General features: G+C 39.6%; 4 protein-coding genes across 11 annotated transcripts; 2 read left to right on the forward strand and 2 right to left on the reverse strand.

Annotated features, from left to right (window-relative positions):
* Positions 1 to 8,429: 8,429 nt before the first annotated feature.
* LOC129720870 (putative mediator of RNA polymerase II transcription subunit 26) lies at positions 8,430 to 37,331 on the reverse strand. 7 transcript variants are annotated; one of them, XM_055672746.1, is made up of 10 exons: positions 36,786 to 37,331; positions 26,021 to 27,059; positions 23,315 to 25,714; positions 11,602 to 11,801; positions 11,358 to 11,469; positions 10,411 to 10,874; positions 10,200 to 10,337; positions 9,879 to 10,128; positions 9,331 to 9,800; positions 8,430 to 9,266 (listed from the first exon to the last, which is right to left on the reverse strand). In XM_055672746.1, exons 2-10 carry the CDS (start codon positions 26,904 to 26,906, stop codon positions 9,186 to 9,188), a joined length of 5,001 nt encoding a protein of 1,666 aa, XP_055528721.1. In that variant the 5' UTR covers positions 26,907 to 27,059; positions 36,786 to 37,331; the 3' UTR covers positions 8,430 to 9,185. The 7 variants fall into 7 exon arrangements, with proteins under 7 accessions (XP_055528721.1, XP_055528720.1, XP_055528718.1 ...); XM_055672745.1 differs by having other exon boundaries at positions 23,315 to 23,438; positions 23,502 to 27,059; XM_055672743.1 differs by having other exon boundaries at positions 10,411 to 10,847; positions 23,315 to 27,059.
* A 7,462-nt stretch (positions 37,332 to 44,793) lies between these two features.
* Positions 44,794 to 46,948, reverse strand: LOC129721955 (UDP-glucose 4-epimerase). The gene is made up of 5 exons (XM_055675089.1): positions 46,471 to 46,948; positions 46,153 to 46,410; positions 45,797 to 45,922; positions 45,200 to 45,738; positions 44,794 to 45,134 (listed from the first exon to the last, which is right to left on the reverse strand). Exons 2-5 carry the CDS (start codon positions 46,390 to 46,392, stop codon positions 44,984 to 44,986), a joined length of 1,056 nt encoding a protein of 351 aa, XP_055531064.1. The 5' UTR covers positions 46,393 to 46,410; positions 46,471 to 46,948; the 3' UTR covers positions 44,794 to 44,983.
* Positions 46,949 to 50,502: 3,554 nt separating this feature from the next.
* Positions 50,503 to 56,277, forward strand: LOC129725101 (uncharacterized). Of its 2 annotated transcripts, XM_055680557.1 has the most exons (4): positions 50,503 to 50,767; positions 50,824 to 50,886; positions 50,956 to 51,039; positions 51,098 to 56,277. In XM_055680557.1, the coding sequence occupies exon 4, from the start codon at positions 51,187 to 51,189 to the stop codon at positions 56,275 to 56,277; it is 5,091 nt and encodes a 1,696-aa protein (XP_055536532.1). In that variant the 5' UTR covers positions 50,503 to 50,767; positions 50,824 to 50,886; positions 50,956 to 51,039; positions 51,098 to 51,186. The 2 variants fall into 2 exon arrangements, with proteins under 2 accessions (XP_055536532.1, XP_055536531.1); XM_055680556.1 differs by having other exon boundaries at positions 50,824 to 51,039.
* Positions 56,278 to 108,491: 52,214 nt separating this feature from the next.
* LOC129720587 (uncharacterized) lies at positions 108,492 to 109,091 on the forward strand. Its single transcript, XM_055672074.1, has one exon. The coding sequence runs from the start codon at positions 108,492 to 108,494 to the stop codon at positions 109,089 to 109,091; it is 600 nt and encodes a 199-aa protein (XP_055528049.1).
* Positions 109,092 to 144,179: the final 35,088 nt, after the last annotated feature.

The raw sequence follows: 144,179 nt of genomic DNA on the forward strand, positions 1-144,179 counted from the left end.
CGTGGCGAAGATTCCGGCCAATCAGCCGATCTGTCCACGAGGCGCAGCGAACGGGAGCGCCGATTTCCGGGTAAGTTACTTAACTATATCACCAAATTCGAGGCAACTGCTGTCGACTCTCTTTCCCCAGATATACCAGATTGTTTTGACGATATAGCAGCCTGCAGCAATTCCGACCAGTGGATGCTGGCGGTCAAAGACGAACTACAATCAATGAAGTCAAACAATGTGTGGGAGTTCACGAAGCAGCCGGACCAAGTCAAACCTTTGAAAATGAAATGGGTATTCAGACTCAAAGAGGACGAAAATGGACATCCATCCGTTACAAGGCTCGGCTTGTGATGAAGGGCTTCCTGCAACGACCTGGGACCTGGCTACTGTTCGTATGGTACTCGCTGTTGGTGTTCACTATGGCTTCCATCTCCACCAGATGGATTTCAAAACCGCTTTCTTCACGGTGACCTGAAAGAAGACCTTTACATCGAAGCTCCTGAAGGTGTAGTTGCTGGCTCCAATACCGTTTGCAAACTAAAAAAGTCAATATATGGGTTGAAGCAATCACCACGTTGCTGGAACGAGAGGCCAAATTCGGTGCTACTCAAATTAGGATTTACACGATCAAGACAAGAACCGGTGTTTTCAACATGGTACCCTAATTGGAGTCACCGATTGAGAAGGGGTGTTGAGAAACAACGCAACCGCTGACTTTTCACTGCTGACGATAACTATTAAATTCACAAAAAGGCTTTAGAATAACTCATTCCTATTTAAGCTCCCGTCCAAGCAAGACGCATTTTTAACTAATTAATAAAACTTAATTGTTCTTGAGTTCCCGTCTAATCTTTACTCTTTGTCGGACCTCAACTTAGTAACTTCATTCCATTTGCCTTTTTACCAAAATTGAGTTTCTAAGCGGAAATGGTAGCTTACTAGCACACTAGGAAAAACAGAACTCAAATTCCCACTAAATAATCCCCGCTCTGCACCAAGTATTTGATTTGTTCTCAAAAAAACAATTTGTTGTTCAATTTAATATCGGTTATGAGGCTGATCGCATCTCTGTACTATCTCCGACAGTGGGAATAAAGAATTTTTCTGATGACACAGTGGAAAACTGTTTACAAGCTAAAATTTACGACCGATAGGTTGTGGTTGCCAGCATCCCAGACACTTGCGAGTGTTGCCAACATACGGCAGAGCTGTTCGCTGGAGGAAGTCATTGCTTTCCACTGCTACCTGCTGCTGCTGCTTAGTTAGGACTGTCCTCGTTGCCTTCCAGTAGTAATATGACAAGCAGGCTCGTATATAGCCAAAATAGTACATTCCCGGATTACTAGGTGTATAATTCTGACGACCGTGAGGATAGCAAGTATTTAGCGACCAATCAGAGGTCGTAACCTGCGTTTCACTACAATTTTATATAGTACAATAGTTCGAGTATAGACGTACAATAATAATAAGAGTTAGAGAATAGTTGTTAAGAGAACACTATTAGAAAAAAATAATTTGAGATCCTTCACTAAAAAAATATTCTAAAACACAAAAAGTAATTCAAAAAACGATTTCATTGGATTCTGAACCCCTTAGTCGAGTCGCGAAATGCGTCTACAATAGTATTGGAAAGAGGGAGGAGTAACCCCTAAAGAAGGAGGGGGTCAAAAGTCAAGATTGTTCGTGCATTGTGAGAAATTTCTAAGTAAATAAAAATTTATACAACAGAAAAGGTTTTAAAGAAGAGGCATTTGCATTCAAGATTAATCTCAGTTGTTTCTATCGATGACTATTGGCTATGGCTGTAACTATGAGATATTTTGGAAATAATCTTTGGAAAGAGCAGAGTGAATATTCACCGCTCACATCTTGCCCAGCATGAGCACTGTATGCTGCAATTTTTTGCAACACACTTTTTCATTCTGCTTTGTGCTGTGTTTCGGCCCCTCGCAGAGAAATTAATACACTTGCTGCTTGCACCACAGTTGAGCAAAACAAAAGTGGTGAATCACTCTAGTGAGAACACACAGAAATAAACCGCAGTGCGCACTGCTGGGATAAACTCGAAAAGAAAACATGTGTGACAGGTGACTGGATTTTTTTTCAATTTTGAGATGCAAAGCAAACAACGCAATCTACTTTCCTACCTAGATGCTCCCCTCATTCGATATATGCTTAAGAAATACACAGTAAAAGCACTGCAGTAAGCTCTGTTGTGTGTTTACTGTGCGTCATGTCCTTTCGTGTGAGAAAGCTCACACCAGTTTATTATCTCTCTGGAGAGATATTTCAGATTCCACCGCAGTGATTTTTTGCAAGCGTTTCAGATACACACAATCCGTTGCAGTCTTCAAGCAAGTGCTTCGCGGTGCTCTCCACTGGGAGAGTAGTTTTTTTCGCAGTGAAAGATATTCTCCTACACGCTAGTGATTCTCTGAGGAAAAACGACAAGCCTGATATAAAGTTTCTATCTGATATTTGTAGCGAATTTTAGATTTCCATACAAATATTTCTAGAAAAGTATTTCAAAACACTTATCTCTTTTTTACATGTTATAGTCATAAGACATCTGAAAAATACTGATAAGTAATTTTTGAAGGAAATAAACCAGGTTATCCAGAAAAATATTATTTTCAATCGAAAGTATTGCCAGATAGATTATTTTTGTATTTTAAAACTAAATTTGCATTTTTCGGCAAATGCAGCCATTTTTTTTAATTTGACAGTGTCATCATGTTCTTCGGAAAACTTAAGAAACACTTATCACTCCGAGGAAATAGGAATAATTAAAAAAATTAAAATTATTTTCGTAAATGTGTTATTCTATACTACCTTGGGGTCAGTGGCGTAGCGAGACCGGGTGACACCCGGGGCTGGAAATTTGGGTGTCAGCCCAACCTGGTTGCAGTGAAATCATCTCATTATCAAAAAATGGAAGAGCTAGCAAGTTCGTCTTCGATTGCACTGAATCCATTTTTTTTAAATTGGTTGAGATTAAACTCTTAGAAATAAATTTATATTATTTTCGATGGTTTCACCTCGACCTCCAATTTATTGATAATTACGTATGTAACCCTTTTGAAGTTGACACGCATGAAAATTTTCCTCGTGGGTGTCATCCCCCCTTCCCCCCCGTACCCTACGCCAGTGCGCGAGGTGATAAGCGTTTCTTAAGTAGAATTTTTCGAAACTATGAAATTTAAAATAAAACTAGTTGGTTCGATTTTTTGGAAGACGACTTATTTTTGAGAAGCTATTTTTGGAAGGTATTGATGATTACCAATTTTTTTTAGATCCAAAATGGTTTGTTTAATCGGTGTGATGTCTTTGGCAAAGTTGTAGATGACAATTTCGTCTTCCCGAAAAAAAATAAACACTCTAAAAAAATTTTTTTCGCACAACAGTTAGAAGAAAAATTAAAAATATATTATCTAATCATTTTTTTAACTCTAATTTTTATTTATGAAAACTGCTAAAAATTACCTAAACATTGAAAACCGTCCGGTCATGGAGAAATCAGATAAAAAAGTTATGATAATAATAATTGATCAAAATATGACCAAGTGGTTATATAGAAACGGCCCTAAAGTACTGACGAACGTTGTTCCAGAAGCAGTAGCTTAGAACAGTGGTTCAAGAGGTATGTGAAAGAAAAATCAGCGGACAAAGCCATTTTCTTGATAGTACATCATTTGTTGTTCGAACTTGCTCTAAAAACATGACTGTAGCAATCAAACAAACCATACTTCAATTTTGAACCTGAACAAGACTACCACAACATGATCTACCAATACTCTGTCCCACTCTGCGAGAACATGCCAAGCCAGGTACAATTGATTTGGAAAATATCGCCAAGGGGTACGCGGACAAAAAAAGGTCGAGAACCGCTGGCTTAGAAGATCAGATTTTTGACGAAGAACAGAAATTTTAAAAACTGCCTGGATTACAGTCTAAAGATAGTCCGGAAGAGAACAACAACGAAGCTAACGTGGGAAGGCTTGAAGGCAACGTACGCGAAGAAATCGATTGCTAATAACACTCTCGTTCGAAAACAGCTAGCTCGGCTAAGCATTATGGACGGAACTAATATGAAACGTCCTCTTCCTTGGGCTCGTAAAAAGTTAACGCAACTCTGGCCGTTGCAGATTGGTGTCGTAAGGGGCCGTTCCTAAACCACGTGGTCATATTTTGATCACTTATTAAACCCCCCTCCCCCTACACCCCGTGGTCTTCCGTGGTCTTTTGGCCAACCCCCTCTCCCCCTGCGACTTTAACCACGTAATCTTTTCATTTGTTAAGTGCCAAAAATTCGATTAAATTTTTTACATTTTTATTATTAAATTTTTAGTACATTCTATATTTCTAAAATGCAAAAGCTTTACTCTTGACTTCTTTCGTCTTTCGTGGTCTTTTGACAAACCATCCCGTCCTCCTCTTCATGACCACGTGGTTTAGGAACGGCCTCTAAGTCTTCTTGTGGCACTTGTGGCAGTTGTAAAACAAAGGTTATTGGCAGAGGAGCAGAAGTGAACGGATGAGAGCCACAAGGTTACAGAGTCCGCTTTGTCAAGAGGATAGTCGTGGGTTCAAATCTTAGTAGAATCAGACCATTCGATGTTGAAAAGGCAAATCCACACAAAAAAGCAGCGAACGGATCGACAAGAAGAATTCATTAAAGAAAAACCAGTATCCTTCTCAGGGTATGAACAAAAAAAAGCAGCCGATAGAAATCTGTTCGAACAAGAGATGTCTGCGAAGGACCATTGTTCAAATGTTTGCGACATAGAAACGCTTGCGACAACTCCCCCAGTACAAGTAACCAGCGTTTTTTAGAAACTTTAGAAAACTGGTGGGATAATTTTATTGACTTGAGTAAATTGAATGTTATTGCTGGCGATTTTAATATCGTTTGGCTTAATATACCAAGTTCGAACCAATTGAGGCAATTAGCAGATTTTTTCAATTTACAACAAACGGTTTTTCGAGTTACAAGAATTTCCAGACACTCTCGTACATTAATTGATCACGTGTTTTCGAATTTTGATAATGTTCATTCTTTCACTGAGGCCGATTATAAAATCACAGATCATGAGACAATTTGTGTTGTACTTGAGAATGATCAAAACCGTGATAATAAAGTAAAAATTAAGTGTTGGAATAGATACTCGAAGCAAGCAATGTCTCAGCTTGTTTCGAGAAGCCTGAATTTTCAGCCAATAACAGGGGATTCCGACGATAAAGCAGCTGTTCTAACTAACTGCTAAAAGAGTGTACCAATAGCCTAGTTTCCGAAAAGTGTGTTGAATTGCATAATTCGAACAGCTGGTACTCTTTAGAACTTTTGCGTTTAAAACGTAAAAGAGATAAAAAGTACAAAACATTTTGCAGAAGTAATGATAGCAATGATTGATATAGGTACACCGCTGCGCGGAATATATACTCACGCACCTTGAAAAAGGCACGATGTGAATATATGCAACGGAAGATTGATCAACATCAAAATAATAGCGAAGAGCTATGGAAAATTTCAAAAACATTAATGAAAAGTAAAGATAGTTGCCCGCAAACCATAACTTTCAATGGCTTAGAAGAACATTCGGCGCGAGTAATTGCAAGTAAATTCAACAGTTATTTCGTTGATAGTGTTCAATCGATCAATCAGAGTATTGATTTGGTCAACGAACCTCTCGAAATAATACAGCCGGTCCATAATAACTGTAATTTTTCTGGTTATTCCTAGTTGAAAGATATTTGTTTTTCTTTGAAGAGATTGGCTGGTATCGACAATGTCAACGCAAAAGTAATACAAGATTGCTTTCATGTCATTGGACACGATCTGCTGGACCTTATCAATGAATCACTGCAAACATCCCCAAGATTAATGGGACGGATAAAGCTGAAGGGTTCCGCCCCATTAATATGTTGCACACATTAGAGAAAATTTTAGAACTAGTTGTGAAAGGCCAGCTGATGGATTATTTAAATAGTAATGATTTGCTAATCCCAGAGCAATCAGGTTATCGAGAGGGTCACTATTGTGAGTCTGCTTTGAATCTGGTGTTAGAAAAATGGAAAGAAAAAATCGAGGCTAAAGAAACTATTTTTGCGGTGTTTCTGGATCTAAAACGCGCTTTCGAAACAATTTATAGGCCCTTATTGTTACAAACATTGGAGCGCTTTGGTATCGTAGGGACAGCATACAAATGGTTTGTGAGCTATTTGTGTGCTAGAACTCAGAAGACTCGTTTTAATGATTCTGAATCGGATTCCATTGCTAATACACTTGGTGTACCGCAAGGAAGTGTTTTAGGGCCCATTTTGTTCATTATTTATTTTAATGACATGAAGCGAGTTTTACGGTTTTGCGATATCAATTTATTTGCTGATGATACTGTTCTGTTCATTGCGGCTAAGAATCCTAATGACGTTGTGGCACTTTTAAATCAAGATTTACATTATCTGGCGAATTGGTTGAAATTTAAACAGCTTAAATTAAATATTAGTAAAACAAAGTACTTAATCATTTCTTCTGCCAACTCCAGACCAGACGTAAATATTGCAATTGATGGTGAGACGATTGATCGCGTAAACGAAATAACGTATCTTGGAGAGATTATTGATGACAAATTAACTTTTAAGTCTCACATTGACAATGTCATCAAGAAAATGGCAAAAAATACGGTATTCTGTGTCGTTTGAAAAATGAATTGACTGTTAGTAGTAAAATTAGTCTTTATAAGTCAATCATTTCACCACATATAGATTTTTGCCCATCCATATTATTTCTTGCAAACAATACACAAATATTGAGACTGCAGCGCTTACAAAATAAAGTTATGCGATTAATATTAAAAGATGTAATAGATACACTTCCTCGAGTTTTATGCTGGACGCATTGCAATGGCTTTCTGTGAAGCAAAGAGTATATTTTCTGACAATGGTGTTTCTATATAATTTTTTTTAATAATATGCTGCCTCGATATTTGTGTAATCGAATTGATAGAGGAAGTGATTTTCATACGTACAACACTAGAAACGCGGATGATGCTAGAACACCAAATTTTCTTTTTGGAAGATCACAGAACACAGTTTAAAAGGCTTTGTATTTCACACATAAAGTCTGTTTTTTAATCTGTCTGATTATATAGAATTTTTTGTAAATTAATGACGAAGATTGTAAAATTTATGTATTTTTTTAATTTATTTGGTAAACTAAGCTATTATGTTCACTGATGATGATGGATTTTTGTTTGAATTAGTTGTATAATATTTAATAGGAGAGTTTAAAAAAGAGTCGGCTACACATGTTTGAGCCACGCGCGCGTAGACTGACATAGACAATCTGGATATTGAGTACATCAGGATTGAACCCCTGAAATTGAAACAAAAAGCATATCGGGTTAGAAAGTTGCTTTTTGGTATGGAATAGCATATATGCTGTTATTCTGATTTTTGATATTTATCTGTTTTTACGATTTTGAACTAGGGTTGGGAGAAAAAACTGAAAAGGCTTGGGTTCGCCTGTGAACTGTAATGCTCGTTATCGAGAACTATAGTATCACAGGATCTCTCTCGTAGTTTTGAATCGTTATCCAGAATCAATTCTGATTAGTTAACACTCCTAAATGTTAGGTTCAATTCCTAACCAAGTCCAGATAATTTTCGGGTTGGAAACGTTCTGGATGAGCCTTGGATCCATGATGGTATTGGAAAATCGTTTTTTTTTATACTCATTGTTAAATTATTGGTATTCTTTTGAAGGGTTACTATGTCTGTATTAATAACCAGTCCGTTATTTGTTTGCCAACTGGTTACATTGTATGACTCTATATAATAGGGGGATTCATGTCGAGATCGTAAACAAATACCCAGCCGTAAAAATACTCACCTCCATTGACGAGTAATGGAAGATACGCAGTTTACGGCTCGGTATTCGTATACGAGCTCGATGTGAAGACCCCTAATATCTTACTTAGATAAATCGACCAGCTCAAACCGATGTAGGGTTATGAGGTGGGACCATCATCATCATCATCATCAACCGGTACGTTTGAGACACATTGGCTAACATGGACTGGAGTTGATGGACTGACAAGTTTCAAAAATCGGTGTCTGTGAAGCATCATTGTAGTAGCCCCATTGAGAGAATTCACTCAAACGCCTTTAATCCCATCGAATCTCGTAGCTTCTTCCGCATTTTTAGTACGGTTCCCCGTGCTACGAGATTATCAGGTATTTCCGTAAACTTTTTTTTTCTTGAACATTACCAGTTTCTGGGTCCTATTTCCGTCATTTCTTATTTTATTTGTGTACTTCGGACTCTGTTTTAGGTTTGGCTAGGTTGCTTCCAAAAATGTCGCTCCTCCTAACTGCAAATCGTGGTAGAACTACTCTCTAGCTAAGACATGCCTGTGATACATCTTCCGAACAGAACGATCAATGCACCGACTTACATGTTTGCTTATATTTTATCTCATACTTTTTACAGACGACTTGAATGCAGCGCACTAGCGTTTTTTTCCGATTTTTTTCTTCTCTTGTTCATAAAAATACCTAACAATAAGCGAATTTAGTATTCGAAGCTTAATGCTTAGGGTGGTGTGGTAAGATCGCAAGAAAAAGAAATTTTCCTATATTTACTTTGCACCTTATTAACAGAAAAAACAGGGTGTTTTTTTTCGTATAAAAGCGTAGTGATCGCGTCCGAAAGGATTAGTGGAAGGAACGTGAAATGGCTAACGGTTTTAATGGTTACTTAAACGTAAGGCTGGCTACCGAGTTTGCGTAGTTTGCTAGGGGTTCGAACTAATGAAAATACTTATTATTGTTTTACGATGTTTTGCTGCCTGCGGACATCCTACGGAACTGTTTGTTGGGCGCGCCATTATAAGGAGTATGTTAAATCAATGCTGTGTTTCATGAGTAGTGTGATTATAGTGAGTCCAGCGAGTAATTTCATCTGCCAAGTCTGGAAGTCTAGCTGCTGACTGTTTCTCTAGCTTTAAAATAGGTTTATGCTTGCAGTGCATGTGTGTGTGTGTGTGTCTTTCTCTCTGTTTTGCGTCCATGCGCATATATATGTTCATCTAGGATGACTCAGCCAATCGACTATTTGCTCTTGGATTTGATTTCAAAAAAAAGTTTACCTTGTTTGACAAAAGTTATGTCGGTGTTATTGCCGCCTTTCCCCGTCCTCATTGAGATGCCACCTGGAATCGATACTGCCGCTCCATGTTTTCTATTTCGGCCCAAATACTGCGAACCTCTTTGAAGAGCTGAAGCGGATGAAAAAAGGTAAGGTAATCGATTTAAATAGGATAACTAAGGCTTGTAAGTTACCATTGTCAGCCAATGTTCATCGGCCAGTAGTTCGTTTAAAATTATAGTAGCCGCTTTGGATGAATCGTTTGAAATCTGCTGATTGACGCGCTTAGCGCACTCGACAAACATCATGTACTTCTGGTGGCAAATTTTGTGCAGCAACTCAAACCGCGAGGAACAGATACGACACAGCAGAAAATTTTTCTCGTACTGAATCCGAGCGTCCTGTATCTGGCAGGGGGCTAGCGTGGCCGTGTTGTACGTCTGACCTTGTAGCACAATGCGCACCGAAATTCCCGGCTGATGGCACGCAACGCAAACCGGATGGTTCATGTTAGTATGGCCCAACTCGGTCATGATATCGTAAGCGGGGAACGTCGCAATCGAAGTGATCATGTTTCGTGACCACGGCGTGATCTGGATCAGTCGTCGCTTCCGATCGTCGGTGAGATTGTCGATCGTTTGCACTCGCGATAGGAAGTAATCATCTGGTGACAAGAAAAGGAAAATCGAAATGTGATTATGATATGACAGGTTGGTTGTCGCTGCCACCAACAAGAACCCACCTTGCTCCTGGAAGATTTCCTTCAGGAAGTTCGAGTCCAGGGCCTGCGAAATAAGCGTTTGAATGTACACCTCGAACACGTCCTGGTACTTTTTCGTCTCATCCATGGACATCTCCAGAAACTGTTCCGTATCGTCGATCGACATCTCGTTGCGCATAAACTCCACCACCGATTCTATATGGTTGTGCACCCGGAAGCGAACCGGTATTTTTACGTACAGTTTTTTGCTTTCCGCATTCCAGGCGGCGTACTGAGAAGAACACAAAAAAAAACATGTATAATCTATTTTAAACGATTAACAAAGAAAACATCAATTTTTACCGTTGAAACATTCCGGTGGAGTGTTTTTCCATTCTGATCGAACGGTTCGTACTTTTGCAACAAAGTCTTTCCATCCACCCGCCAGATAGACGGATAATCCTGCACCAGCTCCGAACGGATTACAACGAAATCTCCTGTCTGCAGTTGTAAACGGGAAGTAAGTAAGTTTATCTTAATTAACCGGCGAATCTTTTACAATAGCAGATAATACCTGAAAATCATCACTGTTGGCGACGCTTTGCTGTGGTTGTTGTGATTGCTGTGGCTGTTGGTGTTGCTGTTGTTGTTGCTGTTGCTGCTGCTGCTGTTGCTGCTGCTGCTGTTGCTGTTGTTGGCTAACCATGGCTGCTGCGTTGTATTGCTGCTGAATTTGTTGCTGGTGTTGTTGCTGCTGCTGCTGCTGCTGTAGATACTGATTTTGAATCAGTTGATTACTGGGAATAGCAGTCGCCGGTTGGTACATCTGCTGTTGTTGCTGTTGCAGTAATTGCTGCTGCTGAATTTGCTGCTGCAGCATTGGTTGCTCTTGTAGCACTTGCTGCTGTTGCTGTTGTTGTTGCTGCTGTTGTTGGGTTGGATTTGCCATTGCTTGAGAGCTAGCACCTCGGACTAATGCGCTGTTGTCATCTTCGCTGCCATATTCGTAGTCTGCGATTCCGGCGCCAGCAGCGGCCACTAGAAAAGTTGTTCGAGTAACGTAGAACCAATCAATTATCTTACGATCCTCAGATTGGGTTGTTTCAAATGAGCATTTCATATAACACATAATTGCATATTTTAATACAGAATCAACAATTACCATTGATTTGACGGTTGGGGAAGTTTCGGGACGACAACAATATTTCATTTTCAGGTTAGTGGTCCAGGTATGTTTTGGTGGCGATTTTTGTCATAGTATTATTTTTGAAGAGGCATGGCACGATGGGAATGAGAGATAGATGATAATAATTGTTTAAAATGTGATACAGATGCGATTCGATAATAAAGAGAGTGAAACAAAAAAACCAAACAAAAAAGGAAATACAAATGTATGATGACAAACGTCGCGCGAAGCATGTACAAGGTGGGATACAATTAAGACATTAATTCGCACACAAAAAAGGCCTGTGAAAATCTAATTGAATGAGCTTAGATAGTTGTTGAACGAAGAGTACACACCTGACAGAATATTTGAACGCGGTCGTTGCTTGCCACGTGGACTTCCAACGACACTTTTGGGCGCTTTAGCTTTCTTACGTCCCATCATATCTTCTTCTTCTTCGTCATCCTCCTGTAACAGAGGGAAAGGTGGAAAGGGGGGCAGTAGGTGTACAGGAGTTTGAAAGGACAAGCAAAAAAGAACCGCTTAGTAAGTGGGAAAAAACGCTAACACATATCATGATCATCAGTGTTTTTGACATACTTTTTCTTGAGGCGTCCAGGCTGGATCGGAGTCGGAGTCGGACGCGAAATCCGCCGGTTCCTCGAGTCCACCGGTGCCCCCCTGGCCGCGCTCAATCATTTGCTGTATGTTGGAGGCTTTGGACTTGGCCTTGCGATTCGAAGGTTGCCGACGCTGGGGAACGGTTAGGGGATCGGCTGCTGACATGTGCGGCAATTTAACTGTTGATTGGTTGGAGCGGTGGTTTTATTCGGAAGGAACGAGGAACGATGATACAGTGAGAAAATGGAATGGAAAGAGCAGAGTTCATGTTTAGTATATTCACAGGGCCTCTCATATCCTTGGTTTTATAAGTTTTGGTGATCGATGAAAAATGTTAACTGTTATTCCTAATTAGTATTCCCATGTTTTCGAAGGAATGTTGTTATCTTTACGAGCTTCACGAGTTTGTAAGTCCCTATTTTTTCAGTATTGTTTGCAACGGTTGGATCATAACCGTAATTTCATGCAATTTTTTTGCTCTGATCATACTCAAAATCGCTATAGTTGTTCTTCATCGAAAAATTTTTGATCCGTTTTCTTTTTGTTTGACCCTTGTGCTTTTTTCAGATTACGCCGCATATCACCTGATATCGCCAGATGTTATCGGATATCACCTCGGGTGTTAATACTACAGTCAGATGATATGGTTTGACATTTGCTTTGGTAATAGGGGGTTTTAATTTGAAAAAATACCTGCTTTTTCTCATACTAGTCGATGACCGACCTTTCAGTAGGCACTACGTTTTCTTTTTTCTTAAATCTCTACGATCTTTCATTGATTTTTAAATTGAAAAATTAGACCTTTTTGAATTTCATCAACTGGCAAGTAGTGCACAAGCACGGATATAAATGATAAGCGTATCACTTACTTCAATAGTGATACCGCCAATAATATGAAGTGCGGAGTACAGAAAACACCTGGGCAATATCACAATAGATCTAATCTCTGGTCGCAGTGATGAGTCCACACAGGAAAACAATAGCGCACAAAGTGGCACTTCTGCTGCTGGAAAATATAACCCTGGTAGAGCAAAAAATGACATTTCTGCTTTTGGCTTATGAAAAATATAACCCTGACCGAGCACAAAGTGACATTAATACTGCTGGCCTGTGGAAATATAATCCTGGTTCGCGTATTATGACAGGGATGCCAAATGTGAAGACAAGTCTCAATTTCGAAGACATCAGAGCTCGTTTGAAGAAGTGGAACCCTTGTTCGGACTACGCCGCATAACACCTGATATCGCCAGATGATATCGGATATCACCTCGGGTGCTCACACTACAATCAGATGATATGGTTTGACATTTGCTTTGGTAATTGAAAAGAGAAGAAAAAAAACTGGTCAAGGCAAAAACAAGACAACAAGAGCAATGTAATTAGGATAGAGATGTCAGCAATTCGCTCGCACCAATGACAAGAGCAAAAATATTTCCTTCCTTCTTTTCCGCATGAATTTTTGTTGCGTCAAATGTCTTTTGGCCGTGTTGCCAACTGCTGCAAATCTGGTTTTTATCCGCGATATCATGTAACCAAGGTGATAAACGATAACAGCTCGATTGTATGGGATAGCAGGTGATATGGATGGTGATATGGCCTCGATAGCACGAATCGCCTGGTATCAGGTGATATGCGGTGTAGTGTAGTGTGTCTGTCATAGAGTTACTTAAACAAATCCATTTTTTTCAATTTTCGACTTTGAATAGCTTTTTCAATGGAGACACATGATGGTTATAGTGGACATTGAGGATTAAAAAAGTTTTAGTTCCAAACCCTTCAAAACACGATTTGTATCATAATTTTTGTATATTACTGTTATTTGAAGTACAGTTCGATGTTTTTCCTTGAAAGGCCCAATAATTAGCTTCAATCTGATGCAAAAAAATTAAAATCGGTTAAACGGCTCAAAAGTTACGAAGTTTTGATAAGTCGATTATTCTAGGCAACCCTTTGACTGAAATTGTCACCAAATAAAAAACAGGGATCTAAAATTATAAACAATTATAACGATTTTTTGTACGATCGGAGCAAATAACAGTTCGCATAGGACTTTTTGCGTGGAATTCTTGATAATGGAAGTTGACATTATTAATCACTTCCACATATTTCTATTAGCAATACTCAGAGGGAGAGATATGCGAAGAGAATGTTGTGAGCCAGACGAACATGTCAAAATCCGAGCCAAACGAGCAAGAAAGGTAACACAGAGAGGTATTGATATCAGGTACAATAAAGAATATTTTTATTTTCACACGTTTTTCGTGTTCTTTTACTAAACAATGAATTGAGAATGCTCCAAAGTTGCTTTATCACAGTGATTTTTAACTGGTGTTTCACAAACCTTTTGTATGGTCAACAAAATAATGATAAATTATCGTCAAAGTATATAAAATTTAACCTCAATATAAAATTTAACACCTTCACGGCATTCGTGCTGCACTTCATTATTCCCCAGGACTTCCACCGTCAAAATCAGCTATACGAGTCGAATGAAAAAGTTAGTCAACATTTGCGCTTTGAGAAGAGATCTGGCACCCCTGACATGTGAAACCTAGTTGCCAAATTGGCGGCTTTTTACATCGCTTATCTCTCTCTCTCTCAGTTTGTCTGTGCTATTACTAAAAAAATTTGTCTAATCTCATTTCAAATTCGGCCGTTCAATAGTCTAGCACAATTTTGATATAGGGCTGCACCTAACTCAAGTAGGGTGGCATGCTATGAAAAGTGTAACGAAAAAGTTGTAACCTTTCTAACACTAAACGGATTTCGAACGAATGCTTAATTTTAATTATCGATCAGTGTTCGAACATTACAATCGGCAGCAATCTATAGGTGCAGTTTGGAGGAAAACCCAATCTAATTCATGTTGACAGTCGTGAGATTAAACGTCCGAGCTCGCAATGATACTACTTTGGAGGCTACAGGTTAACTACAGGGACACTGTCTTTCTCAAAATGTTTCAATTTTTCTCCTGAAGGTAGATGAATAATTTTATACGAAATCTGCATGTTCAGCATAACAATGCATATCTCAGTTGAAATCGAATTCAAATTTCGTATATAATATTACCTTTTACACATCTAAACATATAAATATGCAGCTCTGTCTGTCTGTCTATCTGATCCATATAGGCTTGGAAACTACTGCACCGATCGGCGTGAAATTTTGTATATAGAAGTTTTAAGGGCCGAGAAAGGTGACTAAGATAGTTCGAGACCCCTCCATCTTTTGAAAGGGAGGGGTCCCATACAAATGAAACACAAATTCCGCACGGCTCGAGAACCAATCTAGCAAATACAATCAAATTTGGCAGGTGAATGTTTTTAGGTGTAACAAACATATCCATAATATTTCGACACCCTTACTTCTTCTGGCATGTCTCCAAATACCATTTTAAAATCCAAGATGGCGACTTCCGGTTTCTGTAAAACAGCGGTAAATGACCAAATACCACCCAACATGGGTATTTCCGGAATTATTATGATGCACTGAAGCCACAAATCGATCTCAGATAACATTTTGAATTGTAAGATGGAGACTTCCGGTGTCTGGAAAACATCCGAAAATTACCACATACCACCCAATATGAGTGTTTCTTTAACCAGAATAACGTTCAGGGGCCAGAAACTGTCTCCAAATGCCATTTTAAAATCCAAGATGGCGACTTCCAGTTTCTGGAAAATGGCCGAAAATGGCCAAATACCATCCAATATGAGTGTTTCTTTAACCAGAATGACGCTCAGAAGCCAGAAATTGTTTCCAAATGCAATTTTGAAATCCGAGATGGCGACTTCCGGTTTCTGAAAAACAGCGGCAAATGACCAAATACCACCTAATATGGGTATTTCCGGAATTGTTATGATGCACTGAAGCCACAAATCGACCTCAACAGAATGATTTTTTTTTTGTGTGGACCCCACTGCGACCAGTAGTTGTTTGATCTATTGTGGCATTGTCCGGACGTTTTTGCTGTTTGCACATTTGTTTTTTTTTTACCATTTAGCAGTGCTACTTATTGAGAAGTAACCTGCTCCGTGTTATAGTGCTTTTTGTCTTCTCCTTCAGACTTAGTAACCTACTACCACAGACAATCAGACGTACCACGAGATTTATTTTCGTGGATCAAAATAACGGTCAATTCAAATGAGTTTCAGTTATGCGGAATATTTCCGCCACAGCGGTTGCGGCGTTGATGTGCCTTTTTCTTCGAACTCTGTTGACAGTATTCGAGCACCGTGCTGCCAAAAACAGCAGAAAAATTAAAAATGTATCTTTTGCGGAATATGTCCAGTAGATGTCGCACAAGTTTGTCGGAACCACAATTTTCTTAGAATTTTGTATGCAGTGGTACGTCTGTTTGTCTGTGCTACTACCTTCCTTACCGACTTTATCAGATTCTCCTGCAGGCTATCACTCTAAAAGCATATAATGTGCTATAGTCCATGATATTATCGAAGCTTTAGATCAGTGGTTATTGAAGTCTGAAGGAAGTTATAGTTCTTTTTGTCTTCTCATTCAGATTTAGTATCCTACTTTCTTCCTTATCGATTCTATCATATCCTCCTGCAAGCTATCACTCTAACAGCGTAGACGTGCTATAGTCTATGATATTATCGAAGCTTTAGACGAGAGGTTATTAAATCTGGAGTGTGGAAGAGAATAAACCCATACTTAAAAGTCCTTTTTGCGAACGAATGGTGTGGTCTTACTAAGATTCGAACCCATCATCATTCGCTTGTCAAAGCGAACTCTGTAACCTTGCGGCTACGAAGCTCGACCACCAGAATGATGCACAGAAGCTAAAAAACGATCACAGACACCATTTTGAATTCAAAGATGGCGTCTTCCGGTGGCTGGCAAACAGCCGAAAATGACCGAATACCCTTCAACATAAATGTCTCCGGAGCCAGAATGAGACCCGGAAGTATGAAATTAATTTCACATGCCATTTTTAAGTCCAAGATGACGTCTTTCGGTTTCTGAAAAACAGCTTAAAGTGACCAAATACCACCCAATAATAGTACCTCCGTAACCAGAATGATACAAGGAGCTAAAAATTGACCCCAGACACCATTATGAATTGTAAGATGGCAACTTCCGGTTTCTGAAAAACGGCCAAAAATGGCCGATTTCCATTCAATATGAGTATCTTCGGAACCAGAATGATACACAGGAGATAGAATCGACAGCATTTTAAATTCTAAGATGGTGACCTCCGGATTCTGGAAACCAGCCGAAAATGACCAAATAACACCCAAAATGAGTGTTTCTTAAACCAGAATTACACTCAGGGGTCAGAAATTGTCTCCAAATGTCATTTTAAAATCAACGATGGCGACTTACGGTTTCTGAGAAATAGCCTAAAGTGACCAAATACCACCTAATATGAGTATCACCGGAACCAGAATGATGAAAGGAGCTAAAAATTGACCTCAGACACCATTTTGAATTGTGAAATGGCAACTTCTGGAAAACAGTCGAAAATAACCGAATACTACTACATATGGATATGTCCGTAATCGAAATGATGTAAAGAAGCCAAACATTGACCCTGGACACCATTTTGAATTTGAAGATGACTACTTTCAGTTTCTGGAAAACAACGAAAATAACTGAAATGCACCCAATACATTTCCGGAATAGAGGTGATATACAAAAGAAAAAAGTCGAGGATGTTTTCATTCCGATAAAACCAATCATTTCAAATGATATAAAAAAATCGCAAGGAATCAATGAATTCGAAATCTTCAAAATTATTAAAATAAACACTAAAATAGGCGGGACGAAGTTTGCCGGGTCAGCTAGTAAACAGGTTGGCGTGAAAATTTGTATTTAAAGATTTATGTGGCCGAGAAAGGTTATTACGCTGGATTGAAACCCCTCCCTCCTCTGGAAGAGAGGGGTCTCATACAAATGAAACACAAAATTCTGCAACCCTCAAGAACCTTTTAAGCGAGTGGAACCGAATTTGTACGTAGAAGTTTTTGAGAGCAGGATTTATTTCTGTGGTGGCACATCACCCTTCTCTCCTCTGAAAGAGGGAGGTTCAATACAACTGAAACACAAATTTCTGCATACCTCAAGAATTACTCAAGTAAATGGAACCAAATTTAGCATTTGGCAAGTTTTTGGAAGCAAGAAATATTTCTATGATTGTTGACATCCCTGCCACATCTGGAAAGGAGGGGTCTCATATAAATAAAACACAAGCTTCTGAAAAACTTGAGAGCTAATTAAGTAAATGGTACCAAATTTGACATGAGGAGGTTTTAGGAGACAAGACATATTTTTATGGTGGTTTGCAACCCCTTTCTCCTCAGAAAAGAAGGGCTCTCATACAAATCAAACAAAAATTTCTACATAACTTCAGAACCATTCAGGCAAATTGAACCAAATTTTGAATGACGACTTTAGTGTACATGAAACGAAGATTGAATTCCATGATGGCGACTTTCGGTTTCAGACCAAAATGGTCTAATAACACCCAATAAGGGTAAATATAAATGCGGTGAGACGAAGTTAAAAAGTTTTTTTTAATATGCAGGAAATTGTTTTTTCACTTTCAAAAGTGGTCGTTTTAATTCAGATTATTATTGTGACCTTTCGAATTTAAATGTAACATTCGCTCATTTTTCAATTGCCTCTGTATTTAGCCTATTCGAAAAGTACACTAGAATTTTTCTGTTCGTTCGAATCGATCTCTTCATACGAATATCGAATATGGCCGCAGGCAAAAATAAGGGCAAAAATTTAACTCATGTCATTTTGTTTGTTTGTAGCTACTTGAGTATTTTAAAATAAACTGCCAAACCAAGGAGGATACTTTCAGAATTTTATTGATTTCTTTAAAACGTTTTCTTCAAAAATGTACCAATTTAAATATATATTCAGAAGGTTTAGTGTTGATGTGGGACTTTTTCTCGATTTGTGGGGGCCTCAAAAATGTGGGGCTCGGGCCCCCCTTCGAATCCACCTATGACTATAAGCTTTGTGATTTAGAATGATCACAAGAATCAGTGACTTTTATCGCAATACGCTTCGTCTTTGTATCGAATTATGATCGAACCGCGGTTCGGTAGAGACTATCAAAGTCCGTTTGATCGTAGCACAAATTCCGCAATTATCCCGTTCACTCAACAGTTGATTGCAAAGCTAGTGTTAAATAAACATAAAGGTCGAATTTCTAACAACCAGATTTGGCTTTAGCTTATTATTCCTCATACATTCGAATTGAACTCGCCATCCTGGAGATCAAACTCGACATGTATTTTGTATGTAATTTTGTTTCTGTTTTTCTCATTTTTTCGAGATGCTCGATCTTTCGATCCTACTGACACTAACAATCTGCCGAGCCGCGACACGAACATACAAGGACTGGCTTGTTGGGCCAGCGTCGTATCCCAAGATAGCTGGCAAGGTTTATTTAATTAATGGGTGGCTATGATTTGAAGCTGAACTCGATTCTACATCTAAAACCCTTCGAAATAGAGTGTCAAGGTCACCGCGATATCTGCAAATTTTAAAATGTTGTTTTTTCTAAAGGGCCACTTGGGTTACACCCACGGTGGAATCTGAAACGTCTCTCCTGAGAAATAACAAACTGGTGTGAGCTCTCTCACACGATAGGACATAGTCAGCCTTAGCGAACCTATACATTAGAGAAATGACAACACACTCACCGTTAAGGCAACTGTCAACATCAAAACGGATAACGGCAAATGCTCGCCCGTTTTGATGTTGACAGTTGCCTTAACGGTGAGTGTCTTGTCATTTCTCTAATATACAGGTTCCCTATAGGACATTACGCTCAATAATTCACGCGACACTATCGGAATTACTGCCCACTAAGCAAAATTTCGAAATAATCGTGCAATGGGACATCCGAAAAAATGTGCAATGCTAAGAGGTGGCGCTGTAGTGCTAGTGGTAGTAAAATCGAAATTTTCTCGGGCATTTTGCGTAATGACTGGAATAACTGCTATTAGTTACCCTTTTTTTGTATTATTTTAACTTTCTAGTAAATACTTTTACTATATGCAATCTGTTTTCATTAAAAAACTTGATTTTCTTATATAACTCTATTGAGTTATATAAGACGACTTTTGGTTCAAGAATTTGAAAAGCATAATTATTTTCATTAGTAAGTGTTTGTTTCATTTGTGAGACCGAGAAATAGAAATTACATACAAAATACATGACGAGTTTAATCTCCAGGATGGAGTGTTTAACTCAATAGAATGTTGATAGTTGAAATACCGGAAACTTCGAAACAGGATTATGATTCCACCTTGTCACATTTGTGATTTACCTTTTCACACAGAACAGTCATTGAAATCTAAATTTCTACCAAAACGTATAAACACATGTTTGTCAGAATTCAGAATAAATGTGATTTAGCATTCTGATAGAAATAATAGCACTTTACTGCAACATACAGAAAGTCATGCTTTACAACAAACAACATTAAATCACAATAGCAACAACAACACAAACACACTCATAACGTTTAAGGGATCCTGTCATCATTTCGTCATATCCGTCGTCTACAGCATCGGCACTAATGATGTCCACTTCAATCTCCAGGCCCGGTCGATCAGTAGCAGCTGTTGTGTTCGACGTCGTTGCCATTCAGGCACCAGAAAACATAAGATGCAGACAGAGGCATTTTAGTTTGTTTGATCCACCAATCGCGCGAGACGCAAAAACAAAGGGCTAGATAATTTGGAAAATGGTGCCACAAATTCGAACATTGAATGAAATTGATTCGTAACTTTGCTTAGGTCGATCACTCGGCCTCACTCGCGATTAAAGGGGCTTTGCTTTTCTGCAGGGCTTTTTCAAGGGCTTTCTGCCCTGCCCCTCAGAAGAAGACGTTCAACTAATTGGGTTCTTTTAAAGGTTTTAACTATGTTTGGTCTTTACTACGCACGGATTACATAATTCATTGATCGTATTTTTTCTTGCTCTAAATTTGTTTTCAATTTCATTGACAATGTTTGATTTTTGTTTATTTTTTAATTTACATTAGTGCCATGGCTTGGGTGCTACCTCTGTGCTACTGTCTTATTTCCCTAAAAACTAAAAAAAAGGCAAGTAACGAACCTGAAATAGAATATGAAAGATACATTTAGGCAAAAACAAACATCCATCGTTTCAATAATAAAGTATTTTATATTCTGCATTTTTTTTCTTTCCACATTATCCCCCACTTAACTTGGACTTTTCAAACGAAAAATGCTACTTTTTTGTATTTGAGTTCTGTAGTTCTGCTCCTAATACGCAATTCTGCTGTGTCTCTGATGAGTAGAATCAAAAAGTTTAAAGCTGTGTACTGAGGAGCAGTTCGACACTGCGCACCTTTTCACGGATTGATACTTTGCTGCTGCTGCGAAACAAATTTTGTCGTAGTTGCACTATAAAATGGCTATTTGTGGTCACTTCCCTGCACACACACACACACGCGCCGGCGATGTCGCCTTAAATTTACTTATTGTAACGTGTGTTCACTGCAGCTTATTTGTTTGCCTATTTACGTTATAAGTATGTCCAGTTATTGAGTTTTCCATAACAAATTTATCCCATTGTGAAATGTTTAGTATTCCTTTCGCATATTTTCTTGTGTATGTGTGTGCGGGTTTTAATTTTTTACAAAGTAGATTACACTCTACGCCTGCTTGCTTATTTCCATCAACTGAACAACAGAAATGAACTTTAAATTAATCATAAAATTAACGCTTCTCTACGTTCACTAACATTACCTCTTTCTACTGTATGAGAGTAATATATTTGCATATATTTTAGTATGGTACAAACTTGTACAAACTATTTACAAAAATTCCCGCAGCTGGGCTTGGTTTCCTGATTAATCAACAGTAACAACAGTAGCAGTAGTCTGCAACAGCTCTAAAGTTACCTCTGCTCATATTTTTTTTTTTTTCATTTGTGCCTTCGCGTAACTTTACTATGTACAGGATGATGTATTTGCCAGTGTTTGTTTATGTTGTGTTTTATTTTCTTCTTTTTCTTACTTTTTGAGTAGATTTTGATTTTGAACCTAAGCGCGCAAACCTAGAGTTTCATATCACAGAGACCACCCGCTAAAAATCACGAGTATTATATGCTTTCTTGTTTTGTTTTCAATTGTGTTTCTCCTATTTCTGTTAGCTACCGGAAGCGTAGAAGAACGTTCAAATTTTTTTTTTCCCTGGAGATTCCCGATTGGTCATTATGTTTAGGGAAAAACATCTCCGCACATGAGATTAATAATAATGGCAAAGTGGTTTAATTCGGAAACTGTTGATCGAAGCGGTTTGCAGGAAGGTTTCTTTAAAACACTGGATAGAAGTTCTGTTCCACTTTTAAATGTTGGATTTGTCGATCAACAGTTTAACAGTATGATTTTAACCAGTGTTTGAAATTGGTCTGACATTTTTGGAGTACCTCGACTAAGTCAGCTGTTGTTTTTAAGGAAGTCAGACCGAGTAGAAGTTCTTACTCTCTAACTGTTTAATAAAATTTCTCCTTTTCATTCCCTGCTAGTAGCGTGTTTCTACAATTAGATAAAAATACGTTTTACATGCCCGTACGTACATTGTTTTGTTGTTTTGCATACAATCGAAATAAGAGCAAATACACGATCTGGTAGCACCCTGGCCAGCATCTTTTTTCTGTTCTGTTATACCGTTCTTATCGCATAGTTAGACACTATTAATCTTCTTCGTCCTTTTGAAGGATACACTCACAACAGCACAAGTAAACGATTAAAAAAACGAACGAACAAATTGGTTGCACTTTGTACACATCCTATTATTCACTCGAGTTTTGAAAGGTGGAAAGGCGAATTAGCAGTGTGGGGACGGGAATGAGGAGAGACACAACACTGTGAAATGGCACAATTCATCCGTCGACCCAAGCGCAGGATGCGATTTGCCATTCGCTTTTTGAAACACTGCCATCGATCAGAGGACAGAGGGTAGAATGGGGCAAGAAAACGCGGTGTTACAAAAGGGGGGAGACAGTTACCACCTTTGCCTCTGTCGCAGGTGTAGATCAAACAAACTGAAAGCCCCTTCTTCTGCCGATTGTTGGGCTGCTGCGGCATGATGATAGTAGGACTGCTGCATCATTTGCTGCTGCAGCTGCTGATGGTGTAGGTGGGAGGGGTGCGTCACAGGGAGACTACTGGGATTAAGGGCAGCCACTGCTGCGGCCGATGTAAGCAAATGTTGAGCCGTAGGGGTCATAATCATATTTTGCTGCTGTTGTTGCGATTGCTGCTGTTGGTGTTGCTGTTGTGACGTTAGCTGATGTTGCTGCTGCTGTTGGCTGGTGGAAGAAGTGGATGATGCTGTAGACGACGAAGATGACGATTGATTGTGGCTTGGGGGTGAACGAGAAGCACCAGGATAATGTGCTTTCGTCGTTTTCGACTGTTGTTGTTGTTGCTGTAGCTGCTGTTGCAGCTGATGATGATGTTGTGATAAAAGCTGTGGCTGTTGTTGTTGTGGTTGCTGTTGCGGATGTTGTACATTTTGCAACTTCTTTTGATTGCGTTCTACTTGCAGTTGCAGTTCGGCCGCCGCGGCTGCAGCAGCCGCTGCCGCAGCTGCTACGGCCACTGCTGTGCTGTTATTACGAACGGAATTGAAGCCACCAGCCTCGCTGGCGCTACTGTCGTATGTTAAGTTATTACCTTCAGAGTCGTATTTGCGTTTCCGGTTATCCTTCGTGACTGGGTAGGCGGAGTATCGGGGATCCGGCTGTTGCTGGAGCGGATGCAGTTGCTGCGGCTGCTGTAGGTGGTCCGACTGCTTCTGCTGCAGATGTGGAATATTGAAATTAGACATGTATTGGTCAGCTTGAAAGATACCGTTACTAACGTCTTGTCCGGCAGCTGTTGGCGCTGTTTGCGCTTGGGTCGCTTGTTGCGACTGCTGGACCTGTGGTTGCTGCTGAGTTTGCTGTTGGTTTGCCGCTGCTGCTGCCGCCGCGGCTGCCTTGTTTGCAGCTGTCGTATTTTTATTGGCTGCATTACCGGCATTCGCAGCCGGCCGAGTCCATGTTGTCTTACGATTGGTTCTCGTCGCCGGGGGTGGCGATGTGTCTCGTTCGCCTTGTAAAAACTTCAAATAGCTACCCATAAAGCCCTTGCTATCTTTTGGTGGAACATTGAACTTTTTGGCTGGTGTAACCGCAAGACCATTGTTTCCGGTTGTTCCTGCATCAGTGGAAGCTCCTTGTCCTTGCTGCTGCTGTTGCTGTGTTGGTTGTTGTGATTGCTGTGGATGATGCTGTTGTTGCTGTTGGTGTGGTTGCCTCGTGTTTTCTGCAAGAAATCCAAGTTCTTCCTCTATATTGGGAACTACAACCTTGTTGCTGTTGGCAACATTCGCGGAAGGTTGTTCGTCTTCGCTGGTGCGACCGTCAGTGCTGGCTGCGGCCACCGGTGGGGCATTATCGGACGCGCTAAGTAGAGTGGTATAGGTTGGGACTTCGAGATTAGTTCCAGCGGCGGCTGCTGCCAGCGTGCTGCTTATAATCTCATTAGGTATGAGAGGAATGGGACCATGGAACGGGGGGTAATAGATCGGATGGGGAGGAGGGATAAAAGAGGTTGTATGAGACTGGGCCATCAAGTTGCTGTTGGCAAACATTTTTGCCGCTCCGGCACCGGGGGGAGCTGAAAGATTCCATCGGTCAAAATCCAATGTGTTGCCATTTTGTGACTGATCTTTAGTACCGGGTGTTCCAGTGCCTGCCTGGCCGGCACCTGCAGTGCTCGTAACACTTGTCATGGTGGAACTGCCACCGAAATCTCCGTTTGCCACACTTGCCGCTGGTACGATTCGTGTTGGAGCTTCGGACTTTTTCCGTCTCGATTTGGATTCAGTCTTTTCGGGAGTTGCTTGCGGAGGAGGTTGCGGACGCTCCGATTGTTGCGAAATAATACTCGGCTGTTGTAGATTCCGTACTATTGTCATCGGATCATTTCGCTCGGGCTGAGCTGAACGTTCGTTTGTACTGCTGCTACGGTGATCCCAGTGACTAAGCGTGGGCACCTGTATCGGAGCTGTCAATGCTGGGCCTGACACTGTTTGGGGTTGCTGCTGTGTGCGCGTTATGACCGATGGATACGCAACTTGCACGGTTGGCTGTGATTGGTTCTGTTGCTGCTGTTGTGATGGTTGGGACTGTCGGGGAATATTGCTCGAAGGCGATCGTATTGCCGACGTCTGCAGAGAAGACGGCTGTTGGGATTGATGCTGCGGGGAGGAAAGTGTATTGCCCATAGGACTGTTGTACATAGAATAGGCCGGACTAATGGGGGACACCTGAGAATGGTGAGAATGGGCAGGCGACAAGGGTCGCCTTTGAATTGCCCCTGAAGAGCTACTGTAATCGGATGCCGCCGGTGAAGAGGGCGTCATCTGATGCCGGGATAACGACGTAATGGGACCATTCGAATACTGCTGCTGGGACTGCTGGGCCTGTTGGGGTTCACGCTTTGCGCGGCCATAATCGACGGACTCAGCGCTGCTACCAGATACATTCAATTGATTATAATTACTTCTATAGCTACTAGAGGCACTGTTTTGTTGATATTGCTGCTGCTGCTGATTACTACTACTGTTACTGTTACTCCTAGAAATACTACTACTACTACCGTTATTTACACGATTAATAGGACTATTTAATTTAGACGCTGGCGTCGTTGACGCCGCGATCGATGAACTGGACGAGGAAGCAGACGAGCTGCTTGCCCTTCCGTTGTTATCGGTGATCGAGTAGCTAATCGGCGATGACTGCGGTTGATGGCTAATCACTATGTGCTGGCCATCGGATTTGATGGTAGCAGCCGAGGACCCACCGCCTCCTTTCGAGTGGGATGACGAACACTTATGTACAAGTTTGTTACTGTTGTGCACCGGCGATTGTGGTGACACCGTAGGTGGAGGTACGATAAAACTATTCATCTGCACCAAGTGATGATGTTGCTGATGGAGTTGCTGCTGCTGCTGCTGCTGTTGTTGTTGTTGATGCTGCGCGTGCTGTTGCTGCTGCAGTTGCGCATTAACGGGTTGCGTGTGAAGACCTGGTGATAACAATCGGGTTTTAGGATCAATCAAACTGCCAGCTGCCGTGTGATGCGCGTTGTGGTTACGAGACGCATAGACAATCGATGAATTAACGAGTGGTGTTTGGGATGGTATGATACGAGACTGGTACTTGTAGTCTTTCGCACTAGCCGTCACGAAAGATGAAGGAGATGACTGGGATGAGGGTGAGGAAATGATAGTTGGAGTAGAAACAGGGGTAATAACAATGCACGAAGATGAAGACGACTGCTGAAGCGAAGACGAACGACCACCGGAATCGGAAGAGGGTGGCAATGACTTACTGGCACCACCGTAGTCCAACTGCTGTTTACTGGTTTGCTGCTGCTGTTGATTGGAATAGTTGGAAAGAGATTCATTAACTCCACCGTACTGCTGGGTATTGCTGCTGGTGTTCGACGATGCAAAATAATTAGTGGTTGTTTTGGAGGAACCTGCACTGCTGCTTCCACTGTTTACTGCAGGCGATGCTGACCTGGTCGCAGCCTTACCGGCCAGCTGCGAGTTTAGCTGTTGGTTCAAACTGAAATGTGCGTTGAAGTTTTCATACGTTGAAGTGGTGGTCTTCGATGATGCCGATGTGACTGGGTTGGACTGAACGACATTCTCGTGGGGCATTATGCCAAATGGGCTTGGAAGTTGATTGTTTCCCTGCCAGGATCCACTGGTTGATGTGGATCCTGCGCTACCGGCACTGGTGTTAGTTGTCTGCTGTTGCTGTTCGAAAAAGTTAGCCGCTTGTGCAGCGGCCAACGTTTGATGAGTAGTATAGTTATCGCGCAACACTTCCGGATCACTGGCTTGCTTTACGGCTGCCTGGGCTTGCGCTTGCGCCAGTACCCGATGCTGATTGATAGTCGAGCTGTAGTGGGCCGGTTTCGGGTTTGCGGCCGGGTGGAATAAGGGAGTGAAAACAGCATCGTAGCTTACACCCGGGGGTGATAGAAAACCAGGTGGATTGAACGGACCCGACGTTGTTCCGAGCGATGTTGTGTGGGCTGCCTGGAGCAGCAACTGCGACGTTGTCGATGGCACACCGACTGTTGTGTTATGAGCAGCTAGACCTATTCCACCGGCTGCGGCTGCCGTCGCTAGATGGTGGTGGAATTCATTGCTAGCCGTACCCGGCTGGCGGTTGTACGAGTACGACCACGGTCCCACCGGATCCATTTTAGTTAAAAAAAAGGTATCAAATTCAAAACGAACTCACGATCTGTGGTTGATCTGTTAGCTTAGGTAACGCGCTGCCTATGGCGGTGATTCATTCGTCCTAATCTTTTCTAGGAATTAAGCCACGAGAGGAGAACCCATTGAATCGGTTATCTGGAACGAGAAAACATGTTTTGAATCAATTTTTTTTCGCCACTACTTTTCGCACAATGTAATAATCTCACTTGTGTAATTTTCATATAAAAATCATTTCCATATTTATATGCCGAACAACAAAACAATATGAATATCGCGCGATAAGTTTATACACCTGCAGAGATGCTAGTGATTAAAAAGGGTATAACTGCTCGAGAACACGGAAAAATAAATCTACTCGAAATTTGAAACAATTGAGCTTGCACTAAAAAAACTAGGCACGCTCCATCCAAGTGTTTCATCAATTGGATATGAAAATGACTCTGCATTGTTATTTGTAGAATTTCTTTCATCGAATTCAATCATTTTTCACTTTCGTTTCAAGTTGTCGCACACATCAACTTACATCCATGAGCCGCACTCCACTTACGTATGATTCCAACATCCCTTTCAGGTGAATTGCACTTGAATCTGCCCCACTGTTTCATCACAGTGATTATCATGTGCGAAACACTTTCATTTACGTATGATTCCAACATCCCTTACAAGTGAATTGCACATGAATCTGCCTCACTGTTTCATTACAGTGATTATCATGTGCGAAACACTTTCAGTTGATTTGTTTTGTTTTTATATGTCAAATGATGTGCCGTTTTGGCTGAAAAGTAGAAAAATGGAGACAGATGAAAAGTCAACGAGTGTCATACGGCTCAGAAGTTTGAGGATTTTCCAGACTACATCTGTAAATTTTTTGGAAGGTAAGTGATTTGTGTCACGTAAAGAATCGAATTCTAATCTTATTTCGTCCTTCCAGCACAAGATCACAGAGATTCTGATGAAAACATCTTTACGCTAGAGGAAAGTATTTGTTTACTGAAACATCAATTATATTAATTAAACTAATTTAAATCTTTGTTTGCTTTACAGGCTTCTTTAACAGAAAAGGATAGTTTATATTTGGTGATGAATTTTTATAGTGAAATTTCAATTTTATAACTAAAAAATATTATATGCAATCATATCCATGTAAAACTGTTTTCATTTTAAAATCGAATAAAAATCATTCGAAGCTCGGTAAGCATTCATTTAAGATTCAAAATCCAAACACTTTATGTCTATATGTCATAACACCAGAATTGAAAGTGTTTTCCTTTTGAAAATGAGGTGTTGCACGATGAATAATTCTAAAGTGTTTCGCATATGCAAAACAGTGCAAAACACTTTATAATGTCGTGTCGATTTCTTTCAGTGTGTGTAAACAAAAGCCTATGTGAGCTGTGTAAGGAACACTCAAATATGTACAATTTTGCACAAAATCTTCCAAAATTTCAAAACTCAAGGAACGGTTTAACATATGTTTATTGAATACTTTATAATACAGATCGAACACATACAGGGGTGGCATTGTGCAGCTCGATTCGAACGATTTTCGCTATTTTTGAGCACGTCACATATTACCAGTTTTGCTTTACGCTCAAAAGAAGCTGTCATTGTCATTTGTCCTCCGGCTTATCTAACCCGCAATGTCGAAAAAACACGAAAAACGAAACAAAGCGCCCACCAGCGATGATTAAGTTTTGTTCGAGTTACTCGAAACGAAATGTGCAATGCCACCCTAGAACAGTAACCTAATAAATGTTTAACAGTTCATTTATTCAGCGCTGGGACAAAAACATCATATCAAGAAGACTAACATCTCTGGATCGATCTATATAAATTGAAGGGATCATTTAAATAGTACATAACGCGCTCAGGGGTGGGTGCTAGGGGCTAGACATCTTTATTTTCATGCAAAATATTCTGATAATATTACACGATATTGGTTAATATATTTTGATATTTATCGTTTATCTGTAAATTGACACCCTCTAACGATAATGTTATGCTTGATGTAACGTCAATGAGCTATGATATAGAGGGAGGGGTGCCCAAAAATGAAACTATAAATACTTTTTAATATTGAATATTGGAATTATTTTGCTATATATCCATAGTGTCTAGCCCCTAGGGTGGGGGGGGTATTCGGCGAAGCGTTACATTGGGGGCCGTTCCTAAACCATGTGGTCATATTTTGATCACTTTTTATACCCCCCGTACCCCCCCCCCCATGGTCTTTCGTAGTGTTTTGGCCAATCCCCCCCCCCCTTTGTCAAGGCCAAACATTCGCTTAAATTTTTTACATTTCTATTAAACTTGCAGTACATTCTATATTTCTAAAATGCAAAAACTTCATTCTTGACTTGGTGGCAACAATAAATTATAAGTCAGGAAAAAAGACCACGTGGTCATTTCGTTCACCCCCCCACCCCCGTGCGTGGTCTTTTTACAAACCCCCCCGTCCCCCTCTTTATGACCAGGTGGTTTAGGAACGGCCTCTTGCATGTGGCAAACATTAGAGTGCCTATATATAACTAGAGTGGCGCCGTGTCATCCAAAGTAACGCTGGTAACACTGGTAACACTGAACATCCATTCTCTTTTCCCCACACGTGTTTAATAGGTTTTTTTTATTCTCGCTTATTTTCCGTCGGTCTAGTTCCGCCACTGTTGTGGCCAATCACCGACGCCCAGGGAGGCGACTTCACACCCAGGATCCTAACTCACGACCCGCTTATTAACGGACCGGCGCCAACGGCTTTACTTCCTCATGCGATGGAAGGCGTGATCCCAGAGATTTTTCGCCTCGGAAAATCTCCCGGTGTCGGCTAGGATTGAATCTAGACCAGTTGGGTTGGTTGTGAGTGGATCACGCCACCTCACAACCATCGACACCTATGTCGGCGGTGGGATTCGAACCCAGGCGTCGAGCGTGGTTGGCGGAGACGTTACCAACCACACTAGGCCTAATTCCGCGTTATGCAATATTTGAATGGTTCCAAAGCCTGTATAGAGCTTTTTACGTACGAATGTGTTAGTGCCACTAGTTGGGGAATATATTTATAAATAGCTGTTTTGTTAGCAGTGCTATTGTTCTTAGCAGCTGGACAAAAATTCAGTTGAACACCTAGGGGATAGACACCTTTATTTTTATGAAAAATATTTCGATAATATTCACGCTGCTTTATTTCAACTCTAATCTGATTAAGATCTACTCAGTTTGGTATTCTTATGCAAAATGTCAAAAAGTGAGTTATCGGGTACTGGATAATTGAGTAACATTTACCCAAATTTTCATAATTACCATGTTTACTCAGTTTTGAGTTATTATCCATGATGTTTACTCACCCCTGAATATATGTATATGTCAAAAGTTTTCAACAGCGATATTATCTGTTTCTGAAGAACAATTGGTGTCGCTTTTTTATCGTTTGCTAGCAGTAAGTATTTGATCTTTCATCAAATCAATAATTTCCTAATCAATTACATTACAAACAACATGTAACAATATTCCATAACAATTTCAGCCCAACATCATTATTGCAGAGGATTTGAAAACATAAAAAACATCTCTTAAAAATGAACAACCGCATGTTGTGTGTCCTGCGATGCCGTTTTAAGTCGGGCTTTTATTCGTGATAATGAACGGAAACATTTGTATCGATGTACAGTGCCCAATACATGCAATCGATACAATTTAAATCCTTCGCAGTGTTTGGTGACGGATGATGACGGATTTTCTGCTGTGCGTACTGTACAAAAACATGAGCCAAAGTTCACGGGCAACTGTGAACCGGTTGGTTGCCGCATTATATAAAGACACGAGAATGATTTAAAACTTTTATAATGTTTCGATGAAAAATAAATCTATGATTTTGATTGTTCTGAATTTATTTTATTTATTGAGTCAGATTTACAAAAACCAGAAATCATCAAATTTCCAAATTTAGGCAAACTGGGTAACTTGTACTCATTTTCGTTAATTCCTGGTTTGCATAAACAGCGTAGATTCTAATCAGTTTTTGACGTATGACGCCCTTACTCAGAAGTGAGTAACCGTAAAAGTATTCAAATTAGGGTACCTCCACTTTTTTCAAAAATGGGTCATATCTAACTCACTTTAGAGTAACAAATAATGAGCGTGTACACGATATTGGTTGATATATTTTGATATTTATCGTTTTTCTGGCAATTGACAACCTCCAACGATAATGTAACGCTTGATGTAACGGCAATGAGCTATGATATAGATAGAGGGGTGCCCGAAAATGGAACGGTAAATACTTTTTAATATTCAATATTGGAAATATTTCGCGGTTGAACACTCATTATATATTTTAAGGTTGTTTCTGAATAAATTTTCTCATTCGTGATCAGAATTCGGAAGAAGGCGCTAAATATAATCGACCAAAAATGGTGAAAAAGTGATAAAAGTCGAAGCAACGAGATGCGATGATTTACAGGTTGGAAGAAACAAAAGCAACTTTACACGGGTTTACACGTTTACTAGTGTGCGTTGGTGAAAAGTCACTTATCCCTATAGTACACTCTTTCACCAAGCGTCAAATATTTGTCACTTTTTGACAGATAAAAAATTTTACATGGGGCAAACAACAACCATGATGTACCATGATAAATTTGACCATTATGTCAGAAGGTCAAATTTTTGACCATTGGTTAAAGAGTGTAATACAGGCTTAAAACCCTAGAGTTGTTTGGACCAGAGTCTATGTGTATATAGAGTCGCGCAATGATGAAACCAAAGGAACCAAATCAGTGACAAACGATGCTACCAATCGAGCAATGTAAATAAACATGGTGATAATGTTAGGAGTGGTTGAAAAGTGTTGTAATTAAGCGTGATAAAGAATATGTGTTTTTCCGAAGTTTTAACTACACATTTTAAATCCAACTCTAAACCTGTACACTGGTTCAGTTAAATTTAACAAAGCATCACCGGTGTAATCTTTCAAAACTGTGTACCTTTTGAAGAATTTCAAAAAATGATACTCGCTTATGCATGGTGAAAACAGAACTGTATAGTTCTTGGCAACAAACGGCACAAAAACTGTGTTGCCGAAACGATAGATTTTCTCTTTGGCCGACTCTATATACACATAGACTCTGGTTCGAATAACTTTTTCTTTTGCAATGTTGCTAGTTCTTTGAAATTTTAGAATGACTGCCAGATCGATGTAAATTAAGTCGGCCGAACTTTAACTCTAGGCCTATGATGTTTTTGGCTGTGGTGACATTGCGCATTTCGTTCCGAGTAAAGGCCCAAACACAATGGATACGTTGCGGTTGCGTTTGCGGCAATTTGACAGTTGGCCCATACAATTTCTGTCGAAATAACGTCATCGCAATGCAAACGTATCCACTGTGTTTGGGCTTTAACTCGGACAAAACTAAACGAACGCTGGTGGGCGTTATGTTTCGTTGTTCGTATTTTTTTCGACTTCGCGGGTTAGATGAGCCGAAGAACAAATGACAATGACAGCTCCTTTTGAACTTAAAGCAAAACTGGCAGTATGTGACGTACTCGAAAATAGCGAAAATTGTTTTTTTTTTCATCAATTATGGTATTTTTTTTAAAGGGGGGGATTTGTTAGTAGCTTAAGTTTTTTTAATAAATATTAGTAAATAATAAGTATGTGTGTCCAATCGCAAATGGTGACTTCTCAACACTGAGCGAAAATTGTTCGAATCGGGCTTCGCAACGCTGGTTTTACAAGTGTTGACTGAAAAATTCTGCTGTTGTTGTTTAAAACTCTTCATCCATTTCAGTAGTTGCAACTGTAGTCTAACAAAGACGATCGAGTAAATGTTTAGGCAACAATAATTGTTCCTTGAGTTGTGGTCTTCCGCACAGTTGTTTAGGAGGTCAAGAGCTTTTAACAGGTGCAAATTTTGATTCAAAACTCAACCGCAACGCAGCGCTAGTGTGCACATAGTTTTGAACATATTTTATCTCGTAAATCCACTCAGGAAGTTGTGGTCTTCAGTAAGCTTGTTCAGAAGGTCATGGACATTTGCAATAAGTGACGCAAACCCAACTTCCCTCTATCCTTCCTTAGTTACGTAATTTGCGTACGACGCCTTTTAAAGTTTTTGGTTTGAAATAAGACCACTATGTGGCAATAGTGGGCCGAAATCGGCCTTAAGCCTGTAGTACACTCTTTGTCTAATGGTCAAATATTTGACCTTCTGACATAACGGTCAAATTTATTTGACATCATGGTTGTTGTTTGCCCGTGTTTGCCCCATGTTAAAATTGGAGAGTGACAAATAATTATCTTTGACCAAATTTTTATCTGTCAAAAAGTGACAAACATTTGACGCTCGGTCAAAGAGTGTACTACAGGCTTTAGTCTCAGCCTGACAGTGGCGCGGACAAAAACAAAAAATATGTTATAAACTAAACATGTCTTAAGAATCCAACCACTTGCAAAGTTGCAGCATTCAGCAACACAACAAATAAAAATATATTTGTTCATTCTAAATAAATGCTTTCATTTAAGCAGGATACAATATTCTGCTCAAAAACTCCGTACACGTTCCTTATTAGCGTTTTGTACACGTTACACGGCAGTATCACTGTTGAAGTAAATGATACGCTTTTCATTTATATCCGTGCTTGGGTGTGAGAGTTTATATTCTTTCGTTTCAAGCTTACTGCTCTACTATACCGAGCCTCTTTCTATCCTCCAATATCGCCAAATTACAATTCCCTGATTTCCTCTCTGGCCAGGTTGTCTGGCCAGATGTCGCCTAGGAGGGACATATTATGTCAAGAGGAAGAGTCTTATCGAAACTTCGTTCCTCTTACCAACACCGCATCACAATCACAATTTCTTGAAGAGGCACTCAATGCTTCACCTGGTCAGTTTTATAATAAGTAGGAAGGAGTCTAATCGAAACCTCATTCCTACAAGCCAAGACTGCGCCATAACAACAATTCCCTGAATCGAACTATTACACTTTTTTTCTCCGTTTGAACTCATCACTGCGACCGACACTTGATCTATTGTGATATTGCCCAGGTGTTTTCTGTATCACTATTGAAATGAATGATACGCTTTTTTCATTTATATCCGTGCTTGTGTGTGAGATTTTACCCTTCCGTTTCAAGCTTACTGCTCTTCAATACCGAGCCTCTTTTTATCCTACCGATATCGCCGATTTATAATTCCCTGGAGTGAAACTTCACCTAACGTTCCTCTCTGGCCAGGTTTATTCTAAAAGGGCCCCTTTTTTGTTAGATAGAAAATCAGCAGGGGTACTATAGAATTCAGCTTGAAGGAAGGGTATGTAGTGAAGAGCCTGAGAATAAACCCATGTTGAAATCCTTCGACAATTAAATGGCCTGATTCTACTAAGAGACCCGCCAATCGAATGCCACGAATTCGATAGGAAGAAGACGCTCAGGGGCGCATTGGGCAAGATGGGTAGACCAGGCGGAGCGAGATCTGGCATAGAGTACACGGTGTTCCGGGGATTGAAGAGCGGCAACCAGTAATCGAGTGAATTTGAGAACTTTGTGAAGCAGGGCATATCAATATAACGTTATCCATCATTCAGCAATACTCACTTACTATCACTGGTGGTACTGGCGGAGGACCGCAACTTTCTAGAAAATAAGAATTATGAGATAGGCTATTGCCATTGACACTATGAACAATATTGGTACCGAAACATACTAGATCATCGGAAACACAAGATCTCAACTTATTCCAGGCTATGTTGAACTTTTGGGAGGGAGGGGGGTGGGCTGTAACATTCAAACTGGGCGTTGCAAATCAGATCATAGATCTTGACTGTTTTCCAATACCTTTTGGGGTTCGTTCATTTCAAATCTCGGAAAAGTGAGGTCAGGTTGTTTCGTTAATCCAATTGAAACCCTGTTTGATACACAAATACATAAACAAAGCTCTATTGTGAAATATGCTAAAATAAGTAGGATATCTCACTTGTCCACTACACGAAACTTAATTTATGTTTGTGGAATAATCAAATCTTCACTTATTACCACAACGAATAGCAACATATTTCTAGCTTGGAACAACTAAATTAACGTTTAATTTACGTTATAAAGTAGGTTTATTAAAGTTGAATAAAAACTATTCTAGATGTTAAATAAAAACTAGAATAAACAATTCCCGAAAGTGTCGACATTGATAGAAGAAGAGGTTCAAAATGCATTTTTTAAAGAATAGAACAAGAATTTCAATTTTTTTACTTGTTTTAATGATTAGAAACATAAACTTTCTATGATTATCCTATGATCTATGATTATACTCGCAGAATTCATACTTTGTTGGTTTTAGAAACCTTATGAGGAAGAACAACGTTTGTGAGCAAAACATTTTAATAAACTAATATATAAGATTTTTAAGATACTATGCAAGAGTAACGACTTGTTTTACCAGTTTTCCACTGTAAAACGCAAACATTTTGAATTGAATGATCGTCAATCGCAACGAAATTTTAAAATAATGTTTCACGCCATACTCTTACTGGAAGATTTAATTTAATAGAACGCGCTACTAGTAGCCCCGGCATAGCTCGAATATCCAATAAACTTAACTTATTCCCGCGGATAAAAATAGAGTATTGTTAAAAAACTTTCCGATCCGGCGATGCCGTTTGACATCGATGCGATGCCGTTTGACTTCACTGCAAAAAATGGCCACTTAAAATCTAAAAGGGTTTACATATGTTACAATGTTTTAATATTGGAATTGAAACTTGTATCATACGAGGCCTAGAATGACTTACATAGAACGCATGACTGACTCTTTGTATGCTGTTTAAACAAGTATTTTATGAATATTTACTTTCAAAAATCCTAAAATTAGGCAGCAGTTTTATGACTGGAATTAATGGTGTTCTCAGTTTTGTAAACATTGTATATGTTGACTACCGTATCGGATTGAATAGCTTGTATATTATTATACACCTACAGGTTCTCGAAGATGCAAGAACCTGGCGATAGAAATGTCGTTTGTTGTAACAATCTAAACATCATTTATTTCTCCGATTTGCTATGCGTTAAACAACGTTCGCTGAGAAATGATGCCAAACAGCGATTTTCCTGCGGAAAATGTCTGCCAGCAGGCACAAACTACGATAGTTTGCTGTCCACGAAGTATGAAGAATGTTGCGAAAATGACACTGCTACAGAGCCTCATCTCAATACACACTTGTTATCTTGTTTTACGTTAACTTTCTTCAGTTTTCCTGCCGCTATTGATCTGAATGCAACTCATTCTCAGTCTCGGCTGAACAATACCTTACGCAGGCACATACCAACACTCATCTACTATGCCCCTCTGGGCAAACGACCACACGGAACTGTTCATATATGGCCGCACATACAGATTCGCACTCGCATAAACCAACTTCACATAAGAGCATACATTTTTTGTCATCCTTTATACTTTTCCCACAAAGCGTCCCCATCCCCAATAATAATGCCTGTTTTTTCTTGCTGTTGTTTTTGTTATTTCTCTTTTTCCCGCACTGCTGGTGTTTCTGTCCTTTTCACACAGCTCGCGTGCTCACCGATCGAAGCGCAAAAGGCGAGCCGCGAGATGGAATCGTTCTGATGTCACGCAAAATGCTTCTCACTCATACTGAATGCTCGCACATACATTGCACAACCACTACCAGCGCGCACAGCCCATTCAGCCGAGTAAGCTAACCACTTGAACTAGAACTGCCTTTGGTTCCATATTGGAAAGAACGAGAGAATATAGGAATATTTTGTATTTGTATATGCCGATTCCCAGCGTAGTTTGGCAGCTCGAGCGCGAGCATATGTGTAATGTGTAATTTGATTAATTGCCTCACGTTTGAAAATAATCACCTTTTGTGAGCACCGCCTGATGCGAGACACAATGGGCTCGGTCGATTCGGTCGGAAGGGCACCTTCCGGTCTAGAGGGCAGGCCTGCTGACCAGACGTCCGGATTTTCGAAGTGCGGCTGACTCACACGGTCGCCTCCAAACTCGCTGTCCTGTCCTCAATAGTCTTTTTATTTCTTTTTTTTCTACGTTTGAACTGATAGAGCAGACCGTAGAATACTTGCAGTACACACAATACACTCACGACAGAGCGGGGCGCGAATGAAGAAAAGATGAGAAAAAAACCCTCTGCGTCGTCGACTGGATTCGCGACACGGGCCACTTCTGGTGGTTTTTTACATTCAAGATTTCATCCCAAATACTGCACTTTCGAGTGAAATAACATGCACTGCACGTTCATCGCACTTTCCGGCATCGATTTACGATTATTTAATCCAGTTTTGGCGTATATTCACTTGGCTGCGAGCGCAGCAAGATTTACTTCAAATTCACTTTTGCCTTCAAAATGTCCGCCGCGATTTTTCCATTTCTCTCTTACGTCTCTTTCTCGCCAGTCACAGCAGCACACTTACCGAGCGCTGAGCCAGCTTGAAAACGAAATACCTCCGGCGGGCTTGCTTGCCACACTCGGCAGGTTCCAGTTCGCCCGCTAACAGCACCCTCTGACGGCGGAGGAAGATAGCACGTTAATCGTCGTCGTGCGAGTCGACTTAAAGCGCTAGCCGATTTTGTACCACTTCTGGGACCAATCTTGGTGATTGTTAGTTATAATATGGATCTTGGATGAGAGAATTTGATTACTTTTCGAAGGAAATATAATCAGAAAAGATTAAAAATTGACTTGAAAATTACCAGTTTTTTTATTCTGATTCTTCTGCTTGAGTATACTTCATTTAACTCTGTTTCTTCCATAATATTTGTACGGGATAAGTAGAGCGAACACTTCTGTTTATAAGACTTATTGTATAGACAAAGTACGTAGTGCCTACTGAAAGGTTGGTCATCGATTAGTATAAGAAAAAGCAGTTTTTTTTTAAATAAAACCCCCAATTCAAATAAGTTTGTAGTTACGCGGAATATTCTCGTCACAGCGGTGGTGGTGCTGATGTGCTTTTTCCCTTTGAGTTTAGTTGACAGTTGCTGCGTGCCGTGTTGTCAGAAACAGTAGATAAGGGGAATCAGGTTGTTTATATTAGTTTTTATATCATCTGAAAGAGCTAGATTTTCAAAGCAAAACGTGATTTCCAAAAATTTCCAATCGCTGTCTTTCAATTTTTAAATCACGAATAAAAACTGCTCGAAAACGCTACAATGACAGTTCGTCCATATACCAACTGTCATTTTTTTTATCTTCTCTAAGAGAAGAGTGGCCAAGATGATACCTCGGTTCGCTCCAGGTTTTTTTGCTCCAAACGTGATTGGCTGATTTTGACAGCACGCGCGTGTGACAATATTCAAAAGGGGTTCAGCTTACCGTGTTGCTAAACAGCTGGTGTTCGACCCAATCATTGAGTAAGTAAAAGTGAAATATTGTGGACACAATTTTGTTTTCGTTGCGACAAAAACAGCAAAAAAGAATTTGAATGGAGTAACAAAAGTTTTGTCGTAAAATTTTATCGATTTCCAAAGGATGCAGAACCTTATCGACAGTTGCTAAAAATATGCGTAAAATCTGAAAAAGATATTCCAAATTTAAAAATCTCACGCAATAGTCGAAAATGCAGTGAAGGTATTTCTTTTCATTATTATGTTGTTTATTTTTAGTTGTTCGTGGTAACGTGAAATCTGATGTACAAGTTGTTTGCATTGTGCAAGTTGTCTGTAATTCGTGTTTCGGCGAAAATTTGCAATAAGTGTTTTGCTGAATATTTTTCATCCTGCTCTCTATAAAAAGTCCGGAGAAGTCAAAAAAAAAACAAAAAAAAATTGGCAGTGGTAGTATGATGATATAAATATGGATGAAGTTTTGTTTTACATGTTGTTTGTAATCTAATTTTCATTGTTGTTTTTTGTTAAATAAAAATATTAAAGAAATAAATTTTTCTGGTTGCACTGGATTTTGCGTAAGGCAGACGAAAATAATGTTCAACCAGGGATATGTTTCATAGCAAAGAAGAAGAGAAAGAAGCCACTTGGCCACTCTTCTCTTAGGATCTTCTGACATAATGGTCAAATTTATTTGACATCATGGTTGTTGTTTGCCCCAGGGGACTATAAACGTCAAAATTTCGCCTACCAATCATAAATTCATCACGGCGTCAATAATTAATTTCAAATGCTTACGAAAACCATCTTATACATTGAAAGCGCACATTGTACCGGAAACAAACGTTGAGTTCTTGTTTTTGCATCCAGGTTTTTCTGAGAAAACGTGAAAAATAAAGAACAAATCTGAGTAACTCTCGTGTCTCTGAATATCCATTCTTTAACCTTTTCCCCACCGCGAATATAAATATGAATGTTACTCGGTCTCACCGCTCATATATTTTTCTTGTTCTCAAGGTAATCGAAGATGTGAATCATCTAGAAATTTTGAAGTGATATTGAGTAAATTAGAGTTACTCCCAAGCATAAGAGTTTTTTACTCTGTATGCCTGAAGGGCACTGGGTACTGAAATGCCACTGCGACATTCTTGCTGATTGTCTTTTGTCGCGGGCCCCGATTGCTGTGCACAGGTTACGAATTGCTCGTACTCATTGATGGAGTAGAACTGTTTTGTTGTAAACCTGTACCCCAATTAGGTACAACATAGTTGATGAAACTAATGACCTGCTTGGGATTGGAGCTCCATACTTGGTATGGAGTTAAAAGGTAACTTCCTAAGAAGTTGTACCTAGAGGAAGCAAGAGCTTCGCAAGAGCTGGTTCAGATTTGCAGAATCGGCAGGTGTCGTTCAACACTGCGCTGATTTTCTTTAAATGATAAAAAGCGGGACAGTGTCCGGTGAGGAGTCCCGTGATTATCCGTAGGTCACTACGATTTAGACTAAGTAGCTTTCTTGCGGTTCCAGGGTTCGGATAGATAAACTGTTTAGCTTGTCTACAGCCCTGTGCCTGTTGCCATTGGGATACTATTTCTAGCCCTCAGCATAAGAGTAACTCACATAAAAGCTGTCTTGCCCCTCGATCTATAATAATAATTATTCAAGAATAAGTTTACTGACAATTATGGGACATTTACTCTATTTCAGCTGTTTTAGGGCAAACCAACCAAAAAGTGGGTACCAGCATCGCTGGTACACAATTAATTTCTTTTACCGAACTCAGCAATCTTTTTAACGAGTTCTCAACAGCTGAGCCATCAGCAATCTGTTCAGTAATTTATTTGCTTGACGAGTGTTCGGTAATTTTTCATTCTCGCTGAAACGTCAAACATAGAAGATAGCTCAGTAAAAATTTACAAAGTGTTTATCAAAAATTGCTGCATGAGTCGGTATCTACAATGCTGACTATTCGTCACGAATTACCGAGCGTTTTGTAAATTTACAAAGCTGGCGATTCGTCAAAAATTACCGAGCGTTCTGTAACGTACAGCGAAAAGAGAAAAATAAATACGACCATTGTGAAAGCTGCTATTACAACCGTTGAATAATTTTATAAAGGTATTTCGAATTGTTTGGATCGATTATACTGGTTTTCCCAGCACATTCAAGTAAAAACTTGATACGTTTAATGTTGTGTTGCATGTAGGCTTTTTATTGCAGGCTTCTAGTAAACTGCCCTCCTGTGGTGGAAAAATTTCCATATGCTGACTGAAATAATTTGCATTATCTCAATCGTAATAGATAGAATCTTGGGTGAAGTCATTGTTGCGGATGTGCCATGATATGAAACATTCAACTAAAATACACAAATACGTACATATTTGATAAATAACAACTTACTGAATAGATCGTATACTTCCACGTCGTTTTCTTGTAGATTTGAAAGTACAATATCCATTTTATTTATTTTTTTTGAAAATCACACGCGAAACACTTTAAAAACTCAGCTTCGAAACTTTTTGAATATTTGCAAAATGGCGGACTTTTGATGTTTCGTTTTGACAGATGCAGAAAAATTGCCGAACATCAAGAGTTCAGTAAATCAATTGAGGGGGTTTTCAGCAACACCTAGGTAGGTGCTGACAGATCGTCAAATATTTACTGTACTTTATGAAAGCGCAGAACATACTTTAGTTTACAAAAAAGGTCAGCAATGTTTTTTGCTAAGCTCATCAAGTGCCTTTTGTATAACGGTAATTCGGTAAAAACTTTAACCGACACCAGTTATTTTTAAGGAAATTACAAAATGATCAGTATTTTTTCAAATTTACTGAACATGACCGTAAAAAAAATTACTGAACAATTAAAACGAGAATAGGTGTGTAGACCTTCTTACGTACTAATGTATTAGTGCCACTAGTTGGGGAAAAAAATTACAAATAGCTGTTTTGTTTGCAATGCTATGTTTTTAGCAGCTGGACAAATATTCAGTTGAACACTCATTATATGTTTTAAACTTGTTTCTGAATGAATTTTTTCATTCGTGATCAGAAATCGGAAGAAGCTGCTGAACATAATCGACCAAAAATGTTAGAAAGTGATAAAAGTCGAAGCAACGAGATGCGATGATTTACAGTTTGGAGGAAACAAAAGCTACTTTACACGGGTTTACACGTTCCCTAGTGTGCGTAGGTGAAAAGTCACTTATCTCTATAGAGTTTTACAGCCTCAAGAGCCCCTCAGTTTGCCTGTGTTTGCCTCATGTAAAAATTGGAGAGTGACAAACTATTATTTTTGACCAAATTTTTATCTGTCAAAAAGTGACAAATGTCTGACGCTTGTCCAAAAAGTGGCTGTAATACTTTAGACCTTGCGGTGAACTAATAAGGTGTATAGACTATTTTACGTGACGTTTTAAAACTCAATTCATTGATGAAATTTTAACAAGAAGCACTGAACCGCTGACATAACGCACATAAAAGCAATATAACATCAGCAGATTCCATGACACTAGAGTGCCTGTAAATAAATAAAGAGTGGCGACACTGTCAAAATTGGAATAAAAATTATCAGTCAGTGTCATTCCAACTGAGCAAATATGCTATTAAACTCGTGCGGAGAAAAGAGAAAGGATGTTCGGTGTTACCAGTATTACCAGCATTACTCGGGATGACAAGGCGTCACTCCAATAATATACAGGCACTCTGCATGACACATGTTAGTTCGTAAAATGGTCTATTGAATAATATAGCCTATTTCTTTGAATACTGGATTTTCAGCTCACTTCTTCAAGCACAGTTTGAATCAGTGCATTGTTGTTGCCAGACAATATTGAGTATCTCAAATATACTTCTTTCGAAATCTGATTGATCATAACTCTATTTTTTAATAGTTTATTCAAGAGAGGAAACTATTTAATGTATTGCGCAACATTTATTAGTCGTCCTTACAATCACAAACAAGGTTTTTTTCAAAATTTCCAATGTTTTAATATTTTTTTTTCTAATAATGTATTTTGGCAGCACTGCCGCACACGAATCAGAGCAAGCTGTCAAAAAATATGGTGAGTTAATGTCATGGGGCTCTTGTGGCTGTCAAACTTCATACATTTTTCATCTACCACTCATTGATTCTAGTACCAGCGATTCTGGCACCCTACTTTTTCGTTGATTTTCCCTAAAACAACTGAAATAGAGTAATAGATGAAGAAAAAACTGAAATAGAGTAAATATCCCATAATTGTCAGTATACTTATTCTCGAATAAATATCCTCACAGATGAAAAAACAAGAGCTCAATGTCGGTTTTCGGTATAAAGTGTGCTTTCAGTAAACAAGATTGTTTTCATAAGCATTTGAAATGAAATATTGACGCCTCGATGAATTTATGATTGATAGGCGAAATTTTGACGTTTATAGTCCCCTGGTTAATGTCGAATTCATATTTGCGGTGTAGCTACATTGATCGATTGATTTATTTTGAAGGGGCTTCAACCCCTAACGGTCATTCGTCCCTGCAGTCCATTTTGGAGCAAAGTGCGCAATATATTCGGATTTTTGTATTTCAATTATGTACGATCTACACTGTAAATAAATGCCACGATTACTTCGAGTGTTTTTGCACTTGACTCGATTCGTCATGTCACACTGCGAATTAAAGTGATTTATTATTGATTTCACGATGATTGAACTTTCCAATGAAATGATCTGCCGTTGAAAACTGTTCAATCGAAATCACCATCATATTATAATGAATATCTCTTGTATTTGCACCAATGTTTAAATCAATTGAATTACAGCTGCAATTCTAATTGACAAACGTCAAAAACATAAAACGGAACAAAACTAGTGACGGTGGCGAAAGGCGCAAGCAGCACATTTTTCCCAAAGATTAAAAATTTGTTTGAAAGTAAGTTTTATTAGATTTTTGATATTACAATAATAATAAAACAACTCTTACATCCTTAAATCGATTGCACCGACACAGTGACAAAGGTCATTTTGTAATCAAATTGAAAACCTAGAATAAAATAAAATTGAAAAATCTACACACTTAGATTTTATTGCCGAGAACTCAACAGCTGATAAATTCAGCGAACTGTTTTACAAGTTTTCGGTAGCATTTTCATGAACTTCGCAGGCGAGATGTCATTACTTGCTGGTTCACGGTAAATCGATATATTTGCTGAATGTTCATCGAAATATATTGCTGATATTTGTTGAAAAGTTCGCCGAGCTCGATCAGCTGTTGGGAAGTTTGCCGAGATGAATTAAGTATGTAAAATAAACAGAAACTTTTTGAATTTATTGCGAATAGCTGATAATATCCAAATGACCAACATTCTGTATCTCAAACATAAGCATATAAAAAAAGATGAACATAACAACGGAAAATCAAGTGATTGATGACCGATTACATCGTTCTGTTCATTACCATGTTTCGGAGGATTTTCTTTTCACTTTGAAATGTTAGGCAAGTAGTGCGAATTCAAGAGCAAATCACTTCACTTAGACATGAAATTTTTTTACAGTGTATTTCATATCCCCATGCTGAGAGTGTATCGGGTGCTATTCATCATAACACTTTTTACCAGTGTTTGAGATTTCTGTCAGTTGCGTGTGTAGCTTATTTTTCTTGAAAATATAAATTCTAATTGTCTTGCAGGGATACCGAATGTGCAGATTTGTCTGCAAAACGCAGATTTTTGGAGTCCGTGTGCAGATATTCATTGATTTGCAGATTTTTGAAATTTTTCCAGAGTTTCTGCAGATTCTTGTCAGAGTCTCCTTGTATTTGCGCAGATTTTCTTAAAATTTGTGCAGATTTGTACAGACTTTTACCTGCGCGAGCGAAATTTTTTCGGACCACGGATAGATTATTTTCAGATTTCGAGCACATTTTTCCGGTTTTTCGAGCAGTTGCAGACATTTTTCAAAAACATCTGGCATCTCTGTTATCTTGTAAGAGGACAATGTTTGGTTTTGAGCAATTTATTCTTCATTTGAAATCATAATTTCTTTTTGCTCAGAAAACGCAGCTTTTTCAAATGATATTCATACCAGTTTTTAAATACGGCATGAACAGCCCAATTCACAATGAGCAGTAGCGGATATGAAGCATAGACTTCAAGCCGAAATCGAGAAACAACAACCCAATTCACAATACCATTTCAATTTGAAAATCAATGCTAAACCACTTGAATTTGAAGTGTGACCTGAATAAACCGAGTCAAGGAGAATAATACTTGAAATAGACGTGACGTTTTTCCACCGTGCACGTAGCTGTTCAGAACTTATCAGCGCACAGTGCACACAATGTGTGAAAATGCAGGCCAAAAGCTGAATTGTGAAAAATAGTTGTGATGCTTTTTCAAGTTAATAAAATAGTTGAAAAGAGCTATAAATAACTCTGAGTAGGTATTTAGGTATGAAAAATATATGTAATATTGTTTCCCGCCATTTGAAATATAGCGGCTTTGTCAGTTGTGGTGTTCATTCTGTAAAATTTAATAGTTGATGAAACAAACATTTTTCCCACCTTAATATATACTTTTATTTGGTCTCATTACAACTCACAGCTAGGTGTGCAATATGTTACTATCTATGGCATTTTATGGAACATAAAACATAGCTTTGGAATAAATGGCCTTTTGATTAAACGCAATTGTTGTAGTAAATCTTACTTCGTATTTTTCTTATACCCGTTGCTGATTGTGATCTAGCGAGATTCGGCGAACCCGTTCGGATTTGATTTTTGCCAGTTCCACGTATCTTCGCACATTTCCTTCAGTCCACGTTTCGCCGTCCATCCAAGTTCCTTCGCAGCAAGTGTAACATCGGCGTAGCTGGTCGCTACGTCACCGGGACGTCTGGCAACGAGAAAGTTAAATTCAATATTAGTTGGAAAATTTTGCTGCAATTAGTTCGAGATTACCTATCTACGATTTCGTAGGAAATCTTCTTGCCCGAAGCTTTAGAAAATGCATCCACCACCTCTAGTACCGAGTACCCCCGTCCGGTACCCAAATTGTACACAACAAAACCTTTCAACTCACCACTGGACAATTTTTTGATAGCGCTCACGTGTCCCTCGGCCAGATCCACTATGTGGATGTAGTCCCGCACTCCCGTTCCGTCAGGTGTGTCGTAGTTGTTACCAAACACCTTCAGACAGGGCCGTCGTCCGACAGCAACCTGCGAGATGTACGGCATCAAATTGTTCGGCTCACCATTGGGATCCTCACCGATTCGGCCAGATTTGTGCGCTCCGACGGGGTTAAAGTATCGCAGCGATATCACCGACCAGCGGGCGTCCGATAGGCAGAGGTCCTTCAGGATTTCCTCCGTGAAGTATTTGCTCTTCCCGTAGGGGTTGGTGCAGTTGCCCGTCGGGTGGCTCTCATTAAGTGGCAACTTTTGCGGTTCACCGTAAACGGTTGCACTCGAGCTGTACACGAAGTTGAACACGCTGCTCTGAATTGATTAAATTATGATATCAAATTAAATCCAACTTCCTATCCTACTAGCTTACCTCTTCCATTACCTCCAGCAGTACGCTGGTTCCGGTAATGTTATTTTGATAGTACTGTAAAGGAATCCTGCATGACTCGCCAACTGCCTTCAGTGCCGCAAAATGGGCCACACAGTCGATTTTGTGCTGGAAAAACAAAAATCGTTGCTCACCAATTGTTCAATAAATTTGTAAATTGATTTCATTTCGGTAATAGATATAACAACATAATGCAACTGCAAGGTTACATTATTCACTCGAGCACGAGCTATCGATATCAACAATTCACGCAATTTAATCTCAGAGGTCACATTCAAATCAATCGTGCAGACGTGAATGAATCGGCGAATAGTTTTCGCCGCTGTAAGCGACCGTACCTTTTTAAAGATTTCTCGCAGGGCATTCTTATCGCGAATATCAACGTCGTAGAAGATAACGCTTTTCCCCGCGAGCTCCTGAACCCGTTTTAGTGATTCTGGCAGTTTGGAACCAGCCGCCCCGTAGGCATTGCACAGATTGTCCACACAAATGACCTGATGTCCAACGGCCAGCAGCTCCAGTACCGTATGAGAACCTACGAATCCTGCTCCGCCGGTTACTAGTATAGTGAGGGACATGATTTTGTTTGGTGGTGGCTAAAAATGGACGCAAATATTCAAATATAAACAGACGGAGCATCCGATGGGCAAACTTACCGCTGCAATTGTATCGATTGGATCTATAGAATCAAACTGAAAGACTGCAAAATCCAGACAGTTCAAGCTCTACACGATCGAAGAAACACGTATGAGAGCAGTATGTGACTCATATCTCTGGAACACTGGAGCGCGCTCTTCTCTAGGCGATGATGTGGTGTGGCAGAACGAAAATGCTTATCTTATCACAAATTACTGAAAACAAGAATGTATGGGGGTAAATGATGACGATCGCTTGTTGTTGTTGTCGCGCAGTTGTTAAAAATGCTGTTCTTCGCTACTGGCCAGATACCGCTGATACCGCAGTTTTTGCTTCTTGCTAGCACACGTTACGAAATGCGGCTGACTAGAATACACTGATTTAATGTGTAGGAAAGGCAAATAAAACTTTGCTGACGCTGGCTGTTGTACGTTCCCCAGCCGGAGAAGAGCCAACCGTGCAGCAGCCAGAATCATTTGACGAAATAATATAAACAAACATCGAGGATGACGTTTTATCGGCATGCGCCGCATGCGCGGTACGAGCGCATTGTTCATAACTAGAAAGCCTATAGAAAAGAGAGACGCCATGACACTCACTTCCATTAAGCTCACACCAAAACGGCTGGAAGACCTTTAAAGTTTCGAAAGTTTTGACAGTTTTGTACAGGACAATTGCGCTAGCCCCGCAATTGTCCTGTACACTCAACGGTTAGCTGCGAAGTCTGTGTATAGTAAACAGAAGGTCAAGTTCCGAATCGGAATGTGACTCTAACACATATTAAATTTAAACATGTTTGATATACGCTTTACTGCCATACAGTTTAATTCCTGTTACGTGAGATGTGTTTGGGTCCCTAAACATATAATATTGAAAAAGTCACGCAAAATAACATCGCGAAGCTTATTTTGGCGGGGTAACCCACCGTTTTGGTGTGACAGTTACCATAACGGTGAGTTCTACGTCTTCTCTCCATCCTATAGGCTGACTATATAGATATGAGAAATGACAAGACACTCACCGTTAAGGCAACTGTCAACATCAAAACGGATAACGGCAATGCAAAATTATACAGATCGCCCGTTTTGATGTTGACAGTTGCCTTAACGGTGAGTGTCTCGGCGTCTCTCTGGTGTATAGGCTGACTAATCCTATAGGCTGACTAGTCACAGGAGAAGAAGTAATGTTGACCCCCCGGTTAAGCTCACGAAGCTTGAATTCAACACATTTTTCTTCAGGGTGAATATAATTGAAGCTTGGCATTCGAATTCATTAGCTATGACTTGTAAAAATGTTTGAACCTATTCTCTCTAGAATACGTACCTATTGAACGCAACCGCAAAATACCGAGATTATGTTTAACCTACATTTCTCGCCAAACATGTGAAAAGGGCCCATGTGCCATATGTAAACAAGCCACAATTTCACGTTTTTCAATAAATACAAGCTTAATCTACCCGTACAAATAAGATTGTTTGATTAAGAGTAAATTCTTTTATCAATAAAGGGCAGATTTCGCTTGTATTAATCAAAAAACGAGGAAATTTGGCTTGTTTACATATGGCACATGGGCCTTTCTCACATGTTTGGCGAGATTTAAAAACCTGTCGAAGTTTATCGAGCCTTTCAGTGTTATGTATTGTATTCAGATTCAGATATGAAATGATATTGAAACTCGTTGAAATGTGCAGGGTACTCTGAAATGTTGAAAGGATTATTCAAATTGTTAAGAAATGTTTGGTAAAATCGGACAAAATTTGTATTGTTTGATTTTACAGAGAACCCTAGCAGATTACAAACTCATTTATTCAGTATCGATTCCATTGATTCAATGTGATTTTCGCTTAAAAACTTTTGTCCACACGATTTTTATTTTTGTACTGAAACTTTTGTTTAACTTAACTTTTTCCTCTGTGGTTTTTAATAGGACACCCGAAACAATGTTCAATTCTAAGAGATGGCGCTGCAGTGGTTGTGGTAGTAAAATCGAAATTTCAACATGCATTTTGCTTAATGACCGGAAAAACTGCTATTAGTTACTCTGTTTTTATATTATTCTAACTTTCTAGTACTTACTTTTACTATATTCAATGTATTTTTATCACAAAACTTGATTTTGCTGTACTATATTAAGTCAACGGAGTTGTATAAGAAAATCAAGTTTTTTGATAAAAATAGATTGCCTAGAGTAAAAGTAACTACTAGAAAGTTAGAATAATATAAAACCAAGGTAACTAATAGCAGCTTTTCCGGTCAATAAGCAAAATGCTCGTAGAAATTTCGATTTTACTACCACTACCACTACAGCGCCATCTCTTAGAATTTAACATTGTTTCGGGTGTCCCATTATTGAAAAACGAATGAAAAAACTGATAAATGTACAGTCAGTTTTTTTTTACGCGGGGAATACGTATCTCGTAAAAAGAACCGCGTTAATTAAAAAAAAACGCGCTAATTCGAAAATCCGCGTAAAAAACGCGATAATTCAAAAATCCGCGTAACAAAAACCGCGGTAATTCAAAAATCTGCGTAAAAAAAGCGTTAATTAAAAAATCTGCTTAAAAAAACCTAGTAAAAAAATCAGCGTATGAAAAACCGCGTAAAAATCTTACTGTATATTTCAACCCATCGCATCAGACACAAATCTAGTGCGTTTTACCCAGGGGAGTGCTGCGGTCAAAATTTTGTCTACCGATCATAAATTTATCATGCGCACTAAGATTTTATTGCCGAGATCTCAACAGCTGATAAATTCAGCGAAATGTCCTACAAATTCTCGGCATATATATATATATATATATATATATATATATATATATATATATATATATATATATATATATATATATATATATATATATATATATATATATATATATATATATATATATATATATATATATATATATATATATATATATATATATATATATATATTAACTTGGGGCAAACCACAACCATGATGTCAAATAAATTTGACCATTATGTCAGAAGGTCGAATATTTGACCATTAGACAAAGAGTGTACTACAGGCTTAAAAAGGCGATAGCATATCACCACTTCTTTTCATACATCTTCATCTTACTGCTGACCAGGCTTTGTTTTGCTCATCTTCATCTTAAAGAGAAAGAGTTTTCTTCCCTCTTAACAACTGCGAGCTTACATTCAATGTGCATCACACCATCTGCTGTAGAGAGAGCGCAGAGTAACAGTTTCTCTGACGAAAAAACGCTCCTAATTTGACAGAGCAAAAATCCAGTGAAACTCTTGTAAATTGCTCATCCGCGCACGCAAGAAAAATGAAATAAATGGCTCGGCGACCAACTGAGCATTGCGTTACCGTTCTCATCGCTCTGGGGTGCGGAAAAAACAGTATAAAATCGAACTTTCTGCAGAATACGCACCCATGGTGAGTTGTGAATCTTCCTATAATATTAACCCTCTAGTGCCCAATACCGCCATTTGGCGTGCTTCAGTCAAAGTTCTGAAAAGCTTCAATAAATACTTAAAAAGTGTTTATAATGGTTCATAGTGATTTTACCGAAACTCATCTAGAAATTAACTTGGGCACTAGAGGGTTAAATTCGAAAACGGTTAGGATGTGGCTTCAATGTGAACCTAAATGTTTTGATATTTGGCCAACTTCTCTTCTAGTAATGGAGAAGCTAACGAAAACTACTCCCTTTTAAACTGAGAGAGCAAATAAATGTTTATCCCTAACACGTGATGATAAAGAGTGAAAAGGAACTCTGTGACTGAAATACTCTGCGCCTAAATGTGAATAATTATTCACTCTGTGTGAGAGAAAGTCTAGTTCTCCAAGGGGTTTGGCAGGTAGAAAAGGAAATTTGGGCAAAAATCAAGAGAACGGAAGAAGTCTGCTGCTGACAGCGGGCACAAATTAATTTGAGCCCAGGACATGGGTTCATCACTGAAAATAAATCGCACGTTAATCCCTGAAGCTCTTTACATATGAGTGTCAATAAACGAACCTAATCATTCTTTTATGTCGACTGTTCGGGACAACACCGTTGGACCACCCGTAGGGTTTACCACAGGGATGATAGCGTCACGGGTTGGTAGCGAAGCGTCACGGGATCAAGGTTGGTAGCCAAGCGTCACGGGATCAGACAGATAGCAAGTGAGATGGCAATCAAAAACGTCAATTAGATAAAATTGCTTAATCACGAAGGAAGGTAATAGTTAGAGGTTAAAAGGTGAAAGTCAAATAAAGTTTAAAAAAAAAGTTTTTTTTTTCTACAAGTTCTTGGATTTCGGATCGGTGGTAGTTGCGAAAATTAAGTGGGACTTAATCAGGTATTAAAATTAAAACAAATTAAAATATAATACTGAAATAACGTTACATAAAACAGCACGACAGGACAAACCGAGTTAAAAACCTTGCGGGGGAGAATTTGTAGGATTGACGAGTAAAAGTAAGTCGATAGCTAAAACGTTAACCTAAAGTAAAATAAAACATTGAAATCTTAAAATTTAAAATATAGAAAATCTGGAGTTGATTTGAGACAGAGAGTCGGCTAGGGAAAGATAAGGCGAAGAAATCCGCAGGAGGAAGGAAGAAACTAAATGTGAGTTTGTAAAATATTTTTGTTTGTTAAGTTACTAAAATTATTAATAAAATTATAGCTTTGATCTACTTAGAACTAAAAGTGGATTCACGGCTGGTTTCTTGTTCCGAACAAAAATCAAAGATTTATCAGGAATAACCTCAAAGGATGGCAACCGGTTCTCTAAAAGGTATGGACGAGGCTCCTGCCTATTGTTTGATGTGCAACGGTCCGGAAGAGGACGACTACCATATGGTAAGCTGTAATCATTGCAACTTATGGGCGCATTTTTCCTGCGCTGGTGTCGGTGAAGATATACGTGATGTAGATTGGTTCTGCCCCAAGTGTAAAAAGTCCGACAGCCAGCTGAAGGTTCCGAAAGGAAATAAGAAACCCGGTAAGAAGACTGGTAGTGCTCGTAGCGATGCGGAATCTGCTCGCAGTGCCAGTTCTATTCTAGACACTGAACTATTGCAACTCGAAGAAGAGCAGAGAGATAAAGAGCGAGCATGGGAGAAAGAGATGATACTTCGGGCGAAACGATTGGAGTTAGAGAGAGCCTGGAAGAGAAAACAGATACAACGTGAAAGAGAAATGCGTGAGCAGGAACTACAGCAAGAAAGAGAGTTGCAAGATCTTCAGCTGATGCAGGAGCGGGAATTAATGGACCGCCAGCTAGCAGCCGAAGAAGAGTTTCTGAGAAAGAGGGATCTATTACGGGAGCGTATGAATGCCAGCGCTGCACATCTACAACAGCTGATGAATGAAGGCGCAGCTGGTGGATCGAAAGCGGGATCCGATAAAGCTAAAAGAGATAGAATAAGAAGTTGGGTAGATAGACAAGAAATAAATAAATATGAAGATTTAAATTCGATTCGCCAAGATGAAGAAAGGCGATCGACGGTGAGTTACAAGGATAGGCCAGATGCTAAATTGGAACATGATTCACTTGAGAGTGGTTCTGAGCTGAGTGATCCGAGATCCCAGAGCAGAAGGCAAGACGGGCCGGGGCAGTCGAGAGTAACGAAAGATCAGTTAGCGGCACGGCAGGTGGTGTCGAAACATTTGCCAACATTTAGGGGTGAGCCTGAAGTTTGGCCCTTGTTCATTAGTAGTTTTGAACATACAACAAGAGCGTGCGGGTTTACAAATTTAGATAACCTTAAAAGGTTGCAGGACAGCCTGCAAGGGGATGCGTTAGAAGCGGTTAGAAGTAGATTAGTGCTCCCGGACTCGGTCCCAGATGTCGTAGAAGACCTTCGTAAACTTTTCGGAAGGCCGGAAAAGTTGCTGAGGGCATTGTTATTGAAAGTACGGAAAACACAAGCCCCTGACTCGGACAATTTGAAAACATTTATCCATTTTGGAATCAATGTTAAGCAACTTTGCGATCATTTAGAAGCTGCTCAATTAACGGATCATTTAAACAACCCCATGTTAGTGCAGGAATTGGTAGAAAAACTACCGACTAACTACAAACTGGATTGGGTCCGGTATAAGCGGGGACGACACGGTACTCCGTTAAGGTTGTTCACCGACTTTATGACTGAAGTGGTATCGGATGTATCAGAGGTTTCCGACTGCATGGATTTACCACAAGCTCAACCAGTTAAACTCAGCAGGAGCGCGGGTGCAAAGAGAAAAGAATTCGTGCATATGCATGGGGCGGCGCAGAAGGCACTGGCTCAACCACAAACGGATTGTGGTGGCAAGCCGTGCTGGATTTGCAAACGAACCGACCATAAACTCAGGTTTTGTGATGAATTCAAACGAATGAACCTGACAGACCGGATGAGGGCTGTAGAAAGGCTGAAGCTCTGCGTTCTCTGTTTAAATAATCATGGAACCAGTCGATGCAATTTTAAGCTACGCTGTACAGTCGGTGGGTGCAACGGTAATCACCACACGCTGCTGCATCGAAGGGAAGAATCGGTTCGACTAATGGAAGTCAACTGTAACGCACACGAAAATTTTCGTCGATCAGTGATTTTTCGGATGGTTCCTGTGACCCTCTACGCAGGAAATATAGTTGTCAAAACATTGGCTTTCTTGGATGAAGGATCCTCTAGTACGCTGATAGAACAATCAGTAGCCAATCAGTTGAAGGTAAGAGGTGCACCAGAACCATTGATCGTCACCTGGACGGGAGACATTAAGCGGTATGAGAACGATTCGCGCAGAATTACTTTAATGCTCTCTGCACAGGGATCGAGCGATAAGTTTGCTTTAGAAAATGTCCGCACAGTCTCCAAGCTGGTTTTGCCGAAACAGAGTCTCCGGTTTGCTGAAATAGCGACACGATTTCCGCATTTAGCAGGTTTGCCAGTAGCCGACCACGTAGGAGAAGAGCCAGCCATCTTAATAGGGCTGGATAATCTGCATTTGTTCGCGCCGCAGGAGTCAAGGATTGGTCAACCTGGTGAACCAATCGCAGTACGGTCTAGACTGGGATGGACGGTCTACGGGCCAGAAAAAAGGCAAAAGGAAAATGCGGCCACTTTCCTCAATTTACATGTCACAGAATCGGTTAGCAATCAGGAACTGCACGATATGATGCGAGCGCAATATGTCCTTGATGAGGCGGGAGTTGCAACCTTCGCTGTTCCAGAATCACTGGAAGACCAAAGAGCAAAAGCGATACAACTAAAAACTACAAAACAAGTGGGAGATCGTTTCGTAACGGGGTTACTTTGGCGAAAGGACGAACGACGGTTTCCAGACAGCTATCCAATGGCTGTGCGAAGGGCAAAGGCTCTTGAAAGAAGGTTGGAGCAAGATGAGGTGTTAAAAAACAACGTATGCAAGCAGATAGACGATTATCAGGCGAAAGGGTATGCCCACAAAGCCACAAAGGAAGAACTGTCCGGAACGCCATCGTCAGCAGTTTGGTATTTGCCACTAAATGTGGTAGTTAATCCGCGAAAACCGGGAAAGGTACGCCTAGTTTGGGATGCTGCAGCGTGCGTACGGGGAGTGTCATTGAATACACAGCTCCTCAAAGGGCCAGACATGCTTGTATCCCTCCCGAAAGTAATTTGCCGCTTTAGAGAGAAGCCGGTTGCGTTCGGAGGAGACATCGAGGAGATGTATCACCAGGTTCGCGTTAGAAATGAAGATAAATCTGCACAACGTTTTCTTTTTCGTTCGACAAGCGATGACGAGCTGCAAGTGTACGTGATGGACGTACTCACGTTCGGCGCAACGTGCTCCCCGAGCTCAGCGCAATACGTCAAAAATGTGAACGCAAGGCGGTTCGCAGAACAATTTCCGGAAGCAGCAGCAGCTATTGTCGATCGACATTATGTTGATGACTATTATGATAGTGCGGACACCGTAGCTGAAGCGATCGCTCGGGCTAAGGCGGTGAAATTTATTCATTCTAAGGGAGGATTCAACATTAGAAACTGGGTGTCGAATTCTAACACCATTTTGGAGGAAATGGGAGACCGAAGTGAGAATGCAGCAGTGCATTTCAACAAAAATAAAAACACAGAGTTTGAGCGTGTTTTGGGAATAGTTTGGGAACCTCTTCGGGATCAATTTTCATTTTCCACCTCGTCGAGAGCAGAGTTTCGCAAGATCCTTCAAGATGAATTATGCCCAACAAAAAGAATGGTTCTTAGCTTTGTCATGTCGTTGTTTGATCCACTGGGTCTCTTGTCACCGTTTACAGTTCTTGGGCGGATGTTACTCCAAGATATATGGCGGATGGGCTGTGATTGGGATGAGAAGATAGATAGGGAATCTTTCAGAAAATGGATTAAATGGGCAAAGCTGCTGCCAGAAATTGAGACGTTCCGTATCTCCCGAAGTTACTTTGGAAACGCGCGGTCTGATGAGGTACATGATATCCAGCTCCACGTGTTCACGGATGCTAGCGAAACGGCTTATGGATGCGTGGCGTTTTTACGTGCGGTAGTTCGAGGCGAAATTATGTGCACACTAATAATGAGTAGAGCTAAAGTTGCACCTTTGAAGCTGGTATCTATTCCTCGATTGGAACTCCAGGCAGCAGTTCTGGGAGCACGTTTAACACGCACAGTACGCGAAAATCACAGTCTCACAATCGGCAAGCAATGTATTTGGACAGATGCGCAAACAGTTTTGTCCTGGATTCGATCCGATCAGCGGAACTATAAGCAATATGTCGGATTTCGGATTGGAGAAATACTCAGCTTAACCAAGCTGACCGATTGGTATTGGGTACCGACAAAGCTTAATATAGCGGATCAATTGACAAAGTGGGGAAATGAGTTGGATTTAAGCTCAAACAGCTCGTGGGTTCGAGGGCCCGCATTTTTGTATCAATCGGAAGAAAAGTGGCCACGAAAATGCATGCCACCAACGAATACTACGGAGGAACTACGCGTTCATCTTTTGTTACATGACATATGTTTGCCAGGCCAGATCATAGATCCTTTACGAGTCTCGAAATGGACCGTGCTGGTGAGAACCGTTGCTTCAGTGATTAGATTTGCGTCTAATTGTAGACGAAAGGTGAGAAAGCAGCCGATCGAAACTTTAAGAGCCACAGATCGTCAGAAGAAAATATTGGAACGGATGGCAAGCGTTTTGAGTGTACGTGTTCCTTTCCAGCAAGAAGAGTACAAGAGAGCTGAATCGCATTTGCTTAGAATGGCACAGGCGGACTCATACGGACCTGAATTAAAGGTGCTAATGCATAACAAAGACCGCCCAGTCACCGAGTGGCTTTTCCTGGAAAAATCGAGCTGTCTATATAAGTTATCGCCGTTTTTGGATGAAACCAATGTGGTCCGAATGGAGGGACGAACAGAACGAGCGGAATATCTACCATTTGATTTGCGGTTCCCAATCATTTTGCCGGCTGAAAATGCAGTAACGAAATTGCTGGCCCATCATTATCACTCAAAATTTGGCCATGGATACCGTGAAACGGTAAAAAATGAGTTGAAGCAAAAATATTTAATACCGAAGGTTGATGCATTGGTCCGAAGAGTGTCTTCGTCATGCATGTGCTGTAAAGTTCAGCGAAACAAACCACAATGTCCCAGAATGGCACCGCTACCGGTGCAGAGACTTACGCCGTATCTTCGGCCGTTTAGCCACGTCGGCGTCGACTATCTGGGTCCATTCGAGGTGACAGTAAATCGCCACGTGGAAAAAAGATGGATCGCGTTGTTCACTTGCCTAGTGATGCGGGCTGTACACGTGGAAGTCACGTATGGGCTGACGACCCAGTCTTGCTTGATGGCGATTAGGCGATTTATGGGTAGATGAGGTCCACCAACCGAGTTCTTTTCGGACAACGGGACAAATCTGCGAGGAGCTAGTAAGGAAGTGGTAAAGACCATTCATGATGTCGCAAAAGATTGCGCAGAGGAGCTAACGAACGCACAAACCAGATGGTCGTTCAATCCACCCGCGACCCCACATATGGGTGGTGTTTGGGAGCGGCTGGTGCGTTCGGTCAAGGAGGCGTTGACGGTGCTTAACGAAGGGAAGCGGCTCACGGACGAAATTTTGCAGACCAGTATTGTTGAGGCAGAGGATATAATAAACTCCCGCCCGCTCACGTATGTGTCTCAACAATCTGGAGAAACGTATGCGTTGACACCAAATCATTTTTTGCGAGGGGTTTCACCCAACGAACCATGTAGCGTTCCCCCTTCCCCGCGTCCAGCAGAAGCTCTGCGCGACTCATATAAACGAACGCAACAAATAGCGGACGAAATGTGGACACGTTGGATAAAAGAATATATCCCATCAGTAAACCAGAGAACGAAATGGTTCGAAGAATCACGACCTCTCAAGGCAGGAGATTTAGTATATGTTACCGACGGAAACGCAAGGAAATCATGGGTTAGGGGGATTGTAGAGGAGCCAATTGTCTCGAGTGATGGAAGGATTCGACAAGCGTGGGTTCGCACCAAGACGGGATTGATAAAAAGAGGAACCACAACATTGGCGGTGTTGGAAATTAGTGACAGCAACACTGGGCCGGATATAGACCGGACCAGAGTTACGGGCCGGGGGATGTTCGGGACAACACCGTTGGACCACCCGTAGGGTTTACCACAGGGATGATAGCGTCACGGGTTGGTAGCGAAGCGTCACGGGATCAAGGTTGGTAGCCAAGCGTCACGGGATCAGACAGATAGCAAGTGAGATGGCAATCAAAAACGTCAATTAGATAAAATTGCTTAATCACGAAGGAAGGTAATAGTTAGAGGTTAAAAGGTGAAAGTCAAATAAAGTTTAAAAAAAAAGTTTTTTTTTCTACAAGTTCTTGGATTTCGGATCGGTGGTAGTTGCGAAAATTAAGTGGGACTTAATCAGGTATTAAAATTAAAACAAATTAAAATATAATACTGAAATAACGTTACATAAAACAGCACGACAGGACAAACCGAGTTAAAAACCTTGCGGGGGAGAATTTGTAGGATTGACGAGTAAAAGTAAGTCGATAGCTAAAACGTTAACCTAAAGTAAAATAAAACATTGAAATCTTAAAATTTAAAATATAGAAAATCTGGAGTTGATTTGAGACAGAGAGTCGGCTAGGGAAAGATAAGGCGATGAAATCCGCAGGAGGAAGGAAGAAACTAAATGTGAGTTTGTAAAATATTTTTGTTTGTTAAGTTACTAAAATTATTAATAAAATTATAGCTTTGATCTACTTAGAACTAAAAGTGGATTCACGGCTGGTTTCTTGTTCCGAACATCGACCCATATCGATTTTTATTGAAATCCACGGTATTTTAACGTGTTTTGGCATTTAACGTGTGTTGCCATTGAAATGTGTGTGTAAAATAATTAATTTTGGTATGCATGACATGGCAAACCGAAGTGTAAGACACTTGATTTTGTGCTGTGAACTAAAACGCAAGTGTATTCCACGTAGATATGAAATGTTTCATCTATTAGCACAGAAGTAAGTACAGGAAAAAAAATCTCAAAATACAGAAATGTATGTTTTTTGAAACTGAAGGTCGGTATCTAGGTCACATCATCGACCGAAGCGGCCTTCCACCCAATCTGGAGAAGGTGGAAACCCTCGGAAGCTTTCCTGCACCGAGGAACGTGTCTGAGGTACGGTCATTCCATGGCGCTGTAAACTATCACGGCAACTTCGTTCGGACCACCAACGAGCTGCGTCATCCTCTGGGCAAGCTGGGAAGCTGCCAAATATGTTGCAACCAAATTTTGATCTACTACAACCTGGAACCTTCAATCGTTATTGCTACGTTTCATTTTGTTAAATTTTTTTTTCACTATGCTGTGAATCCTAATAACGAGTTGGTGAAAAATTCTTCTACAGAAAGATCTCATTGTTGGAAGTTTATTTTCTACTGAAATGTATGCAACTGAAGCGTTTTCCATAAATAGAAACTATTTCTTCTACGGATTCATTCTACAGAACCACAGTTGTCTCGAGTGTGGAGTGGAAGGAAAAGAACGTTCCCTTCTCTTTAGATTCCGTACGCCATAAAATGTAGCAAACAATTCCCCCGGTGATTATGAACATCCGCCAGCATCTTTTACTCCAACTTCACGATGGGTCACCTGAACAGTAGTTCAAAACTTTAAAACATAATTTATTTAACACTGCTAGGCATCTTTCAGCTGTACTTCCCAAACCTATTGGGGAACAACTTTTATAGCTTTATTATGTCGTTTTTTTATGGCCGAAGCTTTCTTCGCCCGCGCGCACCGCTCCGAGCTGTAGTGCAATTTTCAAAGGGAGAAAGGAAACGCTGCTTCACGGAAGAGGGAGTAAAAAAACTGCACTGTACTATATGTTTCTGTGAGAAAAATGCGCCGGGTTATTTCCGCTACATCCGTGGTTGCATTCGTGCCACGGTAGGTACCTACAACGATTCACGAGCACAACATATTACACAAGAGTAGCGGAAGTGCTATTCTTCGGATGCATAGAAACGCCATTCAAGACGTTGATGATGTTTGAATTCGCTGAAGCGATTTTTGATTTTCCCCTTATTTCATACGGGTTTTCTTGTTGTGGTAGAGAAAATCCTGCGCCGCACTGCCGTGGAATTTGTGGAGGAGTGTTTTATTAGACTGTTAGATTGGATCCCAACGCCATTAGCCTTGCATGGCTATAGCCCAAAATTGCGCTATTAAGTTGTAAATGGAATTGTGGCCAAGCCAAAACTAGATTGACGCTAGAGAAAGTATAAAAAAGCCACTGCCGGTTGGGCACAACAATTGGATTTTAGATGGTAAGATTTTATCGAAGGATTTCTGCGTGCTGTAATTGAAGAATAGTAATAAACTCCAGCTCTCGAAAAATTTTGTTGCCGGTTCGGAGCTTTCGAGTGAGATTGATTGATCCTGAACTCGAAATGGTCTTTCGGAAATGAAATGTGCTTCGTGGGCGCAAGTTACGACTCATCCGGCAAAAATATGTTGCAATCAAAACTTTGTTCCAATCACGCGAGAGTTCGTTCTTTCAATCCCGTTTGACAGGACTGGATTTTGCTGGTTTGCACATCAGGCACCCGGTAACATCACCAAAAAGACACAGCAGCGGCTGATAGTTCACGTTTTCTGGTTATTTTATTGTTCTTTGCACAAAGTTTACCCCGGATGGTTCCTCCCGGGTACGATTTGGAATTTATTTCAATTACGGTTTATTCTCGGGTCCGGCAGAAGTGGGCGCCTTCCGGCGAAAACGCAATTTATCCTTATCCCCCGTTGGGATCCTTTGTTGGCAATGATGTGTCGAAGCCAGAGCGGAAGAAGACTGAAAATTACTCATCACTGGGAGGCCACTGGCGCCACCGGAAATGGCGGCAGTCAGACCGAAGGTGTAAACGATCAAATTACGATTTTTACGACGTCGTTTTAGAAAATGGGCACGTCACGGTGTGTATGTGTGTTTTCAGCAGTAAAACCTAATGGAAACATTTTTATTTACCCATCAGCAGTTGATCCATTCAAGGATGGTTTTTTTACTACTGCACGCGAGTTGGATTCGTTTTGTGATTTCAGTGATTTCTAGATTTCAGTGCATTGCGAGATTTTATACTCGTAATTATTTGGTGTTTTAACACCAATTCACTCGCTTATTCGGTATCACTCTATGAAATGTGAGTGGAACCTTGTAACTGTGGTTACAACAAGAAAAGTCTTTTTTTCCTCTTACTAAACTGTCTAGATAGAATATGGATGGCTTCTCAAAACTATCGTAGGACGGCACAAATAAAAGAAAATTTGATGGATGTACTGAAGGAGAGGTAACTAAGGGAGGTGTGACATTTATTTCTTGTGTCAATGCGTCCGGTACACTTATGCTCAGGATTGAAAAACGGGAAAATGCCATCCAGCATTCATAAACATTTAGCTTACTGTTGTTTACGATAGATCAAAGAACGTGTGAATTTTCCGTAAGTGATTCCACGAAAAAATGAATCGAATCAAATCCATTTTTTTCGATAACTACCTTCATATGTCGCACACGAACATTTTGTTTCCAATGATTTATTGAGTCCAATACAACAAAAGAGTTTCACGAATCCAACAGAAAGCGTCGAGAGAGATGGTGCAATCGGAACAATATTGTATTTTATTAAAAAATAGTTGAAGAGGTTGTTTATAAGACACGACCGACCGCAGAGGTAACGTTGAATACGCCAACCTGGGCATCAATCTTGGGCCAGCCAAACTCAACCACAGGGATAGCCGGAGTAACAGTGAGTGTCGACCAAACAGAGGGATTGCGAGGCGACAGCTGATGTCATAGGAGATTAAACGCCAACCTGTCTCATGTCAATGTATTTCTTGGAATAGGTTTGGGAATACACTCAATTGAGGTTAATTCATTTCATAGTCTCTTTGCTCCAGATGACGTTTACCTCTGTAGCCTGCACCGTGGTTTCACTTGCTGTCGTATCCAAAACAAGAATGAAATTGAATTGTTTTGAGCCTGTCTTATGTATCAAGTAGCAGAAAGATATCTTAATTTAGGCAGTGACTACGAAGAGGCTATAGACAATGGCAAATAGTGCATTCCCCTATGATATAACAGTTCAAATAACAATTTTCTGCATTTTACGATAGCGTAGATAATTTTACAACTGATTGCTGCAATAAGTAAGACTTGCGAGAAAAATTATGCGATTCAGGCTCACTAGCTCAGAAATTCTTCAGATAAACTTTAAGGATAATTGTGTTTGTCAATGCCATTTATTGACAACTGAATTTTTTTTTTAATTTGCAAATTTTTATTTTGTTTTGAATGATTTACAGTGATAATTGAATACTACATGAGGTGATTTATTAACAATTATATATGAAAATTTTAATCGCTATACTGCTAGTCATGCACACGCTATATAGCAAACCACGCACGCTTTTAGCAAGTCACACTCGATATAAACATGCACACACGCGCTACAGACATACACACAGAGCCGGATTTAAGGGGGGGCCCTCACAAAACGAGAAAAAGTTTTTTTCGCTATCAAAAATGAGATTCAATCAAAATTTTAATTTACAGCAAGAAAATTTAAGCAGACCATTCCAATCTGAAACTTTCCTTCAGTGTTATTTTTTCGCGAGCGCCAATATCACAACTACATCCATAAAAGTTCACCTTTAATTCTCGTGGAATAACACACATTAATACACTATTTTTTCTTCTGAATTGAATATTTTCAAAAAGGAACTTTCAACGAGGCGATAACAGTCAGAGAACTAGAATTTCCCTTGTTTAATAGTTAGTTCATTTTAACCGCAATGAGGTTAACAACTTAAATTTTTTTGAAAAAGCACATGCTTTGTATAATGTGCGTGTAAAGTGGGAAATTTATAGGAAGTATGGCGGAGGTGAAGGTTGGTAAACGGCTGGGCATTGCGTACCAGCAGTACACCCGTACTAGTTGGCATAAAATAGACCCCAGTGTGGCCCATAGCATAATGCCCAGCAACTCCTATCCCTACCTCCACGTGGTACCGACTGGGATACGAGCAACCAAGAGAAGATCGGTGAACCGGTGGGAACTTGGTCGTATGCTGACAGGGAAGGGGGAGTTGTTCTCCTTGGAGAGCAGCTTGCCTGAGCGTCTGTTCCCCAGGTCAGGGGCGGCTCAAACAGCGACTGATCCGGAGCGGACGGCTGAACTATAGAATGCGGTGTCTCGCCAGCTACACCCAAGACGGCAGCCCCGTCGCGAGACTAGGCATCGCAGCCCTAGTAAGGCAGCATGCTGAAAATAAGCATACTACGAACAATCCAGAAAATGATACGAATCGGAACAGTCGGTATAGACCTAGGCAAACGAAAAAGGACAACGATTGGAAACTTGGTACTTGGAATGTTAGGACTCTGCTCGAACCGGCACGCGTGGGCATCTTGGCCAGAGAGCTACGGAAGGCAAAAGTGGAGGTAGCAGCCATACAAGAGGTGCGTTGGCCCAAAACCGGGGAACGTGAATTCCGGGCGGTCGATCCGACCGCGGGCACTTCTTTCAAGTATCACATCTACTACAGTGGCGGCGATAGAGCGGAACGGGGCGTCGGTTTCGTACTACTTGGAAACCAAAAGAAGCGTGTTATTAGGTGGAGGCCTATTAATGACCGTCTATGCGTATTGAGGATCAAGGGCAGATTCTTCAATTACAGCCTTATCAACGTGTACGCGCCGACAAACGATAAAACCGATGACGTAAAGGAGGAGTTCTATGAGCTCCTCGAGAAAACGTATGGAGAGTGCCCACAACACGATATAAAGATCGTCATCGGAGATACGAACGCATAAGTCGGACGAGAGGAGTTCTTGATTGGTAGGGAAAGCCTTCACTCTACCACCAACGACAACGGCTTGAGGCTAGTGAACTTCACCGCGGCCAGGGGAATGGCCATCTGTAGCACCCATTTTGCACGTCTGAATATTCGGAAGCACACCTGGAGACACCCCAACGGAGAGGCCTGCTCCCAGATCGACCACATGCTGATCGACGGCCGGCACTTCTCAGACGTCATAGATGTGCGGTCCTTTCGAGAGCCAAACATCGACTCGGATCACTATCTCGTGGTAGGCAAGATTCGCGCCCGGTTGTCCAATGTATTTAAATCGAGATCGGCAAAGAAGATACATCTGGACATCCAGAGGTTATCAGCGGAAGGAGTTGCTGCAGAGTATACTCGGAAAGTTGATAGACGGATCGGTGGACCAGCTGGAGTAGACCTGAACGAACAGTGGAAGCACATCCATGATGCGGTCAGCGAAACAGCGCGAGAGGTGATAGGCATGACAACGGGAACCACGCCTAGTGGGTGGTTCGATGCTGAGTGCCCAGAGGTGACGGAGGATAAGAATCGAGCCTACGCCAACACGTTAGTAGCAGCTAATCGTGTAACGCGTCAGATGCGGGAGAAATACCGGGAGGCAAGAGCTGCCGAAAAGAGGCTTCATCGCCGTTAGAAACGTGAGCACTACGATCGCGTTCCCGCGGAGGCGAAGAATTGCTTCACCAGGCACGACACGAGGAGCCTCTATAGAACGATCAACGGAATCAGGAACCGGACCGTGCCAGTACCCGCCATGTGCAATGACAGGGAGGGGAACCTGATTACCTATGAATCGCAGGTGGCCAGGCGTTGGAAGCAACATTTCGAAGTGGTGTTGAACGGCGAGGAAGGGAGGAGAGTCGTCGAGGGGAACAGGGTAGAAATTGGGGAAGACGGACAAGCTGTGGACCCAGCAACATTGGACGAGGTGAAGAATGCTTGCAAAGAGCTAAAAAACAACAAAGCCGCTGGGAAGGACGGCTTACCGACCGAACTTTTCAAAGTTGGGAGCGAGCGGCTGTGTAGTGCAATTCACCAGATTATCCTAAGGGTATGGTCTGAGGAACAACTACCTACGGACTGGTTGGAAGGACTCATATGCCCTATCTACAAGAAGGGACATAGATTCGAGTGTAGTAATTATCCAGGCATAACCCTCCTCAATTTCGCTTACAAAATTCTACCCCGTATCCTGTTCCAGCGACTGAGGCCGTTGCGGGAAGCCTTTGTTGGCGAATACCAATGCGGTTTTCGAGTGTGGCGATCTACAACGGACCAGATGTTCACTTTGAGACAGATCCTCGACAAGTTTCGAGAACACAACCCGCAGACACATCACCGTTTATAGACTTTCGAGCGGCGTACGATACAGTGAAACGCAACGAGCTGTGGCAAATAATGCTAGAACATGGTTTCCCAACTAAACTGATTAAACTGATACGTGCGACGCTCGACGGTTTCACATCATGCGTCAGGACAGCGGGCGAATTTTCGGACGCGTTTGTGACGTTAGATGGTCTGAAGCAAGGGGATGGGCTCTCGAACTTGCTGTTCAACATAGCTTTGGAAGGTGCGATACGAAGGGCAGGTGTGCAGAGGAGCGGCACCATCATCACTAAGTCTCACATGCTTCTGGGCTTTGCGGACGACATTGATATAATTGGTGTTAACCGTAGAGGAGGCCTTTACGGCTCTCAAAAGGGAAGCTACGAGAATTGGACTCACCATAAACACTGCCAAAACGAAGTACATGGTGGCGGGCAGAGAGCGTGTTAGTTCTACGGGTGTTGGTGCTGCGGTGGAGATGGGATACTTTCGAAGTGGTCGACGAATTTATTTATCTTGGTACTCTCGTGACATGTGACAACGAAGTGAGCCGCGAGGTGAAGAGGCGGATTGCGGCGGCGAATAGGACTAATTACGGATTGCGTAGCCAGCTTAGGTCCCGTAGCCTACAGATCCGTACGAAATTTGCGCTCTATAGGACTCTGATCCTCCCGGTGGCGCTCTACGGACACGAATCGTAGACGTGGAAGGAGGCCGATCGACGAGCGCTTGGGGTCTTCGAGCGTAGAATCCTGCGATTAATACTCGGAGGCAAACTAGAGAACGGGGTGTGGCGCAGGCGCATGAATCACGAGCTGTACGAAGTATACAAACACGCTGATATTGTCAAGCTGATGAAACGCGGCAGGTTACAGTGGGCTGGCCATGTAGCACGAATGGCGGATGAGCAACCGGCAAAGATAATATTTAGTAGAGAACCGGATAGAGGCCGACGACTTCGAGGCAGACCGCGCACGCGCTGGATGTGTGCTGTCAACGAGGATGCCAGAGCAGCGAGTGTAAGGGGAGACTGGAGAGTAGCAGCCCAAGACCGAGTTTTGTGGAGACATATTCTGGATTCGGCATAGGATCTTAATGATCTGTCGCCATAAAAGTGAGTAAGTATGGCGGAGGTGAAAAGCATATCACCCAATGTCGTACTTGCCAACGTTATGGCCATGGTTTCAAATTCTGTAACATGGACCAAAATGTCTTAATTGTGGAGACTCTTCTCACAAAAAGGACACATGTCCTGTGAAAAGGAGTAAAAATTTTCGCTGTGCGAATTGTAACGGCAACCATATGTCAATTTTTTATCAATGCCCAGTCCGTTTAGCAATTGTTAAGGCAAGGCAAGGCAAGGTAAACAAAATTCAATTTCTCAATTAAAACCAACTTCAAAACAAAATTCTCCAAGCGTACAAGTGACGCACAGTTTACCTACTCCTTTGCATACCCGTTTAACTTATGCACAGGTTACAGGTAGTTCGAACATTATACCGCCTAATGTTGGTAGTTCGAAAATGACCGTGAGTATGGGTAAATAAAACACGCTAGAAAATAATTGTACACCTATTACTCCAGCTAATATTGTCAACTGCCTGGGGCCTATTACGGCAGGTAAACTTTCTTTTTTGCAACAGGCAATGTTCGATCTTATAAACGCCATGTTGCAGGCAAAATCAATGTTCGAAGCCATTCAAATAGGCACAAATTTTACTATTAAAATTGTTTCTAATTTAAAATTTAGCAATGATTTTGAATAAAACAATTAAAATAATAAATTGGAATGCTCGCTCATTGAAGGCCAATGAGAATGAGCTTTTTAATTTTTTCAACAGTAAATAATGTGCATATTGCAATTATTACTGAAACATTGTTGAAACCTAAGATAAAATTGAAATATGATCCCAATTACGTGGTTCATAGATATGATAGGATTCAGGGTTCCGGCGGTGGAGTTGCAATTGTTATTCATCGCCGAATCAAACATCGTGCTCTTCCCCATCTTGAGACGAAAGTTATTGAAACTTTGGGAATTGAAGTTCAAACTAAACTTGGGATTTTATTTATTGCCGCAGCATATTTACCATTTCAATGCACACGCGAGCACAAAAATTATGTTAAAGGTGATTTACAAAAACTCACCAGAAATCGTTCGAAATTTTTTATAATCGGCGATTTTAACGCTAAACATCGATCATGGAATAATTCTCAAAGTAATTCCAATGGCAAAATTTTATTCAATGATTGATCAGGATACTATTTTATTTTGTCTCCGAATAGTCCTACATGCTTTTCTTCTGTGAGAAACCCTTCAACAATTGATTTGGTGCTAACAGATCAAAGTCACGTATGTAGTGATTTGATCACACATGCTGACTTTGATTCTGACCATCTTCCAATAACTTTTTTTTTATCACATGAATCAGTTTTAAACCCTATGAGCTCTGTTTTTAATTATAACAAAGCTAATTGGGAAAGATACAAAAATTATATTGAGAGAAATTTCAATAATGAGCTTGATTTGCAAAACGAAGTGAATATTGATTCCGCTTTGGAAGCATTGAATTGTGCAATTGTTGATGCCAGGAATTATTCTGTTCCAAAGGCTCAAGTGAAATTTGATTCACCAATAATTGACGAAAATCTTCAACTTCTAATTCGTTTGAAAAATGTCCGCAGACGTCAATATCAACGTTCTCGTGACCCTGTTTTTAAAACTATTTATAAAGATTTACAGAAAGAGATTAAACATAGATTTACTCTTCTGAGAAATCAAAATTTTGAGACTAAAGTTGAAAAATTGAAACCATATTCAAAACCATTTTGGAAGCTGTCGAAGATTCTTAAGAAACCTTCAAAGCCTATTCCAGTTTTAAAAGATGGTGAACGTTTTCTTGTATCCAATGAACAAAAGGCTTAAAGACTTGCTCAGCAGTTTGAGAGTGTTCATAACTCAAATTTGAATTTTGTGAGTCCAATTGAAAATGAAGTCACACGTCAATTTTATTTAATTTCTTCCCAGAATTTTTCACCTGCAGAAATAATTGAAACTAACTTGAATGAGATTAAATCAATTATTAAAAATTTCAAAAATATGAAAGCACCTGGTGACGATGGAATCTTTAATATACTAATCAAATATCTCCCTGAGAGCACACTGGAAATTTTAGTGAAAATTTTCAATTGCTGCTTCAAAATTGCATATTTTCCCAAATTATGGAAAAATGCAAAAATTACTCCCATTTTAAAACCGGATAAGAACCCAGCTGAAGTTTCAAGTTATCGACCAATCAGTTTGCTTTCTTCAATAAGTAAACTGTTTGAGAGAATTATTCTTAACAGAATGATGTCACACATCAACGAAAATTCAATTTTTGCAAATGAACAGTTTGGATTTCGCTATGGGCATTCCACAACTCATCAATTGCTCAGAGTTACTAATATGATACGAGCTAACAAATCTGAAGGTTATTCCACTGGAGCTGCTCTTCTAGACATAGAAAAAGCATTCGACAGTGTTTGGCATACAGGTTTGATTGCGAAATTGCAAACTTTTAATTTTCCAATTTTCCTAATCAAAATTTTAAAAAATTATCTTACTGATCGAGCTCTGCAGGTTGTCTATCGGAATTCGAAATCTGATAGATTTCCTGTCAGAGCAGGTGTACCTCAAGGTTCAGTCTTGGGTCCAGTCCTGTACAACATATTCACTTCAGATCTTCCTGATTTGCCTCCAGGATGCACAAAGTCATTGTTCTGCGATGACACAAGCATTTCCGTAAAAGGAAAAAATCTTCGTGTCATATGCAGTCGATTGCAGAAAAGTTTAGATATTTTTCTTCCTACTTGCAAAAGTGGAAAATCTCTCCCAATGCTTCTAAAACTCAAATGATAATTTTTCCGCATAAGCCTAGGGCTTCTTTCCTCAAGCCAAACAATAATCACGTTGTCAAGATGAATGGGGTTATTTTAAGTTGGTCTGACAAGGTTAAGTACTTGTGACTAATTTATGATAAAAAACTTATTTTCAAAGAGCACATTGAGAGTATACAAGCCAAGTGCATCAAATATACGAGATGTTTATATCCTCTCATTAACAGGAATTCTAAACTTTGCTTAAAGAACAAACTTTTGATTTACAAACAAATTTTAAGAATGCTTTATGCTGTACCGATCTGTTCAAGTTGCTGTTCAACAAGGAAGAAAACGCTCCAAAGGATTCAGAATAAAATTCTGAAAATGATTTTGAAGCGTCTCCTTGGTTTGGTACACTCGAATTACGAAGATTTACTGGTGTTGACCCATTAGAAGCTATGTCAAATAAAATTATTAACAATTTTCGACAAAAATCGTTGCAATCCTCAATTGCTACGATAAGGTCAAATCCCCCCCTTAAAAAAAACACACACTATTTGTATCGAACCAGCGCGCATGGGAGGTAAAGCAGAGAAAGAAAATAATCCACAAGTTTTTTAATACATTGCTGTTGATTCCAAATTAAAATAAGCTTACTTGTCCAAATCAGAGAAACCAGATGGTAGGTTTTTTTTTGAGATATCAAGAAAATTTTTTCGGATTTCGACGGTCAGATCCCGCTGTAAACAGTAAGCAAGTATGGAATTTATTATTACATTTGTTTAAAATGTGAAATCGCCACAAAACCCCGCGTGTATATCAAAGTGGAGCTCAAAAAAGAAGATTACATGAAAAAACAATCAAAAACTCGTTAGTGCCTTGCAAAAATTATTTTATTTGAGGATTTTTTTGAGCCTAATACCCCGTTCAACTTAACTGCATATTACCTGATATCAGGCAATTCGTGCTGTCGGAGCCATATCACCATGTCATATCCATATCATCTGATATCCCATACTGTCGAGCTGACATTGGATAACACCTCGGTTACATGGTATCGCGGATATTATGTTTGCAAACCAATAAAACCAGATTTGCAGCAGTTGGCAACACGGCCAAAAGACATTTGACGCAACCCTACAAATTTCGAAATTCCCGTTGCATGCGAAATAGAAGGAAGGCATTATTTTTACTCTTCTCATCCCGCACATTTTGACAATTGCATATGAGAGTTCGCGTTGGTTCGAGCCAACTAGCTGAAATCTCTATCCTAATTACATTGCTCTTGTTGTCTTGTTTTGGCCTTGACTTGTTTTTGTTTTCTTCTCTCTTCAATTACCAAAGTAAATGTCAAACCATATCTGTAGAGTAAACACCCGAAGTGATATCTGATATCATCTGGCGATATCAGGTGATATGCGGCGTAGTCTGAACAAGGCATAATGATCTCGAACGCAACTGAAGAAAGGTCTTTTTCGAAGATGAAGATGATTCAAAATAGGTAGCGTACGACTATGGATAATGAAGAACGTCAAACTTAGCATTGTTAAGTTGAGAGTACGATATTCTGAAGGAGTTGAATGTTGATTATTTAATTAATAAGTTCTCTGAAAAAAAAAACGTTTTGTTTTATTTTGGGGCCCCCACTGTAAACTGGGCCCCGGGCCCCCACAATCGTAAATCCGGCTCTGCATACATACACGCCATAAACATACACACACGCTATACAGCTAGTCACACACGCTATATAGCAAGCCTAGCAAAGCTAGGGACACTCGCTACAGGTATTTACACACGTCATGTGCACACACCCTATACATACGCTGGATGATGGTGGCTTCTCAAACCACCTGGCGGTGCGAGCCTCTTTCAGTTTCGGGTTGTATTCACCCAACGATATCTGAATTGGATTACCGCTGGTGAGGTCCAACTCAGATCGAAGGGAAACCGAACTGAAAGAGGTAGGAACTGCAGCTAACCACTACCACCGCCGCTGTTGCCCGCTGCTGATCCACTTCGCCTACTGCCATCGGTGTTGATGTGAGCTGCTGCTGTCTGCTGCTAGTAAACTGATTTGCTTGAGAAAAAACAGTCTCTTATATAGCCAGAAGAGTGCATTCCCGGCTAACTAGGTACTCCATTCTGTCGTCCTTTTTAGGGAAAGGCAGCAAGCGACCAATCAAAAGTCGACATTTGCGTTTCGACAATGTTCAACAATTTTCAATATTACAATAGTTTGAACAATCAGATTACAATTTTCTGCATTTGGACGGGTGCTTAAATGATTTTCCAATCGATTGCTGCAAAAATGACAGAAATCGGTTGGAAACTGACTCGGTTTAAAACCTTTTGAAATTGGACAATTTTTGTGACGCTCTCGATGTTTTCGGTTTTGAAATCGGATCCCTGTATTGAAATTAGGTCCCTGTAAGTGTTGCCGTAAGACGTATTCTACGTCAAAAGGTATTAACGCGGTTTCTGAACTCTTTTTACGCGCTATCTATGTAACAAGTTGTTGTTAAAAAAAATTGTGGAAGTTCTCATCTTACAATGTGAGAAGTGCATTAAAAAGTAGTCGTAAAAATATGAAACTTGAGAGTATTAGGTTGAGAGAAAAACAAAACGGGATTAGAAAAACAGTGGTTTGGCGCGCTCACATCGCCCACTCTCAATGCAGGTTGCGTTGCAGTAGAGATATGTGTGCCGGAGAATTTCGAAGAGAGATTAGGAGAGAACAACGTAAAAGTATAAGTGTTTCCTGTTATCTTTAGCGATACCGCTTACCGTGCAACGCATGTGCTGTGTTAACACCGCTGGGCATCAATCTTGGGCCAGCCAAACTCAATCACAGGGATAGCTGGAGTGACAGTGTGTGTCGACCAACCAGAGGGATTGCGAGGCGACAGCTGATGTCAGACGAGATTAAACAAATAGAAAAATGACGATAAAGAATGACGATAGCGAGCGTGGATTATTAAGATTAATAATATTGCTTGAAATTTCTGAAAGATGTTACATTGATTATTGCAGTGGTTATAAATTGTAGAAATGGTATGTACGAGTTGGATAACATAACAAAAAATCTAGCCGCAAGTTTGCTTACAGTATACAAATTAGCGCGGTGCAAATACCTATTGCCGAATAACCTGAAAAAATACATGAAATAATAGAAAAGTTGTAAGTACGAAAAAACTGAAGGTATGTAAAGATTAATTAATACGTTTACCAGGAAAACGAAAGGAAGAAAAAAGCAGGAATAAAAGCAAACGAAGGTTCGAGTGGAAAAGATCTATAGTGTGCAGGAAGACCAGGAAAGGAAACTAAATGTTGTTAGATTTATTGAACTATGAATTAGGCAAAATCACATTATGAAAACCTTTTAAGTTTGAGCTTTACTAATAAAAGGCTGCTTCGAAAAATAGTTATAGTTTATTTCTTCACCAAAAAAAAGTGCTGGTACTAGACGCCTTGTTTTCCGTAAGAGAAACTACGACGATTGCATGGCAGCGGAGTGAGTAGCCAAAAAAAAAGAAAAGAATAACGATAAAATTTTCAAAGCCAATAAATAAAAAGCTAAAAAAGGACGCGAGAAAAATCAAAAAGGTCAACTCAACACAGCAGCGCACAGTGGGACGAAATCAAAAATAAAAGTACATTGGTGTTTGTGATAAAACACATGGTTTTAGCGTTTCGATGTCTTCTAGCAAGTTTCTCAGTTTTATTAGTACTTTATTTGGCTGGTTAAATGTTTTGTTTTTGTTTAATTTTTTGTTTAAGTATACATTAAAATAATAAAAAAAATTTTTTTATTTCTTGATGAACTTGGTAACTTTCTTCCGACACATTGTAGAACTTGCTATTTAAAGCAAGTTTGTAGAACATTGGAAAATTCCATCTCTCAACCTGACAAAGTTGTAAGGTATAAAAGTAAAGCACCCCTTTAAATGTGTTTTTGGGTGATAACGCTCTTATCTTAATTTTGCCATTGTTCAAGTGTTTTTTTAGAAAAAGTGTATCGCTATCTCTTAATTTAGAGGAGTTATGTCTGTTTTTGCAATTTTATGACCCAATTTTCAAGAGAACATAACTTGCGGAAAGGTAGATATTAGCAGCTACTTTCAGTTTCATTTTATTCGGATACTTATTCCCTCCAGTTGTGTATATATACATCGTACTGGAATCGGAGGGGATTCATAGTAATTTTTCGGAAATTAAGTTGCAACTTTTCTGGAATTTGAACATTTCTCAATCTTTTTTTTCAAATCAGACAATCGGTGCCCGTAAATGAGTAAGCCATGGACGTTTGGTGATTTGACAAGTGCTCGAAATTTTAAAAGAATTGTTTAAATGTGTAACATTAAAAATCCGAGTTGTTTGACGTCTGGTTAAAGTCAGATTCGCGAGTGCAATGTGGAGAGGATTGCATGGCTTCCGTAAGAAGCCGCATTCTGATGAGTGACCCCGATTCTTAACATGACCGCAGTAACAGTCGCACAAGCTTTCTTCAATGGATGGATTGCACAATTCGAAGTTTCAAAAAATGGTACCACAGACCACGGAAAGCAGTTCGAGAGCTTTTCCGAAGAACTTTTCCGAGAACTATTCAAACTCCTTGGTGCCAGCCTCTTGAAAACGACACCTTACCATCCCTAAGCAAATGGGAAAACACAGGGTGTTCAATAAGTTCGAATACAACCTATCATCGTTGTTTCTTTATATTTATTTATTTATTTGTTTTACATAAAAAATAAACAGACTCTATCTGGTCCTTATGATTAGGTCTTAATATACTTAATAAAATTCCTAATCCTAGTCGAGGGAGGTGATAATCGGATCCGGTAGAGACACTGTTGAGAACACGCTGTAGTCCGATGAGAGCTCCGTTTGCCCCGTAGTTAGTGCGACGAATAAGAACTCGTAGAAGAAGGCTGTTCCGAACGATTCGGAAATTCACGTTTATGTCGATATTGCCCAGAAGTACAGCACAATCAGTTCGCGATTCGGAAATTCACGTTTATGTCAATATTGCCCAGAAGTACAGCACAATCAGTTCGCGCCTGGGGATGTGTGGCCTTCAACAAAAACGTGTGTTTTGAATGCCCAAATGCTTCTCTAGAACAACGTTTTCTTGTAAAATGTAGCTAACAAAAGTTAAGTGCAAAAAATTGACTTTTAAGTAACTTTTACAGAAAATACCCTGAACTCTGTACTCAATGAAGATAGGCATTTTGTTTGTTCAGCAAAGATTCATATTTTTGCACGTTCTAAAACTTTGCCGAATTAACCATTCCTCTATCGCTTAACACAAAAAAGTTAGTATTTCTGATATATGAAAACCTACTGTAACATATGCTCGTCGTACTCTAATATGGTTGGATTAAGACAAATGGAACCTTGAGGAGTATAGTACTTCAGCTTAACTTCAAGGAAAAGTATTGACATCATGATTCCACTTGCCCCTTTTTAACCTATACGTTTTTGAAATTATTGAAAATATAAGCTAAAATATGATATAACTTTGTAAGGAAAATACCTAGAGATATATGGTCTTCGGCAAAAATGTGTGTTTTGTGTGCCCCTCCGAAAAATACTTTCGTGTAAAATGCAACTAACAAAATTTAAGTACCTACAAAAAATTAACTTTTAAGTAAGTTCCATGTTATATACTCTATAATTTTGTACCAAAAATGATAGGGTTTTCATTTGTTCATTAAAGCTTCATATTTTTGAATCTTCTACAACTTTGCTGAATAAACTATTCTTCTATCTCTTAACACAAAAAAGTTTTTTTTTTTTATTTTTAGTATAGTAAACTTTCCGTACTTTTTGATAATTCGCGATTATGCGGGTCATTTATATAAACAATTGTTCCGAAGACTTTATTAAGCTAGGATGAAGGTGAAAGGCGCTGTGGAATTAAGTTCCACTTCTTGCCTTCCTGGACCACTATGTGTATTGAGGGTTGCACACTGCCGAACAGTACTCTAGCGCCGAGCGGATATTGCCCATTATATAAGCTTTTTAAACAGGACACATTTTTGAAGTTCTTGGTCATTCTCATAATCAGTACTAAATTTCAAGAAGCAACAATGTAGCATATATGCTCCTTGAAAGTGAGTTGACCATCGATCCAGACTCCCAAATACTTCACACATCCTTCTCGTTCAATTGAACGTTATGAGCCATTTTTTTCCTGGTCAGCGAAATCACAGAACATTTATCCGAATTCAACGTCATCCTATTTATATCATAACATTTAGCAAAATCTCCCAATTTCTGTTGTAAACTAAGAGCATCCTCTGAGCATCTGACTTCGACATATATTTTCATGCCGTCAACAAAAGATAATCTGAGACCGTTAGGAACACAATTAACATAGTTAAAGTATAGAAGAAAAATTAACGGTCCGAGGTCACTGCCTTGTGGGACTCCGGAAGTAGCATGAAAATTTGTCGATCGGTAGTCTCCGATTTCAACAGCAATGTGGTGATCCGCAAGATATGACTAAAGCCAACGTAAAACATTGCCTCCTAAACCCATTCGGTTGAGTTTTGCAATAGCGATGTTGCGTTGGAGTTTGTGGAAGGCTGCAAACAAATCAGTGAATATAGCGTCTGTTTGAAACCCTTTGACAAAATATTAATTGCATATAAAGCGAAGTGGTCCCCGTGGTTCTGTGGTTAGCGATGTCGGTCGGCTAGCTCTCCCACACGGTTGTGATATCGGGTTCGATTCCCGATCGAGTAGAGGATCTTTTCGAGCTGGAAATTTTCTCGACTCAGCACTGGGGCACGGTGTATCGTTGTACTTATCCTACACATGCAAAATGTGCCAAAAACAATATGGATAACGAATTTTCTCAACTAATCTAGTTGATCGAGACCACTATTAGCCCCAAGGCTAAGCGTGCGATATTGTTATATAAAGCGAACGTTAAGATTTGTCGTCGTTAAGCGCTTCGGCATGAATTAATGTTGCGTGTAAGAGATGAGAGGCTTACAGTAGCTAAGCGGAGATTCCCCGAAAATTTTCGATGTGAACCGGAAACATGAACTCGAACTTCCATAAACATGGGAAGTTACCAGTCGAGATTGAAAGACGGAATAAATGACGAAGCGAAGTTAATAAGCCAGTAGCATTCATTACGCTGCTCGTTGACATATTTCACAAAACCTTTTGGATGCGATTTCAGCTTACTCTGCACGCTACTTAGATGGTAGTAACATTCTCGGTTCATCCGTTTGTAGGTATAGTTAACCTTTAACTACTCGTATCGCAGCGATAACCCTCCGAAATAAGAGTATCTCCTGAAAGCTGCTTGCTTAAAGCGTTTTAGACGCTGCGATTCACCAGTCTGGCGTTAAGATTTAGGTACAACCCGTTTGAGTACGTGACGATCAATAACATAGCTCATGATGTTCAAAAATACATGAACTGCTGTGTCGATATTGTTGTTTCCAAGTTCCTGATTCCAATTGATAATCAACAGAATGTTGAGGATGCTGTTATAGTCCACTTTATCGAGATCATAGCTGACAGTATAAACCGGGCAGCAGAATTCCGAAGTAGTAGTCCTGATCCTGACCGTAAGATGTAATGCGGGATGGTGTTTCACGGTTTTTGCTAAGGGAGATGCAGCGATGCTAATTTCCCGTGCACAGTCAACATTGCTGACGAAACAGAGATCCAAAATTCTGCCATTCTAGTTATTTATGTGATTAACCTGCCGTAACAGATTGGAGCTACAGCATTCAAGCAAGTCATTGAGCTCGTTGTGAAGGAACGACACCATCGGATCAGCAAATAAATACCATCCGGATTAGAGCACCACTTCACACCGGAAAAATTTGAATTTCCAAACACAACAACCTCGTCATTAGGAAGAGCTTGCTCACAGATCGTGTTTTCGAATTACAATGAGTGTGAATAAGCGTCGCGTCACGTGTTCTGTCCGGTGGGATGTAGATGGAGCATTGGAAAAGCGAGTAACCAGAAAGCTTCAGCCTAACCCAAACTTGTTCAATGCTCGCCCAAGACTTATTTTCGATTGATACTGCCTTGAATCGATGATTGACAGCAATAAGCACTCCTCCTCCAATGTTCAGGGAGCAACGATCCGTCCGGAAAACATCGTAACTGTCGCCGAAAATTTGAACGGATAGGGTAACGGGGGTATTTTGGCCCACATGCATATTTTGGCACACCCGGCAACATTTTACGCATTTTATCTGATAAATTCAATGAATATTAGAAAACTATGCATGCAACATTGAATAACACACCTAAGAATCATAGTACACTATAATTTTCGGCGAAAAACTGGCTCTAGGTAGTGTTATTTTGGAATTAGTTCATACATATTCAAAGTCATGGCTGAGTCAATCCAAAGTCAAGAGGAAGTGGTAATATACAAGCCAACGTCCGGAAGCTATTGTAACAAATATGTATGCTTTTGAAACAATTCGTTGTTGTAGTAACATCAATAAAATGTCATAGAAACAGTTTGTATACTCTACAGGGTGACAAAAAAGTCCGGTCACATAGGAAAATCTCAATATTTCAAAGAATAAGAAGAGAATCTGAATCTAGCTGGAGTTCTCACAGACCTTGGTCGTCCCGATCGTGCATTGTCCTCGGTGCCTCCGGTCTCTAGGTACCGATTTATGGTCCGGTACACGAATTTCCGCTTGATTCCGAGCGGTTTTAGGTGTTTGAATATGTGTCCGGGTTTGTACCCTTTCACATATTCAGCGATAACAGCTGCTCTCAACTCTGCCATGGCTCACAACACAATGTAAACAAACTGCATAGAAACGAAACTCTGCCACTTTGGGCAGCAAAGTTAACCCTTTCATTTGACATATAGATGGCACTAGAGAGATGCAACTTGTAGGCTACAGGCGACCCCAAAAAAGTGTGACCGGACTTTTTTGTCACAGTGTACATGTTGGAAAAAGTTGAAAAAGTGGTTGAAAGCATGGCCAAAATATGTTTGCCTCTTTCTGAAGCAAACATATTTTGGCCATGCCAAGTTTTGACATCTCTTTGATTACCGTTCGGCCGTCGAACGTTAACAAAGAAGCAGCTTGTGACAATTTACAGGTAATTACTTCTTAATTTATCACATTTAACGATATGAAATTAGATGAGAATGCCTGTCAAACCGCTATAAGCCAAATTATTTCATTTTTAGATGCCTAAAATTTACAAAAATTCACAGCAGAAGGATGTTCTCCTCAAACTCTATATTTTTGCTCTGAAAATACCGATGATGATCTTAAGCGTAGCGTAAGCACGGTATATTTCGTAGATTGCAGACTGATGACTAACGCTTCCACTCGGATTGTATGAGGTACAATGTTTGGGAGTAACATTTAAACCAATTTGAGTTGAAGTAGGTCCGATAGTCATCATTGCTGGCCACGCCCATCTTTACCGTAGCTTGGGGATATTAGAAAGGATATTGATGATGTAATAATTACTTAATGAGAGGCCACCGACTCAGTGACACTCTCGTAAGTACTACGGAGTTGGATTAAGGGGTTTAGGTTGTTGACGCAAAAACTATCTATCAAAATTGAAAAACTGGCAAAATTTCATGCATCCAAAGCCCTTAAAGTATATAAAAATGCAAACATGCACTTGAGCCAAAACATTTTCCTAAATTCGATCTCAAACCGCCAAACTTATCATAGTACAGTTGTCGTGTATCCATGTCACGCTGCTACAACGATTATTTAAAATTATAAAAACTATTCAGCTGCAACATTTAACCAAAAGCTTGAAAAATCGAAAAACAAAAGCTCACAGAAACTTTGTTCTGAAAAATTTCGGGAAAGCATCCAAACATACTGTCCCATATTGTAATGAGCAATGGTATGAAATTATATATTAGGTCAAATTTTTCTCGGCTTGCTCAAAATACTAACGGGACCGAGCCGCCATGTGCGGTTAAACATTACAAAACAAAAAAGTGTCAAAAGTGTTATTTCGTGTTGCGTCCTGCGCCTCAAACACGAATTGAAACAAAATTTCAACACGTTATCGAAAAACGCACTTGTCGATTACTGGAAACAAACGCGCAGCGCATAAGTGAAAAAAAAAACTAGATTCATCGCACCCGGCAACCCAGCTTGGCAGCTTGGTAATAAAAAAGTGTTCTACATACCTAAAAAACTTCGTACGCCAAACAGATCATTCACACATTCTCACATTCATACTCTTGCCAAAAGGGCAAGCCGAAACTCGCTATCAGCTACCACACAAAACCGAGTGCCTAAGCATTCTCAAAAAAAAAAAAAAGAGACACAAAACTTATACTCATCTAGATCATTCTGGTGATGGTGCTTGTCGGTGATGGTATGCACACCGAGCAGCACCAAGCGACACCATAGCACAATGCTATCCAACTGCCGTCTTCTTCGCTCACATCACCACACAATCTTTTGTACGTGCATAACACACCGCTAGCCAGAGCGAAACACCGAGGTAGCACTAACACTTGAAAAACTTTCCTGGCTTTGCAATTTGGCAATTTTTGAGCGTGGATAAATTTGCCATTTCAACGCTAGAAACACTCGCATTTTCACTGATACTTCATTATTACCGCGTTTTAAAAACATCACTGATAACTTTTCTTCACTTTTCAGCAAATTTGCTTGAATAAATTACTTGAAATTCAATAATTTAACGGAGAGGTTTCAGAGCATGTACCATCAATCAGCCCTGCTGCCAACTCTCCTAAAAATACCGATGATGATCTTAAATATAATTAGTCCAAACTATTTTCATACACGTCTGTAGATATAACTTATATCTAAAAAAAATAAAAAAAAGGTGGACCAAAGTAAAAATTTGGTGGACCAAAATATGTTTTTAGTACTTCGTAGAAATTTTGATATTTCTAGGATATTTTTCAATATATTGCATTGTTGAACGGTGTATTTTAAAATAGACACTTAGCTTTTAACAATGGTATAATAGAGTAGGTATTTATGTTGAAAAAATGTGTTTGTTTTTAATGAACTGTGCGAACACTTCCCAAAGCTGGCCAAAATACCCCCGTTACCCTCGTACGCTCGTTCAACCATGTTCCAGTGGCAACAATTTCGTCATGGCTTCCGTGCGAGCAAGCAAGCAAATATTCTTCGATGGAAGTGTTCATGCCGCCCTGGTTTTGATAATGAATGTGGAGGTCAGAGGATCGATCAGAAGGAAACGTTTTATCAGCGCGAGCAGACTGAGTTAAGCAGCGATACTTGCCTGCGGGCAGGGATTTGAAACCCTCTTCCAACACCCCGTCAAATTCTACTCGAGAATGCTGTATACAAAATTACTTCAGATTAGTCCAATGCGATAACTTCAAAACAGTTTTAAAATGTCAAAATTTTACTACTTTACCGGTGAGGTAAAATTAAAACACCTAGACCGTGTTGTCAATTCTATTGTGTAGGTGCGCATCATATGCATTCTGTGTAGTAATATTGATGTCAGCTTTAGCCTTATATATAGGCTAACCGACGCACGTGGTGTCGACTTGCTGACATTTGTTGTTTGTTTACTGTGCACAATGACAGAGTACTACGACGTCGCTCGTAACAAAATTGTTTGCGGCACGCAGCTCAGGAGTTCGTGTTCTCTGATGAGCAACTCTTTGTCTTGCAACAGCCGCACAGTATCTAGAATGATCATCTTTGGGCCCGCATTCTGTGTTTTATCCACTTGGCTATATCCGCCGATTTGTACACCTGGTACACTTCATGACATTCATAACACCAGTACACCACCTCAGCACCAACATTCGTCGGATTACCACGTTTTCTACCAGCCACGATGTATTTCGCTTTGGCATAGTGAATTCTGAGCCTTATTCTCGCAGCTTCCCTTCTAAATCCGAAGGCCTCTCTCACTGCTACGGTTGATACTAATGATGTCGATATCGTCCGCAAAACCTAGGAGCATGTGAGACTTCGTAATGATGGTGCCGCTTCTTTGCACGTCAGCCCTCTGTATAGCACCCTCCAATGCGACGTTGAACAATAAGTTTGACAACCCGTTTCTCTTCTTTAAACCATCTAACGTCACGAAGAAGTTCGATATCTCATCGGCTATCCTGACGCATGACGCATGTAGAGTTTTAAGGGTGGCAAATATCAGCCTAAATAATTTAGTTGGGAAACCATGTTCGAGCATAACTCGCCATCGCTCATTTCTTTGTTTTTCCTCTATCATAGAGACTTTCATAACTTCTTTCTTTTAACTGTATCGTACGCTGCCCTAAAGTCTATGTTGAATTCTCGAAAATTTTTGAAGGATCTGTCACAGGATGAACGTTTGGTCCGTAGTGGAGCGTCCCCCTCGAAAACCACATTGGTAATCACCAACAAAGGTCTCCGAAAACGGCATCAGTCTAAAGAACATAATACGTGCGAATTTTCAAAATTTTAAATAGGCAATAAGAGTTCCAAAATTGAGCAAACTGAGAGAATAGTCAAAACAGTAAAACGGACTGAATTTTTTTTTAATGGAACCGAGTTTAATCAAAAAAGATTTTTTTTTATATCAAAGACTTCATCAGACTACCTCCAAGAAAACCTTATAAGCATAATTTACTAACAATCATTAACCCAACCAATGGTGTTAACAGTCCAACATGTACAAAACATGATTTATTGAAGGATTTGATGGAAGGAAATATTGTGTGGTATAAAAACCACAGTCTAAAATCAAGGTAGATGAATTTCCAGGTTGCAGTTGAATGCGTGACTTTGGTCATCAAATGCAACTGGAAAAGGCAACATTGTACATTCGACCGAACGGGACAGTGGCGCTAGCTACTCCAGAACATTTGAAGCATCGTGTTGACTTATTGAACTCTTGTTGCTGAAGTCGCGAAAAGAATAACGAAGTCTTTGTTACTCTACAAGTCTTTACTTTAGTCCAGTGGTTCCAGCCTTTTCAGCCACGTGGCCTCTTTTTATAAATACCCCCAGAACATCATATCTTAGAGGCCGTAAGAGCTACAGATAACATTAGACAATCTTTTTAAAGGTTATTAAATTTACAATGGAATGGCATCATCAGATTTTGCAAACAGTGTTGCCAATATTGATATTTTTACGTTTAAAAACTAAAACACCCCCATTTTTTTTTAAATCTGATGTCACCAATGTGTTCAGCGGAAAATTTTACATAAGAATCACCTATCCACAAAGTGCAATATGCGCCGTTGTGGAGATATTGAACTTTTAAGATAACGAGTTCGTTAAATTCACACAACAAATGTGACCAAATGTTGAAACGCACTCGAAACAAAAGCACTATTTCAGATCTCAAGTGTGGGTTTCTCATGGCCTTTTTGATGGTTTATTCCAGTGTTTTCATAACGCGGTTTCTGTCAAAACATACGCAGGTTGATTTGTGTTTTCACGACAGGGAAAAAATGGTGTGTTCAATAGGTTGGAGTTTAAAAAGTAAGTGTACAGCTGAAAATAACAATCGATCGCACTTAACATCACGAGAATGGATTTTGTTCAAAGTTTGGTGTTCAACGTTTGCAAACTATATGCGGAAGCCATGAAAAACAGTTTGGCCGATATTTCGCAGCTAGACAGAAACAATGCTGCAATCTGCTGAATTGCCATGGCGGTGCTCGTAAGAAAAATTTAAAAATCATTTCGTCATGTTTTCATGACAGGTTTCATGAAAACAATCAGGAAATAGTAGAAGGTCGAAAGACATGCATCCAATGTGATGCAGCACTGCGAGCGGAGGTTGTAAGGATTGATTCGCAAGATAGAATGATGGATCAGGAAACAGGTGTAGCAATCGGTGAAAAAAGTATACCTCAGCACAAGTAATGTTACAAGCTATGGAATGGAATGGAATGACCCTACTATTAATACATTTCCTGCTAATTGAAGAGTGTTTCCTATGCTAAAATATGAATTAAAAATAAAGTTACATATTCTAAAAATTTTGTATGGATTCTGGACATTAGTCAACAGAAACTGTTTACGTGGAATGTTCATAGCCCCCAAATTGCTTCTCATATTTATAAACTTATTCTGGTCATTTTAGATTGTTCAAATTTGTTAAGGTAACAAAGTTTAACTCCAAAGTGATTAAAGTCACCCTGGAATGATGATTGACGAAAAAATTTTAGAGCATATTGTAAAACAGCAGAGTTGTTGCCAAACTTTTAAAGTAGTGGTTGAATCTTGCTCAATTTGTATTCAGTATATTCTTAAACTATTTAAGATTCATTCAAAAAAGTGATCAATGTCACCCCAGTTTACGGTACAAATTCTGCAATACGAGGCTGCGTTTTTCAGTCTCATATAATTTTGTAAGTCCAGTTTGTTCCAGTTCTTGGTCCTAATACGCAGAAGAGTTGAAAATCTGCTTTCACAGAGATATCTAGAAAGCAATTTTATTTACATGTCAAATTTATTAGAAGCTTCGCGGCGCCGATCCAATACCTTCCTTGCGAATTATTGTTGAGGTTTGCACAGTCGATACCTGAATATTTTCGCTTTTCAAATAGTTTACCGTGAACTTTTTGCCGAGAGCATTGTGCAGTTCATAGAGCTACACCCTCGGATATTATGAATGAATGTTTTTATTTTTTTTTTGGTAGTCCATTTCCTAAAAGTCGTCGTGGTATGGAATCCCTCAATAACGAAAAAACCCTTTCTCTCGATGCCAAACATACGGCCATAAAATATTGTATACACTTCGAATTCCACTTAATTTAATTCATTTCGTCGCGCCAGCTTAATCGATTGAAAAGTCATAAAACTCACTGAACAGAGCATCATTAGTGACTTTAATATTTTTCCTTTTTTTGTCTCAGTGGCGCATACGAGCAAGAAACATTTTGCTTTCTCATGTTGTCTGTAAATGGAATGAAATGGAATCAAGAATAGCTTCGGTACCAGTACCGAGAGCTAAGGCGACTATCGGTGCGACGAACTTGACACAGACTCGTATCGCAATTATCCTTTCGAGCGTGTGAGCATGCACCCTTTTACCCCTCATCGAATAGCTGCTCTCTAAACGACGACGATGATATGCTTTGATCCTGCGATTTGAGTGACAGAACGATGCAAAGAAAAAAAAAAAACAAACGGTATAGACACACATCGTCGTCATCACCGACATCGTGAGCTGTCTTTTCCCAGGTCGTCAAGTCGCCATCACCCCCGACTGAACCGAATCGAGTGTGCCAAACGACAGCGCGCCTCGACGAAGTGCGACAAAGCATGATGCTTGGAAATTTGAACCGGTGAACAGATTTCCTGCTACTATTTGCTCTCGTGAAATTGAAGTAATAAAATGTATATATGAAAAAAAAAGAATGGGTAAACAATATCCGGTGGAGGTGGAACACAGTAAAATATATGGAGTTGAGACTGCAATCTACCGATAAAAACCAACATCGTTTGAGCCAGAGAGCTATGCCTTTGATGTGGTGAAAAATGGCATTTCGATAAAACAAATACGAAGCGCTCTGGATGCTATTTTCAACTTTGACACCTTGAAGCTTAGCGTTTTGTTTGGTTCGGAATGTGATTGTTATTGTTTTTATAACGTACATTTGAAACTTTATAAAATAAAAATCACAGGAGGGTTGTGTGCTAAGCCACGACCGCAAGGTTGAAGTAGAATACTTTTACAAGAAAAATAACTTGGCTGCTTGCGTGTCAGTCATTTCGAAATCGGATTTGTTTCGTATATACCGCTTGTTAAACACAGTATCAACAAATCGTAATAAACATCACACTGCTGTGCATTTGCAGCAGCATCAAACTTCAGTTGCATGATATAACTGGAAAAATAGGTGTGGCTAAATTGTTTCCAGTTATACCATTCTACAACGTTCGAAAAATTTTATTTCCTATGGCGTAATACTCATGTACGAAAAATACATCTCATTCATTTCAGTTTATTTTCAGTTCCTACAGATTTTCTCAGTTTCGCAACACAGATATACAAAAACGATTTCTTGTGGACATTATTTCGAGTCGGACCGATAGAGCTCCCATTAAGGCAAATCATTAAGCTATAATATGTATTGTGTCGTTTTGTGCGGCTTGGAAGAAGAAAATGTTCCCGTCCCCGTGTCGCATGGAAGTAAATTGTTGCGTGTTTGATATTGCCGATGGTAGACATGAGTATGAAGGTCGAAATTCTGCTGTGATGTCTAACCATAACCGTCTTCTTCAAGGCGCTACATCCTTGTTAATGAAGTGTTGTGAATTTTCTAAAACAGACTCAGCATCGTGAGCAGAACGTACCGAACTTTTCTGTTTGAAATCGGATTTGTTTCGTATATACCGCTTGTTATGCACAGTATCAACAAATCGTAATAAACATCACATTGTTGTGCATTTGCAGCAGCATCAAACCTCAATTGCAGTTTATTAATAATCATTCACTATGCTCTTCCAAAAACATTTAGTAGCCTTGAAAAAGGCCGATTGCTGCAATTGCAATTTTCATTCAGTTATTGCATAAATACCCCGCAGTTATACCCGCTGCAACTGCTACGCTACTCGTAGCCATGCCACAGTTGTGGCCGCTATACGCTGCCATTGGTATCCGCTGTCCCTGCATCAGCTGGTCCAGCTGCTATCGATGCTGAGATCCACTGCAACTAGTGCGCTATCCATTGCTACTCCACAGCTGTGCTGTGGTCGCTATCCGCTAACGCTGATATCCACTGCTCTGCTACTGCTGCTGCTAAGGGATGACTGCTGTTGTCGCTGTCTAGAACTATTATGAGCGGCTTCGGCTAAAACAGGCTCTTATATAGGCCAAATAGCATATTTTCAATTGCAAGGTATATGATTCTGTCGACCGTGCTTGGGAAGCAATCATATAACGACCAACCAGAGGTCGAATTTTTCGTTTAGACAAGGCTTGACTATTTTCAATAGTACAATAGTTTGAATAATAAAATTACAATTCTCTTCATCTGGGAAGAATTTTGGAAGATTTTCCAATCTATTGCTGCCAGAACGAAGGAAATCCATCGAATACTAACCGATTTATTAGCATTTGAAATTGGACATATTTTTCACTTTTTTCGGTTTTAGATTTTCATTTCACATCACTATGTAGCCGAACTTCCTGAGAGAAGTATTCTACTTCAAAAAAAAAAAATATTGTAGGTGATGTCAATGATTCCAGTTCATTCTTTCGCTTCATTTGTTTTGTGTTTTCTACCTTCCTTGTGGATTTTTTCATAAATAAAATTCCATATTTTAAGTTTTTAATTTAGTTACTTAATAGCATAACAATTTTCTCCATACTTTATGCTAATATTAAGCTTGGGTAATCTGTAGTCATAATCGTAACTTTCAAACAGAATTATGCATCAGCATCAAAAGAAACAATAGTAGACGGTTCTAAAACAGAAAATGCTAGAATGGCTAACACGGAAATTCGTATCCTGAACCCCTGCTGGGGACTGTTCAAAGCAAATGCAAATACAGAGCAGCATACATTCCTAAACTGTACCACAATAAACCACAAGCTATAATACATCGTCTACAATAAGCAGCACAGAAAATATGCGTTGTTCCGCAGGTTTCCGTTTTATTGTCCTGAATTCTTGCGTCAGCTAGTCGGGTTTCCTTCGGTTCCTATTGCCCAGGCTGACCGCAAAATTCATATCGCAGTTTCATAATCATATTTTCTCTCTCCGAGATGTTTGTCTTCTCCATTGCCGACCGAGTTAATAACCCTTGCCCAGCTGCTGCTCCGGCCTTCGCATCCTGCTTAGTAAATGAAGCGTCATTATGTATTACACATCAAGCTCCCGTTGACCATCAGACGGTGCCGTTCGGGTCAAGCTTTGACGGGGGGACCACAGTCATCCTTGAAACGTCAGAGGGCACAAGCAAAATTATGCACTGCTCCTCCGACCCGACGTCCGACATCCGGGGCAGATCTGCCAAGCTTCCACTCCAATAATGCTCCATGACGATGAGTTTAACCAGAAAGTCGAATTTAACGCCTGTCTTCGTCTGTGTGACTCAGCAATATGCCCCGAAACCGGCGCGGAGGGTCAACAGTGCAATGCTGGTTGGAATTCCGTCTGCGTCACTAAGTAAGGGGGTTGAAAACTTTTTGATTTATGTCTGTTCGCCAAATGTTGGCTCTCTTTTAGTGATGTAGTAAATCTTGAGCGAGTCTGTCCTTATACAGAGAATCCCAACGGGCCAACATGTGGTAGCCGAGTTATTCGACACATTTTATTACGGTGTTTATCGGCTTTGAATGTTGAATGGCAATGGACGGGGGAGCGTAGAACAGTAACCATTCGTCTCCATCTCGTAGCGGCCGGTGGAGTCGCATGGTAGTTGTGCTGGTTTACTTCAATCATCGATCGTGAAACGCGCATTTTTCCTATCTTATTAGAGAAACAGTGCGAACATGCATAAACGGTCCGTCAGTCATAACGAGATGGCACGAAACCCGGTTGCCTATTTCCATTAATTACGGCTTCCAGAAGTAGTTTGAAAGCGCATATAATCCCTCCTTGTTTTATATCACAGTGGCCTAGGAGGTTGGGAGGAGGGAGGGGACAAGTTATTGCGCTTTCGTCGCATGTTGTCTCGTGCTACTTTACTCACCCGCAGTAAATGAGTGCACTGGTAGTTTGCATAAAATTTCCATTCAAATGCATTTTTCAAATACCGAGGCGGGCAGTCAAGAGTGTGTACAGTGGTGTTAGCGAGAAACACGAGTTTTATCGTTCGCTATTTATATTTATCAGACGGTTTTCTAGCAGCAACCCTCTAGCAGTTATGGGCGGATGGGATGCTCATTTGGAGTATTCCGAGAAGTACTGTCCAAGCGCAGTAGTAAACTGCTTCTCGAGCAAAAAAGGACGATGGTTCGAAGCTACCGACTTATCTAGGAGCCATCGTTAGTCACAACCGGTTCGACTGTCATATTTTCAAGGAACTAAACGAAATGTGCTTGTAGTGCTCCCAGATGACACGGCTTCACGGTTGCTGAACAAAAAAGAGCAGCTTACCAGTGGAGAAATCTAGCTGAGTTTGGTAAATGGAGAAAGGAAATGAAAAAAAAAATGGTAAACTGCTGCTTCTGGTGTTGAAGCAAATCAGTCGAGGGAAATCAAAACATATCTCAAAGAGTGAGCTGTAGCGGTGTTTGCCTAACAAGAGAATTGTGAACCAATGGATTGAAAAAAATAACAGGAATCTGTAGGAAATTGTATTTGCTTTCTATAGGGAAATAATAATGGACTGTATACTCCTTCTTTAAACGTTATACTTTATGGCATGCCTACGATCAAATAAACAGCGCTGGGACTTTTTCTTCACCATATTGGGACACAATTGAGTCAAAAACGAATCCAAAAAAGCTAAGGCAATACTTTGCCATTATATCTGCTGAATTTTCTATTCAATTATAATTGTTAATTATCATTCGATTTATCTCAATAAATGGTTTCCAGCCAGAAAATTTGAGTCTAACATTTTTGATTCGAACGAAACTTCTCGAATTTGATTCATTCTCTAACCATTTATGCGGTTGAATATTACTCGTTCATTCATTCAATTTATTTAGAAATGGATTGAGATAAAAAAATACGAAACAATTGGATGGAGTCCAACAGCTGGAACAGAGATAACCTCTTTCATGTTTGGTGCCCCACTTCCGAAGACTAAATGTTCCTGAAACAAACGATACTTTTGTTTCAATCAGAAACCCAAACAAGCGTAATACGGATAAACAGACACAAACTGGGCGCTGTTTAGGTTCGATTCAGAACTACCATATCATCATCGACGTTAACCAATTGCCGATAGGTCTTGCTGGGTGACATAGACAAACGATCCTGATCTGAATTATTTATTATTTCAGGTCCGCCCACAAATGAAAATAAAAATGTTTAGTCAACATTCGTACGCCGAACTGAAAACAAATCAACGAATAAACAGCGCGGAAGGGAACCATTTCCAAGAAAAACACAATTCCATTACGACGCCAAGAGTGAACGAAAACAGATTTTTATCAACAGGCTGAACAAACTCGATGATTGATACAAACGGGTTACAGTGTCATCTTTGGAGCGCAATGAACTGAAAGGATATCGTTTCTGTCACGCTGTTGGAATAATACGATTTCGTGTTCCTTTTCGGCGGCACCACATTCGCCGTGAAGAATCGAGTGCCGTTCGAGAAAATCTTGTAACCGAAAAAATATCATAAAATTGTACTTTCCAAGAAAGCAGTTGTTGTGAAATGGCCCTACGCTAATGACGGAGCTCGGCAGGACTTCGCAATAAGGGTGGCCAATTCACCGCACACTTCAGCTAGAAGCTGAAGTAACTGCTGGAAGTCCTCATCATCTTCTTCAAACTTTTTCACTGGGATCTACTCAGCCGAAGGGAAGAAAAAAATGGAAAGCATATTACTATCCGGCAGTCAATGGAATGTTTTTAGCATCAAATGCAGTCCTCTAATAAACCAGGCAAAATGGATACCACCCACGGTACGACCCACCACGCGAGAACCAAATTGTGAAGGTCGTAAAAATCTGGCTTTCATAACTGAATATGTTAATCATTTTTCTTCTTTGGGATACAAAGTTGCTAGTATCTCGTGGTGCTTCTTAGTGTTTTATAGTTTGAGAAGTGTACTGAAATACAATCTTAAAATATTTTTTTGAATATACTGTACAAAACCCATTCGCTTGAACTTGTAGCATCTTCTAATGATTCTTTTTAATTTCAGTAAGACCTAATGTCAGATGATATACTTATAAAGCAATAAATAACTAGATAAACTAGATGAAATTTGGTATTTTTATTTTTATTTTCGGAAATTATACTGAAAACAACTTGAAAACGGATGCATTCTGAAAGTTAATCCCCGTAAGCATTTTGATAGTAAATCAATGCTTAAATCATTTTGCGTTATTGGAATAAAATTTTTCTATGAGATAAAAAAACTACTGGATAAAGTTTGTATTATAAAGCCTGTATGATTAAAAACCTGACTAAAACCACATGTGATAAAATTTGACCCTTCATACTGAAATGAAGGTGCCCAGAACATAGAAATGATATCGATAGGATTCAATGTGATCAGAATGCAATTCGATGAACTTACTATGTTTTTAGAGCAGCATGTATACTTTTCTTCCGATAAGAAAGGTAGAAAACATTATCTTGCAAAAGATTAACAACCGAGATCAAGTATTGAAAAAAATCACAGGAGGGTTGTGTTCAAAGCCACGACCGCAAGGTTGAAGTAGAATATTTTTATAAGAACAACGCTTCAACAAGGATTGACCATTTTCAATAATATAGTAAATTGCTTGTCATGATTGGGGCTTGACAATTTTTAAATTTTGGTTATGCGAAAAATTTATTTTTATGTATATAATGGAAGTATTTCGGATGTCGTGCTCATGACACGGAGACAAAGTAAAATTTATAACTATTACAAATTTAAAAATGTAAACTAACTCAAGAGAAAATATTAACTCTCCAATCATCAGGTTTTTATTTCATCCTGAAAAGGACAATTTGTTGTTCAATTCAATATCGGATAAGATACCGATCACATCTTGGCGTTATCACTGACAGTGCGAATAAAGTATTCCTTGTGAGTTGTGATAAAATAAACAGTGAAAATCTGGTTTAACACTCAAAACTAGACGGCTCATGTGTGCCCGCAATCGCACAGAGTCATAACTCCGGAAATACTGTAACGATTCGCACAGCACAGCGTTGGATTGATTGATTTCGTTCTGGTGTAGTGGCTGTCGAAGATGCACCCCTTACTGGTAGGCCAATTGTCATAGAAACCGATAAAATCGTGGAAATCATCTAAGTAGACCGGCATGTCAGCATTCGCTCGATTGGCCAGGAACTGGATATAGACCATAAAACTGTTTGGAACCATTTGCAGAAGACTGGATTCCGAAAAAAGCTGGATGTTTGGGTGCCACACGAGTTGACGCAAAAAAAAAAACCCTCTTAGACTGAATAAACGCCTGCGATGCACTGCTGAAACGGCACGAACTCGACCCATTTTTTAAGCGGATGGTGACTGGTGATGAAAAGTGGACGTACGACAACCTCAAGCGGAAAAAAATCGTGGTCGAAGTGCGGTGAATCGGCCCAGACCATCGCCAAGCCCGGATTGACGTCCAGGAAGGTTTTGCTGTGTGTTTGGTGGTATTGGAAGGGAATCATCCACTATGAGCTGCTTAACTTTGACCAGACCCTCAATTCGGTTCTCTATTGTGAACAGCTCGACCGTTCGAAGCAGGCGGCGATTGACCATAAGCGGCCAAAATTAGTCAATAGAAATGCTGTTGTTTTTTACCAGGACAGCGCTCGGCCTCACACATCTTTGATGACCCGCCAGAAGCTACGGAAGCTCTGATGAAATGTCCTATCGCACCCACCGTATAGTCCGGACCTGGCACCGGGTGATTACCATCTCTTCCGGTCCAAGGAAAACGCTCTTGGTGATACTAAGTTGGCCTCAAAAGAGGCTTGCGAAAACTGGGGGGGGGGGGGGGGGGGGGGCATTGCGCATTTCGTTTCGAGTCATTTTTGTTCGTTTCGACCATATTTGATATTGCCGATTTCGATTCGAGCTCGAAACGAGTGATGGCGTATTATTGCAGTTGATCCTCGAGCAAAACTGGCATTACGTAATGGTTAGCTCGAAAAAGATAAAAAATGGTCGATAAGTTGAAGGCGTTCGTTTGTACCTAAGTTTGTTGACTAAAACATAAATAATTTCACTAAACATCTGTGGAGCGGAAAAACATTAATTTGGTAGGATCCACTAGCGAATAGATTCAAAGTAGGGGTAACTTTAACGGAGCAGGAATTGTACTAGTGCAGTTTGGAGTGAAATGAAATATTGTACTTAAAATAGGTTTGAGTGCTCCCCGCCTTATCTTGAAATGTCGACGAAATCATGAAAAAAAATTTCTTTTGCATCAGAAAATAACTTACTTTGTTTAATTTAATGTAAGCCTGTTATATTTTATTGTTTACATCTTTGTTTATTCCTAAAACCATTTTCATCACTAGAAGAATCGTAGTAATAAATTCAAAGATTAATATGTTGTTTTAAGGACAAATCTTATTATAAACGTGAAATATACCAATCTCTAGGGGCAAGACACTATTGATATATGGCGGAATATTTCCAATATTAAATATTATGAACTATTTATCGTTGCATTATTAGGCGCCGGTGTGATATCATTGTGCCGGATAAACGATAAATATCAAAATTTATCAACCGATATCGTGTAATATTACCGAAATTTTTTTATGAAAATAAAGTTGTCCAGCCCTTAGACAAATTTGACATTTATTTTCGAGTCAATGTTTGCTCGGAATAAACTGCAATAAGATTGGGGTGTCGAAAAAAATACGCAATACCAACTCCACCTCGAAACGAGTTTGATTTCTCTCGATTCGAGTTACTCGAAGCGAAATGCGCAATGTCACCCCTGGCTGTCTGAGTTTTTTGCAAATAAGGAGGGGGGGTTATATTAAGGGGGAATAATGAAATAACCTGCAACAAGTTTGCGAACAAAAGACGCATATTTGACCTAAATCGGATAATTCTAAGTACCAATGTTAAATAAAGCGTCAAATTTCGATCAGAAATACGACATTTCTTTTTCCCCAATACAAAGTAACAATGTTGTTCGACCACGGTCAACAAAAATTCACCGAAACTAATTGAAATCAAAACAAAACTCACCTAGAAGACTTTCTAAAAATGAAAGTTAAGAGTCGAAAATTCTCGTTATAGGGTAATCGCTCCTATATTCATCTCATCACGCCTTTTTGATCAATTTATCGTCAAATTCTACCATATTTTCAACTTGAAACTTTCAACCACAATACAAAATCGAGAAGCAAAGAAATTTACTTTCAAAATTTGAAGGAATTCGACGGTCAATTGGACAAATGGGAGAAATAACATGAATATAGGTGCACCTAGCTGTTGAGATGAATAATGGAGCGGTTACCCTACCTAATTCGTACCAATCGCTTCGAGAAGGATGCTGCTAAGCTGGAAAATGAAGCAAAAGTTCGCCTTCTTCTACGGAAAATGAGTGCATCTGAGCATGAGAGGTATGTAAGCTACATTTTGTCTAAATTGTCGAAAAATTTCACATTTTCCGAAACTCAAGAGCTAAGCTCAAGAGCCTGTTCGGAGCTAAAGAGGTGGTAACTAGCCGTCGTTACCGATGCCTGCAGATTGCGAAGAACCCTGTAGAAGATCATGTTATTTTCGTTTACCGAGTATAAAGGGCTTGCGTGGAGTTAGAGCTTGGCAAACCTGCCGAACATCCAATCCATGAGCGACGGAGGGTGTACACGTTCTGGCAAGTAACCGGTTCGGCTTCCGGAAGAGTAGGTCCACGCTGGATGCCATCTCTTCCGTCACCAAGACGGCGGAGGTAGCACTCCAGCGCAAGAGAAGGGGAATACGCTATTGTGCAATCGTCACGCTCGACGTGAGGAATGTGTTCAATAGCGCCAGTTGGGACTCCATAGCGCTCGCGCTCAGGAGCATCCATGTGCCGGTGTTGCTGTACAAGATTCTGGAAAATAACTTCCAGAATCGAGTACTTGTTCACAACAAGGTAAAGGGTCGAAAGTGCGTCCCAATCACCGCAGGAGTTCCGCGAGGTTCTATCCTGGATCTGGTGTTGTGGAATGTCATGTATGATGGAGTGTTGAAACTCAAGTTCCGCAAGCTTTACAGACTACATAACGCTGGAGGTTTACGGCCGCGCACTGTAAACGTAAGGTTATAAGACGGAGGTCACGGTTGTGAACAACCGTAAATCGGAGCAACAGGCGGTGGTCAGAGTCGCAGACTGCACCATCATCGAAAGCGATCTCTGAAGCTCTCGAGGGTTATGGTGGACGATAGGCTCACGTTCGAGAGTCACGTCGACTATGTCTGTAAGAGGGCCTCATCGGCTATTGCAGCACTATCTCGTATGATGTCCAATAGCTCAGCGGTTTATGGCAGCAAGCGAATACTTCTTGCCAGCGTGGTTTCGTCCATACTTAGGTATGGTGGGCCAGTGTGGTCCAGAGTTCTAGGCACTAACAGTTACCGCGGTAAACTGGAAATTACCTACAGGCTCATGTGCCTGAGGGTTGCGAGTGCGTATCGTACGATGTCATACGATGCAATCTGTGTCCTGTCCGACATGATGCCTATCAGCATCGCCATCAAGGAGGACAGAGAGTGTTTCGACCAACGTGACACATGGGGCATACGAGGTACCAGAAGGCCATTCTCGATGCTCCGCTGGCAGCGGGAATGGTCTAACTCCACAAAGGGCAGATGGACGCACTTACTTATACCGAAGATATCCGGCTGGGTCGGAAGGCGCCATTGTGAAGTGAACTTCCTGATCCTGTCAGGCCATGGTTGCTTCAGGCAATATCTGCACAGGTTCGGACACGCGGGGTCCCCCATGAGTCCAGAGTGCGTGGAGGAATCGTAAGAGCGAGGAGCGAGGAGCGAGGAGCGACATGATGGTTGTGTCTAGTCCGGAGGATGTGCGACGACCCGGACATCTGGAGCGCGGCCTGTGCGGCCACCTTTAAGATTGTCCTGGAGCTGCAACGTGTGTGGCGGGTCAACCACCAACACGCCAGTGGTAGCTAACTACCAGTTTCCAGGTAGTTAGCTAGGAGATTATAAGATTAAAAAGGGACCATCACGCACAAAAGCCACTCCCCGACGTAATACTTAAACGTCGCTCCGGGAAGACTAGGGTTGGAGACTGGAGGGGTTTTAGTGGATCGGGATCAGTAGGTGCTTGGGGGAGTGTAGCTACCCCAGCATCTCTCTACTAGTCTCATCTCCACACCTTGAGTTCTTTTCTCAGGTGTCTGTTCGCAGTTTTCACCACCACCTTGAAAAAATGGGGGGGGGGGGGAATCAACCTTTGGGATTTTGCCTTGCAAATTTGGGTAGAAGTAGTTTGGAGTGAATTGTTCACACTATATTTTCTTCGTTGTCAATTTTTCGAAAATTGAAAAAAAAAACCGTTACCCGAAAAGCAACGTTGGGAATTTATTTTGCATAAGCACCTGGAAAATCGTCAACGCTCTCATCGGAAAATCGGAAAACAAATCGGAATCTTGAGTCGTGAGGTTGAACGCTACTACGGAACTCTGAGCATTGCACAAAAGAAGAAATGCGGTCGGAATGGATGTTCTATTAGTGATCAGAATCACAAGCGTCTTCTGGAAGCGTTTACGCGGAATCCCAATACCTCGCTCAGAGATGTGGCTAAAAAGTTGAATCTGTCCAAGTCTTTCGTTTAGAGAGCCACTGACCGGGACTACATACGTGCAGAAGGCTCCAAATCGTGGCGAAAGGCACGGGCCCTGAAACTGTACACCCAGATGCTGACGAAGTCTTATTGTCTCATCATGGATGATGAGACTTATGTTAGGGTAAACAGCAGTTTCGGCAGCTTCCGGGACTTCTGTCCAGCACAAGTTTGATGTACCACCCCCCGAGCTTCGAAACTAAGACATATCGAATAATACTGAAGCAGGTCGGTACTACAATAGCAATCCTAGGAGGTCAAATCTGGGAAAGACATGAAGAAAAAGTGGGTTCCCGTACAGTTTAAGCTGTAGCCAGATGTTGTACAAAATCTAATGATCATTCAGATTGAAAAGTTGGAAAAGAAGCGGTCAACTAGGTAATTTTGCTCGTCCGACTTCGTTTTGGGGATCCACCGACAGCCCACTGATTTTCGGGTGGGAGGCAACTCCATGACTTTCCGCCCCTGCTCTCGCTCTGGACCACCCAGTACTTCTGCGACGGTCTCTAGCATGTTAAATATGATCACTCTCTCAGTATCATGAAGACGCAACTCCTTTCGTTGTCCTGTTGGACGTCCTCGGAGCCATTGTTTCGATCTGTGCGTTGGATGGAGGGATGTTTTTTCTTGGCACTCTATGATACTTCCATTGTATGGCGCTCCATCCTGGCTATCGCTGATCGTCGTTAGGAACCTTGTGTCTCTGCTGTTCACCTTGCGTCAAATCTTCAGGTTCAGGAGTAGATACGCTTTGTATTATAACGTATATCCCGTTACGTTATCTTCATTGCTTTCGAGTCAAGCTTAGTACTGCTAAGGAATCCATACGTCTTGGTGTCAAAAATTTACAAATGGCTGACATCTGGTTTCTCGTCCCACCACGTCTCATACGGGGTCATCTAAAGTCATAGTTTGCGGTATTCACAGTTTCGGTTCAGTATCGCAACGTGCGCTTTGCATTCAACACCGTGCAGCGATTTCTCCGCTAGGCAACTCCATCTTGCTGAGTTTTCTCCGCATCGTTTTTTTACGAAGGAAATACACCGTCGTGTAGCAAGAGTCAATCATGGAGGGGTAGTGAAATTTTTGTCGGCTCATCCTTGTTTTCTTAGAATGTCCCTTTCTTTATTTAGGATATTGCAGCACTTAGCATCGAAAATGACCGAAGAGCGGCTTTGATGTCCCCTTTTTGCTGATTGTCAGCCATTCCAGTACCTTTATGGGGAACTTGGTGTATTAAATTAACTTCACCTCGATGCTCACTTCCTTCGCAAAATACGAAGTGCCCTGCCAGTCATTGCCATCCAGGGTGAGCTAGGTCTCGTCGTCCATTACCACCGCCACGTCACGATCTTATTGAGTCGCTGCCTCTGCGGCATTGCCTGCGGACCAGCAGACGGGACTGCCGCTTCCTGACATATATGTCCACGTTTACCAAGTACTTTTTCACTGTTTGGCCGGTTACACCGGCTTCCCGACTGAGCGCACGCAGTGATGTAGCTACTTTGCCTGGCTTCCTCTTCAGCATCCTTTGGAGCTTTTTGTCACTCAGGGTCGTCGGCAGTCCGGAACCGGGCCTTCTTTCGATGCTTCGATTGTTGATGTGTAGTTTAGATGCCGGAACGGATGTATCCGGCGTCCACAAAGTACCGCAAGGCGCGGCGGGGTACCGTTTTTTGACACACACATACACACTAGAGTGGCCATATTTTATATGGCCGTTTTTGAAACTATCGATCTTAATGAGCGCCGGGCTGAAAAAGTTTTCTTTTGACCTCTACAATAAGCCACGAAAATTTGAAGTTGATCGGAGTTTATTCAATGGACCCACAAAGCGCCTATATTTAAGAAATCGATTTACATGAAAATTGTACGGAGTTTTATTCTTTTTTTAACATATATCTCTTGATAAACGTATCCAAACAAACTTGTACTTTTATAAAACCATCATATTATTGTCCTTATTTAAGTTAAAAATAATCTAAAACTGTTGGTGTTTGTTAAAAAGTTCGGATTTAGAATGAGGTGGGTATTTTTACCGTATGAACCAACAACATGCAATATAAACTGAAGTTCGTCTTCATTATGTGTTGGAACACGGTTAAAATTTTTCATGAATTTAGCACCATGTTTTGTGGCGTCGTTGAAAGCGAATAATTTTTGAAAGAAGTTTGCTATTCCTCATTATTTTTCTACTCGGCTGGGTCACGGTCGAAAAAATTAACATGAGGTTCAAAACTCGAAAAGAAAGCATTGGTATTGTATAAAACGAGATGGGATTAATTACATACTAGTAACTGTTCAGCATTTTATTGCTTGCGACATTCGACAGCAGCTATTTAAGGCCAAACGGTATTGAAGCCAAAAATGGCCGACTTCGAGCCACCACTTTGAATTTTCAAAGGCACAAGACTCGGTAACAGGTAATGCGTCATCTGTGAAAACGCTGTTTTATGTTTGCTGTCGTGAAGCAAACATAAAATAGCGTTTTCACAGGGAATGCATTATTTATTTCCGAGTCCTGTGCTTCTAAAAGTACGAAGTGGTGGCTCGAAATCGGCTGTTAGTGGCTTCAATACCGTTTCACCTTAAAGACCATTCGCTTGAAATCGCCTGATCATTTTTTGTTTAAATTCAAGCTTAAATACCACAAGTGATTCTTCATCTTTTTAGTTACAGCGTCTGAAACGACTATCAATTTCGATAAATGCGAAAGAATCACGTAAAAAATTCATAACTTGAATCATACATTGGATAGCATTCGTACACCCGAAAAACACCTGAATGTGAAGTTTGACTATAAAAAGGAACATGTCTCGAATGCGATTTATGGTCAATGATCAGAGCAAATATTTTCTCAGGCAATAAATGTTATTTTTAACCATATAGCGTGTGATAAGTGAAAAAGGGTCACTTTACAACCAAGAAATGTGAATGCTAACTCCAAGAGCACTTCATAGTCGCCGCGAACTTGATTGCATAAAATTGCTTGATTTGATTGCAATCTTCATCGTACCATTTCGAGCGAACTTTTGGATCATTGAAGCTGTGAATCATTTCGCTTGATGCTCTTGTAAAATAGTTGAAGAAAGGTGTTTAAGGTCCGATGCTTTTGCCATGTAATATATTTTGCATAAAAGTTCATAGATATGAAGAGGACAAGTAATATTGGTTAGTTTTCGAAACTTTTCTGAAATATTCCAATCCACTAGCGTATTATGAACTTCTTAGACGATATTTTTGCCGGAGATTTAATAAATTTTAAGCGCGCCTAAGAACTTCGCTGTTCAATCGTAACTCATAAGAATTGCAATTCGATTAACATGAGATATACCGACTATATTTGAAAAAAATCACCGTCCTGGTGAATTTAGATAACTAGTGCTGAACTGTTTCATAGAAAAAAAAAAAAAATAATACTAAAACTAACATTAAATCCATACAAAAAGCTCTTAATAACTTTAATAATTTTGCTTCACCAATCCGATTGTGACAGTTCACTAGGGATATAATCACTGAATGGCAGCTTCAAATCTTCTAACAAATACAAGAGGTCATTCATTTATTACGTAACGTACTCAGAAGAAGAAGATATTCAATGAAGAGTTCCATTGTGCGAGGCCCCCATGCAAAATTGTGTTATTCAGGAATAGAAGGTATTCAAAATTGCTAAAATTTAGCGTTACGTAACATGTGAATGTCCCTTATGATATGGTTTTATGATTAAAGAGTAATTCGACACAAAATATACAACTATTTTAAGAAACTAAGGCAAAAAACTTCATGAAGAGATGAAAAAACAGCAATTCTTATGAGAATCTATTTTTTTAAATATAAGCGTTTTGTGGGTCCATTAAATGAACTCGGATCAACTTCAAATTTCTATGGCTTATTTTTGGAGTAAAAAGGAAACTTTTTTCGCCCGGCGCTCATCGAAATCGCATGATGTTACAAAAATGGCCACTCTAATACACACACACACCTGTGAACGGAGCAGCTTCACTGTTTTCGCCATAGCAGTTAGACTGAGTTCGACTGATAGAGCTGTCAATATTTTTCTGCTCACTCATGGGTTACTCTGATTGATGCTGCATGTGTGTGTGAAATTTCAAGTAAAATCGGCAGCAATTCTAGACCATTTTTTAATGCAAACGTTACCTACGTCAATTGATAGTGAAAGCAGTTCATTTTTATATAGAACTTCGACAGTTTTAAATTTGGTTTTGCAGCTGGTAATTAGAAGAAGTAGCAAACGCTTAAGAAGTAGTTGCAACGCTTAACCCGTAAAGACCCGGGACGGAACTTTTTTTTTAGAAAATGGTCGTTCTCAGCGATGCTGCGGCCGATTTGAGTAAACTCGGAATATTATTCAAGGGGAATAGTTGCTCTAAGTTTTAGTAAGGGTGCCACCCCTCTGAACCCCTCCCGGTTTATGTGAGACCCAAATATGTCTGTGCCTTTTTTTATTTTTTCCTACTGATTGAACAAACGCATGTATTTATCATACGTATCAAATGTCCTTTGCATCAAATCATGTCGAGTAGATGAAATACGATTAACAAAAGTAAATTTTGAAGTTACCAAATTATTTCAGTGCAAAATCACATAACTACGTATTTTCATAGAAAGTCAAAAAAGATGTTCTACTGAGGGAGATTGTAGCTGTGTCCTTCAAGTTTTCTACTCTACATTTTTAGAATTAGGTCTTCTAAGTCCAAATATGTTAAAAGATTCATTCTAGCATATACAGATTTTGAGAAAAACAAGTTTGAATTCACTAAAGTACGAATTTTCATGGAAATTCGATTTTCTCAGTCTCTCACAGTAGGTTTCTATTTTGTTTTTCCATTTTTCAACTTTGCATTTTTAGAAAAAGGTCTCCTGAATTCAAATATGGTGAAAGATTTATTCTAGCATGAACAGATTTTGAGAAAAACAAGTTTGAATTCACTAAAGTACGAATTTTCATGGAAATTCGATTTTCTCAGTCTCTCACAGTAGGTTTCTATTTTGTTTTTCCATTTTCAACTTTGCATTTCTAGAAAAAGGTCTCCTGAATTCAAATATGGCGAAAGATTTATTCTAGCATGAACAGATTTTGAGAAAAACAAGTTTGAATTCACTAAAGTACGAATTTTCATGGAAATTCGATTTTCTCAGTCTCTCACAGTAGGTTTCTATTTTGTTTTTCCATTTTTCAACTTGACATTTTTAGAAAAAGGTCTCCTGAATTCAAATATGGCGAAAGATTTATTCTAGCATGAACAGATTTTGAGAAAAACAAGTTTGAATTCACTAAAGTACGAATTTTCATGGAAATTCGATTTTCTCAGTCTCTCACAGTAGGTTTCTATTTTGTTTTTCCATTTTTCAACTTTGCATTTCTAGAAAAAGGTCTCCTGAATTCAAATATGGCGAAAGATTTATTCTAGCATGAACAGATTTTGAGAAAAACAAGTTTGAATTCACTAAAGTACGAATTTTCATGGAAATTCGATTTTCTCAGTCTCTCACAGTAGGTTTCTATTTTGTTTTTCCATTTTTCAACTTTACATTTTTAGAAAAAGGTCTCCTGAATTCAAATATGGCGAAAGATTTATTCTAGCATGAACAGATTTTGAGTGAAACATGGTTAAAACTATCAAAGTATGTACGTCTTAGACAAGTAATTATATCTGTATCTAACTAGATACCAGCAACTCGGTATCAAAGTTTTGGTTCATAGCATAGAGCAGAATACGTATATTTATAAACCATACGGAATCTCGGGTTGGTTTAGAAATATACGAACTGAAAAAAAAAATTAAAGCCTTTCAAGTTTTAAAACAAAAAAAAGAGTCACGTGGCTTGTGATTAGTCTTTAGAGTAAATAAAGCGGACGATAGAGTTTTTTTTTTGTTTTCTTGGACAATTTATACGGAGACTACGGTCGGAACTACGAATAACTAACCAAACCAACGAAGATAAAAAAAATCGATATGAGCACTGGCACCGCAAAACGTTTGTGTTAGTGTGTACCTTAGTGTACCTTAGTCAGTACCTTAGTACCTTAGTGAGTTCAAACTCGTTTTTCTCAAAATCAGTTCATGCTAGAATAAATCTTTCGCCATATTTGGATTCAGGAGACCTTTTATAAAAATGCAAAGTTAAAAAATGGAAAAATAAAACAAAAATCTACTGTGAGAGACTGAGAAAATCAAATTTCCATGAAAATTCGTACTTTGGTGAATTCAAACTTGTTTTTCTCAAAATCTGTTCATGCTAGAATAAATCTTTCGCCATATTCAAATTCAGGAGACCTTTTTCTAAAAATGTAAAGTTGAAAAATGGAAAAACAAAATAGAAACCTACTGTGAGAGACTGAGAAAATCGAATTCCCATGAAAATTCGTACTTTAGTGAATTCAAACTTGTTTTTCTCAAAATCTGTTCATGATAGAATAAATCTTTCGCCATATTTGAATTCAGGAGACCTTTTTCTAAAAATGCAAAGTTGAAAAATGAAAAAACAAAATAGAAACCTACTGTGAGAGACTGAGAAAATCGAATTTCCATGAAAATTCGTACTTTAGTGAATTCAAACTTGTTTTTCTCAAAATCTGTATATGCTAGAATGAATCTTTTAACATATTTGGACTTAGAAGACCTAATTCTAAAAATGTAGAGTAGAAAACTTGAAGGACACAGCTACAATCTCCCTCAGTAGAACATCTTTTTTGACTTTCTATGAAAATACGTAGTTATGTGATTTTGCACTGAAATAATTTGGTAACTTCAAAATTTACTTTTGTTAATCGTATTTCATCTACTCGACATGATTTGATGCAAAGGACATTTGATACGTATGATAAATACATGCGTTTGTTCAATCAGTAGGAAAAAATAAAAAAAGGCACAGACATATTTGGGTCTCACATAAACTGGGAGGGGTTCAGAGGGGTGGCACCCTTACTAAAACTTAGAGCAACTATTCCCCTTGAATAATATTCCGAGTTTACTCAAATCGGCCGCAGCATCGCTGATAACGACCATTTTCTAAAAAAAAGTTCCGTCCCGGGTCTTTACGGGTTAAGAGCGCAATCAGAGCCAGCAAACGAGCCTGTTTCGAACGACTCTGCGCCAGTGCGAATTCGAACCCGTGGGGTGACGCCTACAGGATCGTTATGACCAAGACTAGAGGTGCGCTAGCCCCGGCCGAACAATCACCAGCGATGCTAGAAACGATCATTCAGGGCCTCTTCCCAAGCCACGAACCAAGTCCCTGGCCTCCGGCTGACGAGTCACCACCTACCGTTAGTGACGGCAGCCGTGTAGAGGCTGACGATGCGGTAAGGGTGACGGAAGATGAATTGATCGAGATCGCAAACTCCCTGAAGGTAGGCAAGGCTCCGGGACCAGACGGAATCCCGAACTTGGCCATCAAGACGGCCATCAAAGAAGCCCCCGGGTTGTTCAGGGCGGTCATGCAGAAATGCCTCGACGACTGCCTCTTCCCGGACGTGTGGAAGCGCCAGAGGCTGGTGCTGTTGCCGAAGGTTGGGAAACCACCAGGCGACCCATCGGCATACAGACCAATCTGCCTGCTGGACACGGCGGGCAAGGTGCTTGAGAGGGTAATCCTCAATAGACTGGCGAAATATACAGAAAGTGAGAACGGTCTATCAAGCAACCAGTTCGGTTTTCGAAAAGGTAGGTCCACGGTGCATGCAATTCTCTCCGTCACCAGAACGGCTGAGGTTGCAATCCAACGCAAGAGGAGGGGCATTCGTTACTGCGCGATCGTTACGCTTGACGTGAAGAACGCGTTTAACAGTGCCAGCTGGGATTCCATAGCCTTAGCGCTACAGAGTCTCAGAGTGCCGACGCCGCTGTACAAGATTCTGGGCAACTACTTTCAGAATCGAGTGCTAGTGTATAACACAAACGAGGGTCAGAAAAGCGTTCCGGTTACCGCAGGTGTACCGCAAGGTTCCATCCTGGGTCCGGTACTGTGGAACGCTATGTATGACGGCGTGTTGTAACTAACACTCCCTCCAGGAATGGTGATCGTGGGCTTCGCCGATGACATAACTCTTGAGGTCTATGGCGAGTCTATTAGAGAGGTAGAGTTAAAGGCCGCGCTATCAATACGCGTAGTGGAAGACTGGATGCACTCCAGGAAACTGGAGCTAGCGCACCATAAGACTGAAGTTATTGTTGTAAATAACAGAAAGTCTGAGCAGGAGGCATCGATTAGTGCCGGTACATGCACTATCGCCTCAAAACGCTCGTTGAAGCTTCTGGGGGTTATGATCGACGACAAGCTCACGTTCGGGAGCCACGTCGATTATACCTGCAAGAAAGCTTCCATGGCTGTGGCAGCGCTATCTCGCATGATGGCAAACAGCTCGGCGGTTCGTAGCAGCAGGCGCAAAGTCCTTGCTAGTGTGACCACGTCCATACTCAGGTATGGAGGACCAGTGTGGTCCAAGGTATTGAGTACCTCGTGCCATCGCGGCAAACTCGAGAGTACGTACAGGCTAATGTGCCTAAGGGTCGCGTGCGCATACCGAACAGTGTCGTACGAGGCGGTTTGCGTCCTGGCTGGCATGATGCCCATCAGCATCATCGTCAAAGAGGATGTAGAGTGCTTCGACCAACGCGACACGAGGGGTATTCGCAACACCATACGGTCATCCTCAATGGCCAGGTGGCAGCGGGAGTGGTCCAACACTACAAAAGGTAGATGGACACACCGACTCATTCCAGAGTTAGCAGGCTGGATTAATAGGCGCCATGGGGAAGTAACCTTCCAACTGACACAGATCCTGTCAGGCCATGGCTGCTTTAGGCAGTACCTGCATAGGTTCGGGTACGCCGTGTCCCCTATGTGCCCCGCTTGTACGGGTGCGGAAGAAAGCGCAGAGCATGTGTTCTTCACATGTCCGCGCTTCTAGCGGGTACGGTACGAAATGCTGGCAATAAGTGGGATGGACACCACGCCAGAGAATATAGTGCGTAGGATGTGCGAAAATAGGGAAATCTGGGATGCGGTCACCACGGCAGCATCACAGATCGTTAGTATTTTGCAGGGCACCAATCGACGGGAAACCATCGACGTGCCCCAGTTAGTTAACGGTTAACTTACTGGCCTGTATAGGCTGCTCTGCTACCCATAGAGGTAAGTGCGAAAAGTACGACGGGCCCTCTCCCTGAAGTAATGCCTAACGGCGGTCCCGGGGAGTCCAAGGGCTTTAGCTGTTCAGCTTAGGTTGCTCAGCATGGGTAAAAGCAGGGTGAGCTAGGTTCGTCGACAATTACCACCGCCACGTCGTGATCTTATTGAGTCGCTGCCTCTGCGGCATTGCCTGCGGACCAGCAGACGGGACTGCCGCTTCCTGACATATATGTCCACGTTTACCAAGTACTTTTTCACTGTTTGGCCGGTTACACCGGCTTCCCGACTGAGCGCACGCAGTGATGTAGCTACTTTGCCTGGCTTCCTCTTCAGCATCCTTTGGAGCTTTTTGTCACTCAGGGTCGTCGGCAGTCCGGAACCGGGCCTTCTTTCGATGCTTCGATTGTTGATGTGTAGTTTAGATGCCGGAACGGATGTATCCGGCGTCCACAAAGTACCGCAAGGCGCGGCGGGGTACCGTTTTTTGACACACACATACACACACACACACACACACACACACACACACACACACACACACACACACACCTGTGAACGGAGCAGCTTCACTGTTTTCGCCATAGCAGTTATACTGAGTTCGACTGATAGAGCTGTCAATATTTTTCTGCTCACTCATGGGTTACTATGATTGATGCTACATGTGTGTATGAAATTTCAAGTAAAATCGGCAGCAATTCTTGACCATTTTTTAATGCAAACGTTACCTACGTCAATTGATAGTGAAAGCAGTTCATTTTTAATATAGAACTTCGACCGTTTTAAATTTGGTTTTGCAGCTGGTAATTAGAAGAAGTAGCAAACGAAGCGGTGACGTTTGGTATTCATTGCAATATTATCTAAATGTTCATTGTTTAATCCCTATTTGGCTAAGCCACAGTTTTATCTATGATACTCAAAAGATATTTTTTTTACAGGCTACAATTGTACCCATTTTGCTTAACCCTCTAGTGCCCAGTGCCGCCTGCAGACGGTCTTCAGTTGAACCTCTGAAAAGCTTCAATAAGAATTTAAAAAATATTTATAAATCTTCAAAGTGATGAGTTTTCGAAGTCCGTCTAGAAAATAATTAGGGCACTAGAGGGTTAAGTATGGGTATCAAAAAGAAATTGCATTTTATTTCTGCAGTAGAAGGAAGAAAAAGTAGCGAGCATTAGACTCAGAACTTTCGTTCAGTGCAACTCATTTCACGGTAGACAACCAAACTCACTTTTCTATCGTGGTGAGAAATTTCTTTAAACATTATCAAGACAACGAAACAATTTTTGATTGACAGGTATGTCCCAATGTTACTCTCACCATAAGGAGTTCTATGGTGAAACTGGACGGTGGCCTTTTTCCATATATTTTTTACGTAAGATTTCTTTACACTTGACGATTTTAAGCATTGCTACTCTAAAGATGCGTCAGCGGTGCAAACAATCGATCAAAGTTTCACACACGTAATTTTAATGGTTTTCGAGTAAATTCCTGCAAAATAAGAGTAAAATTCGATGACGAAGTTTCACCTTATGCACGTCATCAATCGTTCACTGCGTTCGTTGTGACATACTTTTAGATTTAGCGTGTACACTACTAGTTTATCTCCATCAGCTGGTTCCAAAGGTGAGAAAAACATCCATTTGTTACGACTAAATTTCCCTCGATAACGGTAGCACTGATAAAGGTGTTATCGTAGGAAGCAATACCCCATCCGAAGCCTCTGGATTCGTAACCAACAAACAACGATGATAACATCGAACAACGATGACACGAAAAAAAATCAACTATGTTTTTCTACACTCCAAGTTGAGATTCGATCGTAAAAGATCGTACATCCGCAAGTGGGTACATCAACCGCAGACCGCCTCGCTGCTATATGGCACTCAAGAGTCGTTTATTGATGGCAAAATCTACGACAGCATAAATTCTGTACCAGTCAGCTTGATTGAATCCCATTTCCTCTCAGTCTGAACGGATTCTGGATGTAAAAATAAATTGAAATCCCGCTGCAGACGGCCACCGCCACCGAAAGGAAGACTTCAGACGAGGCGGAGAAACGCTTAGCAGCAGACCGAACGCGAATCAGGATTGATTAGAATCAAGGTTGGGTGAGACACGTGGTGCACACAGTGACAGCCAATGTGATTCCACCCTCACGCCTCTGCCGCGAACTTGATCGCCGCGGCAAGGACTTCCTGTTGGCAGTTATCACGTTCTGAATCGGGCGATGTACGTGTTGTAAAATTTCATCTTCGATCCAAGCGAAACGAGAGCACAGAACCGGAACAGGTGCCATGCTTACGTGATGGCTTTCACTTTTGTTGGGCTCTCGGCAGGTGGTTGGCACGGCATAAAATGGCGCAAACACGGGGACCCCTGTTGGTTGCAGCGTTTGCGACAGGCGCCGAGGGGCTGTAACCATGTTTTTTTACATCAATGCGCGATTTTACGATTCAAAGGTGTGCTCCAACGAGTTGCGGTGTGACCAATGCTGTTGGGACCGTGTTTGTAAGGAGGCAAACAACACCACCAACCAAAACATCCTCCTTGTGCAAACAAAGTTCACGTTTGAGCGAACAGTCGGGTACAGGCGAGAAAGGAATTGAAAATTTTAACGACTGTTTAAACGGGCGGATAACCGTGCAATTTAAAGGTACTATAAAATTTAAACAGCTCAACGGAAGACAATCGTAATTTACACTTCATGAACAGAAAGAGAGAGACAGCGAAATGTCACAGCAAATTTCAGCTGTACTTGCACCATTTTTGCACTCCATGGAAAATGTATGCAAATGAGGTCGGCAGATTCGCATCTCATTACAGTTTTTTTTTCTTCCTGCAAAGCAATCCTTGTTTGCTCGTTCTCTCAGATTAGTGGACCAAGTTGAAAATAAAAAGAAGGAAAAAAAATGGTAATTCGCTTCGGTTGTACGCGACTGGTCCTCGTCCAGTTAGTTGAAGTCCAAGGCCACTGACGGTACAGTGATTTAACAGGTAATTTACCACTGAATACATCCAGAAGTGGTCCTTCGGTTCACAACTGCAGTTGCAACTGGCTTGCAGTTGAATTATGACATAAAATGGCTCGTAAACTTTTCTGCCACCGGTGGACTCGAACGAATAAAACTCAACTTCACTAGTAAACTTCGTTCATTCACTGTTGGGGTGAAAGAGCTTTCATGAGAAAAATACAAAGCTTGAACTTGACAACGAAAGTTTCTCGTACTTTTTACAGCGCTCATAGCAACTACAGAAAGGTGGAAAACCCGACAGTGAACGCATTGAAAGTTCCCTCCACAGGCGCCTGGGTTGCTAAGCGCAACGGAAGCAACGTTGTACTGAGTTTTCATTGTCCGGAATCAAACAGAAATGAATTCTTTGCTATAAACAAACCGATATGAAGCGAAGGTCATTCGAAAAACGAAAAAAACGCCTTTTAAAAAGAACAATTCGTAATAAGATTACATAGTGTAAAAAGAAATAAAATGAGTATTTAGGTTTCTCAGCTAAACCTAGTTTCAATATAATAGTAAAACTGTATTGAGATTAAAAGGAAAAATGTGTAATTACAAAAAAATTAAACAATATTTACCTATAAAAAATACACATAACTGAGGAGTACACAAAATATGGAACCAACAAGAAAATAAAATGAAGGTTGTCGAAAAGGATATAGAAAAGGAGCAAGATTGCATAAAAACAAACAAATTTTCCACATCGTCATCATTAACAACAACAACGCGAGTTTTGCTTCTCTAACAGTCCTCTGCTTCAGCCTCCTATCACATCAGACAGTAAACATCAGAGAAAATCTCAAACGATAAAAAGCACCCAACTACTACAGCGATTGCATTCACAGTAGCAAAGGCCCCGCGCGAGTAATATTCAAGTGTGTATGTGTGTATGTATGTTTATGTGCGTAAGTGAGCTGTGAAATTAGAAAAAAGTAACACACATCCCAGGCCTAACCTTCGGTCCAATTTGAGAGCCTCGCTCTGGCTACCACTGTGACTTTGTAATCAAGAAAAAAGCCACCCAGCAAAGCAAATAGGAACAGACTGTCGAGGAATTTCATCTTGCACATCTGAAAAAAGCAAACAGGAAAAAGGTTGGCTGTAGGACAGGACAACTAGCTAAATTACGCCTTTCGAAATGGGTAGGCACTAAGAGCCTGTTTCTAGAGTAAACACTAGAAATTTATTTTCTATATTAATCCCAATCTGGTCATGAAGGATGGATTTTCCTCATTTTTTTTCGAGACAATCACTTCACAAGTTGCACCAGAGATGAGACGGAAAAAACGAAAATAAACGTAAAGACAAAGCAGCAGCCTTGCTAGTATGAAGCAAACATGTGCTCTAATCTAGGAAATATCGATTCCATTTAATAATAACAAGACGAAACAACGAAAACGCGGTGCATTGAGAAGCTCAGCGACTGCATGGCAGACAACCAAAAGGAAAACAGCACACTGGGAAACGAAAAACAAAAAAAAAAAAAGAACACAAAGCTTTAACGCTTTAGACGCCGCCGCCGCTTGGGTTATGGAAAAACTGAAATGCACTTTGGCGGTGCCTCAGTGCCACGGTCATTGTGGTATCTAGCAGGAGAAAATGGATGAGGTGGCTAGAGACAACGCAGATGGCTGAATGTTACTCAGCAGCGAGTAGACGAGAACAACGTCTACTGTCTGGATAATCCTCGCGCGCTTCGTATGGCGAAATGAAGGAGGCATAGTCGTGTGCAGGTTTTCCAGTTGGGGGAAATTTTAATCTAAAATTATTTGGAACTGATTGCCATAATTGCAGGTTTTTTCATAACAAAATTCTGAGCAAATATATCATCTCGGATTTTTTTGAAAAAGATAGAAAAGACAGATTTTTTTCAGACAATTGGACTAACTGTCCAAGCCCAAATTCACCAACTGCAGGTTTAGGTCCGGGTTTATGGTAATAGAGTGCCAGAACCAGGAAACTGCAGACTGGCTGAAAGGAATTGTTCCGAGTATCAAGCCATGGGAAACAGCTGATCTGATGGTTGTTGATAGTGAATCTATCCCGAGACCAAAAATTTTAGCTGTCTTCTTTCCCAAAAGTGAGAAAAACGACAATGAAACCATATTGGCTCTGGTTGAAGGCCATAACGACATTGCCACTGATTCTTGGAGGGTGTTAAAGCGCAAGCCCATCAAGAATCATGTGCAGCTTATCCTGTCAGTAGACGAAGCGTCAGCGAAAAAAATCGCTGATTGGAACTACAAACTGAATTATAAATTCGGAATTATATACCCGCGGAAAATCAGGGCTGGTCGAAATTTCAAAAGCGCCAGGCCTGAATCCACAAATAATGCTGTAATCGCCGAAAAAGTTCTGCCTTCACTACCGAGTGATAGCAAAAACCGGTGTAAACAGCCTGTTCAAGGGAGCACACCTGAGGGAGAGCAAAACAAGCACTCAATGGTACCCTTGAATAATCACCGTACGCAGGGGGAGCGAAAGAAGCCCCCGGGAGCAAAGCTGTACCGAGATGGACGACAAGAACATTAAGTTCATCCAGGTGAACCTGCATCATGCAAAAGGGGCAAGCGGAATCCTTTGTCGCAGGTTCACCAAAGAGAACATCAACGTGGCTATTGTCCAAGAGCCATGGGTGAACAAAAATAAAGTCTTAGGACTTTCAACAAATAAGGGTAAGCTCCGTTATGATGATTCTGCGCATGCACCAAGAGCAGCGCTTTTGGTAAGTAGTAATGCCAACTATACGCCAATTACAGAATTCATCGGACGGGATATATATGCTGTGCAAGTGGAACTGCCAACGACACGGGGAAAAGCAGAAATAATGGTGGCCTTCGCCTACTTCCCAGGAGAACTAGAAGAAGCCCCTCCCAGGGAGGTACAGGAGTTTATAGCACACTGCAAGAGGCAAAATAAGCAGTTCATCGTTGGGTGTGATGCAAACGCCCATCACACAATATGGGGAAGCACAGATATAAACAAAAGAGGTGAGTGCCTTTTTGAATATATACTAACAAATAATATTGATATATGCAAACGAGGTAATAATCCAACTTTTGTAAATGCAATTCGACAAGAAGTGCTCGACCTAACCTTATCGAGCGCTAAACTATCGGAAAAAATCGTCAACTGGCATGTATCTGATGAGATTTCTCTATCGGATCACAAGCAAATTTTGTTTGACTATAACGCAGGGGACTTAGTAACGGAAGTTTATAGAAACCCTAGAAAAACCAACTGGGAGCTTTTTCATTCAAAAATAGTTCGTGATGAATCTACCTTTGAAGGGCAAATCCAGACAATAAAAGAACTGGAGGATTCATCACAAAAATTTACGAATAAAATCATAGCCCTTTATAACCAAAGCTGTCCAACCAAGACGCGAGTATCCAACAAAGACGCGCCTTGGTGGAACAAAAATCTAGAAAAACTGAGGAAGTTAACTAGAAGGTTGTTTAACAGAGCCAAGTTAACCTCAAATTGGGATGCTTATAGAGAGTCCCTTACGCAATACAATAAAGAAATTAGGAAATCACGCAGGAGGGGATGGAGATTATTGTGTGAACAAATTGAAAGCACCCCTGCAGCTGCAAGAGTACACAAAGCCCTTTCCAAAGATCACACGAATGGCTTGGGCAGAATAAAGAAGGACGACGGTACTTTTACTACCGATTCTCTTGAAACACTCAATGTTATGATGGCGAAACATTTCCCAGGATCACGATCCATTCTAGAAGAAGAAACGCAGGACTCAAATGCGCCATGTGCTGGTTCGACTATCGCTAGGACAAATGCGCATTACATAGCCTGCGATATCTTCACAGAACCGAAAGTGGAATGGGCAATCAACTCATTCGAGCCCTATAAGTCCCCGGGATTGGATGGATTATTACCAATAATGCTTCAACGGTGTGGAAGGGTAATAATTCCATTCATAACCGAGATATTTAGGGCAAGCCTGACACTTAATTACATACCCACCAACTGGAGAAAAACGAGAGTGATCTTCATACCAAAGGCTGGGAAGCGCGACAAAACACTTCCAAAAGCCTTCAGACCAATCAGTCTAACCTCCATTATGTTAAAAATTATGGAAAAACTAATTGACTATCACATTAAATCAACGTACCTAAAAACCTCTCCGCTGAGTAGGTATCAGTTTGCATATCGAAGCAACATGTCAACAGTGGATGCAATACATATGCTAACGATTCATTGGTCATTGGTTGTAGACCAGCTACTTAGAAACCTAACTGAGCTAGGTTTCGAAGTTGTCGGATTCGCCGATGATGTTGTGATTCTTGTGAGAGGAAAATTCGACAGTACAGTATCGGAGAGAATGCAGTTAGCTCTAAACTATACTTTAGAATGGTGCAGACAAGAGGGGCTGACCATTAACCCCTCTAAAACAACCATTATTCCCTTCACCCGGAAAAGAAGGTACAACTTGGAGAGCCTGAAGCTGGGCGAGACTACCCTGCAGCTTTCCACTGAGACTAAACATCTTGGAGTAGTTTTAGATCAGAAACTCAGCTGGAATGCACATATTGAATATGTCATCGGTAAAGCTACGAGTGCCCTTTGGGCATGTTGCAAAGCTATTGGCAGAACATGGGGTCTAAGGCCAAGTATGATCTATTGGTTGTACCAGGCAATAATAAGACCAAGAATAACGTATGCCTCGCTAGTGTGGTGGCCTAAAATAAAAGAAAGGTCAACGCAGAACAAGCTTGGCAAGTTGCAAAGGCTAATTTGTAATGCAATTACAGGAGTAATGAAAAGTGCTCCGTCGAAAGCCTTAGATGCAATTCTGCATCTATTACCACTCCATTGCATTGAGACTAACACGCCTTAAAAAAGTACCTGATGGAGATCAGACAGGCCAGCTGGCAATCCTCAAACATTTTCAGCTGAGCAAACATATACCAGGTATCGAAGATTGGATGAATACAGAAGCAAACTTCGAAATACCTTTTAAAATCATAGAGACCGAACGGGAAGTTTGGGAACAAGGTGGCCCAAACATCCGACAAGGCTCAGTCGTCTTTTACACAGATGGCTCAAAATTGAATAATTCAACCGGAGCAGGTATAAATGGTCCTGGGATAAGTATCTCGATACCAATAGGCCGTTGGCCTACAGTGTTCCAGGCCGAAATATTTGCAATTTATGAATGTGCACAAGTCTGTTTGGCTAGGAAATACAGGCATGCTAACATATGCATTTTTTCTGATAGCCAAGCAGCACTTAAAGCACTAAAAGCCTTCACATGTACCTCTAAGCTAGTATGGGAGTGCATCCTTTCACTGAAACAACTGGCAGAAAGGAACCAAGTATGTTTATACTGGGTTCCTGGTCACTGCGGAGTGGAAGGCAATGAAAAAGCCGATACGTTAGCTAGACAGGGGTCATGTACCGATTTCATTGGCCCAGAACCGTTCTGTGGGGTGTCATCAAGCGCCTTGAAAGCAGAATTGAAAACCTGGGAACATAGGACAATACAAGAGAACTGGAGATGCTCAGTAAGGCTACGCCAGTCTAAACGCTTTATAAAACCAAGCGTCAAGAAAAGCCAGCAATTGCTTAGTTCAAATAAAAAGGGACTAAGGACAATTACCGGACTGTTTACAGGACACTGTCCAAGTAAGCATCACCTGAAACAAATTGGTCAGTCAGATGACGAAATTTGTCGTCTCTGCGGGTTCGAATGTGAAACCGCAGAACATTTGCTCTGCCACTGCAGTGCACTAATACAGCGCACAATAAGAGCCTTTGGAAAAGGAACTTTGGAGCCTTTTGAGGTCTGGTCTGCGAATCCTAATGAGGTAATACATTTCATACGAAATACAGTGCCTAATTGGGAGAAAGGGTGCGATAGGACAACGACGACGAGTACCTAGACTAAAGAAGAGGTATACCACAAAAGATCAAAATAATGGTCGCAGTGGTCCAAATCTTACAAAAAAAAAAAAAAAAAAACTGTCCTGTGTATTTTTTTAATGATTGCGCCATTATTTCGGTTTCGTTTCAGATTGTAAAAAGAGTTTACTAAATCTGGTTAGCGCTTCTTGTCGACTTCAGATCAAATATTATTTCAAATTTTTCATGTCTACTGTTTACTTATTTTAGTTTCATTACGGTGTCCAATTGATATTATCGCTCTGACTTTTTTATTTTTAAATTTACGTTTAACCTGCAATTTAGACCATCTGCTAGCGCTTTGTTCTGGGCTTCAAATGGTGAGTCGACAATTTGGAAGGAGCGTCAAACCTAGCTCTGGCCCTCATAAATTTCCTCTCACACCTCCACGAGTCATATGTCATATACGGGGGCAGAAGGTATGGAAAAGCGGACATCGAGAGACTACCTTTTATCAAAGCAGTGCACCACCAACAAGCTTGTAACTGGCTTTATAGTGCTGGGTAGGATGCGCCAACGCGTGATCGGGTGGCATCCGATCAGTGCGAGGATGTGTAAGTTGAGAATCAAGGGCCAGATTTTCAATTACAGCATCATCAACGTGCACCACCCACACGAAGGAAGACCCGACGACGAGAAACAAGCGTTCTATGCGCAGCTGGAGCAGGTGTATGATAGCTGTCCGCAACGGGACCGCTGAAAACAGCATTACCAACGGAAGAGCAGCTTGGCGCAGCTACTCTTGAAGATGGTTGAAGGGATATTTGATCAGCCATAGGTAGTACTGCTTGGTGGTCCCCGTGGTTCTGTGGTTAGCGATATCCGTCGGCTAGCTCTCCCACACGGTTGTAATATCGGGTTCGATTCCCGATCAGGTCGAGGATCTTTTCAGAAATTTTCTCGACGCAGCACTGGGGCACGGTGTATCGTTGTACTTATCCTACACATGCAAAATGTGCCAATAACAATATCGATAACAAATTCTCTCAACTAATCTAGTTGATCGAAGCCGCCCTCCAGGCTAGCGTGCGATGTTGTTGTAGGTAGTACTGCTGTAGCAGCACTTGGTACAATGGCTCCTAACAGAAGACACGACTGGTTTGTCGACGAGTGCAAACAGTTAGTGGAAGAGAAGAATGCAGCACGAGCGAGAATGCTGCAACACCAAACGAGGGCGGACGTGAAGTCTCTTCGAATCTCGAAGAGGGTTACGTCAATGTGATGGATTATCGTGCTTGCTATTCAACATCGCTTTGGAAGGTGTGATACGTAGAGCTGATATCGACACGAGTGGCACGTTATTTAGAAGGTCTGTTCAGCTCGTTGGCTCCGCCGGTGGCATTGATATTGTAGCACGAACTCTTGAGAAGATGACTTCTAACAGCGACACCAGTAGAGAAATTCTTCGTCGCCTTACGGCAGGATATCGTGCCTTCTTTGGACTCCGGAGGACGCTTCGCTCGAAAAAAGTCCGCCGCCTCACGAAGTTGACCATCTACAAAACACTGATCAGACCGTCAGTCCTCCACAGCCACGAAACCTGGACCATGCTCGTGGAGGCCCTTGGGGTTTTCGAACGGAAGGTGCTGCGTACCATCTGTGGTGGAGCGCAGATGAAAGATGGATCATTGCGGAGGTATTCAAACGGCGAAAATCGGGAGACTACGGTGCATGTCGTAAGAATGTGGGACGACAAACCGGTGAAAATGGTTCTTGATAGTGGAAGGCGACCTGCGGAGCCTCCGCAGACGATATGGCTGGCGAGCTTTATGTGTATTCTACATTTCCTTTCTTGACTTTCTTAATTTGTTCAAACTCCTAACTTTCTCGATTTTTTTTGTGATTTTCTTAATTTTCGGAACTATTTTGACCTATTCATTTATGATTCTTTTGTAATTTTTGCTCTCCTGAATTTTTCAATTTTCTTAATTATTTCAAATCTGTGACTTCCTAGGTATTCTCAAATATCCCTTTGACTTTATTTTAAAAATTTATATTATTTAGTTTTTCACGCTTTTTACATTAGTTTCCTTTTTCTGCATTCTTGACGTGTTTTGGTTTTCTCAAAATTTATCAAATAACAAAATCAGTTGTTATATTTTGACTTCCATGACCTTCTTAACTTTTTTTCTATCTTTCCTGAAATTCTTGATGGTCATTACTTGCTTAACTTTTTAATTTCATTACTATCTCAATTTTAGTTGCGACTTTCTTGATTTTTGAACATTTTTCCTTTTTGCCCTTTTGTTTTTGTTTTTATGACTCCTGACTTTCTGAATTTTCTCCACATTATCATAACTTTCCCGTTACTGGATTCTACGTTTTTGATTTTTTACTTTCTTCACCTGTTTTTTACATTTTTAACTCTCTTGACTCTCGTGATTTTCTTGATTATTTTTTGCTTTCATGAGTTTGTTAACTTTTTTGCCATGTTCACCTTTTTTAAATTTCTTGACATTACTTTTTCTGTCTCTTATGATTTTTTTACTAGCTTAACATTTTTAACTGTGCTTTTTTCACCATCTTAATTTTCCTTTCATTCATTTAGCGGTGACAGAGAGCGATTTCGATGTCATAACAATGACTGAGACTGGATTAGATGACTGCATCACTACGCAACAGTTATTCGGCTCGAGCTTACATGTATTTCGTTGCGATCGTAGCCCGCTCAACAGCTGTAAATCCCGATTTGGCGGTGGATTGATCGCTGTTGCGCAGCAACACGTTTGTCGTGTCATAGTAACCGTACATGGACGCAATTTAGAACAAGTGAGTGTTCGTTCCACAGTCAAAGGTAGGAAGTTATTCATAAACGTGATTTACATTCCTCCGGATAAAAGTCAAGACGTTAGTCTGATCAATGAACATGTTACTTCTATGAATGAGCTGTGTGAGAAATGTTTGCCCAGTGATATCATTCTCCTTTGTGGCGATTATAATCAGCCACGCATGCGGTGGTTGTGTTCGAGCGACAACGTCATCAAATGTGATTGTTCTCAACTACCTCCGTCCAGTAGCACTTTGTTGGATGGCATGGATTATTTGTGCTTGAGCCAAAGAAATCTGGTGCAAAACTCGCTTGATCGTATTCTCGATTTAGTGTTTTGTTTGCCTAGCTGTGAGATCGAAGTAATTAATTGCCCGGTTCCGTTGCTACCCGTCGACTCCCATCACCCTCCTCTCGTATTTATTTTGCCAGCGTATGCGGGATATGCCGATCCAGTCGAAAAAACAGAGGAGCGTCACTTGAACTTTCGAAGAATGGACTTTATGGCACTCTCACTGTACTTGAATACCGTTAACTGGGACACGGTATTTGACAATAATAATGATGTTGACTTTATGGCAGAAAAATTCTATTACAATTTGAACGACTGGATTGTTTGTAACGTTCCAAGAACACGACCGCCAGCGTCACCTGCATGGAGTAATTCTCTTTTACGATCATTGAAACGTGTGCGAAATGCACTTCAGCGTAAACTTCGCCGCCAACGAACGCCTGACAACAAAAGAGATTTTCAGTCAGCCAGTAACGCGTACCGTTCATTGAATGCCACTTTATATAAATCTTACGTATTGCGTGTGCAGATAAAATTAAGAGCAAATCCTAGTGGTTTTTGGCGGTTTATCAATTCGAAGCGGAAAAGTGCTGCTATTCCAAAAAATGTATATTTTGAGAATCAGGTCTCAGCGTCTGCTTTAGAATCAAGTCAGTTATTCGCAAAACATTTTGCATCTGTTTTTGAAGCAAATTGCGCTTCTGAACTGGAGATCGTTGAAGCCATTCGTAACGTTCCTAGCGACCTCATTGATCTGGGAGTGTTTGCCGTGACTTCAGATATGATTTTGTCAGCAACAAAAAAGTTGAAGCGATCGTATGTACCTGGTCCCGATGGTCTACCTGCAATTTTAATATGCCGATGTATTGGTAATCTAAAGAAACCATTAAGTTCTATTTTCAACCGCTCACTGGAACAAGCAAAATTCCCTCGTATTTGGAAGAAATCATTTATGACACCCGTGTTCAAAAAAAGAGATCGATATGACGCGACTAATTATCGTGGAATCACAAGTCTTTCGGCAGTCTCTAAATTATTTGAGATAATAATGAGCAGGGTAATTCTTAATGCGACAAAATGCTACATATCTGTCGACCAACATGGCTTCATGCCAGGTCGATCAGTAACAACAAATTTGCTGAATTTTACGTCAGACTGCATCATAGCTCTGGAAAAGAAAGCGCAAGTTGACGTACTCTATACGGACTTAAAGGCGGCGTTTGATAAAATCGACCATAAAATACTTCTGCACAAGCTGACTCGCCTTGGTGTTTCTTCGCAACTAACGTCTTGGTTGGAATCCTATTTAACGGAGCGGGAACTTCGTGTCAACATTGACGGTTTTGTTTCAAGACCATTTTCAAACAAATCGGGAGTGCCTCAAGGTAGCAACCTCGGCCCGCTACTGTTTATTTTATTTTTTAACGACGCAGCCTTTGTTCTGAAAAAAGGTTTTAAGATGCTGTATGCTGACGACTTAAAAATCTATATTGAAGTGCGGACTGAAGAGGATTGTCGGCTTCTACAAGACTCGCTAACCATGTTTGCTGATTGGTGCCGCAGGAATAAACTAACAATTAGCATCAATAAATGTCAGGTCATATCGTTTCACCGCACATCACAGTCGATATTGTTTGATTATAGCATTGAAGGGAAAATCATCCCCAGAGTCACCGAAGTGTCCGATTTGGGAGTTAAACTGGACTCTAAAATGAGTTTTGGCTCACACCGAACAGCGATCATTTCCAAAGCAACGCGGCAGTTAGGTTTCCTGTCTAAGATTGCCAAGGACTTCTCGGACCCTCATTGTATTGTGCTCTCGTCCGCCCAATTTTAGAGAATGCGTCAATCGTGTGGCAACCGCATCAACTTTCGTGGAGCCTTAGAATCGAACGTATCCAGAAGCGGTTCATTCGTCTTGCACTGCGAAATCTGCCTTGGAGGAATCCCGATAGTTTGCCACCCTATCCTGACAGATGCCGACTACTGGCTCTCGATACACTGGAACAACGAAGGAAACTGCAACAAATTTTGTTCGTGGCGAAAATTTTTCACGGTGCAATTGATGCCCCCAAACTACTTGAAAAGATGAACTTTCGCGTACCTTATAGGACTCTTCGGAATACATCGTTATTACAGCCAACCTTTCACCGGACTTTATTTGGTCAAAACGAGCCGATTTTGGCATGCATTCGAGCGTTCACGGCTGTGGAAGAGCAGTTTGATTTTAATGAGACAATTGGACGATGCGTAAATAGGATTTGATCTGTGATACATTAGACTAATTTTATTCATTAAGACTTTATTTGTCAGATTAATTATACAAAATACAAATACAAATACAAATACAAATATTTTTAAATGCTTGACTTTGTTGATTTTTTTCGATTTTCTTGACATAAATTTGTTTCTTTCTGTCTTTTTGAACTTATTTTGGCTTTCTTTCCTTTTTGATTTGCTTGAAATTGATGGCTTTCTTTCAATCTCTCTTGATTATCTAAATTTGCTTGATTTTCTGTTTTTGTTTGACATACTTAACCTTCGTGACTTTCATAACTACTCTTGCTCTTATTAGCTTCCCAGATTTTCTTGACATTTTTGATTTTCTTGGTTTTTTTTAATATTTTCAGTTCCTTAACTTTCTCGTTTCCTTACATTTGCGGCTTTGTTAGTTTGTCTATCTTTCTTTCCATTTCGTTTGACTTTCTTGATATACATGGCTTTTTGAATTTCTTGACGTTCTTGATTTTTGTCAATTTCTTTGCCCTCTGAACTTACTTCACTTCCTCAATTTTTCTTGAATCTTTTTTAATTTTTTAGACTTTCCTAATCTTCGCTATATATTTTTTATGATAAATTTTTTTAATTTTTTTTGACTACCTAACCTACCTAACCTAGTTGCTTTTGTTTCTTTCTCGACCTTTGTTGACTTTCTTTGCTTGCTTGACATTCTTGATTCGGGTTATTTCGTTTATTATACTCTTTCTACTCTCATAGTTCACTCAATTTTTTTTGACTGTTTTAACTTTTGTGATTTTCTTAGCTTTTTCGAAATTCGCTTATTTCAAAACTTCGATTTTTTTTCTTGACATTGTTGTTTTGATTTTCTTGAAATTGTTGACATCCTTCATGACTTTCTTGACATGCTCGATTTTCTTGACTTTCATTACTTGCTTGACTTTCTAAACATGTCAGCTAGTTTTTGACTGTCATGGTTATGCGATTCTGACCTTCTTAACTTATTTTGCAGTTTTAGATTACTCGTCTTCTTTTAAATTGTTTTGATTTCGTTAATATCAAATGTTAGGTCTTTCTTTTTAAACTTTTTCGGCTTTCTTGATTTTTTCGGACATTTTCAACTTCTTAAGCATTTTTGACATTTGTTCACTTTCTAAATTTTTTAACAGAGATTACCTTCTTTCTGTTTTTTTTTTTAATTTTTGGCTTATGCTTATGTTTCGTACATTGTTCGTTTTTTTTTAAATTTTTTTTACTTGCTTGACTTCTTTAAATTTTCCTATTTTTTTTTACTTTCCCGCACCTGCTTTCTTTCCTAACTTTCATTGACTTTTTTAATTTTTTGATGGTCTTGACTTTTGAGATTTCCTGACTTTCTTAATTTTACTCTCTTGATGTTTCTGACTAATTTCTCGACTTTTTCAACTTTCTTTGCAATCATGACTGTTTGAATTTTTTTCTTTTATTTTCTTTTAACTTTTTTTTAATTATATCTATGTTTTGTAACTTCTTCTTTCCTTCTGACTTTTGTTATTTTCTTGGACTAATGTATCTTTCTCTACTTTCCTAATTTTCATAACTTTCAGCCTATCTTAATTTTCTTAACAATTTTCATTTCATCAACTTTTTCTGATTTCCTGTTTTTACTTTTTGGACTTTCAATTACCGTGAGGCGCCCTAATCTGCGCGGCTCTTAATTCTACGCACTTAGTATAAAAATGTTTATGCTGTTTAGTAAAAAAGGAAACATAAGCAGAAAGTTAACAGTTGATACATAGAAAATCACTTCCAAACATCATTTTTGAAAATCAGCTTTTAATTGATATAATTTTAAAATTTTAATATGAAGTGCGCAGAATTAAGTACCACGCAGAAATAGGGCGCTTTACGGTATGTCAAACTCAAAAGTTTTTGAGTTTTCTAATTTTAAAGTTTTTTAAAGTTTTACGTTTTTTTACTTTTTAGACATTACTGGCACTGTTATTTTTTGACTTCGCGACCAATAATCGTTGATTTCTTTCTTTTGATTTACTTTTATAGCGATCTTAACTTTCGACTTAACTGTCCACTGTCTTGAATTTTCTGATTTTTTTTGGCTTTTTTTACTTATTTTTCATTCTTACTTTTTTGACTTTCTTGAAGTTTACGCTTGTTTACACTTTTCAGGGTGTTTTTTTTAATTCTCTTAACCTTCTTGGCTTTGCCAACTGTTACCTTCTTACCCTTCTTTTTATCTTCTTGACTTTCTTGATTTTCTTCACTTTTCTAACATGCTTAACTTTCATAATTTTTTTACTTGCATTACTCTTATGGCTTTCTTGACTTATGTCACTTTCTTTAGTTTAACTTATGTGAGTTGAACATTTTGATTTTTTCTGAGAATTTTTTTTTTGATTCTAACTCTCAATTTTCTTTATTGCCTTAACCCTTTACATTTTTGATTTTCTTGACATCCATTCCTCTCTTTCTGTCTTTTTTTCTGTTTTTGTTTTTTGAACATTCTTAGCATTTTTATTTTTTTACTTGTTTTACTTGCTTGACTTCTTAACTGTTCTATCCCTTTATAACTTTCTCGTTTTCTATCGGTTTTTTACCCTTTTTTGACATTCTAGGATTTTGGTTTGTTTACTTTTATCGCCTTGTTGGTTAATTAATTTTCTCTGCTTGGTTAACTGTTCTAAGGTTCGTTGTTTTCTTTACTTTTTTTACTATTTCTTCACTTTCTGGACTTTCCAAACTTCTTTGACATTCTTAAGTTATTTGACTTTCTTGAAATTTTTCAAATTATTTTGTTTGACTTTTCTAACTTTAAATTTTATTATACATTACTTAACTTTTGTGACTTTCTAACTTTTTCGAAAGTTTACGAATTTTTTCGACTCTTATTGCCTTAATCACTTTGTTTTTGTTTTTGTAACTTGTTTTGCTTATTTTACTCTTTGAACATTCTTGGTTTTGTTAATTTTTTGACTGTCTTTACACGCTCATCATTTTTAACTTATCTACATATTGTGACTTGTCCGCTTTTTTTCAGTTTTTTTCTTAGTTTTGTTAATTTACTGACTTTCATCGCTTTATTTTCCTCACACTCGTTGGTTTCCTAATTTTTTTTATTATTTGGCTTTAAAGACTTTCTCCACTTTCTGGACTTTCTGAAGTTTTTTAACATTCGTAAGTTTCTTGATTTTCTTGAAGTTTTTCAACCTATTTTGACTTTTTTGTCGTTGTTGTATTTTGACTCTCGTAACTTTCATCACTTTCTTTCATAATCTTGAATTTCTAATTTTTTTTTTCCTTTTCTTACATGCTTGAACTTGATTGTTTATTTTATTTCTGTTTTTTTCTTCACTTTTTTGCGTCTTTAACATTGGTTTTGATAATATCTTTACTGTCTCTACTCACTCAAATTTTTTAACTTCTCTACCATTTGTGACTTTCTAGCTTTCTTTCGGTTAGCTACTCTTCCTTACATTTTTGGTTTTGTTTTTTTTTTTACTTTCATGGCTCGCTTTGCTTTACTAGCGTTGTTTCCTTCCTTGACATTTTTACAGCCTTACCTAATTTTATTGACTTACCTGATATGCTTAACATGCATGAATTAAACACTCTTGTTATTTTCTTCGCCTTCGCGACTTATTCGAAGTGTTTTGGTTTTTTTACTTTCTATATTTTTTGTTTCCGTTCTGACTTTTGTGATTCTCAATTTCCTTAATTTTTTTTTAACTTTTGTGACTTTCTTGACTTCTTTGACATTATCAAATTTCTAATGATTTTATTTGATTTCCCTGACATAGATTAATTCTTTCAATTTTTCTTTTAACTTTCTTACTCTTTGAACACTTCTGACTTTGTTTAATTGTTTAGACTTTACTTGCTGACCTTTTTAACTTTCCTAACTTTTTTGACTTTTTCGCTTTCTTTCGGCACTTTTTAACATTCCTGCGTTAGGAAATAAAGTACAAATATGTATAGGTTAAGGCGCCTCACACCACTTAAATTGTGCATGCACTTTTTATACGTAAATAGGATTGCAAACACGGGGCAGTTCTCTTTTACTCGGTTGCGTTCGCGATGCATGTTAGAGTAGTAATAAAAATTTCTTTTTGAAGAAGTGAATCTAGTGAAGAATTCAATAACTCTGACTTTGTTATTTTTTTACTTTAATGCATTTGGCTTATTGATTTTCTTCCCTTGCTTTATTTTTTGCATTCTTTACTTTCTAAGTTTCGCGGCTTGAAGCTTTCTAACCTATTTTGACTTTATTAGCATTGTAATTTTTTGAATCTCAGGTTACTTTTTGATTTTATTTTACATTTCTTTCTCTATTTTTTGACCTTCTTGATTTTCTTGGCTCTTTCACTTACAAAACGTTTATGTCTTTCTTAATTTTCTTGACTTCTTGTCTGCTGACTTTCTAGTTATTTTTTTTTATTCTCACTTATTTTCCGTCGGTCTAGTTCCGCCACTTTTGTTGTACCAATTACCGACGCCCAGGGAGGCGACTCCACCCAGGACCCTAACTTACGACCCGTTGATTAACGAACCGGCGCCAACGGCTTTACTTCCTTACTTCCTCATGCGATGGAAGGCGTGATCCCAGAGATTTTTCACCTCAGGAAATTCCCGGTGTCGGCTAGAATTGAATCTAGACCAGTTGGGTTGGTTGTGAGTGGATCACGCTACCCCACAACCATCGACACCAATGTCGGCGTTGGGATTCGAACCCAGGCGTCGAGCGTGGTTTGCTCTCCTGACGTTTTTAATTCAATTGACTTTGTCCTTTTTTTTTTGACTTTCTTAAATTTCTTGATAATCTAAACTTTCTTGACTTTCCTGAGTTTTTAAACTTTTTTGTCTTTCTTCACACGATTTTCTTTCTTTCTGTCTTTCTCAACTTTTATACTTTTTTGACATTCTTGACTCTGTTTATATTTCATCTTTCATAACCTTCTTAACTTTCTCAATGTTTTTGACTTTTTTAATTTTCTTGTTCCTCTTGACTTCCGTTTTGTCTTTCTTGATTTTTTAAGGTTTGTGACTTTCATTATAAGTTTGATTTTCTTGACTATCCTAACAACAGGGAGGTCTTTTTTACGCGGGTTGTTTTCCTCCATTACTCGAAAACGGTTCAAGGTATCGACCTCATTTCAATCACGTTTTCACAAAAATTCACAATTTCTGGTGTAATTATGTACTTAAAATTTAAAATACTGCATTTTGATCTCTAGATTAACCAGTATCATTTTCAAACGAGGTTCAAACCTTTTGGGACGGTTTCCTTCGTAATATTTGCAACTCATACTTTTTAACGCAAGCCCATACAAATTTGTAACGCATCCCTCGCGTTTGGTGAAACTTTTGTTTTTTTCCACTGTTTTTTACTCTTTATTTATTCGTTTTTTTTTATTCTCATACTCTTTGTCATAATCTTCTTGACTTTTTTCTATCTTGCTTGACTTTCTTGGTGTTTTAGTTTTTATTGCTTAACTTTCTTGATATTTTGAATTTCTAAAATATTTTTAACTTGTTAGATTTTCGTAATTTTTTTGTTTGGTTTTTTTATCGATCATTTACTTGACTCTTCTGATGGCTTTCTCGATATTCTTAACATTTTTGATTTTCCGCACCGTCTAGCTAGGGACACCAAAATTCACACAAACTTCTTTAAGATATGATGAGTTGAGAGATGTAATAAACGACGCTTGAAGGGCGGTAATGCACGATTAGAAAAACTTGTAGACTTTTCAAAAAACAAAACTTAAAAATTCTCCTTCGAGTTGAACACCAAAACCCCTCCTTGCGCACGTCGGTGGATGCAACCCGAGAAGAACGACAAATAACATACAAGTGGAGCTAAATCAACTCGAAAGTTTGTGTCTGTTAGCTCGAAAAAAAATTGAAAAAAGTAGGTACTTATGAAAGGAATGTTCTGAACCCTGACAGAATTAAATGTAGCTAGTAATTAATTTTGATAAAACATCGACTGAGTTTGTTTTATTTTAAAGATCGATGTTAAACAATGGAAACACGAGCGGACCCTCACAGCAGCATGAAAATTCCGAAACATAAACTAAATAAGTCTTCGAGCTCATAACGAACCTTTGGAGATTTTTGGTTGTCTGCTAGACGCTTTCCGCCCGCTTCCTTCTTTGTGAGTAAATATTCCGAATATTATGATCCTTTGTTGAGTGGCACAATTCGCCGGATGAACGGGTTTAATATCTTGATCTAATAAAAATTTAATGCTTCTTGTTTGCATATGGAACCGGGCAGAGAGACGGCGGCTATCAGAGAGAAAGCTAAAAGTGAAGTAAAAAAATAAGCAAGTGAAATGACTTCGCGAAAGGATCATTATACCATGATGCTTGACCCCCGCCCAAGAAATTTTTTACACAGTACACAGTAGCGGAAGCTAAGTGCTACTTTGCATTGCCATAAATATTACAATTGTGTCAACTTGGACAGAACTGGCGCGGCGGTGGTCCATCATCATTGCCATCGACGTCGCACTCGAAGCTGAATGAATGGTGACTGATGATAGTGACTTTGACGGATGCCGTTGCAGACAATAACGATGAAGTACGACTCGGATCCAGTTTATGTTTCTCCTTTCATTTTATTTTTTTTCTTGATAAAAAGTTTTTGCCTTTTATAGACCGCAACAAAAAACGAGAATTTCTGTCGGGGTTGTTGTGACGGTACATAAAGTAAAATATTACTGTAAGAGCACGTAGCGTGAACGATATCGCGTGAGCGCTCTAAAATCAAAGCGATAATTACAAGACAGAAGGGATAAAAAACTGCAGTGAGAACAGAATAAAAATAATAATACCACATATGCTCTAACGACAGCCGGTAAAAGCACCCTTTTTACAAAATCACGCATGCATCTCGTGACTAGCTGCAGGACGCTTCGGATCAGTTATTATTATCGCCTGCCGGTAATTTCTACTTTCCTGGCGAGTTGGGCTATAAATAAGAAGCATCTATAGTACGGGACAAAGTCACTGTCAAGCGCTGATTATTTAAAGTCCAGGTTTGTGCGAACATTGTTTTCACTTGTACTTGTAGCTTCGATACATGGCAGTAATGGAGAGTAAAGATAACGATCAGTATTTGCTTTAGGTCAAAACAGTCCAAAATGGCAATGCCACAATATAATACAATGGAAACTGTCAAATATAAAAATGTCGAACAAGTCAATAGGTATTGGAAAAAATGTCATGAATGACTAAAATGACAAAAACATGGAAAGAGCTAAATATGTCAAAATAATCAAAATGTCAAAACATCAAAGTGGTGATGGTGCGAACAAATTACTCTAATTTATCTGTTTTTCCCTTACATCAGTCTGAGCTGATGTTGGTTCTTTGATTCTCTTCATGAATCCTGAACTTTTGTCTTTATGACCAATGACCTATCCCAGTTACCAGTTGCATGTTCCATGCAACGTTCATGCAAATGCAATCGCCAGAGTTCCTGCAAACCTGATGAAGCTAAACAGCAACAGGTACGCTGAAAGCGGTATGATTTCTACCGAGGATTGCCTAACAAAGGCATGCAACCGTGACAAGTTGTCATAAAAAATAAAACGGTTGAGAAAGTTACGAAGCAAACTTCGTCTGGCTCAGATCGCATCCAACCGGATGCCTTCTGTTTTTTTTTGCACCATAAATCCGGTAGTAGCTCTACGGTACTGGTCTTGCATCATCCACCTGACCGGTTTTCCCAGCGAACAACAGGCAGCACCAGAGTGGGGTGAAGCTATGGTAAGCTGAAAAGGTAGCTGACCTTCGTGACTGCTTGTCGTACGGTATTCCGACACCGCATAAACACCAACCCCAATTTAGCTGGTGGCGGCAGCGTTCCAGGAATCGGAACGCCACTTTCCGGAAAATCCGTAAGCGTTCGTTCGATCGGAACAAGTTGAGAAAGAAAGAAAAAACTGTTCCACGTTCCACTCAGTCGGATAAAACGGATATCAGCACGGGAAATGTGTAGTGATGTATGGTTGTTAGTGATGGGAAACTTATCGATACTTATCGAAAATATCGATAAATGCTGGACTTCGATATTATCGTTAATTTTTTGACGTTAACGATAATTATCGATATTATAAGGGTGAGCACAAGTCAGTGCGGCTGGTTACTGGAGGAGACCCAAAAGAAGAAGACCTCACCTACTCTACCCCAGGAGTTACTTTTGCCGCTAGGTATTTGTTGGTTGCTGCTATTCGACAAGATTTAGCATTGTTGGGGGTGGTGTAAAGGTTCGCCCCGGGTGTCACTGAGTTTCTTAGAAATAATGGTAACTAAAAAGGTATTTATAGTTTCTAGTTTCCTAAGAACAGATGAATTCGACAGCTTAGTACTGGAGAACTTTAAAAAAATATCCAAACTTTTTGCACCATCTCATAAAAAGCAATGATACGAAATTGTAATGAAATGCATTTTCTTTGGCTTGCCAACTCTCATAATATGATAGACATGCATATGCGGCAGTCTATTGGTAATTCTCTGGTAATTGTTTAGTTTAACTTGGAACTGTTTAAGTTTAAAGTATCTGTTACCCAACAAACAATTTTTAGTTCCAAAAAAAAATCCATATCAACGAAATTGTTGCGCCAAGGAAGTATCCTGATTTATACAAGGGGTAGACAAAATAATTGAGATAAATTAAATTCTCTCGAATTTTAAATGGCCAGAACTTTACGAAAAATGAATCAATTTTGATAACCGGTTTCATTTTACTGGAAAACAGTATTATATTAGTATTACTTGGGTACTTGGTGTGACCAACCTACACCTAAAATGTTTCGGATTTCAAGAGTGTGTGTCAAAGTGTACATTTTTGCAACGCATAGAACGTTTTAGGCAACTAAATTGTCTATCTAAAATTCTTCATTTAAAAAAATCAGAGATCACCGATAATTTTCTAAAATCATTTTTTGTTTTTAAAATTATATTTTTTTCAGAGTAGGATCTTAAATTCATTTTTTTATATTTTTGAAGGAAAGTTCAGATAATTTTTACTTAGATATATTGATTCATAAGAAAAAGGTTCAAATACAGTTAGGTTTTCTTGCGCGGGGGATACATGCCTCGTGAAAAAAACATGTTAATTCTGAAATCCGCTTGAAGAAACGCTTTAATTCAAAAATTCGCGTAGAAAACCACGTTAATTTGAAAATCTGCATAAATAACCTTTTAGAGAAAATCCGCATGAAAATAATCTGACCTTTTCAAATGTTAATCCAGATAAATTTTCAAACGCAAGTTTGCAAAGTAGCTTGGGGATCATTCAAATAATACATAACGCTCTAGAAGGTGGGGGGGTATTCAGCGGAGCGTTATATAGCATGTGGCAAACATGTAAAATTGCGTTACATGGGGGTGGGTGGGTATTGGAAATTGCCAAATTCCGCGTTATGTAATATCTGAATGGTTCCTTGGTTTAATAAGACTTACACACACACAATGTTCGATTGAATTCTGCTAGAGTGCTACAAGCTCAAAGAAAATTAGAACCCAACAGGGAAAAAACCGCCAAAGTCAACACCCATACTTAATAAATTCATACCTCGTTGATTCCTTGGCAAATTTTCAATCTTTGGCTACCAATGAACCCGAAATAAATTCTGATTTATTGACAACATATAAACCTAAGTGAAACAGAATGTCAGAAAAAGTTCTACGCGTTGCAAAAATGTACACTTTGGCACACACTCCGGAAATCCGAAACATTTCCAGTGACCCTTGGTCACGTCCAGTTCTCAAGAAATTTAAGGAAACTAGGACAGTTTTCCAGTAAAATGAAACCTGTTTTGTCAGCATTGATTCATTTTTCGTGAAGTTTTGACCATTTAAAAATTGACAGAATTTTGCCTGCTTCAATTATTTCCCTTATTATACAACCTTCAAAATGAACTTCGGATTGAAACTACTCCGTAGAAAGCACTCCCGGCGTAAAACCCGAAGACTTTCCAAAACAAACTGTTTAACTCGTCCGGTTGTTTGAATTCCCATTCGCAGTGTCGTAAGATTTGTCATTTAAGGCCTCAACACAATGGATACGTTGCAGCTGCGTTTGCGGCAATTTGACAGCTAGCCCATACATTTACTGTCACATTGACGTCAACGCAACGCAAACGTATCCATTTGTCAAATAACATTTGCGGTAAAAAAAATGGACAAAAATTGCCGATTTTTCATGGGTTTACCTGTAATCGCACTGACGAAACTACTCATGCATCATCAATTGTAACCCATGAGTTAGCAAAAAAAAATTGACAGCTCTATTAGTCAAACTCTAACTGTGAGGGCGAAAAAAGTAAAGCTACTCCGTTCAGAAGTGTGCGCGTTCAAAGAACGGTACTCTGCCGTGTCGAAAACGAACATCGTGCGGCACTTTGTGGACGCCGGGTATGCCGGTTCTGGCATCTACAACATCTTGACTCTATTGGACAACGATCAGAGCATCGAAAGAAAGCCCGGTTCCGAACGGCCAACGACCCTGAGCGACAAGAAGCTTCAAAGGATGCTGAAGTGGAAGACCGAGGGAAAAGTGGCTAAATCGCTGCGTGCACTTGGCTGAGAGGTTGGTGCATGCTCTAAAACAGTGAAAAAGTATCAGGAGAAAATGGACATACATGCAGGAAGCGGCAGTCCCGTCCACTGGTCTTGGAGCTGCAGGCAATGACGCAGCGACAGCGGTTGAATAAGATGGTCAAGTCGATTTTCCCGGCGAATCGCGACGTGGCAGTGGTATTGGACGACTAGACCTATCTTACCCTGGATGGCAATGACTAGCAGGGCTCTTTGTGTTTTACCTCCCCCACGAAGGAAGTGAGCACCGAGGTAAAGTTTATTTCACAGACCAAGTTCCCCAAGAAGGTGCGGCTGTGGCTGACAATCAGCGAGATAGGGATGTCAAAGTTGCTTTTCTTTCGATCCGGGCTGGCCGTGAACGGGGAAATTTATAGTACGAAGTGCCTGACAGAAGTTGCGTCGTTCATCAAGAAATACCATAAGCGCGAAGACACGGTGTTCTGACCAGATTTGACGTCGGCCAACTACTCGAAGCGATCGTTGGAGGAGATGGAGCGGCTGAATATCGATGTGGTACCGAAGTCGGTGAATCCGCCCAATATCCCCCACCTGCTTCCCATCGAGGATTTCTGGGCAAACTTGAAGCGTAAGATCTATTCCAACAATTTTGTCGCGAAAACGGAGGAAGAATTAATAAAAAAACGAAGGAAGAGCTTAAAAACATGGCTACACGCATGTTTTCGTCCGCCATGGCGAATGTTCCGGTTAACTGCCGAAAGGCTGCACGCAAGGACGTAATATTTTTTTGCGAGGAAGCTAACATGATAACCTTCCATGGGAAATTTATCCAACTCAATTATCTGTCATAGTTTTTTTTCATCACAATCTGAAATAGTTTTTTTCTCACCATCTGAAAAAAAAATTATTTTACCGCAAACGTTAGCTGTCAAATTATCGATACTTATCAATGATATTGATAAAAGCCCCGGAATTATCGATTGTTATCGATGTTTGTTTTGGGCGATATTTCCCATCACTAATGGTTGTTTCCTAACTGTCGTCCCACATCGCTTTTACTCGTGCAGGTGGGATCCACCGGGCCCGTGAACGAGATTCTTTCTCTGATTGTTTTTGTTAGTTTAGGAAAGTTTGTCTATACACATCATAAAAATTGGTTGATAAATTGTTACGGGGATTTTAGAAAAAAAGAAAGGTCAAAATAGTAGAAAATAAATTTTAGTCTGTTGTCAATTTGTTTGCAAATATCGGAAAGGAAAAAGCAGCCCCAACGACACGGAATTGCGTTCAGCTTGAATCAGATATTAAAATTGTGTTCTCGCACGAGAGAAGCACTACAGGAAAGTTTAATGAAAATGCCAAGGTCAGACGTCAATGGACCATTCGGTATGTTTGCAGTGGTTTATGTGAATAGCTGTCAGAACTTTTGAAACATAAATGGAAATCTTTTATTCGGTTCTCCTGAGTCCTGTACCGGTGCCGAATTGGTTTAATAGAAGTGGTAACCTGTTGATTATTCAACGACTCCATAACAATTGATTTGAGGTAATTCCATATTTGGTATTGACACTGATTGCTTGTACTGGTTTGCATAGAACATTCATCTACTTTCGCAAGCACCAAAAGGATTAACGATAGCCGTTACCGGAAATCAAATGCAGCGCACAGTCGAAAAATGATATTACAAACATGAGGCGGAAAATCCAATTAGAATAGGGTAGTGGTATAAGAATAGAGCAACCATGTACATGGCGCCGACTTATGACGTAAGCCAGAAGTAAGCAAACAGAAAATTTCTCTCGAGACGGATAATCTGAGCAGATCAAAGGATAGCTCAAATATAGAGCACAGTAAATTCCTCTGTTTGTAGGGAGTAGCAAAAGTAAAACACGATATATCCTTCGTGGAACTTTTGTCCGATTCTTGGTTTTGACGCTGTCAAGCATTGTAGATTTCCCTGGAGTAGACAAAGAACAAACAGAAAGCTTCTCTTTCGCAATTTCGTTGCAATTCAATTGGGTCACAGTTCGCCGGGAGGAAAAAACTCAATAATCTTTTCTGAGCGAATATGTGATTGTAGTGTATACTGTGAATGGTAATAGCACATGGTCGTAGGCCCATGAGATCCTCGAAAATAGTTGTTTTTTACTAACTCTACATCTTCAAGTAGAATCGTGTGCCACATTTTAAACATTTTTTACTGGGGAAACAGGAAATAGTCACTTGGGAATCTGGCAAATATGGGAAATCAGATCGTAGCGCAATCAGTCGTATTGCGAGTAGTATGAGCGGGAGCGTTGTCTTTGTGAAATAGCACAAATTTCATCGCCATATTGGTCATTCCATTTAAAGTGAGCAACCTCATGTCAACGACCCTCCCAAAATTGACTTGTAGTTTGAGAAATTATTCTCATAAGGTCCCTACACAAAAATCTCAACATTAGTGCCGATTGGACCACGATCCGCGAGATTTTCTTGTTTGTTACCTTTTTAACCCAATATACAACACAAGAAATGATTTTGAAGATTTGTCTGGTTATTAAGGAATCCTCAAAAAAAAAAATCCTTTTTTTAGCAGTGTTGCCACTTTTTTTTCAAATTTAAGATTGTAATTCACAAAAACTAATTTTATGCCGTCATTCTGTTTTATATTTCTTTACTTTCAGACAATACTTAATTGAAAATACAGGGAAGTTCCATTTTCGGGAACACACGGCTCGATTTTAGAACCCAGATAGATTTATTTTTAAGTTATTTTCTAATAACACCACTTTGAAATATCAATTGGAAATTCAATTCACTCTGAAGTGTCTTTAACTTTGTCTCACGAGCGACGATGAAAACGATCACCTAAGGTGAAACAAAGGGTCAGTCCCATATTTTCTTTTTCTTATGTTTCAAGGATAGTAAAGCGTGGTTTGGCATCAGTTGTCTTTGAATTTTAGACTAGAACGTGTGCAGAGAAGATTTATCTGTTTGGATTTGAGAGACTTACCCTGGCGTGATCTAGTTATTCTTCCACCGTATCCAGATTGCTGTCGTTTGTTAGGACTTGATGCGCTTGAACGTCGCCGAAAGACACAGCAGACATTATTCGTTGCTAAGATTTTAAATGGCGAAATAGACTCACTGAAATTGCTATCCACCATCCAGTTTTCGCGCATCACAACGCATGCTGAGATCTTCTTTCTTTTTTTTTTTCTTTAGACTATGTTCCTTTTAACTGTCGATTCATTCAGACAACTGTCAGATGATGCTGTAAACAAATAAACAAATAGTTAAGTTTTGCTTGGCAATACTCCAAATTTTGAAAAAAATTGTCAATGATGACTTTTTGAGTAATATGAATAATATATTGCTTTTTTGTGGAAATGAAATATCGCAAAAGTTGACAGCACGGCTTATCACACAAACAAAAATTGATCAGATAATTGACTTTGGTGAATTTCCTATGGAAGGAAATTCTGCGCCCCTGCGAGCGATCTTCTGGTAGTTAACCAGATCATTCGCCATGGAGGACGAAAACATGCCACGGTGCTCCCACTCCCACTGCTTATGACATCCAGAATCTTTGGTCGAAATTTCAAAATTATCGTACGGTACATTTTTGAGTAATGCCCTTTTGAAAGTCGTAAAGTACAAAAAAGTGGTATAAAAACGACAAAATACTCAATGTAAAACACGTTTTTCAGCCAATTTTATGGAATAACTTCAAAAATAGTTTCTACACATTCCAAATATTATATTTCAAAACATTAACAATTGGTGGAAAGATTTATTTGAATATCCCACAGTGCACAGTGGTCTAAATTTGAAAGTTCGTGATCGTTCTAGATTTGACTATTAAAAATTGATTTTATGTACTCAATGTCTTCAGCAAAATTGTTTCATAAAACAAGGCCTTACTTTTGGCCTTTTTGGTATTTCGATCAATCCACCTAACAGTTGGATAAAAAAAATATTTTTTCTAATTTTCAATATACCGGATTGCTTCCTTCAGCAAAGTTGTTGAAAATTTTAAAAAACAAGAAATTGCTGAACACGGCGATGTCCTATCTGTACGTTAAACACGACAAAATAGAGTTTTTTTGTGGAACACCCCTCCTTAAAATCAGTTTTTTGTCTATAATTTCGTCTGTAATGGTCGCAACAATGCGAGATGTGCTAAGAATTTATGCATTCAACTATGCTTTTCTCAAGACTTTGTAAAATTTATTGTTCTGACAATCACAAAAAATGAGATATTGAGGAGGGTTGTTCCACAAAAAAACCTTATTTTGTTGTGTCGTTTTGTCGTACAGATAGGACGTCGCCGTGTTCAGCAATTGTTTCTCTTTTAAAATTTTCCACAACTTTGCTGAAGGAAACAATCCGGTATATTGAAAATTAGAAAAAATAACTGTTAGGTGGATTGATCGAAAAACCAAAAACCTACACCTACACCAGATCCACACCCCCACCCCCCCCCCCCCCCCTTTGCCCTTATGATACTTCCTGATGAACGACGCAACTTCCTTCAGGCATTTCGTACTATAAATTTCCCCGTTCACGGACAGTTTGGAGCGAAAGACGAGCGGCTTTGACATTCCCTTCTCGCTGATTGTCAGCCACAGCAGCACCCTCTTGGGGAACTTGGTGTGTGAAATAAACTTCTCTTTGGAGCTCACTTCTTTCGTGGGGAAAGTCAAATACGAAGTGCCCTGCCAGTCGTTGCCTTCCAGCGAACGGGACAGCCGCTTCCTGACATATTGTCGGTTGAATTCAATACTGGCACAACACAGAATTCATAGTTTCGAGGAAAACGCGTGCGCTAGTTATCGTCGCTTTTTCATTGCTAAGCGGTAAAAATGATTAAAAGTTTCAAGGGCAAATTTACGCAAACAATGAACGAATCACTTGCGAGCGTTCCTAGCACAGACGATGTGAATGGACACCAACCATTCCCTGTGATATTCTTTGTATCAATATCAAAAAAAATTACAGTCTCCACGTCCCAATAGGTCAATTTATGTTTGCTTCCATGAACTTAGATTGACTTAAAGTCTCGAAGGTGAAGGTTTCTCGAAAAATTCGAAACAACCCTTTTTCTTGAACAATTACTAAACCTACCTACTGTTAGAGCGTAATAAAACTGATGTCTTGAAAGAAAACATGCTGGTAAAAGCAACAGTACCATACAGTATATGTGGAGCAGAGCACCGCAGGTCTCTCGTTGTCTATGATTGCAACGGTATACTTGACGTTAATCGCCGTCAAGTTTAATTCATGAACATGATTCAACGTTTTTGCTACGGTTATAAGTATTAAGTTATTTTTATTCCATTTTATCTTCGATATTCACTAAATAATCGTGACCGGCATAATATCGAATGAGTAAATTCCTAAATATACAAATTTATACAAGAGTAAGAGCCGGCGCACGCTTGTTAATTGTTGTTTCATTTGCAAAGATTCATTCACAATCTCTTTTTACATTTTAACATTTTTAGATGTTTTTTATTTTATGAATAATATATGTATATGAGCTGTCTTCGTGATGCAGGAGAAACTTGTCAAGCAAAAAGCAAAAGTGAATCTTTTGAAACTTGATTTTTTTTTTGGAACTGTTGATTGCTACGATTTTTGCTGGAACTTTTTGATAATTTCGTTTAACATATCTTTTTATGTTAGGACTTCGATACTATTATCAGGGTAAGATCCAAATAATAAATTTGATCAAGCAGAGTTGAATAAGACAAAATCATTCATTATGATAACGTAATTATTATTGGATTTGGGTTCTAAAGAAATAGAGTTAATTCTGATTTAGACGCATAACGAGAAATTCTTAGCGCTTCTTCAACAACAACGGTATGCTTATTTCTTGTCAAATAAATGTTATTTGCACACAAAAAAAAAACACTACAGGCACAATATCATCGAGTGTAAACGATATTCTCTGCTGTTAAATATATATATTAAAAAAATAAGGGGAGGCTGAGAATAAAAATACGTAAGTTACTGAGCAAACGAATTGATTATGTCTGCGGATACTATAACCTTTGTAACAAAAAATCCCTTCTAATTATATTATTTCGTCCCACGTCACCCTAGGGCTGTATACCTTGTAGTATTTTTTGTTATGTTTTGACGTAGAACTACAGGAAGTTCGGCTACATGGGGGTGTTAAAATGTTCAATTTCAAATGTTGATAATAAATTAAAATTAATTTAAATTAAAATTAAATTTAATTTAAATTAAATTAAAATTAAATTATGAAATTAATAGCGCTCTCAGAGTTTGACCAATCGGTTTACAATCTTCTACAAAGTTTCTTGGTATAGTTAGGGCTTCAATTTTCTTCCCTTACGCGCTAGAGCTTTGCGGTATTCGATAAAGTTGTAGATCTCTAAATTCCATGAAACTTTACAGAATATACTAAATTTCTAACTCTTCAAGTTTCAGAGATCTACGAAATTTTATAAATTTTGTCTGAATTTCACGTTTTATTGTGATAATTTTATGAGTTCATTCTGATTAATTTCTTACAAGTTTTTTCTCGATAGAAATCTAATAATTACGTCGTTTTCTTTCAAGTACAGAAGTTTTTGAAGTACCTCACTGAAAATATTACACAAAATTTGAAAAAAATACATAATTTTGTGAAGTAAATAACTCAGCGGGTAGCAAGTATAAGCGAACCATGATGTTTTCTAAAAATTGTCCATCAAAAAATCTTCATTTTCTGAAATTTTGAAAGATGTGTTTTTTGGTGTTTTTGTGATATTTCAGTTTGAATATAACCATAGGTTTCATATAAAAATACAATTTCTATGTATTTATTGCATGGAATACACGGTCCAGTACTTTAGTACTTCTTCCAACCTATGTGCAGTCTTCAGCAAAGTTTCTCAGTGTAATAAGAACTTCAAATTGACGCTCAGTTTAGTTCGCGATTTGGCCGCAGAGATGGCGCTATTGGCAATCAAAATCTGTCGACCGTCAAATCATCAGTGTGCAAATAGCTTTCTACTGTGTTATCAGAAGGGTACCTGATTCTCATCGTAGGAGTTAGAATCAGCATCATATCCAAGATAAAATTAAACAACAAATTGTCCTTTAGAGCGGGAGCCTAGTGTGGTTGGTAACGTCTCCGCCAACCACGCTTGACGCCTGGGTTCGAATCCCACCGCCGACATAGGTGTCGATGGTTGTGAGGTGGCGTGATCCACTCACAACCAACCCAACTGGTCTAGATTCAATCCTAGCCGACACCGGGAGATTTTCTGAGGCGAAAAATCTCTGGGATCACGCCTTCCATCGCATGAGGAAGTAAAGCCGTTGGCGCCGGTCCGTTAATAACCGGGTCGTGAGTTAGGGTCCTGGGTGTGAAGTCACCTCCCTGGGCGTCGGTGATTGGCCACAACAGTGGCGGAACTAGACCGACGGAAAATAAGCGAGAATAAAAAAAAAAAACAAATTGTCATTTCAAGGATAAATATATGTTTAATGGGAAGAGTTAATATTTTATCGTTCATTATTACACTTCATTCACAAATCAACAGCAGCAGGCAGCAGTAGTGGCCTCGTCAGCGGCAGACGTTCAGTCAGTTTATTATAAAATGATTGGATAAGGCTTGTAAACGCTCAACGTTTTTGTTTGATTTCGCTTCCTGTGCGTCGCGGCAGGCTTTTTCTCGTAAATGTAAAACAACTGTCGCCTCTCACACAAAGAACAGATGGTCAATTGACAACGGCGCATCGAAGAAATACACACTGTCATTCGTTTGGCGATGTTATTTTGGCCTATTTCTCTCTACTTCGTTCTCTCGAGAAAAATGATGATATAAATAATTTCCAAAACCTCCGCACACAACAATTCTCATTTCTAGAAAAAATGTCAAAATACGTTTGAGGAAAAAAACCTCGTGATGGCGAGTAGGGTAACGGGGGTATTTTGGCCATCTTTGGGAAGTGTTCGCACAGTTCATTCAAAAGAAACACATTTTTTCAACATAAATACCTACTCTATTATACCATTGTTAAAAGCTGAGTGTCTATTCTAATATACACCGTTCAACAATGCAATATATTGAAAGATATCCTAGAAATATCAAAATTTCTACGAAGCACTAAAAACATATTTTGGTCCACCAAAATTTTACTTTGGCCCACCTTTATATCTAGAGACGTGTATGGAAATAGTTCGGACTAATTATGTTCAAGATCATCATCGGTATTTTTAGAGTAAAAATAGTGGGTTTGAGGAGAACATCCTTCTGCTGTGATTTTTTTGTAAATTGTAGGCATTTAAAAATGAATTGATTTGGCTTATAGCGGTTTGACAGGCATTCTCATCCAATTTCATATTGTTAAATGTGATAAATTAAGGAGTAATTACCTGTAAATTGTCACAAGCTGCTTCTTTGTTCACGTGCAACGGCCGGACGGTAAACAAAGAGATGTCAAAACTTGGCATGGTCAAAATATGTTCGCTTCAGAAAAAGGGGAAACTTATTCCGGCCATGCATTTAACCACTTTTTCAACTTTTTCCAACATGTTAGAGTATACAAACTGTTTCTATGACATTTCATTGATGTTACTACAACAACGAATTGTTTCAAAAGCATACATATTTGTTACAATAGCTTCCGGACATTGACTTGTATATTACCACTTCCTCTTGACTTTGGGTTGACTCAGCCATGACTTTGAATATGTATGAACTAATTCCAAAATAACACTACCTAAAGCCCGTTTTTCGCCGAAAATTATAGTTTCGTATGATTCTTAGGTGTGTTATTCAATGTTAGTTATGCATAGTTTTCAATGTTACCGGGTGGGCCAAAATATGCATGTGGGCCAAAGTACCCCCGTTACCCTACTCATTTGACATGTTAGTTCAAGAACATATTTAGACAGTAAGTCTTGCCACCATCAAAAGAAAAAGAACCGGTCCGGTGAAACTCTGCTTGCCGTCTAATTTTGAGTTTGAATTAAAAGAGAGTTGTGTGCAAAGACACGACTGCAAGACTGACGTCCTATAGAGATGTTTGATGTGAAACTTGCATTGTTATACACACTAAAATTACGATATATCATCTTCTTAATGTTAATAACTCTTATCCAACACTATTTATTAGTGTTAATCTCTGGAAAAAATGTGGCAACCCTGTAAATATTCAAAATGGCAACTAGGCTCGATTTACGGCCTATTAATAACATCCCGATTCCGGCAATGCTCTTTTAAGCTGGTATTTGGCTATCTTTGGCTATTTTTTAAGGAAAAGATTTCCAGAGAGTTACGTCAAACTTACGGTCGTAGCTTTGCATACAATCTTTTTGTCTTTTTTTTTTACTTGTATCACGCCTTTATGGCAATTATTCACCGCCCAATCATGGAGCGGTTCTAGCGACTGAATTCTTGTGTCGAAAATTAATCAAATTGTTGTTTCGTATTTTTTCATTTTCATTCGATTATTACGAAAAAATATTTCTTTCAATCATACATTATCGCTGAAATAGAACATAACAGCTGCAAAAGTGTAATAACACAAATGAAGAAAGAAAAACCCATGACTAATTTTTGGGAATTAATTTAAAGGGAAAAATCTGGTAACACTGTTACAAAAAAGATTTCTTTTTTGATTTTCTAATAACCAGGAAATTCTATATTATCATTTCTTGCTTTGTTCTCTGGGTTAAAAGACAAAATCAAACAAAATATGATTGTTTGATGAAAATTGAGAAATCTAAAACTGTTTTCGGAAAAATGTTGTATCTCGAGACTGACTCATATTTCGTTCAGGGTTGATTTTCCGAAAAGCACGGTGAAACTATGAAAATTGAAATAAAATTGGCTACACATACCGAAAAACGCAAATTTGTTTTCAAAATATAAAAATAATCTATCTGGAAACAGGTTTGTTAGAGCAGATTGCAGGTTCAAGTGCCGTCTGAATGCTTATAGTCCTGTACTGTGAGGGGTGTTCTCAAATTACACTGCCAAACTTGTACTCTTGTGTCCTTGAAGTCAACATGTTTTAACATATTTTCTGAGTAAATTTTTCCACTAAAATAAATTCCATCCAAAGTTTCCTAGCGAATTTGAAAGGAATCACTATACAGTAAAGTCTTTTTTTACACGGTTTTATTTTACACGATTCTTTTTTACGACGATTTTTCAAATAACGCGATGTATTTATGGGAAAAGTCGCTAAAATCACTTTTATCCAAGACTGCTACTAGCCTTGCGAAACCGCGAATACCCATTTTGGATAATATTCGGTCAGTCTAGGCTGCCAGTTCCAGACTCCGGAAATGCCTAACCCTCTAGTGCCCAGTGCCGCCTTTAGACGGTCTTCAGTTGAACCTCTAAAAAGCTTTAATAAGAACTTTTTTTTTTTTTTTTTTTTAAGGGGGGATTTGTTAGTAGCTTAAGTATTTATGATAAATATTAGTAAATAATGAGTATGTGTGTCCAATCACAAATGGTGACTTCTCAACACTGTTAGAAATTTGTAATTCTAATTGTTAGGATTTGTTTGCTTTCGCAATTAGGACTTATCATTCGTAGGGATTTAAACCTACTTGTCAGAAAAGGGGAAGTAAACTTACAACTAACTTAATTGCTAACTTATTGGCTATAAAGAGAGCTTATCGTAGCAATTGAGGATTGCAACGATTTTTGTCGAAAATTGTTAATAATTTTATTTGACATAGTTTCTAATGGTTCAACACCAGTAAGTCTATGTAATTCGAGTGTACCAAACCAAGGAGGACGCTTCAAAATCATTTTCAGAATTTTATTCTGAATCCTTTGGAGCGTTTTCTTCCTTGTTGAACAGCAACTTGACCAGATCGGTACAGCATAGAGCATTGCTGGTCTAAAAATTTGTTTGTAAATCAAAAGTTTGTTCTTTAAACAAAGTTTAGAATTCCTGTTAATGAGAGGATATAAACATCTCGTATATTTGATGCACTTGGCTTGTATACTCTCAATGTGCTCTTTGAAAATAAGTTTTTTATCATAATCATTTTATCATCAACGTGATTATTGTTTGGCTTGAGGAAAGAAGCCCTAGGCTTATGCGGAAAAATTATCATTTGAGTTTTAGAAGCATTGGGAGAGATTTTCCACTTTTGCAAGTAGGAAGAAAAAATATCTAAGCTTTTCTGCAATCGACTGCATATGACACGAAGGCTTTTTCCTTTTACGGAAATGCTTGTGTCATCGCAGAACAATGACTTTGTGCATCCTGGAGGCAAATCAGGAAGATCTGAAGTGAATATGTTGTACAGGACTGGACCCAAGACTGAACCTTGAGGCACACCTGCTCTGACAGGAAATCTATCAGATTTTGAATTCCTGCAGAGTTCGATCAGTAAGATAATTTTTTAAAATTTTGATTAGGAAAATTGGAAAATTAAAAGTTTGCAATTTCGCAATCAAACCTTTATGCCAAACACTGTCGAATGCTTTTTCTATGTCTAAAAGAGCAGCTCCAGTGGAATAACCTTCAGATTTGTTAGCTCGTATCATATTAGTAACTCTGAGCAATTGATGAGTTGTGGAATGCCCATGGCGAAATCCAAACTGTTCATTTGCAAAAATTGAATTTTCGTTGATGTGTGACATCATTCTGTTAAGAATAACTCTCTCAAACAGTTTACTTATTGAAGAAAGCAAACTGATTGGTCGATAACTTGAAACTTCAGCTGGGTTCTTATCCGGTTTTAAAATGGGAGTAATTTTTGCATTTTTCCATAATTTGGGAAAATATGCAATTTTGAAGCAGCAATTGAAAATTTTCACTAAAAATTCCATTGTGCTCTCAGGGAGATGTTTGATTAGTATATTAAAGATTCCATCGTCACCAGGTGCTTTCATATTTTTGAAATTTTTAATAATTGATTTAATCTCATTCAAGTTAGTTTCAATTATTTCTGCAGGTACAAAATCCTGGGAAGAAATTAAAGCAAATTGACGTGTGACTTCATTTTCAATTGGACTCACAAAATTCAAATTTGAGTTATGAACACTCTCAAACTGCTGAGCAAGTCTTTGAGCCTTTTGTTCATTGGATACAAGAAAACGTTCACCATCTTTTAAAACTGGAATAGGCTTTGAAGGTTTCTTAAGAATCTTCGACAGCTTCCAAAATGGTTTTGAATATGGTTTCAATTTTTCAACTTTAGTCTCAAAATTTTGATTTCTCAGAAGAGTAAATCTATGTTTAATCTCTTTCTGTAATTCTTTATAAATAGTTTTAAAAACAGGGTCACGAGAACGTTGATATTGACGTCTGCGGACATTTTTCAAACGAATTAGAAGTTGAAGATTTTCGTCAATTATTGGTGAATCAAATTTCATTTGAGCCTTTGGAACAGAATAATTCCTGGCATCAACAATTACACATTTTAATGCTTCCAAAGCGGAATCAATATTCACTTCGTTTTGCAAATCAAGCTCATTATTGAAATTTCTCTCAATATGAGTTTTGTATCTTTCCCAATTAGCCTTGTTATAATTAAAAACAGAGCTCATAGGGTTTAAAACTGATTCATGTGATAAAGAAAAAGTTATTGGAAGATGGTCAGAATCAAAGTCAGCATGTGTGATCAAATCACTACATACGTGACTTTGATCTGTTAGCACCAAATCAATTGTTGAAGGGTTTCTTACAGAAGAAAAGCATGTAGGACTATTCGGAGACAAAATAGAATAGTATCCTGAAGAACAATCATTGAATAAAATTTTGCCATTGGAATTACTTTGAGAATTATTCCATGAACGATGTTTAGCGTTAAAATCGCCGATTATGAAAAATTTCGAACGATTTCTAGTGAGTTTTTGTAAATCACCTTTAAAATAATTTTTGAGCTCGCATGTGCATTGAAATGGTAAATATGCTGCGGCAATAAATAAAATCCCAAGTTCAGTTTGAACTTCAATTCCCAAAGTTTCAATAACTTTCGTCTCAAGATGGGGAAGAGCACGATGTTTGATTCGGCGATGAATAACAATTGCAACTCCACCGGAACCCTGAATCCTATCATATCTATGAACCACGTAATTGGGATCATATTTTAATTTAATGTTAGGTTTCAAAAATGTTTCAGTAATAATTGCAATATGCACATTATTTACTGTTAAAAAGTTAAAAAGCTCATTCTCATTGGCCTTCAATGAGCGAGCATTCCAATTTAATATTTTAATTGTTTTATTTAAAATCATTGCTAAATTTTAAATTAGAAACAATTTTAATAGTAAAATTTGTGCCTATTTGAATGGCTTCAAACATTGATTTTGCCTGCAACATGGCGTTCATAAGATCGAACATTGCCTGTTGCAAAAAAGAAAGTTTACCTGCCGTAACAGGCCCCATGCAGTTGACATTAGAAAAAATATTTTCGGCAGCAATATTAGCTGGAGTGATAGGTGTACAATTATTTTCTAGCGTGTTTTGCTTACCCATATTAACGGTCATTTTCGAACTACCAACACTAGGCGGTATAATGTTCGAACTACCTGTAACCTGGGCATAAGTTAAACGGGTATGCAAAGGAGTAGGTAAACTATGCGTCACTGGTACGCTTGGAGAATTTTGTTTTGAAGTCGGTTTTAATTGAGAAATTGAATTTTGTTTACCTTGCCTTGCCTTAACAATTGCTAAACGGACTGGGCATTGATAAAAATTTGACATATGGTTGCCGTTACAATTCGCACAGCGAAAATTTTTACTCTCTTTCACAGGACATGTGTCCTTTTTGTGAGAAGAGTCTCCACAATTAAGACATTTTTGGTCCATGTTACAGAATTTGGAACCATGGCCATAACGTTGGCAAGTACGGCATTGGGTGATATGCTTTTCACCTCCGACATACTTCCTATAAATTTCCCACTTTACACGCACATTATACAAAGCATGTGCTTTTTCAAAAAATTTTAAGTTGTTAACCTCATTGCGGTTAAAATGAATTAAATAATTAACAAGGGAAATTCCAGCTCTCTGACTGTTTTCGCCTCGTGATTTTTGTTTCATTAGAATTACTTGGGTAGGGGCTATGCCGAGTAATTCTGTTAAAGTAAGTTTGATCTCATCAACGGTTTGATCGTTGGTGAGACCTTTAAAGACAACCTTGAACGGCTTGGCGTTCTTGGCGTCATATGTAAAAAATTTGTACATCTTGTCAGTTAAATACTGAACAAGACGATCACGACCCTTTACTGAGTCGGCAAATAAGCGGCATTCACCTCTACGGCCAATTTGATAGGTAACTTTAACGTCAGAAACAAACGTTGAAAGTTCCTTTTTGAATATATTAAATTCAGAAGAAATAGTTACCACAATAGGTGGAACTTTCTCCTTTTTTAAAGATTTTATATTTTGTATAGTTTCATTATTGGTAACTTCCATTTCACCAGCTTCTTGCTCAGGCAAAATATCAAAAGGATTGTCACTACAGACACTCGATGTGTCAGAAAGAGATGCCTCTCTTTTCCTCCCCGCAGCGATGCGAGGTTTCTTTTTCCGTCCAGCCATTTCAGGTGATACGAAAAAAGTTAAAACAAATGTTAAATTCAAAAGTAGGTAGTCTTGAGAAAGACTGATGGGAAATAACTTTCAGGTAGTCTTTAAAAAACACACTGACAAAACACAAACTTTGAAGCTATAGGCAGTCAAAGACCAGTCCACAAGCAACCGAAAAAACGTCTGATCTGTAGGACAGTTCAAGACGCACTCTTTAATAAGAACTTAAAAATGTTTATAAAGCTTCATAGTGATTTTTTCGAAGTCCGTTAAATTGGAAGCTCGTTTTCGGTAATTTTTCAGAAACCTTAATATTCAGAATAAAAATTGCATTTGGAGTTGTTTTTCGGCCTCTGGGTCCGATTCCGGAAATAGCCATACCCAAACCGGAATTTCCATTTTGGTAATTCAACATGACATTCGTGGTCATTTTGGTTCCCCAAATACTCATATTGGAAGTTATTTGAACTAGAATTCACCGTAAGCTGTATTACAGAAACCGGAAATCACCATCTTGACTTTCAGAAAGGTGTTTGAAGTTGATTGCAAGCCTTGTCGCATCATCTCGATTCCGGAAATACCCATGTTAAATGGTATTTGACCAGTTTAGGCAGTATTCTGGTAATTAGCCATTAAAATGCCTTTTATTAAACTTTCTTTTTTTGTTCACTTTCGTGTTTTTCCTACGGGGAGCCCGTTTCGTGCATCTATTACTCCTATTCCCTTAAGTTTTCGCATTCAGCTTTATCATTCTGCGCAGTCTTCACGTTTCGCCGTTCCAGTGATGCGTTTCCATGCTACCTGCGCCGGCAACTTTTCCCTCCAGAGCTAAACTGGGCCGTAAATCGGGATGCCGATGTCGTGGTCGGGTACGCCTAACTGTTTCTCCAGCTTCACTTTTAAATTCTTGTGTTTTGACATAGCGGTTTTGAATCAATCGTACCTCCAGGCTATTGGAGCGCAAATGTCCCCCTCAATTCTGCTAGGCTCACCACCTGCGCACAGTGGTCGGAAAGGACTGAAATCAGGGCGAAATTAATAACTTCTCAGGGTTGCCTCCTAGATGAACGATGTCTTCTCGAAAGTTGATCGTGAAAGCATTGGTCAACTTTATATATAGTTATATAGCCTATATATACTTTATATATAAGCTATATAGTTCAAAATTTCACCGCTAGGGCGGCGCTGTCACTAATTCCTCAAGGAAGCAAAATAGAATGATAATGTCTAAAGGAAGTTTGTAGAGAATAGTATTTTGAGAAACTCTTCCTTGGATATGAAGTTTGTACCTGATGTATTTTTTGAAAAATTTAGCAAATAAT

This window comes from Wyeomyia smithii, chromosome 2, assembly GCF_029784165.1.
Source record: "Wyeomyia smithii strain HCP4-BCI-WySm-NY-G18 chromosome 2, ASM2978416v1, whole genome shotgun sequence".
In the NCBI taxonomy this organism is placed as follows: domain Eukaryota; kingdom Metazoa; phylum Arthropoda; class Insecta; order Diptera; family Culicidae; genus Wyeomyia; species Wyeomyia smithii.

Coding starts and splice junctions, on each gene's coding strand:
- LOC129720870 (XM_055672741.1), bottom strand. CDS start 26,906: ATGGATCCGGTGGGACCGTGGTCGTACTCGTACAACCGCCAGCCGGGT. Junction 9,801..9,878: donor GGAAATCTTCCAGGAGCAAG/GTGGGTTCTTGT, acceptor TCTTGTCACCAG/ATGATTACTTCCTATCGCGA. Junction 9,267..9,330: donor ATGAACATTGGCTGACAATG/GTAACTTACAAG, acceptor CATCCGCTTCAG/CTCTTCAAAGAGGTTCGCAG.
- LOC129721955 (XM_055675089.1), bottom strand. CDS start 46,392: ATGTCCCTCACTATACTAGTAACCGGCGGAGCAGGATTCGTAGGTTCT. Junction 45,739..45,796: donor TGCTGGAGGTAATGGAAGAG/GTAAGCTAGTAG, acceptor TAATCAATTCAG/AGCAGCGTGTTCAACTTCGT. Junction 45,135..45,199: donor TCCTACGAAATCGTAGATAG/GTAATCTCGAAC, acceptor TCTCGTTGCCAG/ACGTCCCGGTGACGTAGCGA.
- LOC129725101 (XM_055680556.1), top strand. CDS start 51,187: ATGGCAACCGGTTCTCTAAAAGGTATGGACGAGGCTCCTGCCTATTGT.
- LOC129720587 (XM_055672074.1), top strand. CDS start 108,492: ATGGTAATAGAGTGCCAGAACCAGGAAACTGCAGACTGGCTGAAAGGA.